General features: G+C 39.3%; 2 protein-coding genes across 6 annotated transcripts; one reads left to right on the top strand and one right to left on the bottom strand.

Moving 5' to 3' along the window:
* The first annotated feature begins 23,286 nt into the window (after positions 1–23,286).
* MCF2 (MCF.2 cell line derived transforming sequence) lies at positions 23,287–91,130 on the top strand. 5 transcript variants are annotated; one of them, XM_055563532.1, is made up of 26 exons: positions 23,291–23,613; positions 33,011–33,130; positions 33,972–34,088; positions 35,537–35,686; positions 36,478–36,611; positions 36,923–37,037; positions 39,997–40,116; positions 42,405–42,596; positions 43,901–44,092; positions 48,317–48,488; positions 49,976–50,023; positions 53,077–53,114; positions 55,159–55,247; positions 56,575–56,641; positions 57,763–57,878; positions 57,994–58,063; positions 60,099–60,191; positions 71,066–71,158; positions 71,880–72,005; positions 72,692–72,913; positions 79,479–79,571; positions 82,450–82,528; positions 83,078–83,141; positions 86,682–86,791; positions 88,345–88,454; positions 89,809–91,130. In XM_055563532.1, exons 1-26 carry the CDS (start codon positions 23,563–23,565, stop codon positions 89,830–89,832), a joined length of 2,805 nt encoding a protein of 934 aa, XP_055419507.1. In that variant the 5' UTR covers positions 23,291–23,562; the 3' UTR covers positions 89,833–91,130. The 5 variants fall into 5 exon arrangements, with proteins under 5 accessions (XP_055419510.1, XP_055419511.1, XP_055419507.1 ...); XM_055563535.1 differs by lacking the exon at positions 33,972–34,088 and having other exon boundaries at positions 23,287–23,613; XM_055563533.1 differs by lacking the exon at positions 49,976–50,023.
* A 16,866-nt stretch (positions 91,131–107,996) lies between these two features.
* Positions 107,997–141,861, bottom strand: F9 (coagulation factor IX). Its single transcript, XM_055564034.1, has 8 exons — positions 141,295–141,861; positions 135,907–136,070; positions 135,684–135,708; positions 131,339–131,452; positions 122,213–122,341; positions 119,588–119,793; positions 110,717–110,831; positions 107,997–108,596 (listed from the first exon to the last, which is right to left on the bottom strand). Exons 1-8 carry the CDS (start codon positions 141,365–141,367, stop codon positions 108,049–108,051), a joined length of 1,374 nt encoding a protein of 457 aa, XP_055420009.1. The 5' UTR covers positions 141,368–141,861; the 3' UTR covers positions 107,997–108,048.
* Between the last annotated feature and the right edge of the window lie 2,318 nt (positions 141,862–144,179).

The following is a 144,179-nucleotide window of genomic DNA, read 5'->3' as shown; positions in this document are numbered from 1 at the left end:
GTTTATTACAACAAACAGATACAAAGCAAAATCAGCAAGAGAAAAGGCACACAATATAAAGTCTGGAGAAAAGCAGGCACAAGCTTTCAAGGGTTCTCTTCCAAGTGAGTCACAAAGAATGTGCTTAAATAGTTCCCCCAGCAACAAGTTGTGACACATATGAAATGTTGCCCATCAGGGACTCTTCAGAGGCTCCTTGCAGTTGGTAGTGGTGGGTAGTCACATAGGCACTCGATCACTAGCAGATACCAGCATTTCCTTGCTCCCTAAAGGAAAGCAGGTGTTTAGCATAATCCGCATTGTTTACTTCCTGAGTCAAAGTTCCCAGATGCCAGCCAAAGGCTTACTTTGCAATTCTGCCTTTCTAAGGATAAGCAGTGGAGGCCTGCTATGTTAACTCTTTCTGTACTGACTTCTAATGCTATAGGGATTCTTTTTTTTTCCCAGAAAGTTTTAAACAATTATTTTGAAAATTTGATACAATTTTTCTATTTACACCTATTACAAAATACTGGATATATTCTCCATGCTGTACAGTACATCCTTGAGCCTATCCTACACCCAATAGTTTGTACCTCCAACTTCCCCACCCCTGTATTGCCTCTCTCCCCCATAGCCACTAGTTTCTTCTCAAAGTCTGTATTTCTGCTTTTTTTTGTTTTAGACACTAGTTCATTGTATTTTTAAATTTTTTATTTTTTCTTGTGTTTTCTAGATTCCACATATAAGTAATATCATATAGCATATGTCTTTGTCTGGCTTATTTCACTTAGCATTACCCTCCAAGTCTATCCATGTTGCTGCAAATGGCAAAAATCTCATTTTTTTAATGGATGATTAATATTTCATTATATATATATATGCTGCTAAGTCGCTTCAGTTGTGTCTGACTCTGTGCGACCCCATAGATGGCAGCCCACCAGGCTCCCCCGTCCCTGGGATTCTCCAGGCAAGAACATTGGAGTGGGTTGCCATTTCCTTCTCCAGTGCTTGAAAGTGAAAAGTGAAAGTGAAGTCACTCAGTCATGTCCCACTCTTCGCAACCCCATGGACTGCAGCCTACCAGGCTCCTCCATCCATGGGATTTTCCAGGCAAGAACACCGGAGTGGGTTGCCATTGCCTTCTCCAATATATATACACACATACAAATCACATCTTCTTTATCCATTCATCTGTTGATGGACATTTAGGTTGCTTCCATACCTTGGCAATTGTAAATAAGGCTGCTATGATCTCTGGGGCTTCCAAGGTGGCGCTAGTGGTAAAGAACCCACTTGCCAATGCAGGAAACATAAGAGACTTGGGTTCGATCCCTGGATCGGGAAGATCCCCTGGAGGAGGAAATGGCAACCCACTCCAGTATTCTTCCTGGAGAATTCCGTGGACAGAGGAGCCTGGTGGACTATGGTCCGTAGGGTCACAAAGAATCAGGCACAACTGAAGTGACTTAACACATACACATGAACATTGGGGTACATGTATGTTTTCTAATTAGTGTTTTAGTTTCTTTTGGATATACACCTTGAAGTGGAATTGCTGGGTCACATGGTAGTCCTTTTTTTAAATTTTTCATTTTTTGAGAAACCTCCATACAGTTTTCCACAGTGGCTGCACCAATTTACCTTCTTACCAACAGTGCTCGAGGGTTCCCATTTTTCCACATCCTCACCAACATTTGTTATTTGTGTTCTTTTTGATTATGGCCATTTTGACAGGTGTAGGTGGTATCTCACTGTGGTTTTGTTTTGCATTTTACAGGATTCCATTTTGAAACGATGAAAATGTTCTGGAGTTAAATAGAGGTGATGATACAATGGGGGAAAGTGAGCGTGGGATGAACTGAGAGAGTAGCATTGACATATATACACTACCATGTGTAAAGTAGATAGCTGGTGGGAAGCTGCTATACAGCACAGGGAGCTCAGCTTGGTGCTCTGTGATGACATAGAGGGGTGGGATGGGGGTGGGTAGGAGGGAGGCTCAAGAGGGAAGTGATATATGTATACTTATAAGTGATTCATGTTGTTGTACAGCAGAAACCAACACAGCATTATAAAGCAATTATTCTCCAATTAAAAAAAATAAAAGTAGCAGTGATGGTTTCAACGTTTTTTAAACATACTAAAATATACCCAATTGTGCACTTTAAAAGGATGAATTTTTGGTATGTGATTTATAGTTCAATAAATATAAATAAATATATAATTAAAAAGTGATTCTTTTCAGGCTCATAGGGAATATTGACCACAATGTACCACCTTAACACATTTAAAAGAGTGTAAATCAGACGATGGCTATTCTTAGACCACAGTGGAATTAAACTAGAAACCAATGTCAGAAAGATAACTGGAAAATTCTAAAATACATGGATATTAAGAAAATACCTCTAAATAACACATGGGTCAATGAAGAAATCTCAAAGCAATTTTAGAAAAATATTTTGAATTAAATGAAAATGAAAACACAACTTATCACAAAAGGAAAATAGAATGGATAAATAAAAAGTGGTATGGCCAGGGAATGGAATATTATTCAGTGCTAAAAAGAAATTAGCTAGCAAGCCATGAAAAGACTTAGAGGAACCTAAAATGCATATTGCTAAGTGAAAGAAACCAATTTGAAAGGGCTACATACTGTATGATTCCAACAATAAGACATTCTGGAAAAGGCAAAACTATGTAGACAATTTAAAAAACCCACTGATTGCCATGGGTTGTGCGTGGGAGAGATGAATAGATGGACACAGAGAAATTTTAGGGCAGTGAAAATACTCTGCATGACACCATAATGATGGATACATGTCATTATACTTTTGTCTAAACTTATAGAATTTACATCACCAAAAGTGAATCCAAATGTAAACTATGGACTTTGGGTGACAATGATGTGTCAGTGAAGGTTCATGAGTTGTAACAAATGTACTTTTCTGATGAGTGATGTTGATTAAGGGGGCTATGCATATGTAGGGGCAGGGCGTATATAGGAGATTGCTGTACTTACCCTTCAATTATGCTGTTAACCTTAAAACTGCTCTTAAAAAAGTGAACATGATCATTACCCCAAAAAAGTGAAAAATATACCAAAAAAAATTTTATGGCCCAGAAGAAAAGCCCTGTTAACATTGAAGTTAGGTTTGTTTTTTTTTGTTGTTGTTAATTATATAGTTGACATCATACTGGATAAGCAGTTTTGTTAAAAATTGCAGTATAATTGATTTACAATGTTCTGTTAGTTTCTGGTGTAAGGCAAAGTGATTCAGATATACAAATATATACATACTTTTTTTTTCATATTCTTTTCTATTATAGTTATCACAAGATATGAAATGTAGTTCCCTGTACTATACAGTGGGTCCTTGTTTTTATATTTTTTTATAGATTCTTTTTTTTAAATTGATTAATTTTTGATTTATTTTTTGGCTGTACTTCGTTTTCATTACTGTGCGTGAGCTTTCTCTAATTTCGTCCAGTGGGGGCTGTTCTCTAGTTGGCTGTATGCAGGCTTCTCATTATGGTGGCTTCACTGGTCGCACAGCACGGTCTCTAGGTGCATGGGCTCAGCAGTCACGGTGAACAGGCTTGTTGCCCTGCAGCCTGTGTGATCTTCTCGGACCAAGTCCAAGTCATGTCTCCTGCATTGGCAGGCAGATTCTTAACCACTGGACCACCAGGGAAGCCTCCTCTTGTTTTTTAATATCTATTTTATATATAGTAGCTTGTGTCCAAACTCCCAATCCAGCCCTCCCCCATCCCCCCTTGGCAACCACAAGTCTGTTCCTGTTTTATAAATACGTTCATTTGTATCTTTTTTTTTTTAGATTACACATATAAGTGACAACATATGATACTTGTCTTTCTCTGTCTGGCAAACCTCACTCAGTATGATAATCTCTAGGTCCATCCATGTCGCTGCAAATGGCATGATTTCATTCTTTTTTTGTGGCTGAGTAATATTCCATTGTGTGTGTATTTATATATGTGTGTGTGTATATATAAATATATATATATAAATACACACATATATAAATACACTATATATACACACACACATATATATATACACACACACATATATAAATATATATATATATATATATATATCTCCTGCAACATCACAGCCTGCGTATGACATTACACACCCTGTGTGCATGCATGCTAAGTCACTTCAGTCATGTCTGACTCTCTGTGACCCTATGGACTGTAGCCCACCAGACTCCTCTGTCCATGGGATTCTCCAGGCAGAAATACTGGAATGGGTTGCCATGCCTTCCTCCAGGGGATCTTCCCAATCCAGGGATTGAACCTGCATCTCTTTTGTCTCCTGGATTTGCAGGCAGGTTCTTTACCTCTAACGCCACCTGGGAAGCCCACCTTGGACTATATGACATCTAAAATGACCATTGTGAAATCTAATGATGTATATATGTCTATACCAGCTACAAAGAGTTTTGGAATTAATTTTTAAAATTTTATTTCTTCATTTTATTATTTATTTATTTTTGGCTGTGCTGAGTCTTTACTGCTTTGCATGGGCTTTTTCTAGGCGGGGTGAGGGGGTCTATTCTCTTTAGTTGCCATGCACAGGCTTCTCATTGTGGTGGCTTCTCTTGTGGAATGCGGCCTCTAGAGCACAGGCTCAGTAGTTGCGGTGCACTTGCCTCACAGCATGTGGAATCTTCTGGAGATCAAAGCCATGTCCCTTCCATCAGCAGGTGGACTCTTATCCACTGCGCCACCAGGGAAGTCTGGGAATTAATTTTTTTAATTTCCTGTTTTTCCTTTTACGACTTTAATTGATTTGTTCTAAGGTGCTTAAGATTGGGTTTGGGGTAGAAGAATGAGAAAGAGTCAAATGTGAGATTTCAAAATGTTAACTTTTGAAAAAAAAATGGGCATCTTAGTACTCAGGCCAAGTTTTCTTTGGAGTTTATACTACAGGAGAGCGGGCCTTGGACTTCCCTTTCCCTTTTCCTTCCTGCATGTTTTGTTGCACACATGCTTATCAACAACCTGAGTCTTGGGGCATTTTGAGGTTATACCCAGACTTGGTAGTTGACTCGAGACTCTGCCAGTTTCTCCAGCCACTGTGTTGTAGGTGTTGCCTGCTTGGAAAATACCTTTGTGCTAAGGCAGAGATCCTGGATCAGAGGCATTCCAGAAGCTTGCTCTCCACTGGAGGCTTGGAAAAGTTCTCCACTTTTTGTTTCCAGTCTTGCTGTCTGGCTTTAGTTAGATTATCCCATTCTCTGAACTCAACCCATATCAAGACATATACAGTCTGTGATGCCTTCACCTACTCCTGTGTTGGTGCCTCATTTCTATGTCATTTTTTATTCCCCTGTCTGTGTATTTGAATCCCACCCAGTTTTCCAGGCTCAGCTCAGATGTCACCTCATCTATGAAATCCTTTTCTTTTTTTTTCCTTCCTTTTTCTTAATCTCTCAATTTCAATGCAATAATTTCTCCCCTTCCTTTACTCTATATTGTGTATTTCTATTATAGCACATACTGTACTATGTATTATGGCCAGTTGTTTAGATGTTGTATCTTCTGTTAATTTTTAAGCTTGTGGTGAGACACTCTTTCATATTCCAGTGGGCCACAGCACCTAGCAGGAGGAACAAATAAAAACCCAGTAGATGTTTGGTGAGTTGAATAAAATAGATTGGAGAATGTTGTGAGCAGAGGGGTTTAGCAAGAATCTTGGTTTTCCTTTGTTAATGCAGGATTATGTGAGTCTTTTATACTGTACCTTTATGGCAGCAATGGACTTCCCTGGCTCAGAGGTTAAAGCATCTGCCTACAATGCTGGAGACCCAGGTTCGATCCCTGGGTTGGAAAGATCCCCTGGAGAAGGAAATGGCACCCCACTCCAGTACTCTTGCCTGGAGAATCCCATGGACGGAGAAGCCTGGTAGGCTACAGTCTGTGGAGTCACAGAGAGTCGGACATGACTGAGTGACTTCACTTTCACTTTATGGAAGAACAAAGTACTGCATAGTTTGTTCTACTGTAGTCTAATGGGAATTCATTTTGTGATGGTTTCAGAATTACCCTTTTATTTGTTCCACCTTTTAAAGCATAACACTTGTCAAGACAGCACTTGAATTTGTTGCATGTTCAGAATCATTACATTTACAGATGGTATAGTATATCTGATGCTCATATTGAAAGGGAAGAATTACACACATAGACTCCCATCTGCCTTGCAACGGGATTTAGGACTCAAAACAAAACCAAGTTTTATTTGAGTCGTGAACACCAGCAATAGTGAACCTTCAGAAAGAATTTCAGTCTGTAAGAATAATGGCATTTCTGGCAAAAGATTGTGTTATAAACATTCCTGATATGGTTTGGGATGAAACGCTTCCTGGAAGAAAATGTGAGGTTAATAAACCATATCTAGTTAGTAATTTGCATTAGAGCTGATTGTATTCTTCTGCCTGTCTGAATGTTAGGGAACCAAATGGATGACACTGTGAAAACTTCTTCTGAATCTTCTACTAGGGTCTGAACAGTGCCTGTGCCTAGCAATTGTTCTGTGTGAATTTCTTAAATAAATAAGTGATGAATGGGAGCCTCTCAGAGCCTGTTACTTCATCTGTAAGGTGAGGGTTTTAATATCCATCTTGGAGGACTGTTGTAAGATCAGAGAAAATGCATACAAAGTACTTTATGCATACTTTGCAAGTACTATGTATTAGTCCCTCAGTCGTGTTAGGCACTTTGCGATCCTATTGACTGTAACCTGTCAGGCTTCCTCTGTCCATGTGGTTCCTGGTGTCTCAGATGATAAAGAATCTGCCTGTCAAGCAGGAGATGTGGGTTTGATCTCTGGATTGGGACGATCCTCTGGAGAAGGAAATAGCAAGCCATTCCAGTATTCTTGCCTGGGAAATCCCATGAAACCTGGCAAGTACTAGGTGCTCAGTAAGTAGCTACTTCTAATCATTCACAGCACTTTTTCCCTCTGTTTTCATATTGGTGGTAGGAAAGAGATTATAACTTTCTGGTTGACATTTCCTTTATTTCCTTTTCTATTTTAATTTGTTTCCCATTTTAAAACATTTTTTATTGAAGTATATTTGCTTTACAATGTTGTGTTACTTTCTGCTATACAGCAAAGTGAATCAGCTATCAGTCAGTTAGTTCAGTTGCTCAGTCATGTCCCACTCTTTGTGACCCCATGGACTGCAGCACTCCAGGCTTCCCTGTCCATCACCAACTCCCAGAGGTTGCTCAAACTTAGGTCCATTGAGTCGGTGATGCCATCCAACCATCTCATCTTCTGTCATCCCCTTCTCCTCCAGCCTTCAATCTTTCCCAGCATCAGGGTCTTTTCAAATGAGTTGGTTCTTCACATCAGGTGGCCAAAGTATTGGAGTTTCAGCTTCAGTATCAGTCCTTCCAATGAATATTCATGACTGATTTCCTTTAGGATTCACTGGTTTGATCTACTTGCAGTCCAAGGGACTCTCAAGAGTCTTCTCCAGCACCACAATTCAAAAGCATCAATTCTTTGGCACTCAGCTTTCTTTATGGTCCAACTCTCACATCCATACATGACTACTAGACATATATGCCCTCTCTTTTGGATCTTATTTTTCAGAAAAGATGAAAGCAGAGATATTTGCTGTTTTAAGCAGTTAATATTTGCCCTGGTTCTCTGGTGCTTGGACAGAATGGCATATTATGCAGCATGGTTTAGAACTCATATTCTTCTATGGGATAGGAACAGAACCCCCAGGGAAGGGATAAATGTACATGAGAGCATGTCACCAGGAAGTAAAGCTCAATGGCTGGAATTATTGCTGTTATACACCAGAATCTGGAGTAAAAACGCTTTCTATCAAATGAGAATGCATGTAGATATCAAATAAACCATCATTTTTCCAATAAGAGTCAATAATAAACTCAGTAGAATTTAAATGCCTTGCAATGGTGGCACACATTCAGTTCATGGAGGCATAGACTCTTGGAGAAGTAGGACACGAAAGATCATTTACTCAAATCCACCTATATGCTCCACTGTTCTCTCTAGTCTCCTTTCTACAGAGTTGCTTGGCCTTTGTTTCAATGCTCTTAGTGATGGGAAAGGGCTTCTCTAGCTACCATGGCAGTCATTTCGTCTATTGAGTGTTCTGACTTTTAAAACAAGTGCTTTACATGGAGTCGGTGTAGCTCTCTGTTGCTTTCTGTTTGTCTTCTCTTTTACTCTGAAGGGAAAAAACTAACCAACTAACCAATCAACCAACCAACTATCCAACCAACCAACAAAAGAAGTACCTGAACGAATAGGTTTGGGAAGCACTGCACACACAGCCCATACCCAAGGAAGAGTTGCATGCAGTGTGTCTGTGTTTCCTGGGGGATGTTGCAGTATGCTTAAACCCCAGCAGTTCACAAAATTTTTTGATTGTAAATCTTTACTGTTACCCAGAACATCTATCCACAGTTTAGAATAGAATCTGGCACTTAGTAAGTGCTCAAGAAATATTTGTTTTTAAAAAATAAATGGATGCAAAATAAATCTTTAAAAACTATAAAGGGCACCCTGTATTAAGGTGACAAGTGTTTTTTTTTTTTTTTTTCTGCAAGTGACACCACCAAAATGAATCAACTAATTGGATGGGTTTACCTTCCTCCTCTGCAAACCATCCTAAATATATTATTTATTTCCACACCTTTTAGGACTTCTAAAATTCTTCATATTTGAATTCTGAGCTTGTATTCTCATTTGCACAACTACCTTTTATATTATAAAAGAAATATTAGAGATTGAGTTTGCAATTGATAGCCAAGGCAATAAAAGCTTGCTCCTGTTGCTTCCTGATCAAATGTGTGGAACAAATGAGGTGACAAGCACTCTCTTTGTCTTGTCTTCAATTTGTCCTTGATTGTGTTCGATTGTGCAATTACATGGTTCTTCAGCAGAGCTTTTCAAGGAAGACTGTTCCACGAGGGTGTTTTTGAGGGTGTTTGTCAAATTACCTATTGAGTTAAAGTTAAGTGAAGTCGCTCAGTCGTGTCCAACTCTTTGAGACCCCATGGACTATAGCCTACCAGGCTCCTCTGTCCATGGGATTCTCCAGGCAAGAGTACTGGAGTGGGTTGCCATTTCCTTCTCGAGGAGATCTTCCCGACCCAGGGATTGAACCCAGGTCTCCTGCATTGCAGGCAGATGCTTTACTGTCTGAGCCACCAGGGAAGCCTGTTGAGTTAGTGCCCTTTTAAAAAAAGTTTTTTATTGGAGTGTAGTTGCTTTGCAGTGTTGTGTTGGTTTCTACTATACAGCAAAGTGAATCAGCTATAAGTAAATATATATCCCTTCTTTTTTAGATTTCCTTCCCACTTAGGTCACTACAGAGAATTGAGTAGAGTTCCCTGAGCTATACAGTAGGTTCTCATTAGTTATCTTTTTTATACATGTGCTGCTATGCTAAGTAGCTTCGGTTGTGTCTGACTCTTTGCAACCCCATGGACTGTAGCCCTCCAGGCTCCTCTGTCCATGGGATTCTCCACGCAAGAATACTGGAGTGGGTTGCCATGCCCTCCTCCAGGATTTTATACATAGTAGTGTATATATAGGAGAAGGCAATGGCACCCCACTCCAGTACTCTTGCCTGGAAAATCCCACGGATGGAGGAGCCTGGTGGGCTACAGTCTATGGGGTCGCGAAGAGTCAGACACGACTGAGTGACTTCACTTTCACTTTTCACTTTCATGCATTGGAGAAGGCAATGGCACCCCACTCCAGTATTCTTGCCTGGAGAATCCCAGGGACTGGGGAGCCTGGTGGGCTGCCGTCTATGGGGTCACACAGAGTCAGACACGACTGAAGCGACTTAGCAGCAGCAGCAGCAGCAGCAGCAGTGTATATATGTCAGTCCCAATTTCCCAGTTTATCCCGTTAGTGCTTTTTTGTTTTGTTTTCCCAACCAGTCCTTTTGGGGTTTCACAACTAGTCCAAAGTAAGGAGAATGCACGCCTTTCATTTTTGAGCAATTGAATTTTCCACATGGGGCAGCTCTGCAAGTTTTATATCAAATATAAATCTGGTCAACAAGGAACACGCTGTAATGTGGATCTGATCCAGCTTTAGTGACCTAGGCTTTTTATTTCTCATGCTCTGGAGTAAGAGTTTAAAGGGTCATCAAGAAGAACATCCTAAACCATCTGTTCTCATTTTTACATTTCTGAGGGAAATCTGTGTGGAAATTCAAGAGGTTAGATACAAAGTTGGGATTAACTCAGTGTCGGCTTTCTCTGAACTCTATTTCTTTGTTCTTACCAATAAGCCCACCGTGTCTTTTGTGGCTGCTCAGTGATAACCTCGTGGCTTCTGTTTCCTTTTCTTGCTATCTCCTCTCCCTTCACCCTGTTTTCAACCGAGAATGTGATCATTCCCTAAAATGTTGGGGTTGGCCAAAAAGTCTCTTTGGGTTTTTCTGTAAGATGCCATGGAAAAACCCAAACGAACTTTTTGACCAACCCAATAGTACCATCTTCTCTTTTAACCATTTTTTTTTTATTGAGGTGTAGTTGATTTATAATACAAGTTTCAGGTGAAAAATATAGTGATTCACAAATTTTAAAGGGTATACTGGGTATACTGCATTTAAAGTTATTATAAAATATTGGCTGCATTTCCTGTGCTAATTATTTATTATATACATACTGGTTTTTACCTCTTAATCCCCTCCCCCTGTGTTGCCCCTCCCTCTTCCTCCTCCCCACTGGTAACAACTAGTTTGTTCTCTATCCCTGTGAGTCTGTTTCTTTTAACTATTATTTTGTCCTTTTGTGTTAGTGTTGAAATGTGATTTTGTCGGCACAGTTGTGGAAGACATTTTATGATAGAAACATCAGGGTGTTTTCCTTCTGTCTATGGATTTTACCTGTTGTTGAATCTCAGGATGTCTGGGGCCTTGGAGTACTTGTTGTATTGCCTGTGGTGGGTAATGAGTGAGGGGTGGAGGTGACTTGCCCCAGACTCTAGTGCTGCTCAGTGGCCGAGCCAGCATCAGGTCCAGTCCTCCCACTCCCAGCCCTCAGCCTTTTATTTTATGCCCTGATGCCTCTCTTACCTCATGAATGGATTTTTTAAAAATGTAGAGTAAATAGACATAGTTTCTGTAACTATGCGACAGCCTGAATGGTATGGGAGGAATCAGGTTGCAGATATTAGTGTTTCCAGATTTGCCACCTGACATCAAATTTATCCATTTATCTTGATAGTTATTTCTACTGATCAGAGCAGGGAGGAAATTGGGTCTTATTATGTAGGAATATTTTAATGCCTAATCAGTTCAGTTCAGTCTCTCAGTCGTGTCCGACTCTTTGCAACCCCATGAATTGCTGCACGCCAGGCCTCCCTGTCCATCACCAACTCCCGGAGTTCACTCAAACTCATGTCCATCGAGTCGGTGATGCCATCCAGCCATCTCATCCTTTGTCATCCCCTTCTCCTCCTGTCCCCAATCCCTCCCAGCATCAGAGTCTTTTCCAATGAGTCAACTCTCATCTAAATGATAGAACATTGCCACTTGTGCAGGCCTCTGAGAGCAGAGAAAGTTCTAGTCCTCTTGCACTATCTCCCATCTCATCCTTCATTGGAAGGACTGATGTTGAAGCTGAAGCTCCAATACTTTGGCCACCTGATGAGAAGAACTGACTCCTTGGAAAAGACCCTGATGCTGGGAAAGATTGAAGGTAGGAGAAGGGGACGACAGAGGATGAGATGGTTGGATGGCATCACCGACTCGATGGACATGAGTTTGAGCAAGCTCCAGGAGTTGGTGATGGACAGGGAAGCCTGGCGTGCTACAGTCCATGGGGTCACATTTTGACCATGGGGTCAAAATTCAGACATGACTGAGCAACTGAACTGATCTTATGAAAATAAATTGGTCAATGCATTTCTTTATGTTTCAAATTTTGTATGTGTGTGTATGGCTCTGTAACAGAGCCCCTGTTCCATTTTCTGGTGTGGGTCATTTGAGAACTTGTGTGTGCAATGCCCTTGAGCAGGATGGGCCTGGATACAAGCCCTCCATATGCTATGATCTGAAGAGCACCAAGAAGGGGAATGTGTCATCAGCCTGACACCACCAGAGACCAGGTCTTTAAAGGCCCTCTGTATCAGGGGGCAAGGGGGAAAACATGGCTTCTCTGAGAAATGTGGAACCACAGGCATTAAAACCAACGATCCAGAATAGCTGAGTTTGATGGCCCATTTTCTTTGAAAAAGTTATCCTGGCTCATGGACCAGAGGCAGGTAGTGGACTTTGATCTGGGGCCCCTGTGTAGTTCACTAGAATTGAACATTACAAATTAGCACTTAAGATCTGGGACAACTAAAATATATTGAAGATCACATGGATGTGTCCCACCTCTAATGGTCAAAAATGAGTTAATAGGCTGCTGTTCAAGAAACATTGACTCTTATGCCAGTTATTTTGCATTTGGTTGGCACAGCACCCTGTGAGGTATAAATTATTATGGCCAGTTTACAGGTAAGGAAACTTGAGACTCTGAGAGGCTAAGTAACTTATAGATGTTTTTATAGCCAGTATATGCAGCAAGCTGGGGTTGGAATTCAGGTCTCTTGGACTCAAAAGCTGTATGTTTAACCACTGCTTTATACTCGATCTCTGACACTTGTCCTGACCTGTAAGATGGGAAAATAATAGCTTTCTCCAGGGTTTTTTAAGGATGCAATGCAATAAAGGACCCAAAAAATGCTTTGTAATCACTAATAAAGCTTTGCAGAGAGAAGGGCACTATCAGAAGAGGAAGACACTATGCTACAATGCTCTTCATGACTGTCTACCCTTTAGATAAATCCGGATGTCCTAGAGTTTGGACTTTTGCCCCTGGCTTTTTGGTTACTGAGAGTAGTTTATGTCCCAGGCATAGATTCTGAGAATGAGGACAACTGGTCTTACTTATACAATGACACTGTCCAGAGTGTGATTTCCTTCTTAGGTGGCTGAGAGGAGTAAAGATAAGGTCGGCCTTGCATCTGCGGAGGCAGATCTTCGGACCCCCAGAGTTCTTTTCTGCATGCTAAGAAATACCCTGTGCGTTTCCGGCTGTTCTCTAATGTGACTGTTGTTTCTCTCCCTTTCTCATTCTCACAGAAGACGAAGTGCCTCTCTGTGTAAAGGACGTCAGCCGCTTCTTAATGCAAGACATCGCATTCCTGTCTGGTAAGCAGACATTTTCATATATTAAGATCAGACAAATGTTTGAATCCATTAGCAAATTTAATTTGGTTCTTCTTATAGGTGGCTATATAATTTTTATCTTTCAGTAAACTACATGTAGTTGCTAAAAAAAATGGACATTTAGAGAATAACTAGAGGTTTTAAATATGTTTAGATATGTGATTAAAACCAGGCTTACCAGCCTTGTACACTGGACATTCGGAAACATCTTTAGCAATCCATGATGAGTGAAAGTGGGATCCATCTCCTAGGTGGGAGCAGGCTGAGTGAGAGGGCAGCCACAGACTTCTCTGAGGTTTTCGCTGCCACCATAGCTCTGATAACTTAAATGTTCATTAAAAATGCTGTGAGTCACCCTAATTAAGCAGTGTACACGCTATAAAAATTTGACTTTTCTAAAATGTATATGCATTTGTATATTATTTCTAAAAATTGTGAATAATGTATTATGAAATACATATAACAAAATTTACCTTCTCAACTATTTTTAAGTGTATAGTTCATTGGTGTTAAATACATTCACATTGTTATACAGCCATCCATCCACCATCCATTTCCAGAACTCTTCTTGTCTTGTAAAACTGAAACTCTCTGCTGCTGCTGCTGCTGCTGCTGCTAAGTTGCTTCAGTCGTGTCCGACTCTGTGCGACCCCGTAGACAGCAGCCCACCAGGCTCCCCCGTCCCTGGGGTTCTCCAGGCAAGAACACTGGAGTGGGTTGCCATTTCCTTCTCCAATGTGTGAAAGTGAAAAGTGAGAGTTAAGTCGCTCAGTCGTGTCCGACTCTTCATGACCCCATGGACTGCAGCCTACAAGGTTCCTCTGCCCATGGGATTTTCCAGGCAAGAGTACTGGAGTGGGTTGCCATTGCCTTCTCCATGAACTGGTTAAAAAATAACCCCTCTTTCCCTCCTCCCTATAACACCTGGCAATTACCATTATATTGATACTTTCTGTATCTTCATATTTGACTATTCTTGGTGCCTCATATGAGTGGACTCATGCTATATTTGTCTTTTTGTGACTAGCTTTTTTTATTTCGCATAATGTCCTCCAGGTCTTTCTATGTTGTAGCATATATCAGAATTTCCTTCCTTTTTTAAGGCTGAAGAATATGCCACTGTATGATGAGTTAATTTGTTTATCCATTCATCCATTGGTGGACATTTGGGTTGCTTGCACCTTTTGGCTCTTGTGAATAAAGCTGCTCAATAGCATTACATATTTTTAGAGATACAGCAATAGGAAACCACCCCTCTTGTTTTAATCTGGTCAGATATCTAGGGGAAACTTTGCTTAAAGACAAGCAAATTCCTTTCAGGTGTTAGAGTAACTTGAACTATGCCATTAAACATTATAGTTATTGTATTAAATGGATAAGAACAGTTTACAAGTATATGTGTTGTTTGTATGAAAATCCTTCTTAGGTGTTCAGAGTACAAGAGACCATCTTATTCCTTTTAAGTAGTTAAATTATTCTCCTAAAATGATACCTACATGCTTGGTTTACCAAATGAGCATTTACTTTATAGATGATCCTAATTGGACACTTCAATCTGGCTTCTGCTTTAATGATTAGAATTAGCAGTAATTGTGAATTAGTGGTGACTTAATGAGGTTTTATGTTTTTATTTTATAAGTGGTATAAATGTATATATATAAAATAGGCTTTCACTATTGAGATTAAGGAATGTTACTACTGAGATTAAGGGATTTTACTGAAGCTCCTCAGTGTTTTTAAAATTGTGTTCAAATAGAAACACCCTTGGGACCTGTTTCCCGATCTAGATCACTCTCCATAATTTCCTGTCTTATCTGATCTTTATAGTTTTCAAAATATGTCTTGCCTATCGTTTCTTTTGAAGAAAGGGTTCCCAATGTTAAAAATAACAAAACCCTCCCTATTTAGAATATCAATATCTCCTTTCTTTTCTCACATGTTTACTACCTAGTACATACAGCACTTGTGCTTCCCTGATGGCTCAGTGGTAAAGAACCTGCCTGCCAATGAAGGAGATGTGGGTTCTATCCCTGATCTGGGAAGACCCCCGGAGGAGGAAATGGCAACCCACTCCAATATTCTTGCCCGGGAAATCCCATGGACAGAGGAGCCTGGTGGGCTGTGGTCTATGGGGTCGCAAAGACTGAGACATGACTTAGCGACTAAACAACAACAGCAACACTTGTGGGTACTCAGTGGTGATAACAGTTTATTGATTAGTTGATGAGAATCTACCCTTATAAGAACCAACATTCTTTCCTTTGATAGGTATGACAGTGAAAGTGAAAGTGAAGTCGCTCAGTCGTGTCGGACTCTTTGCGACCCCATAGACTGTAGCCTACCAGGCTCTTCTGTCCATGGGATTTTCCAGGCAATAGTACTGGAGTGGATTGCCATTTCCTTCTCCAGGGGATCTTTGCCTAAATACTGCTCGGCAAGTCTAACTTATATATATGTTGCATTATATGTTATATATTATTTATATTCCTAATTCTACACCATACCCTATCTATAGAGCCCCTTGTTTCATACTTGGCTAAATCTCTTGATTCAGAGTTGTACAGTTTCTCCTTTGAGTTCCTTTAAAATTCTTGGGTGGATGCCATCATTTTCCATGATTATCTTTCTTCATCTTGCTCTTTACGTCTAGAATGTTATAAAGATTTATCATCATTTGATTTATTATTTTTGTCTAGTTTGATTCATTACTTTGGCCTAGTCTGATTAAAAAAGTATTATGGGAATGGGGACCCTCCCTTAAGTTTCTGTTGAGAAAGATTAAGGCAAGGAATGAATTTGACCTTTTCCCAAGTGCTCTAGTGGAGAGTGTGTGTTCTGCTTTTGTTGGATAGAGTATTCTAGAAACATTACTTAAGTCACTGTGGTGAAATTGTTGTTCAGGTGCACTGTTTCCTAGTGAATTTCCCAGCTACTTCTTCTATCAGAAATGCAGAGGGGTGGTGAAATTTCTGACTAAAATTGTGAATTTGTTTATTTCTCCTTGGAGCTCTATCCATTTTGTTTCTTTTTTTTAAATATAAATTTATTTTAATTGGAGGCTAATTACTTTACAATATTGTATTTGCTTTGCCATACATCAACATGAATCCGCCACGAGTGTACACGTGTTCCCCATCCTGAACCCCCCTCCCACCTCCCTCCCCATACCATCCCTCTTTCTTGTATTTTGAAGCTCTGTTATCAGATACATAAGCACTTAGGAATGTTATGTCCTCTTGATGAATTTACCACCGTTTGGTTATCAAATGATCTTCTAATTTTGACAAATCTATTTGGTCTGATATTAGACAGTCTCCTTTGAACTAATTAGCATGATATATCTTTTTTCATCTTTTTCCTTTTAATGCATTGTGCCTTTATATTTAAAGTCTGTTTCTTGTAGACAGTATATAGTTGGGTCTTGATTGTTTTATTCAATTAGACTATCTCTAACTTTTAATTGAAGTGTCAAAATCATTTACACTTCACATTTACAATCACGTTATAATGTGATTATGCATATGGCTTGGTTTAAATCTATCATTTTACTATTTGTTTTCTATTTGTCCTGTTAGTTCTTTGTTTTTTCCTTCCATTTTTGCTTTCTTTTGGAATTAGTTGTTTTATCATTCTACTTTATCTCCTTTGCCTTTGTCATAGTTTTATTGCATATTGAATTTTTTTATGTCTTATATCTCTAGTCACTTAAATTCAGCCAAATAAGAATTACAACAAAATCTCTCAAAAATTTTCTTTTAGCAAGCCAGATTCAAAGGCCATCCTGCAACTTGCCTCCTAAAATAATCCCTCAACTTCCATTTAACACTAAATATGTATTGAGCACCTACTCTGTGCCCAGGTGTTAGGCTGACTATAGAGTGGGACCTTAGGCAAATGGAATTTTCACCCCTGCACTTAGGTGGCTTTCATTCTCAATCCTCCAGGATGTGTAGAGGGCTGTGGAGTGGTATGAACACTGAATTTTATGCTTTGTGGTCTTTCTTTCTTTGCATTAGTAAGATTCCTATACCATTGTCGCTATTATTCCTTATGTTGTTTCTTCCACCAATCTGTTAGAACATTACTTAATACCTGTAGTTTGTATACTGTACTCTTTCATGTTCACCCTGACTCTAAGTGGTCAATGTTTTCAAGGTTTCCACTTATTATCAAGCTGTCAGTGACTCATTTTGAATTTAAACTCATAGTATTGGTATAGAAACAGTTATTTCCCAATACCCATGGTTGTCCAATATGAGGGATCAGTGATATTTTCAACTATGTTTATTACACACATTCCGTGACATTTTTTCCTCATTTTGCTGTCTCTTATTCCTTCCTCCTTCCCCTCTTCCTTTCTTTCTTTTGTCTTTCCCCCTCTCTCTTTTTCTTTCTTTCTTCTTTTCAATTTCAAAACCACCCTGTTGCATTTTTAAAAGATGTTTTGGCCATGCCACATGGCACATGGGATATTAGTTCCCCGACCAGAGATTGAACTCTCACCCTCTGCATCGGAAACGTGGAGTCTTAATCACTGGCCCCCGGGTAAGTGCCCCACCCTGCCACTTTTTGTACTTAAGCAGGAGCATGGTGCCATTTTGGTTTCTGTGGAGGTCATCATCCATATAAAAGTTGCATTGGTCCCAACCTGTCTTCTTTATCACCTCTCTCAAATCTAAAATCTCCTTTTTTACATTGTTATGACATAAATGTTAACGTGGTTTTTGATACTGTTTTAGGTGGCCGGGGAAAGGATGATGCTTGGATCATTACGTTTCCAGAAAATTGTAATTTCAAATGCATACCAGAAGAAGTTATAGCAAAAGTACTGACTTACTTGACGTCTGTTGCAAGGTACAGCATTTCATTACATTGTTTTCTTCAATTTGGTTTCTTTTTTGGATACCTATTTGAATGTAATAACAAGAAAATGATGTTTTAGTGTGGCTATTATTATTGTAAATGATTTGTAAGACTCACTTTCAGAATAGATAAGAAATAACTTAGAAGCTGAAGCTGACTCTACTTAAATTGCTATAAAAATTATACTGAGGATCTATGAAAACAAAATTGGGGGCCAAGAAGTATTTGTCCCCATGCAGAAGAACATAGGTTGAAAATGATGATCATACTTTAAAGTCTAAAAGAAACTGTCACTAGCTAATAGCTAGACAGATATTCTTCATTTCTTCCAAGGATAAAATAAGAAGACAAAATTAAATAGACTCAAAAGTGATATTGAAATGGATTAGGAGTAACTTCTTGGTATTAGAAATCATTTGAGATGAGAATGCTTTAAGGGGAAAGTTTCCGAAGCTCCCTTAAAGATTTTATTTAGTTTGCAAACAAGTTTTTTTAAAGGAAATGTTTTCTGGTTATTAATCCTGAAAACTAAGAAGGCATTAATCTAAAATGGTAATATTATGAAGAGTCTCATGAACAAAATGGAGAAGGAAATGGCAACCCATTCTAGTACTCTTGCCTGGAAAATCCCATGGACAGAGGAGCCTGGTAGGATACAGTCCATGGGGTCGCAAAGTGTTGGACATGACTGAGCAACTTTACTTCACTCACTTCATACTTTATCATTGGAGAAGGAAATGGCAACCCACTCCAGTATTCTTGCCTGGAGAATCCCATGGACAGAGGAGCCTGGCGGGCCATGGTCCACGGGGTCACAGAGAGTCAGACACGACTGATGTGACTAAGCATGCATGAACAAAAATCAAATCCCAGAAAACAAAATTTACACTGTACCTCTTAAAGCTTGAAAGTGGTCACTTTAGGGCAAATAAAAGTTTTATTATCCATTACACTGCCTTCCCTCAAGGAACAGGTAAGAGATTTAACAGTGTTTTTCTGAATGAATTAATGGATCATTGACTTATGATGGATTGCCGTGAAGTTAAATCTGATGTCATGAAGGAGAGCTGTCTACAATGTTGACCCAGGCCCCAAATCACAGTATTCCAAATCCATTTTAGTGGCATTTGCCTGTTTAAAAGATTGACATAAGTGGCAAAAAGAAATTTTAAAATGTAGTAGAATATCAATATATCAATCATATCAATAACTTCAGATATGCAGATGACACCACCCTTATGGCAGAAAAGGAAGAGGAACTAAAAAGCCTCTTGATGAAAGTAAAAGAGGAGAGTGAAAAAGTTGGCTTAAAGCTCAACATTCAGAAAACTAAGATCATGGCATCCGGTCCCATCACTTCATGGGAAATAGATGGGGAAACAGTGGAAACAGTGTCAGACTTTATTTTTCTGGGCTTCAAAATCACTGCAGATGGTGATTGCAGCCATGAAATTAAAAGACACTTACTCCTTGGAAGGAAAGTTATGGCCAACCTAGATAGCATATTAAAAAGCAGAGATATTACTTTGCCAACAAAGGTCCTTCTAGTCAAGGCTATGGTTTTTCCAGTGGTCATGTATAGATGTGAGAGTTGGACTGTGAAGAAAGCTGAGCACCATATAATTGATGCTTTTGAACTGTGTTGGAGAAGATTCTTGAGAGTCCCTTGGACTGCAAGGAGATCCAACCAGTCCATCCTAAAGGAGATCAATCCTGGGTGTTCATTGGAAAGACTGATGCTAAAGCTGGAACTCCAATACTTTGGCCACCTCATGTGAAGAGTTGACTCATTGGAAAAGATTCTGATGCTGGGAGGGATTGGGGGCAGGACGAGAAGGGGATGACCGAGGATGAGATGGCTGGATGGCATCACTGACTTGATGGACATGAGTTTGAGTGAACTCCGGGAGTTGGTGATGGACAGGGAGGCCTGGCGTGCTGCGATTCATGGGGTCGCAAAGAGTCAGACACGGCTGAGTGACTGAACTGAACTGGTCTGATGGAATTAAATTGATTTTCCATTGTGGCACATTGTGATAGCTTTCTAAATCTGTCTTTGGGCCAGACATCACATGTAAATGTAAATCTGAAGCAAGGACATATTTAGCAAAGTTGGATTATTATTAATAAAAACATATTATTTCCTCTTATCTTCTAGGCAAAATGGATCTGACTTCCGATTTACCATTATTCTTGATCGAAGATTGGATACCTGGTCTTCTCTCAAAATATCTCTCCAAAAAATCTCAGTAAGTACCAGTTTATTCTATAGTAACTTCTTATTTTTGTTTTGTTCATTATGCTTTCTGTTTGTGGGGGTACAGATTATTTTTATTCTGATGGAGGCTAAAAAAATAGATGGAACAGAGAGGTGGGAAACTAGAGAGAAGAATTGGTGAAGGAGATTGAGCTGAACAACTCTACTCAATAGAAAGCCTTATAGGAAAGAATGAGTAGTTAATGGTTCAAGTTGAGTGAGAAGAGATTCATAGTCTCCTATGCCTTTCAAAGGAAGGCAGTTTTTTATGGGAACTTTTTATAAAACAGCAATAGCCATGTTGTATACACATTGTATATTGAAAAGTATAAAGAAGGAGGTTTAAAACAATAGTTAATAATCTAACCATCCAGAAATAAGCACTTTTTAACATTTTGGTGTGTATCTTTCTAGATTTTTCTTTCCCCTGGGATAGAGAGGGTAGGGAGTCACCTGCAAAATGACATATCTCCCTGATAAGAGTCTAGTCCCCAGCTCCCCAAGACCCAGAGAGTCTCTAAAGGAGAAGTATGAGAGATGTGGTCTTGCCCACAGCTGAGATGATCTTTTTACATTATTAGGCTCATCTGGATATTGTCTGATAGTTCTTTCATAGAAAAGAGGGAGCTGAGAAACCCATAGGCTGTTCCTGAGCTGTTAAGAGTGGGGCTGTCTGTGAAAGTGCCATGTGGTCAACTTGCTCTATCAGACCAGAGAAGTTGGGAATCAATTCATGTTTTTCTTTGAGAGTTCAGTATCATCAACCAATGCAATTCTTCCTTCATCTCACAACCAACACGGAGGCCACACCCACCAGAGGCAGTTGGTTTAGCTGTGAAGGCAAGACAGAAATCTAAGTTGTTGGACTTCTGAACCAGTGTTCTTTTTTGTTCTACTAACTTGCTGACGAGTATAAGAAATACACTGACACTACACGGTATCATGAATGAGATCATTATTGTTTTCATACCCATTATGAATTATTCCTCATCTTGGGCAAGTCAGTATGGTAGTTTTTCTGTTTATTTCTTAAAACAGAGGTGTTTAATCATAAGCAATGGAGAGAAGAATTAATACCAGATTCATGAAAATCACCAAAATGAAATAGTAAAACGTCAACTTTAATATAATATATTTTTGCTTTTTCAAACACTTTCACATTTATTAAGTAATGTTGATTCTCTCTGTTTCCTGATTAAGTCCTGTGGGTGGATGTCTTTATAAATTGTCCTATAGATGAGGGAATTATATTGATATACGATACGCATTTTGGAAAGGTTATGTGATGAATCCAAGGTCAGATAGCTACGTAACCAAAAGAGTGGGAGCAAGAATTGAATTTTCATGAATTCCAGTTGGTGACCTTTCCACTTGCTGCTTCCTATCATTTTCTAAAGGACTTGTGGATAGACAAATACATTAATAATTTTTTTTAGAAAGAGGTAAAATTCCTTTGGAGAGAATACATCTGCCCTCTATGTACTGCAGACTCCTATCAGTGGGGCTGAATGATACTTATCCAGGTATTTATCATGCCCTCGCCTTTAGGATCAGTCCTTAGGCTTGTTGAACAAACTTTAGTTCATGATAAGAATCAAATATTTAACACTAAATATAGCACTTGTTATAATAAGGCATTTTTAAAATTCCCCAGCCCAGCTTTTTTTTTTTTTTCTTTTTGGCCAAAACTACCTGTTTGATGAAATTAATTTTTTTTGAGTGACTAGTTGGCATATGGCATCAGTTTTGGAATTGGGTCTTGATACTGCTTTGCTGGTGGCTCAGATGGTAAAGAATCTGCCTGCAATGCGGGAGACCTGGGTTCGATCCCTGGGTTGGGAGGATCCCCTGGAGAAGGGAACGGCTACCCACTCCAGTATTCTTGCCTGGAGAATCCCCATGGACAGAGGAGCCTAGCGGGCTACAGTGCATAGGGTCACAAAGAGTCGGCCACGACTGAGTGACTAAGCACAGCACAGCGCTACTGATTTGGGGTCAATAAAGGAATAATGACTTGTTTCTTGGGAAGTGATGCTCCCCTTTCTGTTTCCTAGGGATGCTCTCTCAGTGGGGAATTGAGAAGTCTGCCCAGCAAAGAGCTCTGCATCCAAGGTCCCTTTATTTGCATAATTGCCAGGCAGGAGTTGGGGGTGCAGGTGATGAGGACATCTGACTGGCTATAGATTAGTTTCAGCGTTGTTTCATTTAAATATTTTAAATGCTTCTGCTTATGGTATAGTTTCTATACCCATACTCAAAAGCACATTAATTATATCTCAACCATTAATAGCCCATTGGACACTGTTTGCAATAGAGGTAAATACTGAATACAAGCTAATTTCAAGAGCAAAAGTTGACATTCAGAAAGAATTTCTGGTGAAAACAGCCATTGTATAAATAGATCTAACTGTCTTCGTATATTATTTTAAACTAGTGTCTGTGAAGTAATTATATAATTTGATTTGAAGACCTTAATTTCTAGATTTTTAAAGAAACTATGCAGGTAGGCTATACTTCATAATGATAGGAGACTATATATATATATTTTTTTTTTTTTAGTTACACATTTTGGGGAAATGTTCCTTCGGGAGAGAATCCTACCCGTCTCAGAAAGTTTGCATGTTCTGTTCTTTTTAGATTATCATCAGGACAAAATCCCACAAACTATTAACCTTTCCCAGGCTTAAACCCAGAATAGAATTTAATAATAATAATAAAAAACAGAATTGAATTTCAAGTTACATAGCGGGGTAGGGCAAGAATAAACATATCTGTTAATACTACCTTCACAAAGATTCTTAGCATTCCACCTTAAAAATCAAAATGCGCAGAGAAAGCCAGCCCCATCTAGCCCCTAGGAGGAGAGTTTTTTTTTTTTTTTCTTCCTCCACTCTTAGGAAAAGCCTGATCTTCCTGAGAAGTCCAGCACCAGCTAATCCATGAGGTTCAATCAGGCTAAGTAATTGGGGGAATGTGTGGACTCTGAATTACAATGAGCAGTAGGAAAGGATCTGTCAGCTGACTAATCAGAGATAGTGGGTTTTTTTTTTTTTTTTTGCAGCGCTGCCAGGGTGGTAATGGAAGCAGCCACGGTAGCTTTGTTTGATAGAGATTTTTGGCTGCCGCTTTTAAATACTACCTAAGACGCAGCTCATATTTCATCAATGTTGCATTGACAATTGGAAAAGAAGCGTATTATTGTGTATAGGCGAGATGGCAGAAGCAACTCCCCCGAGAGGCAAGATGAGGTTCAGAAGGAATGCGGTAAGGGCTCTGCCTGCAGTCCTGGAAAGCCTGTTCCCAAGTTCAAGTGCAGGAATGCTGCAGCATGGTGCTATAGCACAAACTGCTGAATGGGGCTTTTCAGGACGGAGGGCGAGAATGGAGACTTGGATTTGCGTGGATTTTATTGATGTGATTACTGTTATATGGACATAGGGCACTGTTAAGGCATCAAGATCTAAATGTGATCAAATTCATGAGGAAGCATCCTTCGTCATGGTATTTATTTAAGAGTGTATGAACAATATTGGCAGAGTAGCTTAAAGTCACTAGTTATCAATTAAATAATATTGAACAAAAGGATTCATCCTTCTTTTCACCATGGACAAGTCGATTATGGTATCATGGACAGATCTGCAGATGACTTTATCAGTGTTTAAAAAGGCTACATGTTACTGGATAAGTGAAAAAATGTTAAGTATGATGATTTGAATTCTTTCTGATTTCAGTTTTTCCTCAAATTAAAAAAAAATATTTCCCCAAATTCAAATGTTAAAGATGCAGAATTCTAGCCCATTGACTACCTTTTTTTAAAGGAAAAAAAGAGTGACTCACTGTTATTTATAAGCTAGAATTTAGAAATCTCTTCTTTCAGATACAATTTCAATTTTTCCCATCATTGGTTCACTTATATACCAAATTCCCAGCAAATTTCAGAAGGGCTATTTAGATGTCATTTGGAGAAATGTGAAATAACACTAGCTAATTTAATAATTAACTGGTCATCAGTCCAGTTTTCGGTGCTGCTCTTTTTCTTTCAAAACTTAAGATAATGTTATTGATGCTATGATTTAAAATAGAATACCTGCTTGTTTAAATAATCAAGACAACACACAAAAAAAAGAGAGAGTGACAATCAGTCATAGAACAGAATGACACTTGGAATCAAAAGTAAGATCAGGGAAATAAACCAGTAAGAATTTTATTCTTGTTGAATGTCAGTGAACATCCATGGGTGAGTGGTTTATTTTCTAATAAAGCTCTTAGCACAAGATAGTATTTTTAAAATTACAGTTTAGGATATGAATCTTTTTATTTTGACAAAATTGTATCTCCAGCTCTACACATGATTTTGTATTATGGGAATAATAGCTTAATATTTTTAAACAGACAATTTATGATGCACAACAGATGCCTGTGTATGTCCTTTACAATATTGGGTGCAACTGACATAAGTACTTTTGTTATCAAAATTAATTGACTTAAGTGTTAAGATTCCTAATTCCTTTATATGCATAGATGTTTTCTCAGTTCTGAACTTCTTTTCCTGTATATGCATGCATGCATGCTCAGTCACTTTAGTCGTGTCCGACTGTTTGTGACCCCATGGATTGTAGCCTGCCAGGCTCCTCTGTACATGGGATTCTCTAGGCAGGAATACTGGAGTGGGTTACCATATCCTCTCTAGGGGATCTTCCCGACCCAGGGATTGAACCTGCATCTCATATGTCTCCTGCATTGTCACGCAGGCTCTTTACCACTAGTGCCACCTGAGAAGCCCTTTCTGTTTATACACATACCATAATATACACAGAGATTAATGCAACACACAAGTACTTAATGAGTAGGTATATCTAGTATTGTGCTACAGACAATATGGGTTACATAGGTAAACATGGAATGGCTACAGAGCTGAAAGAGCTGTCAATCTAGTAGAGAAGGCAGGACATGTTCATAAATAACTATTCTGAAAGAACTTCTAGCTGGTGGGGAAGGCCTCGCAAAGGAGATGACATTTGTTTGGACCTTAAGGAATAGCATGCTGCTGCTTCTGCTGTTGCTAAGTCGCTTCAGTTGTGTCCAACTCTGTGCGACCCCATAGACGGCAGCCCACCAGGCTCCCCCGTCCCTGGGATTCTCCAGGCAAGAATACTGGAGTGGGTTGCCATTTCCTTCTCCAATGCATGAAAGTGAAAAGTGAAAGTGAAGTCATTCAGTTGTGTCCGACTCTTAGCGACCCCATGGATTGCAGTCTACCAGCCTCCTCCGTCCATGGGATTTTCCAGGCAAGAGTACTGGAGTGGGGTGCCATGGCCTTCTCTAAGGAATAGCATATGTGTCTGTTATCTTTCTTGGTGTCTTTACTCTCTTTTTCTCTCAAATTAATTACTGAAGTTGTCCGTAGGAACAGCTAGCTTGAAATGAAATTGATTGGATTAAGTCTAAAGCCTAGAACTATAGTGGAAGACAGATTTATTCTGCTTGCATGGATACAGCTTGACCAGAGTGAAAATTTGCAACTCAGCTGGTGACACCATGGTTTGACTTGGAAGAATCTCTGGTGTTGGGCTGATTCTGGAGGCTACGATAGGTGGCACCTGGGAGGATGGTAAAGTGGCCTTAGAGTCCACAGATAGGCTTCAGCTGGCTACTTGATGGAAATTGCAATGACTGTGAACAAGTGAGGGGGGTTGTTGAGAATGGATATGGGACAAGAAGGGTGAGCCACAAGGAAAGAGCATTCCTGGGGAGTGTCCTATGCCTGAGGTCACTTGGCAAGGGATTTAGTTAGTGTACCATGCTGTGCTTCAGTTTGCCCATCTGTGGAAAGGCCATAATACCTACTTCACTGCAATGTTACAAAGGCTACATAGGATAATATACGTAACAAACCTGGAGCATATGTCCTAGGCTTTCAGTAAAGGGTTCCTTTCTTATTGTGACCCCATTTCTTTGCCCTAAAGATGCTCTAGGAGTATAAATTGTTTTTATAGTAAAATAATCAAACTTTTATGTGGTATCAGCCACTTGTAAAAGTTTTTTAAGAAGTAGCTAGGATAACTGAAAAGGGGGCAGAGATTGTGTGAATTGCGTTTTAGATGCTGCATAAAATAACATTAAACAAGGTTAGTTTCCAGGCTTCAGCAGTGAAATGTATCAAGTGATGCCTTCGGTCATTGTTATTGCTGTGCTAACTGTCGTGAGGCCATGTAGTTGGGTGATCTGAAGGTAGGCATGAGGAGAAGGGATTCAGTGTCTTCTCTGGGAGGAGAAGAGGACAGAAAGCGAATTATCTGCCCCTGAATTTGAAGAACCAGTAGGAGCTGCTCCCCAGGGCTGGGGTGGGGCCGGGCTCAGAGATGGAGAAATGGCTCTGAGCCCTGTGAAGATGGGCAACATGTTCACTTTTACCGAGGCGCCTTTAAGCAGTCACATGTTGGAACTACAAAAAAGAAAAAAAAAATCGCCTTCAACCAATGCCTAAAACCAATGTCGTTTCCTCTCTCATGCTGCATGCTTTTTTTTCTGTAAAGAAAAAAGCAATCAAAGAAAACAAGGCTGACCCTTGCTCACATCCTTTTGCTTTTTTGACAAGCTCTTGAAACGATTTATAGTTTTAAAATCTAGGGTTTATTTGGGCAAAAATAGAAACTGTGCCTTTTCATGTTTATATAACCAACCAGATTAGAGGTCTGTAAGGCAGCATGCTGGAGAATGTAGAACATCGTTTCCCCAAACCGAATGGGAAAGCCCAAAGGTCTGGAGCTGTATTTGCTGTAAGCTAGAATTTCTTGAAGAATTACTTAGCATCACAAAAGCTTAGCATATTTGTTCCCAGTTGCTGCTGTAACTAAGTACAAACTTAGTAGCTCAAAATAACCCAAATGTATTGTTACAGTTCTGGAGGTCAGAAGTCCAACTGAGTCTCACTGGGCTAAGACCAAGATATCAACAGGGCTTCTGAGGCTTTAGAGGATAATCAATTTCCTTGACATTCTAGTTTCTAGAAGCTGCCCACATTTCTTAACTCATGGCCCTGTATCACTCTGACCTCTGCTTCTGTTGTTATATCTTCTCTGATTCTCGTGCCTCCCTCTGTTTAATAACTCTACTTGTGGTTGCATTGTTCCCACCCAATAATCCAGGATCATTTCCCCATCAGAAGGTGAGGTGAGGTGTTAGTCACTCAGTCATGTCCAACTCTCTGCGACCCCATGGACTGTAGCCCTCCAGGCTCCTCTGTCCACGGAGTTCTCTAGGCAAGAATACTGGAGTGGGTTGCCATGCCCTTCTCCAGGGGATCTTCCCAACACAGGGATCAAAACTGGGTCTCCCGCATTGCAGGTAGTTTCTTTACCACTTGAACCACCAAGGAAGTTCTGAAGATTCTTAACTTAATCACATTTACAGAGTCCCTTTTGCCTTGTAACATATTCACAGGTTCCAGGGGTTAGGATGTAGACATCTTTGGGGAACCTTTATTCTGCCTACTACACTCAATTCCTCCAGTTGTGAAATGAGGGTAAAAACAGAATCTACTGCGGTTAAAATACTTAACATAATGTCATAGTAATGCTCACAATGAGGAAAGTTCTCATAGTAGTCACTCAATAAAAAGCAACATTCCAACCCAGGGCCATCGAGCCAATCTCCTATTCCTACCATAAGGTTTTGAGAGGCCCTGAAGACATATAAAAATGTATGTTCATGTGTGTATATATATATGTGTGTGTGTGTGTGTGTGTGTATGTGTTTGCTGGAGAGAAGCTATGAAAAGTCATTCATATGAAGTTGTGGATTTACTGCAATTAGTTTGGCAGTCACATATTTAAATCTGGGATAAGTGAGTGGGACTGGGATTAAAAAGTCAAGTGTATCTGATTCATACATGGGATCTAATGGACATGAGGGATAGAAACAATATACTTGGTGTGAACTGTATAATTTAGTTTTCTAAAAAATGTAACTCTGACAAATCAAATGAATTGTTTGAGTGCCACCCAGTTGTTTAGTAGTTTTGCCTACTAAATAATAGCTGTTGCCTACAAGTTATTTGTTCCTTCAAATGGCTTAGATTTAAGAGTAGCTATCAGTTTAATGGATCCGTGTATTCTAGGAAGATTTGCATGGCGGTTCAATAAAGATTCTAAAATTATCCTATAATGAACAACATTGCAAATGTGATTATACAGGCAATAAATGAAGTGTTCATCCTTGATAGTGCTTTTTCTTTAGAAATGCAAATTTGGTAGGCTTTTTGTGATAAGCGAATCACTGAACATTTTGAAGGAATTAAGGGAGGAGAAGGTATGATAAAATAATCAGGAAGTTTTACTTAAGAATGATCTGATTAGAATGTAGAAATATTTTTGGAAGCATTTTATTCAGCTTTGAATGTTTATAACTATTTTATCAAATAGACAGAATAACTGATTTAATGAAACAACCAACATGAAATCTCTGACTTAGGAGCAGCTGAACACCCCCAAACCCTGCCTGAACTCTCTTTCCCATGGATTCTGTGGACAGTGATTCTGCGTCTCTCTCTTTTCTGCTTTGTCCCCTATTGTGTGATCAGGGGCCTGACTGCTGGGACAACCTTGTTCTCCTAGGAGTGGCAGGGTAGAGACCAGGGCCTGACCTTGGGCAGAGAGTTACCACATGGTTTTCTCTGTTCCTGTAGTATCCTCCCCTACCCCCACCCCCAGTTTTGGATGGGGGCGAGTATTCCAGGCTTTAAGTTTGTCATCCCTGGGGTCGGTCGCACATCTAGAGATTTCTAATGCAATACCAGAAAATATGACATTAAGGAAAGTCAGAAAAAGACAATGAAGCCATATCAACCTAGAGTCCATGAAAGAATAAAAATAAGAGTACTTTAAGCGCTTTAAGTGTTGGCAAACGTAGGATGCTTTCCATTCCATTTATTTATTTTTCATCGCACTGGGTCTTTATTACTGCTCGGGCTACTCTCTAGTTGCAGTGAGTGAGGCCTACTCTTCACTGAGGTGTGTGGGATTCTCATTGCAGGGGCGTCTCTTGTTGCAGAGCACAGGCTCTAGGTGCTTCACAGTGGAGCACAGGCATGGGCTTCAGTAGTTGCAACATGTGAGTTCAGTAGTTGTGCCTCCCGGGTTCTAGAGCACAGGCTCAACAGTTGTGGCACACGACATGTGGGATCTTCCTGGACCAGGGATTGAATCCGTGTCTCCTGCATTGGCAGACAGATTCTTCACCACTGAGCCACTAGGATAGCCCCTTGATTCCATTTAAAAGTGAAAAAATAAGCTGAGTCAAGGCAGTTAAGTATAATACTAATACTGGTAATTTGCCCATGTGAAGAAGGAAAGACTTAACTCCTAAACTGAATATTTCAGGGTAGAAATAGAATTAGTGCTCTCAGTCTAGAAATAGGTCCAGAGTTCTCACAAGTCCCTGTCCGGGTTTCCCCTTAAGCAAGCCTTTATCCATAGCCTGAAAAGCCTTTTGTCTAAGTCTACTTGTGCTTAAGTCCAAGAACCCCAAGTAAATTAAAAAAAAACTACCCTATTAGTTTTTTCTAGGGTTGACAAAGTAGCTTTATATTTATTATTTCTTTTAACTTTTATAACAACTGTGGGAGGTATTATACCATTCTTAGCATAAACTAAAGTAGACATTTGTACATAATAGACAGTGAAGAACAGGGAAGCCTGGTGTGCTGCAGTCCATGAGGTCACAAAGGGTTAGACATGACTTAGCAACTGAAAAACAACATAATAGACAGTAGGATATACAGTATCATTGGGACTCTCTGTTTCTGTTTCCAGTTCTCTATACTTGTTTGCTTTGTTCTTTGAAATAAGCTTCCTCTGGCTGTAGGGGTCATGGCTACCAGTGGCCCTGGAACTGTACCCTCTAAGTTTCCTTCCCTTAGTGCTAGTTCAAAAAATGCTAGTGTGAGACTTGGATTCTGCTTACATCAAATTTTCATCCCATGACAAATCATTGTGTGTTAGGAGGGCAAGGTCATGTAGAAAGGTAACAGTTCTCATTAGGAACCAATATTAAGATTAATAAGAGAGTGTCTTAGTCTTTATGGGATGCTATAACAGAATACCATAGATTGTGTGACTTATAAACAGCAGAATTTACTTCTCACAGTTCTAGAGTCTGAAGTCCAAGGTCAGGTTGCTGGCAAATTCTGTATCTGGTGAGAGCTCATAGATGGCCTGCTTCCTTCCTGCTTCATAGATGGCCATCTTTTCTGTGTCCTCACATGGCTGAAGGAGTGAAGGAGCTCTCTGGGGCCTCTTTCTTAAGGGCACTAATCCCATTCATGAGGGCTCCATCCTCATGACCTCGTCATCTCCTGAATACCCCACCACCAAATACCTTCACATTGTGGCTTAAGTTTCAACATAGGAATTTGGTGGGGAGAGGATGTAGAATCTCATGGGAGGAGAGGGTAGTGCAGACATGGCCCCCTTGGGGAGTGATCAGTTGGATAGCCATCCCAATTTGTGTCTGTTTGTAATCGTTGTTTAATTTACTGATTTAAGCTTGTGCTCCTTTCTTTTCCCTATTTGTGTCACATTCAGTTCTCTTTCCCTCACTTTAGTTGTCATTGCTACTTGTTTATGTTTTTATCACCATCTCAAATTAAATTTTAAAAATTTCCACTTTTGAATGTCATTTCAGAGTCTAGGTCTTATCCCTCTGTGAAAGTTATTCTTTTTTTAAAAATAGACTGTATTGTTTAGTGCAGATTTAGGTTCACAGTAGAAAGTACAGACTTCCCATATATACCTGCCCCCACAGTATCTTATTAATTTTTCTTTTATAGTTTTTCTCAATTATTAGTATTTCAGCATTCCTGAAAGATGACTGTATTTAAAGCATTTTGAGCATATTTTGCTTTATTATGCTTCACTCTGCTCTTTTGAGGCTGATGACTCCCAATTCTATATTCCAAGTCTAGGCTTCTTTCCCTCCTCCCTTGTACATCCATTTGTCTGATGGACATCATCTGGTTGTCCTGCTGACCCTTCCAACCCAATAGGTCCAGGAATAAGAATCGGTATCTTATCCCCCTCCTGAAAGCCTGCTTCTCTTGTGTTCCCATGTCAATAAGGGTTGTACCATTCACCCAGTTAATTACTCAAGCCAGAAATCTGGAAATTGACTGTCATAGTCATTCTTTTCTTATCAGACATATCCAGTTATCATACTTTGCACATTATACCTCCTAAATTGTACCCTTATCCCTGTTGTTGTTGTTGTAGTTCAGAAACTCATCATCTCTCGCTTAGATGACTGTTCCAGCATGCAAACTCATCTGTTTGCTTCCATTCTTGTCCATATCCAGTCCATTCCCAAAACCAAAGTGATCCTCCTAAAATGCAAATCTAATTATGTTGCTCTGCTACTTAAAAACCTTAAGAGTCTCCCCTTGCATCCAGGAAAAGACCCAAGGTCTTTCCTGGTCTGGATCCTGCTCATCTTTCTAGCACCATCTCCCATGACTACATCTCTCCACCCTCCGGCAGCATCTTCCTCTAGCTTTCCTGACTGGGACCTCTTGATGTAATACAGACTTGGGTACCAATTCAGACTTCACCAGTTGAGCCAAGTTATACTTAAACTCTCTGAGCCTCACTTTCTTTATTTGTAAAAGCAGATTGCCTAACTACTTCACAGGATTGTTATGAAGAGGAACTGTGATGATGTTAGCAAAATACTTGGCATACAGTAAGCATTTGAATGTGGTACTTTATTACTTATATCAGGCCATATTATTCCAGCCCTTGTGAATTTTGCATAGGGTCCTCCTTGTCTTTTGTACTCTTTCATTTAACAGTTACTTCTTGACCACCTACTGTATGCCAGTATTCTAAGAAGTTGGAAAACATGGATACACCAGAAAAACAGTCTGATCCACTTTATTCCTCTTTAGGCAAGTCCTTTTTGACATTCCTAGGTCTAGGATGCTCTGTGCTACACCTTCCTGTTGTATATTATTCTAATTCCCTTGTTTCATTTATCAACTTATCATGCTATAGAGTAAATGATGCTAATGGACTCTAGACTGTCATTTTCTTGCAAGCTGGGTAGGGACTGTATGTTATTAATTGGTGTACACTGAATGCTAACAGTGCCTGATAATCATTCACTTAAATACATGGAGGAAACATGTAGAAGATATTTGGTGAATGTCTCTTGGATGAAATAAAAATACAAGTCCACAAAATAGTTTTCTTCCATTGTTTACTGCAGGTATTCACTATTTCAGCTCCCTTTAGGCTTTTAGGGCTATCCTAGAAACCTGCCTCCTGATTCTGTTTTGCAAGGATTAAAAACAATTTGAGTACAAAAACAATCACGTTTAAAATGAAGCTTAAGAGTATAATTCTTCATAATGTGGGATTGACTTCAGTGTGAGAAAATTCCAGGCCACAAGCACTGCAAGGATCTGACCTGATGACCTTACATTCATTTCATTTCTATTTTCGTGTTTTAAGATGTTATCAACATCCATTTTTTAAGTTTTATCTTTTCAGTGGTTTTTATGACTTTAGAATTTGTTTTCTTTGATTATATATTTTTTGCCATGTGCTCACTCGAGTGCATGTTTTGACAATTTTTTTCTTTTTTTCCTGTGCTGTTTTTTCCCCTATAGTCTTCATTCCCTGGGAACTTGCACTTGGTTTTGGTCCTTCGTCCCACCAGTTTTCTCCAACGAACTTTCACAGACATTGGATTTCGATTTAGTCAGGAAGATTTCATGCTCAAATTACCGGTAAGAATATATTATTTAAGTGTTTTGACCCTTTCTCATGAAGAATTTGTATCATGTTGTTGTTATTTTACATGTGGTCACAAGTGCATGTAAAAGAAAAAAATTTAGAATTTGTCTTCCAAAAATGTAAATTCAAAATGCCTTAAAGTCTTCTGCTCCTACTGTTAAAATAAAGGAAAAGATTAGTCAATTTGTAACAAAGCAGTTCGTTTTGAAAAAAGATGTAAATCCCATATGTTATATATGTGTGTGTGTGTGTATATATATATGTGTGTGTATGTATTTGTGTGTGTGTATAAAATCAGGACATTTTATTTTTAGAGAATAAAATGAATGTGTGTTTTATGTATTTGACCTCCCATGAACTTACATCCTGAGCAGTTCAGAGTAGCTTTTTTTTTTTTTTTTCCAGAAGATATTTTTATACACTTTTAGTGTAGGAAATAAGAGTGCTCATAAATTTTGCTACTTTTGCAAAGATCAGTCCCTCATGATAAATTATAATTTACTACAGAAAGCCCTTCCTTTGTCATGGGCTTAACATTCTTTCAGAGGGTTGACCACAGACAGTGCAAAATTTTTAGGTCAGAGAGAGTCAGGTGTTCGGGTTTCTATGGAGATTACTTTCATTTTACAGAGAAATGTTTTGTAAATGAAAACTGTTATTCCCTGAGGGAAGGGAGCGTATCCATGTGTGTGGGATGTACAGGAGAGAATTGTTAGAACCATTTATGAAAGATAAATTTCTGCTAAACGAATGCTAAAGTTCATTGTACAGTTGGCTGTGTGGAGGAGTGCCATGGAGGGCAGTTAACGGTATCTTTCTCACTTATTTGTATAGGTTGTTATGCTGAGCTCAGTTAGTGATTTGCTGACATACATTGATGACAAGCAGTTAACCACTGAGTTAGGCGGCACCTTGCAGTACAGCCACAGTGAATGGATCACCTTCAGAAATGTATGTTTCTTTTGCCCTTACTGTAGAGCCTGTAGTTCATTTTAGCTTTGAAATCTAGTTCTAGAATTTTTTTTTTCTTCCTTGGGAAAAACAGATTTCTGGGGTTCCTATTTTTCAAAAACATATAATTCAACATCTTGATTTTCTTGCTTAGGAAATATCTAGAAATGATGATGAGTCACTGAGGATGGCATTTAAATGAGAGGCCTAGGGAATAAGGAGACCTTACACTGCCCACCCTCTCCTGTGGCCATGTAGTAACTTGAAGAAACCAAGGGTTTGGGTTCAAATCCTAGCACTGCTGATTTTTATCAATATAACTTTGTGCAAGTTGTAAAAGCTCTCTCAGCCTCAGTTTTTCCAACTATACAGTGGGAAGAATAAGACTTTACCTCATTGGGTTATTGAGAAGATTAAATAAGATTACAGATGTACCATGTTTGATACTGTGCCTGGCCTATGGCTTGCCCTCAGAAAATGAGAGTCATCTTATTAATCTCATCAGTCTAGTGATTCTGCTGGGGGCAGTTAAATTTGTAGCAAAAATGCCTTCTGTTCTAGAAATGTATGGATAAGCACGGGCTCTGTGCCTCACAAGAGTGAATTTGTCATATAAGGGTCTTCTAATTCCAGAGGGATGGGAACCCTTCTGAAGGAAATAATGATATTTACTTAAATCAGGATTTTATTTTCCTCATCTTTATTTTCATTCAGCAGTCCTGTTCATTCATATGAAAGTGAGTCGTCAAAATAAGCAGTGGCTTGCCTTTAATAACCTAGAAAGCTAAAAATAAAAGAGCAGATGCCTTGAGTTACATGGTAAACAGAGGGTTTATATAGTCTCTAAATGTTGTCCTTTCTCTAAGTCACTGATTTTGGAAACAAAATGAACAACCAAACCTTACTTGACATTTTAGGGCAGCAGAGCCTTTGGGGTCATAATTTCAAATCTTCTCCAGAACTTGGAATGAATTATTGTGACTAATGTTCCTCTGTCATCTTAGTCCATCAAATGCTAACACTTGTTCATAAATGATAATAAAATGGCTTTGATGTTCTCATATCTCTTCAGAAGTAGTTATTATAAAACAATTGTGCAATTCCAAAATTAAATAAAATAAGGAAAACACAATGTTTTGCCAGATAATAAAACAAATTACTCAGTACATGGCATATTTAAGAAACGGTTTTCATCATTGTTTGAGAAATAAGTACAGATGTTTAGATATTCAAGAAGTCTCTTCACCTCACTAAGTTTCTTAGGGGCTTAGATGCAAAGTTAGGGTTCATTGTCAAGGCCAATGCTAACTTTCCTTGCAGAGGAGTGGTCATAGTATATGTCTTGGCTGTCATATCTAAATGAAAGTTAATATAGTTGCTGGTCTAGGTTTTGATATGCTGGCCAAGTTACCACAGAATTAAGAGAATCATGCACGGGCTCTTTGCAGGCTATAGAAAATTTTGCCCTCACAGTGAAAGATACGGCTCAGATGTTACAGTCCTTTGGAACTGAACTGGCTGAGACAGAACTACCAGGTGACATTCCTGCAATGGAAGAAATTCTTGCAATTCGTGCTGAAAGGTACCACCTGTTAAAGGTATGTCTGATAGGGGAGACAAACCAAAATTTTCCATGGTCTTTCTTTTGATAGAGAGGTGTTGAGTGTGTCTTATTTCACACAGATTGCTGCGTAGGGAGACAAAAAGAGATGTTTATATGGTGTAAAGCACAATATTAAAAAAAGAGTACGAGAGGAGGATGTCCTGGATATGTTGAATTTAAGTGGCCCTTTTTTTGAAATGTTGCCCCTCCCCCTTCCCTCTCCCCATCCGTAACCACTAGTTTTCTGTTTCTTTTTTCACTAGTTTGTTTTACTTTTTAGATTCCACATATAAGTGACATCATATGGTATTTGTCTTTCTCTGTCTGACTTATTTCACTTAGCATAATACCCTCCCAGTCCATCCATGTTGTTGCAAATGGCAAGATTCTATTCTTTCTTAATGGCTGAGTAGTATTCCATTGTATATATATATGTATGTATACCATATCTTCTTTATCCAGTCATCTGTTGTTGGACGCTTAGGTTGCCTCCATATTAAATTAGAACTTTCTACCAGTGAGAGGAAGCTACAAACTGAGCCTTGGGGTACTTGTGCCTATAAAATTGGGGACTGTAAATCTGTCTCAATAGGCAGAGGCTTCTTGGAGATCCTCGCAGCTTTTGGATTCCGTGGTACTGAGGTAGTTCTTGACTTTTCAGTGATGAAAGCAAAGGCTGTGCTAGAACTATGCTATTCTGCATCTGTTGCTGTACGCTGCCTTCTACCCAGCTCATTCACAGTAGGTGCCCAGCAGGCTGACACTTCCTATTTTGCCTTTGTACAGAAGGATATCACAGCTGTAACCAAAGAAGGAAAATTTCTGCTAACAAATCTGGAAGTGCCTGATGCTGAGGGTGCTGTGAGTTCAAGACTTGAAAATCATCAGCCGACTAGTGGTGACTGGCAAACTATTAATAAGTAAGTAGTATTCTTTGGGGTTTAGAGTTACTTATCTTATACTTTTGATAGGGAATGATATATTTTTGTGGCTACCTGTTAACCTGCAAAAGTATTCCTGGACCTCTGGCATTCAAGCTGAGAACTCCTCCCCGTGTTGACCCACAGATATTAGTTTGCTCATAGGGGAGATTCTGTGGACATTGATAGTCTCTACCTGGACCAAATGCCATGGGCTGTGACTTTGCCTATAATTCTTAACATCCAAAGCAGGGTTATCTACCTACCTGCAATACAAATCATTGGTTTAATGATGATTTTGCTTTGTTAAGATTGCTGACTCAAGTACATGATATGGAAATAGCTTTTGATGGATTTTGGGAAAAACACCAGCTAAAAATGGAGCAGTATTTGCAACTCTGGAAGTTTGAGCAGGATTTTCAAGAGGTCAGTTAAAACTTTTCTTGGGTACAGTTTCTTTTGTTATGCTGGAGGTTCTTACTCCTTGATCATCAGAAACACAGTCTCACAAGATGCAGGATGCCCATGTATACCCCCAGAGAGGTGAAAAGGAGGCAAGTGTGAGTGCACTTTGACTTATAATGAAGAAAACAGCTATGAAAATGCCAACACTTATACTTCTGTGGCTCAGGCTCATTTCTTATGGGAAAGCACTTAAGGGGCTAACGTAGATGACAGCGGTAAAGTTGCTGTCTGCATTGATGTTTGATATTCAAATGTATTTTAGATGTAAAATACTTTCAGACTATGGGAAATCTACCAAGGGAATAATACTAACTTCCTTCATGATTTTTAAACTACCATCTACCTATGCTGACCATATTTAATATGATCTAACAAAACATTTTTTTCTGATTCAGCGACTTATTTCTATAAAAAAGCCTGATGGATGAGATTAAATTGTGTTTAATTATACATTATTTAAAAGGTTATAAGTATATTATGGTTCTGTCCTTCTGGAAAATCCATCCTATATGGTCAAGAGACATAGCTTCATTTTCCTTTCCCTTTATAGTCAGCCTCCATGCTTCTACCAGTCTCTGTCATAGTATTTTCCCGGGGATCCAAGGAAAAGTCACTTCTCTCTCTTACATGTGGTCAGCCTGTTTCTGCCCATGAGTGGCTGACTTGCCTAGTATTCCATTTGTTCTAGCCAAATCAGTTAGGGGAGGGGACCCAGGGCTCAGTTATTACCAACCTTTTCCCTCTGGTGATTCAGATTTTGAAGTGTCAGGCTCTCGGTAAAACTTTTCTTAAAGAAAGAATAGGTATAGAACAGTCTTTTGGACTCTGTGGGAGAGGGAGAGGGTGGGATGATATGGGAGAATGGCATTGAAACATGTATAATATCATATGTGAAATAAATCATCAGTCCAGGTTCGATGCATGATACAGGATGCTCGGGGCTGGTGCACTGGGATGACCCAGAGGGATGGTATGGGGAGGGAGGGTTCAGGATGGGGAACACGTGTACACCCGTGGTGGATTCATGTTGATGTATGACAAAACCAATACAATATTGTAAAGGAATTAGCCTCTAATTAAAATAAATAAATTTATATTAAAAAAAATGAAAGAATAGGTCAGATTGCTCTTGGGCCTTCCAGATATTGATGTCTGTCCCTCCTCTCCAACCAAACACATGCAGCAACATTACTTTTCCTGAACAAACCCATTGTGCCTCTACTTATATGTTAATTTGCCTCCAGGTTGCATTGTCATCCTGTGGTTATAGTCTGTTCTGTGAAGTCATTGTTGCCTCTGATGACTATTATTGTTTGTCATGAGTCCAAATCTCACTGACGCAATCTGTCTCTCATAGTGACATAGGCTCTGATAGGTTCATAGCAGATAGGTTCTGAATATTTAGGCATTTAACTAAATAAAAGCATATGTGGGAATTTAAACTTGTAAGAAAAAACTTGAATATTCTCAAACTTGAGATCCTCTTGAACACACAAAATAGGAATATTTTCTTGCATAATCACAGTACAGTGGCCATATTTTTTACGTTTATGAATAATGTAGTACTTTTCTATTATCTGCAATCAGCATTCCAATTTTCTCAATTGACTCAATCATGTCCTTTATATTATTTTCCTGCCTCAGCACAGGATCCAGTCTAGAGGGTCAGGTATTGCATTAAGTTGTCATGTGTCTTTAGTCTCCTTTAATCTCTAATGCTTTTGTAGCCTTTCTTTGTCTTTTATGACACTGACATTTTGGAAAAATACAGTCATTTTTAAAATAAAATGTTCACCATTTTGAGTATGTCTGACATTGTCTCATGATTGGATTAACCTGTATATGACCAGCAAGAATACCGCATATGTGATGTGTCCTTTGGAGGGTTTTGGTCACCCTGTCAGGGTGCTGTTGAATTTCTCCATACTACAGGTACTTCCCCCCACCACCCCCGCCTGCCCTTGCAACTGATCGGAAATATCGGGTTGGCCAAAGGTTCATTGAGGTTTTCCTGGAAGATGTTATGGAAAAACCCGAATGAACTTTTCGGCCAACCCAATATGTGGGGAGAAAATTTAAGGCCATGCAATTATCTTGCTCCTCATCAAAAATTCTTCATCAGTGTATCATCAGTTGATGATTCTTGCTCCAACCAATCTTTACTATGATAGTTGTGAAATGCTGATTTTTTGTGTAGATAAGTCATGAGGTTGTAGCTGTTTTAGGCCCACCAATAGGAACAAGAGCACAAGTCATTTTGAAGACGCTAGAAAAATGTCTGTCAAAAATACCCTTTAGTACAATATTTATCTACTTATTGGGCTTAGGGCTTCCTAGCTTTTAATTCATTAATGTTCTTGACTGTTCTGTTGTTTGCACCTGGCTGTTGTGTCCTTGTGACATGCCCAAACATTTTTATCAGTTCTTTACTTTCTGGCATAAAGAGATGTTCCAAGCTTATCTTATTCCTGTTCTGCCTCAGCCCTGAAATCAGCCAATTTCCTATGAAGCCCCAATTTCTTTTTCTGGAAAATGATTTTCAAAACCAAGGTCTGGGTATTAGATGTGCTCATTGCTACTGAAGGGTCTTTGTTTCTAGAGCCACTCACCATACAGCTAGGGAATATATGTGCATGTATATGCACGTATGTATACCTCTATACATGTCCACATACAAATGCCTTCACATGTACATTGTGATCTTTTATAAATCATCAGTGCACACTGATGTCTAGCAGGTTAAATTTTAACAGATTATATTGATTTCTGTGAATAAGATAGCTGAAAACATTTTCCATATGTGTGATTTTTCCATGTTGAGGTTCTTAATTAATAGCATTTACTACAAAGTTTGATTATTAGGTGAAAAGGCTTAATAATTTGCATGTTTTGAAGACTTTTTCTCCTCCCCTACTTTTAGCTCGTAAGTGAAGCTGAACTTATACTAAACCAACAAGCGGAGTTGGCAGATGTAACAGGGACTATAGCTCAAGTGAAACAAAAAATTAAAAAGTTGGAAAACTTGGATGAAAATTCTCAGGTAAGATTATATTTTAGGTATGCAGTGTCTCTAAAGAGTATAATAGTTACATTTTGATGTCTTTTGGTAGTATAAACTCTTATAACTAGTCTCTTGTAACAACAGTCTGTATAATTGGCTCAACAATATTTGTCTATTCTGTTCAGTGTGGGCCTGAGATGACCTTGCAGACATCTCATATAGTTGTAACTGTTTCAGGCCCATCCATAGGAACAAGAGCATACATCATTTTGAAGAAGCTAGAAAAATGTCTATCAAGAATGCTGTTTGGTATTTGGAAATGATGGAAACCTTAAAAATATAATTCCTTAAATAACCATCATTTGGTATATGCAACTGAATCAGACACAGATTCATATAGATAGGTCTATTTAGCCTTACCAGCTGTGTGGCCTTGGGTAAACTAAGTTTTCTAAACCTCTGTGTCCTTATCTATAAATTGGGGATGTGATGACCTACTTTGCAGAGTGATTATTAGGAATTATTTGGATCCTGTGGATAAAACACTTAGCACAGTACCTAGGATATATGGACATAAAGCATAAATACTCACAAGAGCCAGCTGTCATTTATTCTGCTGGTCTTGAAGCTTGAATTCAAGGCTTTACACTCAACACATTCTAGCTTTGCTCTCCTGACTTGTATGTGAGAGCGAGGCTGTTGTTTTTAAGGTGAAAAAGTGAAAGTAGCTCAGTCATGTCTGACTCTCTGTGACCCCATGGACTCTACAGTCCATGGAATTCTCCAGGCCAGAATACTGGAGTGGGTAGCCGTTCCCTTCTCCAAGGGACCTTCCCAACCCAGGGATCAAACCCAGGTCTCCTGCATGACAGGCAGATTCTTTACCAGCTGAGCCACCAGGGAAGCCCTTTTAAGGTGTATTCTCAACAAATAAATTGATTTCTCAGTACCATAAGCATCTAAAAACAAAATTGAGAGGCAGCGGTTGTGGTGTCCAGTTCTGGAATTTTACTCATAGATCTTTGTGATCATGGGGCAAGCTCCAGATCTCTTTGCTTTGGAGAAAAAGAGAAGGCAAACTGGCTTCAGAGCTTCAAATTTTTTGTCTGTTTTTGTTCTGTTTGTTTTCATTTTGTTGTGTTTTGTTTTGAATAATTTTTAGTTTTAATTGTGGTAAGACACTCAAAATATAATTCACCAGCTTAACCATTTTGAAGTGTATGGTTCAACAGTATTGAGTGTATCTGCATTATTGTGTAACACATCTCCAGATCTTTTTCATCTTGCAAAACAATGTGACTACACTCAACACTGCTTAACTGTACACTTCAAAATGGATAAGATGGTAAATTTTATGTTTCAGTCACAACACTGGGTTGAGACAGTCAGTAGTTAGAATGAAGACTAAGCTTTGAGTTGCTTTTTGACAGGGAAACCCTGTGGCGGTCTCTTCAAATCTGTCAAGTCCAAGTCCTCAAAAAAGTGAAGTTGGTCAATCGTGTCCGACTCTTTGTGACCCCATGGACTGTAGCCTACCAGGCTCCATCCATGGGATTTTCCAGGCAAGAATACTGGAGTCGGCCAGAAGGAAACTGCCATTTCCTTCTCCAGGGGATCTTCCCGACCCAGGGATTGAACCCGGGTCTTCTGCATTGCAGGCAGATGCTTTACTGTCTGAGCTGTCAAGTCCTCAAGTAGATGCCAACTAGATCTAATAGGATTTCCATGGCTGAGGTGATATGAAATCCCTTAGCTTTCACTTGGCTGGTTTGCATCTCATTGATTATATTTTGTCCTGTTCTAAATCTGTACCTCCCAGGAGGAGCAAATCTCATCCACCTTCTGGGTGGGCTGGTTAATTTTCTGTTTCTGTGACCAGAAGTGCATGAGCTTCCGATAACACCGCTGCCATAGCTAATGACATTAGGCTTTTCAGGTGGCGCTAGTGGTAAATGACCTGCCTGCTGATGCAGGAGACATAAGAGATGCAGGTTCAATCCCTGGGTCGGAAAGATCCCCTGAAGGAGGGCATAGCAACTCACTCCAGTATTCTTGCCTGGAGAATCCCATGGATAGAGGAGCATGGTGGGCTACAGTCCATGGGCTCGCAAAGAGTCAGACACGACTGAAGCAACTTAGCATGCGCATGCACGTATAGCTAATGACTAACTGGAAGCTTTTTTGCAGCTGGCAGAAGTATGACATCAAACCATATACTTGGCAATATCTCTCTCTGGCTCAACCAATTTCCTTTTTAATTACGTTTTCTCCCCCTCTATTCAGATGGAGATCTTGCAGTTATTATTTTCCTTCTTTCTTAAAATCAGGACCTGTTAGCAAAGGCCCGGTTCGTAATAATACATGGACACAGGCTCGCAGCAAGTCACCATTATGCCCTGGATTTGATCTGTCAGAGGTGCAATGAACTACGTTACCTTTCTGATATTTTGGTAAATGAAATCAGAACCAAACAGATACAGCTCAACAGGACCTTTAAAATGCATAAACTCCTACAGCAGGTAACGTCACGGGACATGGTGCATTTCTGAAAGAGAAATTACATTTTTTTTTCTACCTGAGTCCTTCTCAGAGGCTATAAGGCCAGGGTTTGGCATAGCTTTGAAATTAGATTTGTAAGAAGTCTGAAGAACTGAGTTTGATTATGCCTATTTCATTCGTCCACTTTGCAGTATTCACGGCCGGTCCAAGATTAAGGACCATAAGGATTTTGGCCCCTGTTCTGAATATGAGCATGATGGTGGTGATGGCTCCCTCTATTTTAGGTTCATCTCTGAAGCCTCTGCTCTGGTGATAGTTTGCAGTTAGAACACTTTGAAAAACCATGGGGGCCATTTTGCTCAAGCCTGACTCTCATTCCACATTTCATAGTTATAGCAATGTAACTGTGAACAACAGTGATTAGAAACTGTTCTAACAACAAACAGTGATTAGAAACTGTTCCTCCATGAAATAGAGTCTGACCCCTTTGATGATTAGGCAGTGAAGAGAAGTTTTGATCATGGCAGTGGAATGTAAAATAGGGGTATCACATATAGGCATTGGATCTGAGCATGAGCATTCTAATCTGTACATCTTCTGTGGCAAGGAAACTTTTTCTTTGTGCTAGGTGATCATCATGCATTTTTATTACACTTGAGATTTTGCAAAGAATTTCATATTTCAGTTATTGATTTTTGGGAAAAAATGTGCAGCTGGTGTTGCGAGAATGGTCAGACTCCTGCTTCAGAATGAATTCCTTGTTATGAAATGAGTGCAGGGCTTCTCAGCCTTGGCCGTGCCTCTGAAGTACCTGTGGAGATATAGAGAAGGGATTTCTGGTTGCCAAGGGGGAGGTTCGTCAGGGAGGAATGGAATAGGAGATTGGGGTGAGCAGATGCAAACTATTACATACAGGATGGATAAACAACAAAATTCTACTCTATACCACAGGGAACTATATTCAATATCCTGTGATAAACCGTAATGGAAAAGGATATAAAAAAGAGTAAATATGTATATATATAACTGAATCACTTGAATCACTTTTCTATGCAGCAGAAATTAGTACAACATTGTAAATCAGCTATATTTCAAAAAAAAAAAAAAAAAAGAAAGAAAGAAAGAAATACCTATGGAGCCTGGCTTACAGCCCAGAGCTACTGAATCAGAATTTCTGGGAGTAGAGATTTTTTTTTTCTTTTTAACAGCTCTGAAAACAACTCTGATTCATAGCAGCCAGGGCTGATAAATACTCTCCTAAGGGACAAACAGATTTCTCATTTATTCATTCATGGTTTGTGTGTGTGTGGGATTTGCTTACCAGGCTCGACAGTGCTGTGATGAAGGAGAGTGCCTTCTGGCTAATCAAGAAATAGACAAGTTTCAGTCTAAAGAAGATGCACAGAAGGCCCTCCAAGACATTGAAAATTTTCTTGAAATGGCTCTACCCTTTATAAATTATGATCCTGAAACCCTACAGTATGAATTTGGTATCATTTTATCTCCTGAACTCAAGGTAAGAGACTTGGGGTGGGGGGGCATGGAAACAAATTTTTAAAAGCTATGATTGTGTTAGTGTTGATAAGAGTTTTACTGCTTTACAGGTAACTTTACATCACGTTGCAATTACCGAGTTCTCTTAACGATTGGGGTTATATCAGAGCCACTGTTACGTGTCAAAGAATCCTAATATTTATATTTGCCTTATAATGAAGAGTAATTTCCCACCTGGAATGTTAGGTCCATGAATCAAGGTAAATTGGAAGTGCTCAAACAGGAGATAGCAAGAGTGAACATTGACATTTTAGTAATCAGTTAACTAAAATGGACTGGAATGGGTGAATTTAATTCAGATGACTATTATATCTACTACTGTGGGCAAGGATCCCTTGGAAGAAATAGAGTAGCCTTCGTGGTCAACAAAAGAGTCCAAAATGCAGTACTTGGGTGCACTCTCAAAAATGACAGAATGATCTCAGTTCATTTCCAAGGCAAACCATTCAATATCACAGTAATCCAAGTCTATGCCCCAACCACTGATGCTGTAGAAGATGAAATTGATCAGATCTATGAAGACCTACAAGACCTTCCAGAACTAACATGAAATGAAAGATGTCCTTATCATCATAGGGGATTGGAATGCAAAAGAAGGAAGTCAAGAGATACCTGGAGTAACAGGCAAGATTGGCCTTCGAATACAAAATGAAGCAGGGCAAAGGCTAACAGAGTCTGTCAAGAGAACACACTGGTCATAGCAAACAACCTCTTCCAATAACACAAGAGACAACTCTACACAAGGACATTACCATATGGTCAACACTGAAATCAGATTGATTACATTCTTTGCAGCTGAAGATGGAGAAGCTCTATACAGTCAGCAAAAACAAGACCAGGCGCTGACTGTGGCTCAGATCATGAACTCCTTATTGCCAAATTCAGACTTAAACTGAAGAAAGTAGGGGAAACCACTAGACCATTCAGGTATGATCTAAATCAAATCTCTTACTATTATACAGTAGAAGTGAGAAATAGATTCAAGGGATTATATCTGATAAATAGAGCACCTAAAGAACTATGGACAGAGGTTCATGACATTGTACAGGAGGTGGGGTTCAAAACCATCCCCAAGAAGAAGAAATGCAGAAAGGCAAAATGGTTGTCTTAGGAGGCCTTACAGATAGCTGAGAAAAGAAGAGAAGTGAAAGGCAAGGGAGAAAAAGAAAGATATATCCATCTGAATGCCGAGTTACAGAGATTAGAAGGAGAAATAAGAAAGCCTTCCTAAGTGATCAATGTAAAGAGAGGAAAACAAGAGAATGGGAAAGACTAGAGATCTCTTCAAGAAAATTCGAGACACCAAGGGAACATTTCATGCAAAGATGGGCACAATAAAGGACAGAAATGGTATGGACCGAACAGAAGCAGAAGATATAAAGAAGAGGTAGCAAGAATACACAGAAGAACTATACAGAAAAGATCTTCATGACCCAGATAACCATGATGGTATGGTCACTCATCTAGAGCCAGACATCCTGGAATGTGAAGTCAAATGGGCCTTAGGAAGCATCACTATGAACAAAGCTAGTGGAGGTGATGGAATTCCAGTTGAGCTATTTCAAATCCTAAGATGCTGTGAAAGTGCTGCACTCAATATGCCAGCAAATTTGGAAAACTCAGCAGTGGCCATGGGACTGGAAAAGGTCGGTTTTCATTCCAATCCCAAAGAAATACAATGCCAAAGAATGTTCAAACTACTGCATAATCTCACTCATCTCACACACTAGCAAAGTAATGTTCAAAATTCTCCAAGCTGGGCTTCAGCAGTACATAAACTGAGAATTTCCAAATGTTCAAGCTGGATTTAGAAAAGGCAGAGGAACCAGAGATCAAATTGCCAACATCATTGGATCATAGAAAAAGCAAGAGAATTCCAGAAAAACATCTACTTCTGCTTCATTGACTATGCTAAAGCCTTTGACTCCGTGGATCACAACAAACTGGAAAATTCTTAAAGAGATGGGAATACCAGGCCATCTTACCTGATTCCTGAGAAATGTGTATGCAGGTCAAGAGGCAACAGTTAGAACCAGACGTGGAACAATGGCCTGGTTTCAAATTGGGAAAGGAGTACGTCAAGGCTATATATTGTCATCTTGCTTATTTAACTTATATGCAGAGTACATCATGCGAAATACTGGACTGGATGAAGCACAAGCTGGAATCAAGATTGCAGGCAGAAATATCAATAACCTCAGATATGCAGATGACACCACCCTTATGACGGAAAGCAAAGAAGAACTAAAGAGCCTCTTGATGAAAGTGAAAGAGGAGAGTGAAAAAGCTGGCTTCAAACTCAACATTCCAAAAATGAAGATCATGGCATCCGGTCCCATCACTTCGTGGCAAATATATGGGGAAACAATGGAAACAGTGACAGACTATTGTCTTGCGCTTCAAAATCACTGCAGATAGTGACTGCAGCCATGAAATTAAAAGACGCTTGCTCCTTAGGAGAAAAGTTATGACAAACCTAGACAGCATATTAAAAAGCAGAGACAATCCTTTACCCTCAAAGAACTGTCTAGGCAAAGCTATGGTTTTTCCAGTAGTGATGTATGGATGTGCGAGTTGGACCATAAAGAAAGTTGAGCACTGAAGAATTGATGCTTTTGAACTGTGGTGTTGGAGAAGACTCTTGCAAGTCCCTTGGACTGCAAGGAGATCAAGCCAGTCAATCCTAAAGGAAATCAGTCCTGAATATTCATTGGAAGGATTGATACTTAAGCTGAGGCTCCAATACTTCAGCCACATAATGGGAAGAGCTGACTCATTGGAAAAGACCCTGATGCTGGGAAAGATTGAAGACAGGAGAAGGAGATGACAGAGAATGAGATGGTTGGATGGCATCACCGATTCAATGGACATGAGTTTGAGCAAGCTCCAGGAGTTGGTGATGGACAGGGAAACCTAGCATGCTGTAGTCCATGAGGTTGCAAAGAGGCAGACACGACTGAGTGAACCAAACTGAACTGAATTTCCTTTTTGAGCTTTGAATGATTTTTAATTAAAAACATTTTTTTTTTTGGCATGTGACATCTTAGTTCTTCCACTGGGTATTGAACCTATGTACCCTGCAGTGGGAGTACAGAATCTTAACCACTGAATCACCAGGGAAGTCCTATGACTGCATTACTTTTAAACTCTTTTCACTTACTAGCAGCTTTCACATATATTTTCTTGTGCATCCTTCGAGAAATGTCCAAAGCTGTCATAGGATATTGGGCCCATATCAAGAACAGTCTACACCAAACATCTTTCCTTCCTGCTGCAGTGACCACCAGAAGATGCTGTGTAGACACAGATCCAGCTTTCCCACTCAGTTTGAGGATAAAGTGATAAAGGAAGGATATGGGTCTACCTGGGGAATGGGGAGCAGTAGAAACTTGTGTTGGCAGGGTAGAGAGCTTAGGTTAGTTCAGCACCACCCGCTTGCAGGTGCCATCAAGCTCTCTCTCCACAGTACAGAGAAGAGCATCTGTGTTGTTATTTGCTGCTAAAGTGTCTCATTGACTCTAAAGTTTAGAATAGTATCTAAATCCATGTTTAGCTTCAGATCTTAGGGGCATGCCGCAGAAGATCAGAAACATAGCCTTGGCGTTAACCAAGTGACTCTAGAAGCCACGAAGCCTAACTCTTGCTGCCTCAAATCATGTAGGAGGGCCAGAAGGGTACATTATCCATCAATGCCTCTAAGGAGCCTTTTACTGAGTTAGACAAAAAGTTCATTCCAGTTTTTCCATACCATCTTACAGAAAAACCCAAACGAACTTTTTGACCAACCCAGTATAACATGGTGAACTGTAGAATGTCCTGCAGGCTAAAACATAACAAACTACTGTGACAGCGCTTAACTTGGTAGCTTTCTTGTGCTCAACACGCCCTCTTTTCTAGCTGTTATCCCCTTTCAGCCAATGAAAGGTAAATCACCTATTCAGTGACTGACTTATTTGATGATTGCTTGATAAATTTCTTCTTCAAGTTGTTTTGGTTGAGACCTTCTGGTTTTGTAACCATGTGAAATAATGCCTTAATCTGTTCCCCATTACTTTCCTAAATTTCTTCTAGTTATATATTAAAGTCTAAATTAATTTTGTATCTGTCTGAGACTGAGAAATGTAATAGGATTTGTAATGACCCCCATTTCAGAAAATATTTCACAGATTTCTTATGTAACCTGCAGGTTCAAATGCAGACCATCCAACTCAAGCTTGAAAACATCCGAAGTATATTTGAGAACCAACAGGCCGGTTTCAGAAACCGGACAGATAAACATGTGAGGCCGATTCCATTTGTAGTACCTGCTTCTGACAATTTGGTCAGATCTAGAGCACCATTTTTTTCACCTACACAAGGTAGAGTATCTTAGATTCCCCTTTTCTCTCTCTTTTCTTCTTGCTGTTGTTTACTTTGTTACTTTTAATATAAATACTGAACTCATTCTTCAATCCTGAGAAATAGGAATTGTTTTTTTTAAGCATCCTTGGTCATGTGCAGATTGTATTGCAGAAGGCAGGAGTCATGATAGAGATTATTGTACAATAATTAAACATAGTAGTAATATAGTACAGTATAGGATGATGAAAATCTGGGCTGAATTTCCCAATTTTGCAGTGAATATGAACTTTATACTAGCATCAAACTCACAAATAATTCACCCTTTTCTTCAGCAGGTGCAAGGAAGCCTATGAAAATAGTATATACATACATGCATTTACCACTTATAGGGATAAGCTATTATTTGGTTCTTATAGGCTTCTAATAAGTGAATGGCTTAGATAATCAAGTAGATTGCCTTTTCTAAACACGTACAGGTAAATCAAATAATTTTGCTAGTAATTAACTGTTAGAGAGTTCATTTACTTGTTTTAATCTTTGTAGATGATTTTAAACGTGTAATATTTATTTCTGTTTTCTAAGTTCTGTGGGATAAAATAATTATGCTCTCTGTGGTGTTGAGCTACTCTGGAAATAAGATGACTACTGCCCCAAGATTTTCCTTGAGCTGCCTCTGGTGCCCCTTAGGGGAAAGTAGTTTGGTCTTTGGGGCCCTAAGTTAGTTAAGTTTGTGAAGGTGGGCCTAAATTCCATGTCTTTGATCTGAGAGAATCAGAGACTTCATTAATATATGGGAACTGCTTTGAAAACCAGAGAAAGCCTGAGCCAGGCATAATGAATATAAAAGTCCAGCTCAGCTCCAGCAGAGATCAGATTAAAACCAAGTGATGAAAGCAGGTAACTAAGATGATAAAAGTCATGTAGTTAATGGTTATTAAATATAAAAATATACTCACAAATAAAACTATAAGCATTGCCATAAATGAATAATACTAAGAAGATACTAGGAAAAAAGAATAAGAAGAACAAAAACCAATAGGGGATCAAAACCAACAGCTATGAGAATAAAAATAGAATAGGTTGATATTGCTAAGCAGAAGACAGAGCTCAGTTGTATTTCTGGCTCCATTCATGGGGTGTGTGACCAGGGACAGTTCACTTAACCTCTTTTGTTGATTTTGCCTTGTTTTGTCTGTCTATAAATTAGGAATAATAATGCCTATTGATTTCAAAATGAAATACCTACTGAAGGCAAAGTTAAAAAATTGTAGAATATTTAAAAATACTCAATAAACTAGACTTTTCCTTCTCTCTAATGAAGGCCTCTTGCTTTATGGTTCTCTAAAAGCTCAACTCCTCTGAACGGTTGAGGAACAGAGCTCTGAAAAGACTGCCCAAGACCCGTTCAAGGCCTTAGTCACTAAAAGTACATTTTGTTTTGTGTTGTTTCATTTTTTTGCTTTCTGATATTCTTATTTAATGGCATTACACTTTCTTTCTGCAGTGGGAGTTGGATATTCTTTCTTTCAAGCATGTAAACTTTTTTCAAAAGGTACCCATCTTTATTACTTTTCGTCAGTACATTTTCTGAGTTTGTGTACATGTGAAAATTCAGTTTGGCACCTAAAACCAGCAACAGTTCCTTCTCACATTCTACGTAAGGTTAACTTTCTCATTTTTTTCATAATAAGCATCCATTAGCTTTCATAATAAGCAATCCACTTATATTAGAAAATAACTATATAAAAAGTGGATTATTCTCTTTTATCAGATGACCATTCATAAGACAAAAACAAAGAAAACAATTGGCTTTTAACTTAAATTTGTTAAAATAAATTTGCTTTCATTTTAGAGACTGTGTCACCCACAGTAAGCCTATTTGTTGGGAGTAGCTTGAATTTGCCTAAGGTATTTATGAGGAAGATGGCAGCTTACTGAATAAATGACATGGATGGATAAATGATTATATCAGTTATCCATCATGGTTCCTAAATTAAATCAGAGCATCATTTATGCTACAAACATGGTTCATTTTACCTACTTGGTCTGTGAGTAATGGAAATTATAACAATCAGGTCCAAATAATTCTTCAAAACTTTTAATTGCTAAGTCAAATATATAAGATTTGGTTAAAAAAAATATGAGATTTGGTCAAATCAACACAGAAGTGTTAATTTTTTTTAATAAAATAAGTCAACCATACTAAACCAAAAAAAAAAAGTCAAACTGTTTTTTTGTTGTTGTTTTTGTTTATTAATTTGCATCAAGTAGAATCTTTTATCTAGCACCGTGTCTGGCACCTAGAAAGATGTAATAAATATTTTGCTGAATTAATATTTCATATAGAGGGAAGTTATGAAAGAACATTGTGTGTGAGAGAGAAAACGGTTTGAGCTCCTAAACCTGTAGCTCTAGTCAAGATCTTTCTCCTAAACTTCAGAGTCTGTATTTACAATTTGCCTCCTTGAATTTCCTATTGGCAGCTCAGTCTCAGCATATCCCAAAAGGATGCCATTTTTTCCGCTCCTCTTTCTCACTCATCCCCACCTCTAATCAGTCCAAAATTCCGCTTCTTCGAATCCGCCCTGCTAGCCCTCACTGCCACTTTCCTAATCCAAGCTAACACCCATCTGTTGCCTTGACAACTATAGCAGTCTCCCTGTTTCCCACTTTCCCTTCTTAGATACCCCTAGTTGTCTTGCCCTTTGGACTTTACACCTAGTGTTCTCTTCTCTTCCTTAAGGTAAGTTCTTCCTTCCTACCTCTCCTCCTCTCCTGCACCCCAGTTTGGTCAGGTGTTATACTATGGGATATCAAGCCCCTCTTCATATCTTCCTAGCTTTAGCATAATTGCCTGTTTTCTGTTTCTTTTGCTAGAATGTAAGCTCAGTTCCGGAGAAGGCAATGGCAGCCCACTCCAGTACTCTTGCCTGGAAAATCCCATGGACAGAGGAGCCTGGTAGGCTGCAGTCCATGCGGTCATGAAGAGTTGGACACAACTGAGCGACTTCACTTTGACTTTTCACTTTCATGCATTGGAGAAGGAAATGGCAACCCACTCCAGTGTTCTTGCCTGGAGAATCCCAGGGACGGTGGAGCCTGGTGGGCTGCTGTCTGTGGGGTCGCACAGAGTCGGACACGACTGAAGCGACTTAGCAGCAGCAGCAGCATAGTCACATTATTAAAAGAATGAAGACATCTATTGGGTTGGCCAAAAAGGTCAGGTCAGGTTTTTCTGTAACGTCTTACAGAAACACCTGAACAAACTTTTTGGCCAACCCAATACCTTGCTTTTCGAAAAAGATATACTTCTCATAAGTTTTGTATGCACTCCTTTTTCATCTCTTAATGTATTTGCAAAGAATTAATTAGTAAAAGCTAGTTTGTAAAGCTCCCTAAGTTTGCTTTATAAGTAACTTTGGATCTCTGGATATCAAGTTTCTTTAAAGTGATGGACATCAATATTTACTGAGAAACTAATTTTATATGGTAATTGTCACTAAGTCTAATTTATATTTATCCATTTACATATACATTATATAAAGGTAAAAATTCCTGTATAGAATATATTTTAAGTAAATGGAGAGAAGGATAAAGTTTAGAGAACTCATTAACGGCAGAGTCTTTCCCTGAGTGGGCCTTGCAGTGGCTCCCAGTAGAGGCAGAAAGGACAAGAAATCTGTTCCTTCCATGGTGAGAAGTGATGCACACAGCCCTTGTGGGCAGGGTTCTTTTCAGCAGCCCTGAGACTTAGAAACTTGAATGGCCTAGTCTTTGACTGGACCATGCCCTGGGCTCTGGAGGAGCATCTGGACTCCTTGCTTGGTAATACAAGGGCTCACCCTTTGTAAATGAAATAGAAAGATTGAACAGAACAAAAAGAGAGATTACACAGGAAGAACAGAAAGATGGAAGCTTGGAATTTTGATGAAGTTGTTTTTTTTTTTGTTTGTTTTATTTGGTTTTGTTTTAGCATTTTAATGTGCTTCAGTAATGTTGTTTTATATAGAGTGGTTAGAAACATGAATTCTGACAGTAGATTATACAGATTTGTGTACCACTTCTGCTTCTTGGACATCTTATGCTTAACCTATATAATGGGGAAGTAGTACTTATCTTCAAGGGTCAATTTGAGAGGTAAAAAAGCAAATGCACATATAGGGCTTAGAATAGTGTCCAGCATATAGTAAGTGCCAAATAAATGTCAGATGCTCTAATTATTAGTTAAATTGAGATTTTATCCTGAAACTCTTTTTGATTCAGGTAATCAGTGAGCTACAATCTGATTAAATGCTTATATATTAGAATGATCACTAAATCTGCAAATAATCATAGGTACTAACACCTAGCTTCATGCTTGCTCAGCAATCCAGCGAGTGTTCAATGAATGAGAGAATGGGTGAATACATGGCAAAATCATGCTCTATGAGAAGTTGAAATCATGTAAATAAGTCTAACCAATCATCTGTTATATATAATGTGATTTTAAAATACTAATATAAACATGTTGGCACATTAATCTCTCTTTTTAATACACATGCACATATTTTTATGAAAGTATTGATTTTAATTCTTGTTTGAAATTCTCTCATATTTCTCTATCAGGGAAGAAGACTTGGAGACAAAATCAGAGCAACACAAAAGTAAATATCATTAATTAATTCAAAATTGGCTTTATTGCTGTCGTTGCAGAAGCAGGATGGGACTAAAACCGTATTTTTCATTCACTGAACCAATATTGTGCATTTGAAAGCCTATTATATCTAGAAGAAAAAGCTGCTATTGTGTTGTGTCTAATTACAGTACTGGCCTAGCCCCAGTTGTATGAGCAGTTTCTCAAGTCTTGGCTCCAGTTCAGAATAAATGCTATAGAACATCTCATATAAGTTCTAGTTTCTCTTTCCTGCCTGCACCTCAATTCAGCTGAATAAGTGCTGCACCTTTTTACAAAACGAAACTCCTTTCATAAGTGATTCCAGTCCTGCAAGTGGAAAGCATGGACAAAGGACAGGTTCTAATGGACTATCTGCTAGGCTCAAAAAACACACCTATTCTTTTCTTGGTAGATTCAAGTTTCCTTCTGAGTTATTCATGACAATCTGGTATCTGCAGAGAGTAGTCGCCTCATAACTGCAGCATCTTACGTTTTCTTTGTATGTTCTTGATGGTAAATAAGGCCAAGAATGTATCTCCCAGAGGCAGGATAGCATGTGATACAGATTGTGTGGCTAGAATGCCTGACTTCAGCCCAGCTCCATCACTTACTGGCTGCATAACCTTGGGCAAATTCTCTGGAAGTCAGTTTCCTTATCTATAAAATGGAGGTAATAAGAGAACACCCTCATTATGGAGTTAGTATAACTAAGATAAAATAATCTAGTATTTATGAAGTACTTTGAGTATTGTGTGGTGCATGGTAATGCTCTAAGTGTTTTATGTAGTTGTTAGCAGGCTAGCAAATGACCCATACTGACATACCATGTCTGGTTATCATGTTCTACAGCCAGAGTTTCTGGTTTCAAGAAGGAAACAGGCTGAATGCCAAATTCCTTAGTCTGCCATGTCTTTTGGTTCTGGTTTCAAGTCATGCCTACCTTAATAGCTATGTGGATTTATTCATTTGCATATCTCCAAGGTAAAAATAGAAGGCTGTGATTCTGTACATTTCCTTGGTGAGATACCTAGCTAGTCAATCCAGTTCCCAAATGCACATATACTTCCAAGTCAAGTCAATTTGCACAATCCTTAGGCATTTAAAATTTGATGGTTCAAAACTTTTCAGCCTTGTATTTCAGAACCCTGTTAGGAGTGGATGGCACATACCTATCTGAGAAGTGCAGTATGCAGTATTTTCAGTCTTAATTATAGTAGTTAAAATGATAACACTTGGTACATGGAACATACAGAAATTATACACTTTTAAAGAGGGAATATGAGGGACTTCCCTGGTGGTCCAGTGGTTAAGACTGTGCTTCCAGTGCAGGGAGTGTGGGTTTGATCCTGGTTGGGGATCTAGGATCCCACATGCCTCGCAGCCAAAAAAAAAAAAAAAAAAAAAAAAAAAAACCCAAAGCATAAGACAGAAGCAATATTGTAACAAATTCAGGAAAGACCTTAAAAAATGGTCCACACACACACACACACACATCCAAAAAAAGAGGGCATGTAATAATGGTGGCTGACCATGGGTTTGGCAGTTTTATCACTTACTAGGTGACCTTGGCCCTTTGTGAAAGCTCTCTGAAACTCGGTTTTCCCTTTCCTGGACAGCCAACTTTTTTTTTCCCTTTGGGTCCAGATCTTAGTTCCCCAACCAGGAATGGAACCCATGCCCCTGCAATGGAAGTGCAGAGTCTTAACTGCTGACCCATCAGGGAAGTCCCAGGACAATCAACTTTTTAGGAATTAACCTCATTTCCCTGAAGTGCTATAGAAATGAAACATTACTTAACGTATAAAGTAAATTGTAATGAATATCTTAAATCTGTCCTCTTAGGCAACTAAAATAATTTTAACTAATATATATCAAAGTTATTTCTGAGAAAAATCATAATCATAGTGTTACTTTTTAGTTTATCTATATAGTTAGAACATAGAAAGAAGAAAACTTAATTTGGGCTACATTTCCATGAAGAAGAACTAACTATACCTACATAGATGCTAATTTCACTTTTCTTTTCATTTCAGACTGAAGCAGTATATGATTGTCAGGAGAAGAGAAGTTCTGTTCAGTCCTCCAATTTGGACAATGACAATAGCTTGGATATTTTAAAGAAGTATCTTTTATTTATTAACATACACCCATATACACATCTACCAGTAGGAGGCTCTGATTCAGTGTTCAAAGCAAATGTACTTAGAATTTTGAGTTCCCAGAATATGGTTCTGCTGGGTTTGATCAAATGTGCACTAGAGAAGGTGTCAGAAGTCCTGGCCAACCTATGCTCTGTTTATGTGACTTGAAAATTAACTAGATCTTTTCAGATTCATAGTCTCCTCTTTTATGAAAGAGGTGAGAGTGAATGGGTCAATGTTTCAAAAACTACAGAAGATTATGTAGGTATACAATGTGATTTTATAGGTACTAATAAAAATCATTTCATTCACTTTTATATTATTATGTTAACATTCCACACATATGAATAGTCACCTTTTAAATTTTATATCACAGAGTTTTGAGTAAGTAACCAGTAGTTTGGAGCAAGTAACAAATAATTTGAAACAGAGTTATATGCAAAGATTGTTAAATGTTAGTTAAATTTATAAAAGTGTAAAAATTAAAAAGAGGCCAGGGATAAAAGTTAAATTAGGGACTTCCCTGGTGGTTCAGAAGTTAAGATTCTAAGCTTCCACTGCAGCAGGTATGGCTTCAATCCCTAGTCAGGGAATGAAGATCCTGCATGCTGTGTGGTGCTGCCAAAACACAAAAAACAAAGAAAAAGAAGTTACATTAAATGGATAACATTGGGGAGTGAGGAAATAAATTTTAAATACAATGTCAATTGGAAATCACATTGGAAGGAAAATGTATTGTATTTTATTTTAAAGGGATAGTAAACAAAGTTACTACAGAAAGTTAACTATGATCTATATTTGGGAAAACTAGTATTATAAATTCATATCATGTCTTGGAAAACTTCAAAACATTACTGAGGAAAAAGGGAAAATTGTGTCTAAAATGCTTATATGATTTTTTTCTGAGAGAGATAGAGGGAGAACAATAAATAGCACAGAAATTGTGCTGTCCAAGAAAGTATTCCCCAGGATTTTAGGAATAGATTTTGTGAGTTTTTAGTAAATGATTCTTAAGCTTAGTGAGTTGGAAATAAAATTAGTTTTGGGTTTTTTTTCCTCATTTAAAAATGACTCCTGAGCCCCACTCCTCTTTTTTTTTTTTTAATACATTTTAAAGAGTCTTGTGGGTAGTACTTATTCTAGAAACCATAGAATTAATTTTATATTTTGATGATAAAACCAAACCATGGGTAGTTCCTCTGCACTGCTAATTTTCATCTTAGACAATTTATCAGGATAATAAATGAAATGTTACAATACAATTCTAAAGCCATAAAATAACTGACAAATACGGTCCTTTCATTTTAGCCACGTCCTAAATGAGCTGATACAGACCGAGAGGGCATATGTTAGGGAACTGTTTACTGTTTTGTTGGTAAGTGACTCATATTGTATTTTCCTGTCTTTTTTAAAAAAATTAATTAATTTATTTTAATTGGAGGCTAATTACTTCACACTATTGTAGTGGTTTTTGCCATACATTGACATGAATCAGCCATGGGTGTACATGTATTCCCCATCCTGAACCCCGCTCCTACTTCCCTTCCCATCCCATCCCTCTGGGTCATCCCAGTGCACCAGCCCTGAGCACCCTGTCTCATGCATTGAACCTGGACTGGCGATCTGTTTCACACATGATAATATACATGCTTCAATGCCATTCCCTCAAATCATCCCACCCTCGCCTTCTCCCACAGAGTCCAAAAGACTGTTCTTTACATCTGTGTCTCTTTTGCTGTCTTGCATATAGTGTCATTGTTACCATCTTTCTAAATTCCATATATATGCGTTAACATACTGTATTGGTGTTTTTCTTTCTGACTTACTTCACTCTGTATAATAGGCTCCAATTTCATCTACCTCATTAGAACTGATTCACATGCATTCTTTTTCTGGAATTCATTAGGAAGTGCAAACTTGCCTTTTTGTCTCCTTCCTTGATTGTTAAATGTGTGCATTCAGGTTCTCCCTCTGTAGTGAGGATTGTGGCTTCAGAATTCATTACAGAAGAGATAAGCTGTTCTGTTAGGAATACAGTGGATTGTTATAATTATTCCCAGGGTGCTATTCAGAGATCATGAGATAAAGCCCTAAGTATGGAGAAAAGCATTCACTTGTTACAAATGTCATATTAGTAATATTAATTTGGTCTGGCAAAACTCAAACACTTATTCCATGTTTAAGGAGAAGTTAATGACCTGTAATATCATCTTTCATACCTGGTTTCTATTTTCTTTCCTTTTAGCTACACCCAAGGCCAAAAAGTTGTCCCTTTCTTCTACCCATTGGGTAGAAAACCTGAGCTTCCTTGTCCTGCTATTGAAAATAATAATAATAGTGGATAACTTGGGGGAACTTGAAGATATGAATAATAAAATTACAAACAACTTTACCCTCTAATCCCATATACATTCTGCTGTACTTGTATCTTTGGTGGCCCAATCGAATGTTGATGTGACTATTTTTTAAATGAATAAATATATTTATTTTGGGTAGGGCTATAGAGCGGAGATGGATAATCCAGAGATGTTTGTTCTTATGCCACCTCTCCTGAGAAGTAAAAGGGATGTTCTCTTTGGAAACATGGCAGAAATATATGAATTCCATAACAAGTATGTAATTGCTGAATTGAATTTTCTTTTTTTTGTGATTATTATTTAAATGGTTGTTGACCAATGTAGCATATTTCACATAAAATCATATTTTTTTTCTTTGAAATTTTTACAGCATTTTCATGAGCAGTCTGGAAAATTGTGTTGATGCTCCAGAAAGAGTGGGATCTTGTTTCCTGGAAAGGGTTAGTTCAATGATTATTTCAAAATATATAAATATATAGGCCACAAACATAGCATGTCATTTTCTAGATTTGGAGACAAGGTAGGCATTATTTTTTATATCCTTTTATTTTTGCAGACGACACATCACTCCAGCAAGTATTTAATGCTAAATCAAGTTTTGTTATAGGAATGGGGTATTGGAGCATACAAATGGCTATTGTATTCTGTGGCTTCAAATGCTACAGTGGCTCAGCTTGTGACCTCTGACCCCTGGGTGATCCCAGGAGTCCAGGGACCATCCTGACTATGAAGATGCAAGAGTTGGAATCATCTTGGCATACCATTCTTGGCTTGGTTAATTTCTAGCCTGAGAGATGCCCTGATAGTCCCCTCTAGTATATGTGAAGTCTTCAAATCAAATATTTGGCTTTCAGGCACCAAGGCATCTATCACAGGAACTTTGCAAAACAGGGAGCTGTGTGTTCTTGTTTTTCTACAATATCTTTCAAGGAGGCTCATGTCTCTGTGTCCCACGGGTGTGCTTAGTATAATTGACTTCCCAGGCTCTGTAATCACACTCTCTTCCATTAGAGTTTTCTCTCACAATGTTCTCTGCTTATCTAGTTCCTCCACTTCCTGAAAGATCACTTTTGTTTTGACTTGAGAGTCAGTTTGATAGAGGTGATCACTGAAAGCCTCCAAGGAAATATCTTATCTCAGGAAGTGTTTATGGAGTGAGAAGATAGTAAGGATAAGGCAGAACCTTTCTCAATATATCCTAACATTTAAAGGCATTTAAATCATGGTCACCTGATGAGAAGAGCTGACTTATTTGAAAAGACCCTGATGCTGGGAAAGATTGAAGGCAGGAGGAGAAGGGGACGACAGAGGATGAGATGGTTGGATGGCATCACCAACTCAATGGACATGAGTTTGAGTAAACTCCAGGAGTTGGTGATGGACAGGGAGGCCTGGTGTGCTGCAGTTAATGGGGCTGCAAAGAGTCGGACACGACTGAGTGACTGAACTGCACTGAACTGAAACCATGGCCAGATTCTTCCCTAATTCTTCCCTAGTTCCCTAAGCAACAGCAGCTCCTCTTGCCTTTGAACTTATATGGTACTTAATGTCTGTGCTACTCATTGGGAATTTTGCATGTACTACTCATGTTTACATATTGAATTTCATGAATTCTTTCTCCAACTAGATGGAAAACTGATTGAGGCAGGGTCCGTATCCTATATATTTTTCTGTCTCTAGTAAGGTCAGCAGAGTTCTTGGAAACCAGTAGTTTAATAAATGCCTATTGATCTGTTCATTCATTCAGCAGTCATCAACTATTCAGTACCTAGTTTGAGCCAAGCACTGAACTAGACAATGTGGAATATCAAGACTATTCACATAGGAAAAGAGGGATTCCACTGTGTCCAGTGTCAGTTGTGCTGTATTAAAGTTGTACGAAGGGTCTTATAGGAGCCAAGAAGAAGTGCATCTGATATTGACTGGAGGTATAAATGATGGCTGTATAGAAGAGATGACTCATGAGATGAGTCTTAATGACTGAGTAGGAGGTAGCCCATTATATGAGGGTCAAATGAACAGGGAGAGAGAAGAGGGTGAGCAGATACTGCACAGGGTTCTGGTACAATGATGATGGTCCAATGAGGACCCAAGGACCTTGGGAGTTACTATTAAGTTCATTCATTAGGGAACGGAGTAACTGAGAGCAAAGAAAGAGTGTATCTCTTGGTACCTGGTTAGCTCGTAGTAATCAAAAAAGTAGTCTGTTTTCATAGTTCATTCAGAGAAGGCTTTTTTCCCTCTAACTCTCAAACTTGGTAAGTGGAAGTTATGAAATTGCTTGGATAATTATGTGTCCCTCTCCCCGGTTTGCTGGGTATGCTGGTCTTGGAATATAAAGAAGGCTTCTGACCTGGCCCTTTAAGTCACATTCCCTGTGATGCTTGACCACACTCACTCTTGCTCAGCCTTTCTTGATAAGAAAAGGACACATTCACAAATCACTAATACATTTGCATTTTCTTTTTATCACAGAAAGATGATTTTCAAATGTATGCGAAGTATTGTCAGAATAAGCCCAGGTCAGAGGCAATTTGGAAGAAGTATTCAGAATGCGCCTTTTTCCAGGTATAGTAATTGTTCAAGTATTGGATAAAGTCTCTGTGGAAGACACTGGGGTATTTCTTATTTATAAATTCATTTTCTGCTTTCAGTAAGTTATATATATATATATATGTGTGTGTGTGTGTGTGTGTGTGTGTTAGTCGCTCAGTCATGTCTGACTCTGTGCAACATTATAGACTGTAGCCCAGCAGACTCCTCTGTCCATGGGATTCTCCAGGCAAGAATACTGGAGTGGGTAGCCATTCCCTTCTCCAGGGGATCTTCCTGACCAAGGGATCAATCCTGGATCTCCTGCATTGCAGGCAGATTCTTTACCATCTGAGGAAGCCTTTTATAGGGATCAATCCTGGATCTCCTGCATTGCAGGCAGGTTCTTTACCATCTGAGGAAGCCTTTTATATATATATATTTAAAAGTGCTGTTTGACCTTCCCCAAAATATACATATATGTATACCAACATATTTGCCACTCCCTAGAGGCAACAACTTTCTGCTTTTTTAGCTATTTCTTTCATTATTTACCTCCATATCTCCAAAATATCATACTTATATTGCTGCTTCCCACAAAAGAAGATGAGAATTTAGCTTTCTTTCATTGTTCTTGCCTCCCTGCAGAATTTCTGTTGTCTTCACATTGGTTATGGCCTAATAATATTCCATAGTATGGATATTCCACATTTTATTTACCCATTCATCACCTGATAGACATTTGAGTTGTCTCTACCTTTTGTGTGGGCTTCCCTTGCGGCTCAGCTGGTAAAGAAGCCACCTGCAATGCAGGAGACCTGGATTCAATCCCTGGGTTGGGAAGATCCCCTGGAGAAGGGAAAGGCTACCCACTCCAGTATTCTGGCCTGGAGAATTCCATGGACTGTATAGTCCATGGGGTCACAAAGAGTCGGACACAACTGAGCGACTTTCACTTCACTTCACCTTTTGTATACAAGCTTTTGTGTGAACATTATTTTCTTTTCTCTTTTCCATTAACCTGGGTATGAAACTGCTAAGTCAATTCTGTTTAAACTTTTTGAAGAACCATTAGATTGTTTTCCAAAGTTGCTGCACCATTTTATATTCCTACAAGCAGTGTATGAGGGACCTAATTGCCCCACATCCCCACCAACACTTGTTTGTATCTAATTACTTCTTAAACAAGCATTTATTTTTATTTTTTAATATTCTTATATTTGTATTTTTTATTTTTTTAATATAAATTTATTTATTTTAATTGGAGGCTAATTACTTTATAATATTGTAGTGGTTTTACCATACACTGACATGAATCTGCCACTGGTGTACATGTGTTCCCTATCCTGAAACCCCCTCCCACCTCCCTCCCCATCCTATCTCTCTGGGCCATCCCAGTGCACCAGCCCCAAACACCCTGTATCATGCATTGAACCTGGACTGGCGATCTATTTCACATATGATAATATACATGTTTCAATGCCATTCTCCCAAATCATCCCACCCTCGCCCTCTCCCACAGAGTTCAAAAGACTGTTCTATACATCTGTGTCTCTTTTGCTATCTCACATACAGGGTTATCGTTACCATCTTTCTAAATTCCATATATATGCGTTAGTATACTGTATTGGTGTTTTTCTTTCTGGCTTACTTCACTCTGTTTAATAGGCTCTAATTTCATCCACCTCATTAGAACTGATTCAAATGCATTCTTTTTAATGGCTGAGTAATATTCCATTGTGTATATGTAGCACAGCTTTCTTATCCATTCGTCTGCTGATGGACATCTAGGTTGCTTCCATGTCCTGGCTATTATAAACAGTGCTGCGATGAACATTGGGGTACACGTGTCTCTTTCAATTCTGGTTTCCTCGGTGTGTATGCCCAGCAGTGGGATTGCTGGGTCATATGGCAGTTCTATTTCCAGTTTTATAAGGAATCTCCACACTGTTCTCCATAGTGGCTGTACTAATTTGCATTCCCGCCAACAGTGTAAGAGGGTTCCCTTTTCTCCACACCCTCTCCAGCATTTATTGCTTGTAGACTTTTGGATAGCAGCCATTCTGACTGGTGTGAAATGGTACCTCATTGTGGTTTTAATTTGCATTTCTCTGATAATGAGTGATGTTGAGCATCTTTTCATGTGTTTGTTAGCCATCTGTATGTCTTCTTTGGAGAAATGTCTGTTTAGTTCTTTGGCCCATTTTTTGGTTGGGTCGTTTATTTTTCTGGAATTGAGCTGCAGGAGTTGCTTGTATATTTTTGAAATTAATTCTTGTCCATTGCTTCGTTTCCTATTATTTTCTCCCATTTTGAAGGCTGTCTTTTCACCTTGATTATAGTTTCCTTTGTTGTGCAGAAGCTTTTAATTTTAATTAGGTCTCATTTGTTTAGTTTTTCTTTTATTTCCAGTATTCTGGGAGGTGGGTCCTAGAGGATCGTGCTGTGGTTTATGTCGGAGAGTGTTTTGCTTATGTTTTCCTCTAGGAGTTTTATAGTTTCTGGTCTAATGTTTAGATCTTTTATCCATTTTGAGTTTATTTTTGTGTATGGTGTTAGAACATGTTCTAGTTTCATCCTTTTATAAGTGGCTCTCCAGGTTTCCCAACACCAGTTGTTAGAGAGATTGTCTTTTCTCTATTGTATATTCTTGCCTCCTTTGTCAAAGATAAGGTGTCCATAGGTGCATGGATTTATCTCTGGGCTTTCTACTTTGTTCTATCGATGTATATTTCTGTCTTTGTGCCAGTACCATACTGTCTTGATGACTGTGGCTTTGTACTAGAACCTGAAGTCAGGCAGGTTGATTCCTCCAGTTCCATTATTCTTTCTCAAGATTGCTTTGGCTATTCGAGATTTTTTGCATTTCCATACAAATTGTGAAATTATTTGTCCTAGCTCTGTGAAAAATACCGTTGGTAGCTTGATAGGGATTGCATTGTATCTGTAGATTGCTTTGGGTAGTATACTCATTTTCACTGTACTGATTCTTCGAATCCATGAACATGGGATATTTCTTCATCTATTTGTGTCCTCTTTGACTTCTTTCACCAGTGTTTTATAGTTTTTTTATATATAGGTGTTTTGTTTCTTTAGGTAGATACATTCCTAAGTATTTTATTCTTTTCGTTGCAATGGTGAATGGAATTGTTTCCTTAATTTCTCTTTCTGTTTTCTCATTGTTAGTGTATAGGAATGCAAGGGATTTCTGTGTGTTAATTTTATATTCTGCAACTTGACTATATTCATTGGTTAGCTCTAGTAATTTTCTGGTGGAGGCTTTAGGGTTTTCTATGTAGAGGATCATGTCATCTGCAAACAGTGAGAGTTTTACTTCTTCTTTTCCAATCTGTATTCCTTTTATTTCTTTTTCTGCTCTGATTGCTGTGGCCAAAACTTCCAAAACTATGTTGAATAGTAGTGGTGAGAGTGGGCACCTTTGTCTTGTTCCTGACTTTAGGGGAAATGCTTTCAATTTTTCACCATTGATGATGTTTGCTGTGGGTTTGTCATACATAGCTTTTATTATGTTGAGGTATGTTCCTTCTATTCCTGCTTTCTGGAGGGTTTTTATCATAAATGGATGTTGAATTTTGTCAAAGGCTTTCTCTGCATCTATTGAGATAATCATATGGTTTTTATCTTTCAGTTTGTTAATGTGGTGTATTACATTTTTGATTTGCAGATATTGAAGAATCCTTGCATCCCGGGATCAAGCCCGCTTGGTCATGATGTATGATCTTTTTAATGTGTTGTTGGATTCTGTTTGCTAGAATTTTGTTAAGGATTTTTGCATCTATGTTCATCAGTGATATTGGCCTGTAATTTTCTTATTTTGTGGCATCTTTGTCAGGTTTTGGTATTAGGGTGATGGTGGCCTCATAGAATTAGTTTGGAAGTTTACCTTCCTCTGCAATTTTCTGGAAGAGTTTGAGTAGGATAGGTGTTAGCCCTTCACTAAATTTTTGGTAGAATTCAGCTGTGAAGCTGTCTGGTCCTGGGCTTTTGTTTGCTGGAAGATTTCTGATTACAGTTTCAATTTCCGTGCTTGTGATGGGTCTGTTAAGATTTTCTATTTCTTCCTGGTTCAGTTTTGGAAAGTTGTACTTTTCTAAGAATTTGTCCATTTCTTCCAGGTTGTCCATTTTATTGGCATATAGTTGCTGATAGTAGTCTCTTATGGTCCTTTGTATTTCTGTGTTCTCTGTTGTGATCTCTCCATTTTCATTTCTAATTTTGTTGATTTGATTCTTCTTCCTTTGTTTCTTTATGAGTCTTGCTAATGGTTTGTTAATTTTATTTATCTTCTCAAAGAACCAGCTCTTGGCTTTGTTGATTTTTGCTGTGGTCTCTTTTATTTCTTTTGCATTTATTTCTGCCCTAATTTTTAAGATTTCTTTCCTTCTACTAACCCTGGGGTTCTTCATATCTTCCTTTTCCAGTTGCTTAAGTGTAGAGTAAAGTTATTTATTTGAATTTTCTCTTGTTTCTTGAGGTACGCCTGTATTGCTATGAATCTTCCCCTTAGCACTGCTTTTACAGTGTCCCACAGGTTTTGGGTTGTTGTGTTTTCATTTTCATTCGTTTCTATGCATATTTTGATTTCTTTTTTGATTTCTTCTGTGATTTGTTGGTTATTCAGCTGCATGTTGTTTACCCTCCATAGGTTGGAATTTTTAAGTTTTTCTCCTGTAATTGAGATCTAATCTTATTGCATTGTGGTCAGAAAAGATGCTTGGAATGATTTCAGTTTTTTTTTTTTTAATTTACCAAGGCTAGATTTATGGTCCAGGATGTGATCTATCCTGGAGAAGTTTCCATGTGCAGTTGAGAAAAAGGTGAAATTCATTGTTTTGGGGTGAAATGTCCTATAGATATCAATTAGGTCTAACTGGTCTATTGTATCATTTAAAGTTTGTGTTTCCTTGTTAATTTTCTGTTTAGTTGATCTATCCATAGGTGTGAGTGGGGTATTAAAGTCTCCCACTATTATTGTGTTATTGTTAATTTCCCCTTTCATACTTGTTAGCATTTGCCTTACATATTGTAGTGTTCCTATTTTGGGTGCATATATTTTTATAATTGTTCTATCTTCTTCTTGGATTGATCCTTTGATCACTATGTAGTGTCTTTCTTTGTCTCTTTTCACAGCTTTTTTTTAAAGTCTATTTTATCTGATATGAGTATTGCTACTCCTGCTTTCTTTTGGTCTCTATTTGCATGGAATATATTTTTCTAGCCCTTCACTTTCAGTCTGTATGTGTCCTTTGCTTTGAGGTGGGTCTCTTGTAGACAACAGATATAGGGGTCTTATCTTTTTTATCCATTCAGCCAGTCTTTGTCTTTTGGTTGGGACATTCAACCCATTTATATTTAAGGTAATTATTGATAAGTATGATCCCATTGCCATTTACTTTGTTGTTTTGGGTTCGAGTTTATACACCCTTTCTGTGTTTCCTGTCTAGAGAAGATCCTTTAGTATTTGTTGGAGAGCTGGTTTGGTGGTGCTGAATTCTCTCAGTTTTTGCTTGTCTGTAAAACTTTTGATTTCTCCTTCATATTTGAATGAGATCCTTGCTGGGTACAGTAATCTGGGTTGTAGGTTTTTCTCTTTCATCAGTTTAAGTATGTCCTACCATTCCCTTCTGACATGAAGAGTTTCTATTGAAAGATCAGCTGTTATCCTTATGGGAATCCCCTTGTGTGTTATTTGTTGTTTTTCCTTTGCTGCTTTTAATATTTGTTCTTTGTGTTTGATCTTTGTTAATTTGATTAATATGTGTCTTGGGGTGTTTTGCCTTGCATTTATCCTGTTTGGGACTCTCAGGGTTTCTTGGACTTGGGTGACTGTTTCCTTCCCCATTGTTTGGGACTCTCAGGGTTTCTTGGACTTGGGTGACTATTTCCTTCCCCATTTTAGGGAAGTTTTCAACTATTATCTCCTCAAGTATTTTCTCATGGTCTTTCTTTTTGTCTTCTTCTTCTGGGACTCCTGTGATTCGAATGTTGGGGCATTTAACATTGTCCCAGAGGTCTCTGAGGTTGTCCTCATTTCTTTTAATTCTTTTTTCTTTTTCCCTCTCTGCTTCATTTATGTCTACCATTCTATCTTCTACCTCACTAATTCTATCTTCTGCCTCCATTATTCTACTGTTGGTTCCATCCAGAGTGTTTTTGACCTCATTTATTGCATTATTCATTATATATTGACTCTTTTTTATTTCTTCTAGGTCCTTGTTAAACATTTCTTGCATCTTCTCAATCCTTGTCTCCAGGCTGTTCATCTGTAACTCCATTTTGTTTTCAAGATTTTGGATAATTTTCACTATCATTATTCGGAATTCTTTATCAGGTAGATTCCCTATCTGTTCCTCTTTCATTTGGTTTGATGGGCATTTATCCTGTTCCTTTGCCTGCTGTATATTTCTCTGCCTTTTCCTCTTGTTTATATTGCTGAGTTTGGGATGGCCTTTCTGTATTCTGGCAGTTTGTAGAGTTCTCTTTATTGTGGAGTTTTCTCCCTGTGGGTGGGGTTGTACGGGTGGCTTGTCAAGGTTTCCTGGTTAGGGGAGCTTGTGTCGGTGTTCTGGTGGGTGGAGCTGTATTTCTTCTCTCTGGAGTGCAATGAAGTGTCCAGTAATGAGTTATGAGATGTCAGTGGTTTTGGAGTAACTTTGGGCAGCCTGTATATTGAAGCTCAGGGCTGTGTTCCTGTGTTGCTGGAGAATGTGCATGGTATGTCTTGCTCTGGGTCTTGTTGGCCCTTGGGTGGTGCTTGGTTTTAGTGTAGGTATGGAGGCGTTTGATGAGCTCCTGTCAATTAATGTTCCCTGGAGTCAGGAGTTCTCTGATGTTCTCAGGATTTGGATTTAAGCCTCTTGCTTCTGGTTTTCAGTCTTTTTCTTACAGTAGCCTCAAGAGTTCTCCATCTTTACAGCACTGATGATAAAACATCTAGGTTAATAATGAAAAGTTTCTCCACAATGAGGGACACCCGGAGAGGTACACAGAGTTACATGGAGAAGAGAAGAGGAAAGAGGGAGATAGAGGTGAGCAGGAGTAGAAGAGGGGGAATCAAAAGGGGAGAGAGCAAGCTAGCCAGTAATCACTTCTCTATGTGCTCTGCACAGTCTGGACCACTCAGAGATGTTCACAGAGTTACAGAGAGAAGAGAAGAGGGAGGAAGGAGACAGAGGTGGCCAGGAGGATAAAAGGGGGAATCAAAAGGAGAGAGACAGATCTAGCCAGTAATCAGTTCCCTAAGTGTTCTCCACAGCCCGGAACACACAAAGAGATTCACAGAGTTGGATAGAGAAGAGAAAGAGGAGGGAGGAATTAGAGGCGACCTGGTTGAGAAAAAGGAGAGTTAAAAGGGGGAAAGAGCCATCAAGCCAGTAATCTCACTCCAAGTAAAAATGGGTAATGAAGATTGGGTTCTTAAAGGTACAGAATTGATAACAAATACCAAAAAGGAAAGATTAAAAATCTAGAGTGGAGGTTAGATTCTCAAAAATACAATATTAAAAAAAAAAAACCCAAAACAAATTCACAAACATTATAAAATATATATATGAAGTTTGTTTCCCCGGTTGCACAGACTGTAAAGCATCTGCCTGCAGTGCAGGTGACCAGGTTTGATCCCTGGGTGGGGAAGATCCCCTGGAGAAGGAAATGGCAACCCACTCCAGTACTCTTGTCTGAAAAATTCCATGGACTGAGGAGCCTGGTAGGCTACAGTCCATGGGGTCACAAAAAGTCAGACATGACTGAGTGACTTCACTTCACTTTGCTTTAAAAATGGGGTCTTTTTTTTTTACAAAGTAATAGTAGGTTATAAAAATGAAAATTAAAGGAGTAATAGAGGACGTAAAAGTAAAAGAAATTTAATTTAAAAATGATAATAAAAAAATATATCTAGGACTTTCTCTGGTGTTGTTGTGGACAGTGTGGGGTCAGTTCATTTTCTGATAGTTCCCTGATCTGGCTTATACTCAAGATCTATAGATCCCTCCCTATGTAGTCATTGCTAACTACAGGGTTTTAATCTATTGCACCTGTCATTTCCAAAGCTGTTCCCTCTGTTGATTTTAGCTTCTTCTGTTTGCTGGTCTTTTCAGTGTCTCATTTCCACCCTGACACAAAGGGGCAGTGGTGGTCACTTTTTTAGGCTCACTTATTCAGTCTTGATGTGGGGAGGGAGGAACACTGCAAAAAAATATTACTGGAGTGTGTGGGGAGTGCTCACAGTTTCAGCAGCACTGGGTTTGCCCCCACTCACGGTGTGTGTGCTTTCCCAGTCTACACTTCTCAGGCTTTAGGTTGCTCTGCTGGGAACTGTCTGACGCGGGCCCTGGGTTGCATGCACTTCCCCCATCTAAGCTGCTCAGATTCAGGTTCTTGGGTACTCTACAAAGGTGTAGACTTGGTTGGGCCTGCGTTTTGTGCCCTTCCCAGGTCCGAGCAGCTCAGGTGACCAGGTGCTTGCCCAGCGCAGTCACCCCCAGTTGGAGGGTGCATCTTATTGCCTCCCCTGTCCCTCCACTCAGTTTTCTGGGTGTACAATGGGCGTGCCTTCTCAGGTGTGCTGTGTGTCTCTTCTGGGGAGCTGATCTCTGGCTGTGACCCTCCTGGCGGATGTCAATCATCCAGAATCCCAAGAAGTCTTGGTTAGCAACGAAGCCTGCTTGCAGTTTGGTAGAGGATGCCTCTCCCAGGCTGCGATTGCATGCTTCCGGCTCTGGCTGGCTGCCCTCTCCTGCCTGTCTCCGGTGGGGGGTGGGCCGGTCCACAGCTGGCTAGCTGTGCTCAGTCCTTTGTTCTGTGAGTGGGCCTGGCAGTGTCTTAGGTTAGGGCTTTTTGTGGGATAGCTATCCCACAGTCTGGGTTGCTATCTCAAATTAGTTTCCTCAGATTGCCCTTGGGGCATTTAGGTCTGGTCCTTACCCTAAGCAGTGCAGCCCGTGCCTCCCTGTCCAGGCCCCGCTTGCTAGTGGCAGATGCAAGCGTCTGGGCTGCTTCTCTGTTGGGAGTTGCTGTTAGCCATATAATCTGTGGGTTTTGATTATTTATTTATTTATTTTTCCTCCCAGTTATGTTGCCCTCTGAGATTCCAAGACTCGCAATAGACCTGCTGGTGAGAGTGTTTCCTGGTGTTCGGAAACTTCTTTCTTTTTTAAGATTCCCTTCCTGGGACGGATCTCCGTCCCTAACTCTTTTGTCTCTCTTTTTATCTTTTATATTTTGTCCTACCTCCTTTCGAAGACAATGGGCTGCCTTTCTGGGTGCCTAATGTCCTTTGCCAACAAAGGTTCATCTAGTCAAGGCTATGGTTTTTCCTGTGGTCATGTATGGATTTGAAAGTTGGACTGTGAAGAAGGCTGAGCGCTGAAGAATTGATGCTTTTGAACTGTGGTGTTAGAGAAGACTCTTGAGAGTCCCTTGGACTGCAAGGAGATCCAACCAGTCCATTCTAAAGGAGATCAGCCCTGGGATTTCTTTGGAAGGAATGATGCTAAAGCTGAAATTCCAGTACTTTGGCCACCTCATGCGAAGAGTTGACTCATTGGAAAAGACTCTGATGCTGGGAGGGATTGGGGGCAAGAGAAGGGGACGACAGAGGATGAGATGGCTGGGTGGCATCACTGACTCGATGGACGTGAGTCTGAGTGAACTCCGGGAGTTGGTGATAGACAGGGAGGCCTGGCGTGCTGCAATTCATGGGGTCGCAAAGAGTTGGACATGACTGAGTGACTGATCTGATCTGATCTGGTCTGAATGTCCTCTGCCAGCATTCAGAAGTTGTTTTGTGGAATTTGCTCAGCATTCAAATGTTTTGTTGATGAATTTGTGTTCGAGAAACTGGTCTCCCCATCCTATTCCTCTGCCATCTTACGACTGCCCCTTAAACAAGCATTTAAAATTACTTCTTATACAACCATCTTTTTTTTAAACCCCACCTTCATCTCCAACTTTCAGAGGAGGAAGGCATTCTTGGAGGAGGGGGAAAGGTGTTCTTGAATATAAATTGAGTTATTCCTTGGGTTTGTCCTTTGCCAGTTTCCAAATTTTGTAGATGTTTTCCCCTCTCTCAGCTTGTAACTTTAGGTTTTGCCTTGTAAAAATGTTTCCATCGTGTTAGTTGTATTTCATGAGTGAGAAGAGCCAAATACATGTATCAGTTCACCATTTTTAACCATAAATTGATTATTGAATTAGATGTATTGAATTTTACCCATATATAGAGGAGGGTCCTAGATCTTACATAGGTATATCCTCTCCCATTCACTTTGTGTTCTGCACTTCCTATATGCACATTTCATCCCAAATAGCTTCATTTTGCCCTAAATATGGGCTCTACAATGTTCCCAGGACCCAGAGTCATGACTCCTATATTTATAGTGGCAGCAAGCCAGTAATCAGATGAAATATAGCACTAGTTGATAAGGGCTATATTTTTCTTGTGACATTTAGGAAACTCTTCTCATACCCAGTCTGATTTATATTCAGTGCAACCTATTTCTTTTCTGGGTCTTGTCCTGTGGAACTGAGCCTTTTGTTAATTTTCTTGGATACTCAGAAGAACTTTCTGGTCATGTTAACCTAGGATCATCATTCATTGCTTTCTGACTTTTTAAGCATTCCACATGATTGTGAATTTATACATAATTTTTTTTGGTCTTTGAAATTTGGGTATTTTCTTTCTCTCCAATCCTTGAAATAATGTTCACTGTAGTTTTCCAGATATACTGCCTCTTAAAATTTTCGTACCATATAGGACAGCGATCTTTCTGGTAAATTTTCCTTGAGATGTAAGAAACATCCATGCATTGGGTCTCATCAGTGAACATTTGGCATTTTCATAGGCAAAATGTCTTAATTTAAACTTATTAATAATTCTATTTTAATGACAGGAATGTCAAAGAAAATTAAAACACAGACTTGGTCTAGATTCCTATTTACTGAAACCAGTGCAACGTATCACTAAATACCAGTTACTGTTGAAGGTAATTATATGAAGCATTTCTTTCTTTCTTTACTTACTTTTTTGGGTCAGATGTAGCAAAGCCATTAAAAAGGAAGCACTAGAAATAGGTAGGCTCCCTGACTGGGAGGGCTAGATATAGCAGTAGAATCTATGCTTTTAGCTGTTTGTGTCCATACAAGTTACACTGATACATGGACAAGATTGACTGCAGAAGGTTTACTGTTGTTAAGTGGAACTAAACAAATACTTCTTACAGTTTTGAGACTGTATTTCCTATGAGCCTTCTCAGTGAAAAATAAAGATAGCATATCCCTGAGTAATGTGAAAGGATTCCTAAAATGTCATGTTAGGTATAAATACAACATTGTTTTAAAATGTCTTTTCACAATGTTCTATGGTGTATGCATGGTGAATAAAATTAATTGCTCTACATGGAGGACCAAAAAGATGTGTAATTGTTTTAAAAACGAATCTCTAGTGTGTCCTAATAGCTATTGTTTGCCAGTATTGAATGTTCTTTACTTTCTACTGTTTAGTCACTATTCCATTTCTTCCCCAGTTTTGACATTGTTATTAAATATAGTATTAATGTGACAAATAGCATGTGAAAGAAAGTACTCAAAAAAGTGCCATTATCTTTGGATTCCTCCTTGAAAGCATGTTAGCAAAAAATATATTCATTTTCTCCAGCTATTAATATCTGCCTAATATTAAGTTTAACTCTTGACTTCTAATTACAGGAGCTATTAAAATATAGCAAAGACTGTGTCGGAGCTGTAGAATTAAAGGAGGCACTTGACACAATGCTGGATTTACTGAAGTCAGTTAATGACTTAATGCATCAGACTGCAATAAATGGCTATATCGTAAGTAGATCTTCATGATTGTTGCAGTTTTACAGGGTAAGCATGTTAACATCTCTTTCTTCCTCTCCTGGAACAACTGAGAAATAAGACGTGAGAGGCAGACAAATGAAGGATCTAAATGTCAGCATTATTACTTATGATGCTAAGTGGAAAATTGGCTTCAGATCAGCAGCCAGATGGATTTACGACATTCCCCTTGTACCTAACAAGGCCTACCCCCAAGTGCAGACCTTGGGAGATCCCACGTGATGGGATATTTGGGTCTATTCTAAGGAGACATATGGTCTCAGAAGTGCTCTTTGCCCAGGTCCAAGATAGAGAGATGAAAGAAAGAGATCAAATCTTTAGGAGTTAGCTCCACCCCGTGGGAAAACTTGGACTGGAAGAGCTCACTTGCCAATCAGGACTGAGGAAGCCATGGGGAGAGTTGGCCCAGCTGAAATACCTCCACATGGAGACATGAAGCCAGGGAAAAGGAGGTTTCTTCTATCTCCCAGTCCCACAGTCATTTTGTAACTGGCTGACACATGGCATGTTTTCATGTGAAAAGTTATGATGAATGAAACTTTTAAAACTATAAATTATGCTTCAGGGTTTAGTAGCTCAAGCTAAACACTGTAATGATGCTGTCAGAGATCAGAATGCCCTTCTGCCCTGTACTAATGAGCTGAGGTTTTCTGTTCCAGGGAAACTTAAATGAGCTGGGCAAGATGATAATGCAGGGTGCGTTCAGTGTTTGGATGGGACACAAGAAAGGTACTACAAAGATGAAGGATTTTGCTAGATTCAAACCAATGCAGCGGCACCTTTTCCTGTACGAAAAAGCCGTCATATTTTGTAAAAGGCGTGTTGAAAGTGGAGAAGGCAGTGATCGATACCCATCATACAGTTTTAAGCACTGTTTGAAAGTAAGACCTTTTGAATTGTATAATGTAATAGTTCCTCGTGTATGCATATACTGTATTCAAATTTGTGTACTTTTTCAGTTCAGATGACTGTGTTTTATACTTTAGTCACACACATTTGTATATTTTTTCTAAACAAAATCTTTTGTTTTAAACTGAAGTATAATTGGCCTATAACATTATATTTGTTTCAGGTATATAGTGTAATGAGTCAATATTTGTACATATTGTGAAATGATCGCCACAAATAACATCCATCACCACACAGTTAAAAACATTTTTTTTCTTGTGATAACTTTTAAGATCTGCTCTCTTAGCAAGTTTCAAATATGAAGTACAGTATTATTAATCATGGTCACCATAGTTACCGTGCTATACATTACATCCCTGGGGTTTATTTATTTTACAACTGGAAGTTTGTACCCTTTGACCCCCTTCTCTACTCATTTCTCAAGCTCTCACCCATGAAACCTTAAGTAGGAGTCATATAGAGATGTCAGGTGAAGCAGAACTTGTCTGCCTGAAGTGAGAGCCAGAAAGGGCAGAATGTAACCTTCTCTTCCTCTCTCACTTCAGTCCCAGGCATTCCTCAAGGGGACACCCTACTGTCCTGCCTGGTGCAGTTTGAAATTACAGGAAGAGACCCAGGCTCCCCCATTTGCCCTGTCTTACCAATGACACCAGGTGGAGTTCTTGGTCTTGGTAGCAAGGACTTTTTATCATACAGGAGAGTCAAAGAGGAAAGAGTTTTTTCCTTTTTTTTTTTTTCAATGTAATTAAAAAATGGATCACTTTTTTTGTTGTTGTTTTTCTTGGCCTCGCCACTCAGCTTAGTTCCCCAACCAGGGATTGAATCTGTGGCCCCCTTGCACTGGAAGCACAGAGTCTTAACCACTGGACTACCAGATCACTTTTATGTCTAGCATATTCCCATCATATTCCTCCTCCATCCCTTCTCTTCCTGGGTGTTCCAGAGCCACCTATTGCTGAATCTTGCCCACACCTGTCCTGTCTGATCCTTAGAAATTGCTTTCTTCTCTCCCATAACCCAAATCACCATTATGTCCTACAGTTAGTTTGGTATTCAAATGAGAGCAGTATTGTGTGAGGAAGTTATTGGCAATTCAGTGCCAGTCCCAGCTGGTTTTGACATTTGAGAAGAGGAACTTCCAATCCACAGGAGTCTGTAATTGGAAAATTTGATTTTTTTCACACCTAATTAATTTTATCTTTCAAGTTCTATATTGTAAAAGCAATATAGCATTTGTTAAAGAAAATTTGGGGACTTCCATGATGGTGCAGTGGTTAAGACTCTGAGCTCCCACCGGGAGGGGCAGAGGTTTGATCCCTGGTCAAGGAAGATACTGCATGTTGTGCAGCATGACCAAAGAAAAGAAAAGAAAAGAAAATTTGGAAAATGGAGAAAATTATTACCCTCAACTTCCCAGCCACTATCATTTTGGCTATTTCTCATGAGCCTGTTGTTTCTTGGTTGTTAGCAAGTTGAGAATTGATGAGATATCCAGCAGTGGTAATAAAGAGGATGGGTCATATGTCCTGAGCAGGCATGAGGGCTTTGTGTCAGGAGGCCCCCTGAGAAGCAGACCCTGCTTTTGATTCTTCCCAGATGCCAACAACTGTATACTGTTCCTGACGGAATTCCTAACCACAGTTAGGTCTCTGACCTTTTCCTATGGTCTACTTTCCCTGCTGAACCCACAGCGATGGCTCTTCAAAACTCTCACTGTTTTCCTAACAAATGCCCTGTTGCTCTTTTGATATTAGCCACCCATCTCCAAGCCCCTAAAATCTCCAAGGGTCTTTTATGTCTCTAATAAACTTTGGTTGAGAATCAAGAGTTTGTAATCGACATCAAACAGGGTTCAGGTTTCCTGCTATCTGTATGTCTATTCCCCGGGAAGGTACTTTATCTTCATAGACTAGTTGGACCCAAATCCATTTGATTCACTTTTTATTTGTAGAGTGACCTAGTTACTACCTAATGGACTATTTCTGGCTTGTATTGATTTTTCTTTTTTTACTTTTCTCTCTCTCTCTTTTTTGCTTTTAATTTATCACAAATTGGACACACTAACAGAGTAGTTTAGTATTTCTAAAGTATATCAGAGTGAGGATGGATTGGTATGTGGTAACCAGTTCATGAGAATGCAAACAACAGTGGTTACCATGGAAACAGAGGGTGGATAGATGCAAGAAACATTTCCATGGCAGGTAAACAGGAAGTCTTGTTGACTTACTAGATACAGAAAATAAATAATACCTGACATTGGAAGGAAAAAATCAGCCTGTTTTTTCTTTGATTCCACAGTAACACCTAGTGTCCTTAATAAAAGACATTAGTCACTGATGCCTGCAAGGATTGAGACCAGCATTATTAGGAAAATGGTGATGTTGCTCACAGAGAAAGATCGAAATTAAGCTATTTCTTATAAGCCTCACTATGCTTACTTCCTCTTGCTTACATGAGGTTCTGGAATTAAATAACTGCTGGTAGGAGTAGTCAGTGTGTTACATAAGAGTTTGGATTCCTGGTTTCAGAATCTTCCCCTTGGTAGAGAGGATCAATGTGGAAGCACTTTCAAGGAACTGTTGCCTTGACTTCATCTTATCAAGCTGGAATTTCATGGCCTGACAGCTGTATGATGACTGCGTGCTATATTTTAAGTTGACAGCTCCTGTGCAAAGGAAAGGCCCTAAAGTACACACACAGTCAAATGGAGACATTCGAGTTCTTCAGATTCCTCAGTTCATGCGTTTATTATTTTCATCTATGTTTTTAAGTTTAACAAATATATGTGTCATGCTGTTTTGCTAGGAGCTGTTTAAATGTTATCAATGTTAATTCATTTAATCTACATAGCAACTTTATATGAAGTAGGAATTATTATAAACCCCATTTGAGGATAGGCAAGCCAAGTTCCAGAGAGGTGAATATTTCATCCAAGGGCATAGATTCACACCCAGGCAGATGGCCTCGAACTCCATGATCATAACACCTGCACCATGCTGGCAGGTCTTGTTCTTGCTTGTTTATTTCATTCCTTTATTCCTTTTTATCTCTATCCTCTGCACTTAATCTCCTCTCTACCCCTGTAGCAAACATTCTAATTTATTTGATGTACATCCTTCAGTTTGTGTGTTCTTTTTAAATACATATTAATGTTCTGTGCCCATTTAGTTTTTTTAATATAAATTTATTAATTTTAATTGGAGGCTAGTTACTTTACAATATTGTATTGGTTTTGCCATACATCAATATGAATCCACAACAGGTGTACACATGTTCCCCATCCTGAACCCCCCTCCCACCTCCCTCCCCATACCATCCCTCTAGGTCATCCCAGTGCACCAGCCCCGAGCATCCTGTATCATGTATCGAACCTGGACTGGCGATTCGTTTCACATATGATATTATAACATGTTTCAATGCCATTCTCCCAAATCATCCCACCCTTGCCCTCTCCCACAGAGTCCAAAAGACTGTTCTATACATCTGTGTCTCTTTTGCTGTCTCACATATAGAGTTATCATTACCATCTTTCTATCCATATATATGCATTAGTATACTGTATTGGTGTTTTTCTTTCTGGCTTACTTCACTCTATATAATATGCTCCAGTTTCATCTACCTCATTAGAACTGATTCAAATGTATTCTTTTTAATGGCTGAGTAATACTCCATTGTGTATATGTAGCACAGCTTTCTTATCCATTCGTCTGCTGATGGACATCTAGGTTGCTTCCATGTCCTGGCTATTATAAACAGTGCTGCGATGAACATTGGGGTACACGTGTCTCTTTCCCTTCTGGTTTCCTCAGTGTGTATGCCCAGCAGTGGGATTGCTGGATCATAAGGCAGTTCTATTTCCAGTTTTTTAAGGAATCTCCACACTGTTCTCCATAGTGGCTGGACTAGTTTGCATTCCCACCAACAGTGTAAGAGGGTTCCCTTTTCTCCACACCCTCTCCAGCATTTATTGCCAATTTTTATAAATTGTATTCTGATATAATCCTCATTTTCTTTCTTTTTTGATCCCAGAAACTGTTTTCAAGATACAGTTATGTTACTGTTTTATACCCAATACCTTGCTTGTAATTGCCTCATGGCAGTTCAGCCTTGCTGCATTTTTTGTTTTGTTAATATGAAGATAAATTTTTAAATAATACTAACTCAAGAGGTAACTATTATGTATCCCAGATACATAAATATAAGTCTTAAAATATGTAGTTATTGGTTATAATCCCAGAGTTCTTGACCCACTGGGAGACTTTTTAACAAGGTAGTTGACATCATTGTACTGCGCTGAAGACAGAAAATTAGTTTAAAAGTTGGGGCCCTGAGTACTTGATGCAGCAAGATGTCTTCAGATAAAACGCTTTGTAGTAAAGAAAATAAATTCACAGCTGTCAGAAATCATCAATGAAAATGTGAAGGATGAGGCAGAGATCACAGTTATGGTATAACTATAGAATCAGCTTTGTTCTTTTGTTTTATATATATATATTATTTATTACATAGTGTATCATATGACTGATAGTTAGAACTTTAACTCTGCCTCTATTCTTAAAAATCTTTCAATAAAATCTTTATATTTTATTATTTGAGAAAATATGTACAATCCATGAATTACAAATAGATTGTATTACAGTGGATCATTTGTAGTGAATTGCTTAGAACTAAGAAGGCAATGGCACCCCACTCCAGTACTCTTGCCTGGAAAATCCCATGGACGGAGGAGCCTGGTAGGCTGCAGTCCATGGGGTCGCTAGGAGTCGGACACGACTGAACGACTTCACTTTGACTCTTCACTTTCATGCATTGGAGGAGGAAATGGCAACCCACTCCAGTGTTCTTGCCTGGAGAATCCCATGGACAGAGGAGCCTGGTGGGCTGCCATCTATGGGGTCGCACAGAGTCGGACACGACTGAAGCGACTTAGCAGCAGCAGCAGCAAGAACAATATCGGAGAAGGAAATGTCAGCCCATTCCAGTATTCTTGCCTGGGAAATGCCATGGACAGAGGAGCCTGGCATGCTACAGTCCATAGGGTCGCAAAAGAGTTGGGCACAACTTATCTACTAAACAACAAGAGCAAGAACAATATAGTTTGATAGAGATAATTGTTAGATTTCCAGAGTAACTCAAAAGATTTATTTAATCTATAATGCTGTGCTCTATGTAGGCAGTGAAAAATAGCAAAACTGTTGCTATTCAAATAAGGAGAAGCTGAGAAAGCAAACTCATACATAAAAAAAACTCATCTTGTTATCTAAGCCTTTAATGCATGCTATATAATCCTTCTATCAACTCTATGAAATAGGTACTCTTCCTATTTTATAGTCAACACAAGTTCAGAATGATTAAGCAACTTGCACCAAGACACTTAGCTAGCTCATGGGCTTTCCATCTTATCATGCTGTTAGGACAAAACCATGTATTGAAACAAAATCAGTTTAAATAGAGCTTGAATATGAGATTATTATTTATCTTAAAACCTGATGTTTGAACAAAAGTAGTTTAGTTAGAGTGGTTGAGTAGGAATATAAAGATGATTTTTGATCATTCTGAAAGTAACTTCTGAGTACATTCAGGGTAGATATCACAGGCTTTTTCATTTCTAAGTATAATCCCTTTTCTTTTTCTTGGTATGGGGATCTCACTAAGCACTGCTCTTAATGCTTATCAGCTCTAATTAGGATCATTTGGGACACATGTAAATGGAACAGAGTGTGAGATATTCCTTTAGATAATTAGGCAAGAATTGAAAGAAAAGAAGGCAGAAGGAGACTAAAAGAGAATGTGTACAAGGGAGTGAAATTGCTCAAAATGGAATTAACCAAGCTACTAGCAGCACAGGATAAAAGAAAATGGAAAAGTTTGTGCTTTGCACAATCATGTGAAAGAGAAGAAAAACTATGGTAAGGAAGGATTATTGCATGTCAAAGTTTCCCTGGCTACAAGAAGACATCACTCTCCCATGACAGATTATTTTCCAGAGAGGCTGAGAGATTGGTGGAAATAGAGGGGATTTTTGTGTAGCTAATTGGTTCCTGCCTGACCTGTAAATTAGATGTCTATAACATGTAGGATTTCTATAGACATAAGTAATAATTTATGAGATTAACTTATCTGGCCTATGATTATTAAAAATAAACAATTTAAATTAGTTTTGGATGACCTTGTTCACTGATATTTAACTACTTTTACTTCTGTGTTTGACACAATTTGTTTTTATAGTGTACTGTTAATTTATAACAGAAATCAATCTTAGGTGGACTACTTGGATGTTCACATTTATAACAGTTTGTTTCAGTCACTGGAATGGAGCATGTAGTCTGTACTATAAGTGCATAGTTCAGTGAAACCATATAAATACTCAGGTCTGTGATTGAATTCATCATTTCATATTTTTTTAATGTAAAAGTATATTTTGCACAAATGAGAAATTCTGTTTCATTTAGAATATGATGGGTATGATGGGAATAGATTTAATGTAACTTCATTTTCAGAATAAAATGCTCATAAAAATCATGACATATATTGTAGATGGATGAACTTGGAATCACTGAATATGTAAAAGGAGATAACCGCAAGTTTGAAATCTGGAATGCTGGAAAGGAAGAAGTTTATATTGTCCAGGTTGGTCATTTAAGAATTGTTCTAGAAACTCTACCTGCCTTAAGATACAAAAGTCTGAATTTGCAAACAAAAATAATTTTGGTTACATTACAGAAATTCTCAGTCCTTTCCTGTAGTTCACCTAAATATTATTTGATAATTATTCTTTGTGATACAGTTAAACATGTTATCAGTTAGCAAATTTTCTTTGATTCTTTTATTTAAGTATAGTTGGTGTACAATATTATATGTTATAGGTATACAATATAGTGATTCATAATTTTTAAAGATTATTTTCCATTTATAGTTATTATAAAATATTGGATATAGTCCCCAAGTGATTCAATAAATCCTTGTAGTTTATTTTATACCTAATAGTTTATAGCTCTTAATTCCCTACCTGCACATTGCCTCTCTACACTTCCCTCTCCCAACTGGTAACCACTAGTTTGTTCTCTGTATCTGTGAATCTGCTTCTTTTTTGTTATATTCACTAGTTTGTTTTATTTTTTGGATTACACATACAAGTGATATCATACACATGATATCAATCATATTTGTCTTTCTCTGACTTATCTCACTTGATATAATATCCTCCAAGTCCATCCTATTGTTGAAAAATGGCAAAATTTCATTCCTCTTTATGACTGAGTAGTATTCCATTGTGTGTGTGTGTATATATATATATATACTGCCTTTTAAATCCATTGATCTGTTGATGCACACTTAGGTTACTTCTGTTGGCAAAAGTTTTTTTAACTTGAGATGTGTCTGTGATGCTTTCTATGGCTTTAAGTTTTCACTGCTACATCAGGAGACTTATGAATAAGAGCTGAAAGCCAAGAGCTTGGCTGGTGCTTTTCTGTCCCCATCAAATTTCTAGAGTTACAGATTTATAACAGTGCTGAGTTCCTCTTGTGCTCAGCATTCAGAGAGGACCTGATTATGAGACAAGGTGATATGATGGTTCAGATCAGGTCATTGTTTCTAAAGAATGTGGTTAAAGCCCTGGCCACACATGCTATAACGTTCAACCTGTATCAGGGAAGAGGAGAGAAATTAGAACATTTTAAGAGCCATTTCAAAAGTATTTGTATCATGACTTGTTACCTGTTGACAATGCTTGATGTTTTTTATTTGTTTTAACTCTGTCTTCAGTCAGTTCAGTTCAGTCGCTCAGCCGTGTCTGATTCTTTGCGACCCCATGAATCGCAGCACGCCAGGCCTCCCTGTCCATCACCAACTCCCAGAGTTCACTCAAACTCATGTCCATCGAGTCAGTGATGCCATCCAGCCATCTCATCCTTTGTCGTCCCCTTCTCCTCCTGCCCCCAATCCCTCCCAGCATCAGAGTCTTTTCCAATGAGTCAGCTCTTCGCATGAGGTGGCCAAAGTATTGGAGTTTCAGCTTTAGCATCAGTCCTTCCAAAGAACACCCAGGACAGATCTCCTTTAGGATGGACTGGTTGGATCTCCTTGCAGTCCAAGGGACTCTCAAGAGTCTTCTCCAACACCACAGTTCAAAAGCATCAATTCTTTGGTGCTCAGCTTTCTTCACAGTCCAACTCTCACATTCATACATGACCACTGGAAAAACCATAGCCTTGACTAGACGGACCTTTGTTGGCAAAGTAATGTCTCTGCTTTTGAATATGCTATCTAGATTGGTCATAACTTTCCTTCCAAAGAGTAAGTGTCTTTTAATTTCATGGCTGCAATCACCATCTGCAGTGATTTTGGAGCCCCCCAAAAATAAAGTCTGACACTGTTTCCACTGTTTTCCCATCTATTTCCCATGAAGTGATGGGACCAGATGCCATGATCTTAGTTTTCTGAATGTTGAGCTTTAAGCCAACTTTTTCACTCGCTTCTTTCACTTTCATCAAGAGGCTTTTTAGTTCCTCTTCACTTTCTGCCATAAGGGTGGTGTTATCTGCATATCTGAGGTTATTGATATTTCTCCTGGCAATCTTGATTCCAACTTGTGCTTCTTCCAGCCCAGTGTTTCTCATGATGTACTCTGCATATAAGTTAAATAAGCAGGGTGACAATATACAGATAATTCATAAAAATATATGCTCTTGGCTTGATTTAGATGTAAGATTTTTCTTATGTATTAACAAACTTATCTTGTAAGTAAGGGGAGGATATTTAAGGAGGCTTTCATGCTGTCATCAGTTATGAAGATAACTATGCAAGCAATTGTTTTTAAATTTTTTTGGCTGCACTACGGTGTGGTATGTCGAATCTTAGTTTCTGAACCAGAGATCAAACCCAGGCCCTTAGCAATGAAAGCATCAAGTCCTAACCCAATAGTCCACCAGGGAATTCTGTGCAATAGATTGTCTTTTCAGAAACAATAGAGCCTGTTTTGTTTTACTAAAATTAAACATGAAAACGTTTATATATTTTTAAAACCCTGCTACACAGAAAAGAATAAGTGAGATTTATATTTCATATTTCTCTAAGCATTGGGCTTCCCTGATGGCTCAGCTGGTAAAGAATCCACCTGCAATGTGGGAAACCTGGGTTCGATCCCTGGGTTGGGAAGATCCCCTGGAGAAGGGAATGGCTACCCACTCCAGTATTCTTGCCTGGAGAATTCCATGGACTGTATAGTCCATGGGGTTGTAAAGATTCAGACATGGCTGAGTAACTTTCACTTTTCACTAAGCATTACTATTGAAGGGCAGTTTCAAATTAGTCTTGACTATTATTTCATCTAATCTGATGGCTGTTTATTTGCTTCTTGGAAGTTTAAGAATCAAAATGTTAGGGTAAGAATATGATAGTTCAGGATATAGATTATGTTTAATATAATAATGACCTTTGTTTTATTATAAAGCATCCTTTTAAAAAGGAAACATGTCTTCTCCTCCCTCATTTTTTAAATCTTAAGGCTTCGAATATAGATATGAAGATGATGTGGTTAAAAGAAATCAGAAATATTTTGTTGAAGCAACAGGAACTTTTGACAGGTAAATTCAAGCATGCATTCTCTAGAACGGGAAGTATAAGAACAGTTCAGTGTCTCAGATTTGTGATAATTTTTACAAGGAATGGGGCTGATATTTACTTTCTGCTATTTATAATTAAACTCATTAGTAGGAGATCAAGATTCAGGGAGCTGTTTGAATTATTTCAGAAAATGAATTTTGCAGTAGAAGATGAGCTCTAATGCCTGGGAAGCAGTTTTGCAGTGATAAAGCAATCTGAATGTGTTAATTCTAAGTCCTTCCCATGAGGCAGCTCTGTGTGGGAACTCAGTAATCAGTACCTAGTAATGTTGGCCTAAGAGGGGTGCTAGTTATAAACTTGAATGTCTTGAATAAAATACAGCATGGTTTGATCCTTTTCTATATTACGAATTCAGACTGGCCTTCCCTCTGGCTGTTTTAAGTCTGTGAAGGTGAACTAGAATGGGATTGAGGTGTGTGTGTATGCACATGTGAAGGTTATTGGTCCTCAAGGAAGTAAGAAGCATGGCTTCCAAATGATGCTTATATAAGCTTTGTTTTATTTCACAGTTAAGAAACGAGAACAGCATAATCAGTTAACAGAGCAGAATCATTTTTCTTCTCAGCAGAATGAGTAAGTGATTCTTCTTTAAGAAATATCACTCTTCCAATCTTCTGTTTTCTGTGTGTAACATGAAACAATGTAATTAAACTATCAGACAAAAATTACGTACTCTTTCAGCAATATCTCATCAAATTCTATAAACACATCATTTTCTGGGTTCTGTCCTTGGGCATGGAGCCTGAAAATCCTTAATAGTTATCCCATTGTTTCTCTGATGTTAAGGAAAATAATAGTTTGGACTAATTTTTTTAAATAAAATTATAAATGCTTTGTTCTCCTGGGGGGAGTTACATGTAGGCTGCTAGCAAAAGCAGTTACGCTCATGGCTTTCTCTTTAAAAATTTTCTGGACACCTTCAATCTGATTGGAGAAATAGGAATATAAGAATGATGAAGTACTGGCAGCTGATACTGACCCATAGCTTTGTGGTCCCTTGACAGAGACCACATGCTGGTGACTTGGCCTCTCTGTGTAGTTAGAGAAGAGGTATGGCTCCTGGGTGGCAGGGGCGGGGAGGAGGGATTATGCCTGGACACAGTCACAAAGTCTTTGAGGAAGGTAGCAGTTTTAAATGATAGCTATGCCGCTGGTTTAGAGATTTGGCCTTGTATTCTGCCTCTAGGAATCCTAGAAGTTGGAGTTTCCATAGAACATTTGCATATATGCCGAAAGCCTTGGCACAGATATTCACCATGCAGCATCTGCATGATGTAGGGATCATTGAAAGACTTATTCAAAATACTTTTTCAATGGTACAAATGAACTTATTTACAAAGTGGAAATAGAGTTAGAGATGTAGAAAACAATCTTGTGTTTACCGGGGGGAAAGAAAGGAAGGATAAATTGGGAGATTGGAATTGACATATACACATTACTATATATAAAATAGATAACTAACAAGGACTTACTGTATAGCACAGGTCAATAGTAAGTAATGACCTATATGGGAAAAGAGTCTAAAAAAGAGTGAATATTTGTATATATATGTCTGATTCACTATGCTGTACAGCAGAAAGTAACACAACATTGTAAATCAATTATACTTCAGTAAGAAAATTTTTTAAAATGCTCTTTTTCTCTTTGTTGCACATCATCTTTCACAGGTAGCTAAGATCAGGTGATAAATCAAGTATGTTGATTTATCTGAGGCTTTAGGAGAACCATTTTTTAAAATTTATTTATTTTAATTGGAGGCTAATTACTCTACAATATTGTAGTGGTTATTGCCATACATTGACATGAATCAGCCATGGGTGTACATGTGTTCCCCATCCTGAACCCCCCTCCCACATCCCTCCCCATCCCATCCCTCTGGGTCATCCCAGTGTACCAGCCCTGAGCACCCTGTCTCATGCATCGAACCTGGACCAGAGATCTGTTTCACATATGATGATACACATGTTTCAGTGCAATTCTCTCAGATCATCCCACCCTCGCCTTCTCCCACAGAGTCCAGAAGACTGTTCTATACATCTGTGTCTCTTTTGCTGTCTCACATATAGAGTTATCATTACCATCTTTCTATCCATATATATGCATTAGTATACTGTATTGGTGTTTTTCTTTCTGGCTTACTTCACTCTATATAATAGGCTCCAGTTTCATCCACCTCATTAGAACTGATTCAAATGTATTATTCTTTTTAATGGCTGAGTAATACTCCATTGTGTATATGTAGCACAGCTTTCTTATCCATTCGTCTGCTGATGGACATCTAGGTTGCTTCCATGTCCTGGCTATTATAAACAGTGCTGTGATGAACATTGGGGTACACGTGTCTCTTTCCCTTCTGGTTTCCTCAGTGTGTATGCCCAGCAGTGGGATTGCTGGACCATAAGGCAGTTCTATTTCCAGTTTTTTAAGGAATCTCCACACTGTTCTCCATAGTGGCTGGACTAGTTTGCATTCCCACCAACAGTGTAAGAGGGTTCCCTTTTCTCCACACCTTCTCTAGCATTTATTGTTTGTAGACTTTTGGATAGCGGCCATTCTGACTGGCATGAGATGGTACCTCATTGTGGTTTTGATTTGCATTTAAGAGAACCATTTTAAAATCACAGTGGAAGTCTTTATTTTCCAGGGTTTACAGTACTCAATATTTTGTCATATATTCTAGAAGTCTTTACATTTCAGACAGTACTGACTCTATAGTAGCTGATTCACCTCAACAGTATTAATCAGATTAAGGTTTTAATCATCATTCATATATACCTTATATATGTATAAGTATATATATGTACATATATATAAGTATATATACATATAATGTATGTGTGTGTGTGTGTGTGTGTGTGTGTATATATATATATATATATACCTAAATCATTAAAGTTAAAAGTTCATAGAACAATAGTGATTTTTTGTTGTTCTTTATATTTTTTCCAACTTATGGAGTTATGGTTGACAATTAAAATTGTATACATTTAAAGAGTACAATTTGATGATTTGATATTGTGTGATTGCATGCATGCTCAGTTGTGTCCAACTCTTTGCAACCCCATGGACTATAGCCCACCAGGCTTCTCTGTACATTGAATTCTCTAGGCAAGAATACTGGAGTGGGTTGCCATTTCCTCCTCCAGGGCATCTTCCCAGCCCACGGATTAAACCTGTGTCTCCTGGGTCTTCCCCTTTGGCATGTGGATTCTTTTCCACTAGTGCCACCTGGGAAGTCTATGATTTTATTTACATATATGTGTGTGTGTGTGTGTATATATATATATATATATATATATATGTATATGTGTGTATATATATATGTATATGTGTGTGTGTGTATATATATATATATATATAGTGAAATAATCACCACAGTCAAACTGATTAACATATCCATCACCTTACATAGTTATCCTTTCCTGTGTCTGTAGTGAGAACATTTAGGATATACCTCCTAGCAAATTTTGGGTATACAATATAATATACAACAGGAATTTTATATAATATACCTGCCTTGGGTTCAGAAGGGAATCTTTTTTTTCCATGCTGGCTTTGATCCTAGGATATAAGCTTCTGTATATTATGAGCTATTATCACACAGACTTAAATACAGGGGAAAATCAGCTCTGCTTGAATGGATTCTTAGATTATATTCTTTTTTTTTTACAATTTATTTATTTTTGACTCTGCTGGGTCTTTGTTGCTCTGCAGGCTTTTCTCTAGTTGCAGTGATCAAGGGCTACTCTCTAGTTGCACAGGTTTCTCATTGTGGTGGCTTCTCTTGCTGTGGAGTATGCGCTGTAGGGCATGCAGACTTCAGTAGTTGCAGCACATGGGCTCAGTAGTTGGGGCTCCCAGGCTGTAAAGCATAACAAGTTCAGTAGTTGTGGTGCACAGGCTTAGTTGGTCTGAGGCATGTGGGATCTTCCCAGACCAGGGATCAAACCCAAGTCTTCTGCCTTGGCATATGGATTCTTTACCACTGAGCCACTAGGGAAGCCCCTAGATTATGTTCTTAACACATGGTATCAATGGAAGAAATACCATTTTAAATTTCTTATTACTCTTAGACTGTAAGAAAGCTCACTTTTTACATATTTACTGTTTCAGAGGGCAACACAGAGCTTTTACAGGTGCTGAGGAACCTGAGTTGGGACATATCAGCACTATGGTGGAGGTCGGTGAGTCCATCACATCAGTTCAGGCAGAAGCAAATACAGGTATGTGTAATGGTTATCCGAAGGGAGGATTCATGGTTGTGCAAATTGTTTTCTCTCATTGTTATTTTGAGAAATCTTTCCCTCTATTCACTTTATACTGAAGAAAATAGAGTTAACCCATTTTTAGAAAGCTCTTCTGTCTTGTATATATATGCAAGTTTCCCTGGTGGGCACTGCCGAGCGGTCTGTGTGTGGTCTGTGGGCCGCTGTGGTCCGTGGACTAGTAGCATCAGCATCACCTGGGAACTTGTCAGGAAGGCAGGTACTTTGGCTCCATCCTGGGCCTTCTGAATCAGAAACTCGAGGAGTGAGACCCAGCCAGCTGTGATATCACAAATTCTCCATGTGATTCTTTCTGGCACCTGCTTAAGTTTGGAAGCCCCTCCTACACAGGATACAGAGGTGAATAGAACACATATACTGCATCAAGGGAGGCACTTGTGACTCACTATAGGTTTAATGAATAGAGAAGGGTTATATACAACTGGAATATTTTCTTTTCTTTTGCAAATTTGGTCATTTAAAGGGATTTAAAACAATTTGTTTACTTCAACGAACATAACAGCCTGATTGCCAGGAATCTTACAGTACTCTGGGCATATAGTCTAACTGAGATACACTCAGCTGCTATCCCAATAAAGCTAGGACTGTAGAAAGATAATGCAACAAGCAATGAAAATCCAACTTGAGAGTGTGATAACAGGGAAGTAAAAGGTGCTTCAGAGGCATCCAAGAGGGTCACATTAACAATCCGGGATCAACAGAATAGACTTCTATGAAGAAATGGCTAACGGAGTGCCTGATTCTCAGTGCTTAAACATGATGGTCCTCAATCTGGAAGACTTCTCTACTAGCTGAGGAGAAACAGGAACAACAGCCTTGCTCAGCTTCAGCTCCATTTACAGGTCACTTCCCTCAGGTCATCTATACTGTGGCCCCCTGAACCGTCAGGAGAGAGACTAGTATCACTGCTTTCATTCTACAGATGAGGAAACCAGGTCAGAGAAAGTTGACATGGCTTGTTCAAGGTTACATTCACAGTTTAGTGTGGCCAAGATGACATTCTGTTACTTCTTCGCCCCATCCAAGTGCTTCATTCATATCAGTTCAATGCATGCTATTAATTATTTTATTAATTAAGCATCTCTTACAGGCAGGTTCTTATGAGACACACAGTGTGTAACACATGGTCCTTGCATAATAAAAGAGATAAGTCCAAAATAACCATATTACCAGGTAGAATGTTACAAGTGTTATTAAAGCGGAACCAGGAAGAATGCTATAGAAAGAATTTTTGAAAGAGATGACTTTTCTGTAATAAGGAGTATAATAACTTGCACCAAGCCCAACATGAAACCATCCTAAAAAGTTAAAGAAGTGTAGATATTTCTGAAATATCAGAAATTCTAAACTAGTATAACCCAATTGGAAGTTTTGTTACAAAAGATATTATTCTTGGACCATTGAAGTGTATAGCCTTGATTATTACAATTCGTTTTACTTCTCTCCTTGTGGTGTACCAGTAACTGCCATCCTGCATGATTTTCTTACAGTTTGGACTGAGATGTCATCACCTGCAAAAGTCTCTGATGAACCTGAGAAATGGTCCAGTAACTATTTCTACACCTCTTATGATGGCCATGAAGAAGAAAGACCTCTAATGGTTAGTAATGACATATTAAGATAAATAAATAAAAACTCTTCAAGCAGTTTTATTGATGAAATAGATTAGGCACATAGGGGCAGTCTTTTGTCAGTGTCCTTGAGGTTATTAGAGGTGTTCCAAGGCCAAAAGACTTGAAATAAGTCTTACCGTGAACATTCAGTAAGCACTTCTCTCTGTGAGAACTTGTTTGAGCCATACATTTAGCCCCTACTGAAGTTAATGAGATAGTCAATCATTCCAAGTCTTACATCATGACCAATTTTATCTTCAGTTTTATTTTATTTTCAATCTGGGCATGTGAGATAAAATCAGAGCACAACAGGAAGTTCAGGTATACTTAGAATAGATTCCAGATTAGATATAGGAAATAAATATGACACATTTAAAAACTATTTAATTTCATCTGGGGAATATATTTTAGTAGGCTGTCAAAAAACATGCTAATGCTATGAATCTTAGCATATTCAAGCAAGGGAACACCCCATAAAAATAAAGGCTGCTTTAGGGTAAAAGTAAATGTTTTCTAGAAGAATTAGTTTTTGGTGTTATTAGGCTCCTAGTGGGTTATCCCAAGGAGTTAGGACTGTTTAGGATAAATCTCCAGTTTTCTGAAGTCACCAGTGTAGAGGGTAGGAATATTGCTTTTGTAGTGGACTGTTCCTTGGTGCTTTTCAGAGGAATACATTCAGTTGGGCAGTTCTGGTCTCAAAGCTCCATAGCATTGATGCTGGAATGCTTTCTTTAAAAAAGCAACAGAATATTTTTTCCATCAATAATATAATGACCACAATTCATATTTGTATGGTCGTTTACAGTTGACAAAATGATTTCACACTGAATATTCATAGTCTTAGTGAGAAAAAGGGCAGGGTTTATTCCCTCCAACTGACAGGAGGAGACCAAGGCCCAGAGCTGGTAAGAGATTTGTCCAGAGTTCATTGTGTAGACCAGTAGTGCTCAAACTTTTTAGTGAATTTGCATTTTTCAAACAAAAAAGAATGTGGTGAGAAGGGTAGCATGTGAAATATTTTTGCAACCAAAATAAATGAAGACATAAAGGACTTACCTGATGGTCCAGGGGCTAGGACTTTGTGCTTCCACTGCAGTGGCACAGGTTTGATCCTTGATTAGGGAACTAAGGTCTCTCAAGCTGCATGGTGCAACCAAAAAAAATTTTTTTTGCAAATCTATTTAACATCTGACTTCAGAAAAGACAGCTGGATTCTCGTACTGGCATTTGCATTCAGTCTGTTGTGCTATCACACATTTGGTGACCTCTTGAAAATGCCTTAGTAGACTTGTGAGAGGATGAGAATGAAAAAGGCAAATAATAGAACTTTGACTCTTGCAGGCCCTGGGAACCCCCCAACCTTGAGAATCACTGAAAAGAACTTTCATTTCCTGAAGTAACATTATCTGAGGACAGGAGGGATCATTGTTCAGATGGGAGCAACAAGTCAGGGGAAGCTGGGTGGGGTTTCAATGTTTGCTGTAAATGATGCTCTATGAAGGGATGGTCAAGAACTGAGAAAGCTTTCACTAAGCATTTTTCCAGCTATCATGTCTGAACATAAAGCAAATATGCAAAATTAAAGAATGCTTTCATCTTAGGGGACGGGAATGGAGAAAAGCCTAATAGCTCTTCTCCTTTCTCCCATGAATTCCCTGACTTGTGCTACTAAGGAAAATAGATACAAAGATAATACGGTGCATTCCACACCCCTCAATAAAATAACACCCAAACTAAATAGCAAAGCGAGTTGGAATGAGCTATCTTTTAGCCTCACTTTATCAAGTCAAAACCAAGAAATAATGGGTGCTCCTTCCCTTGGAGAAGCCCGAGTTGGAGATGGCTGTCCTGTTTTAATGAAGCTACTCTCTTAGTAGCTCTTTCCTGCCTGCTTCTCAGCCCATTTGATAAAAATACTGCTCAAAAGACTTTCAGCCCAAGTGATGTGGATAATATTTTCAGGTTAATTCTTTTGGATGTGCAAAGGCTCGATACCGCATAATTCTTTCTTTCCTTTTTTTAAACCTTTTAAATTGTATCTTATATTTAATTGGAGGATAATTACAGTATTGTGAATGGTTTCTGCCATATATAGACAACTTTCCTTTTATATTAAAAAAGCATTTTTAATTATGGTACTCTTTTTCTATAAAATCATATATCCAATGTCTAAGATACTGTGCTGGAAAAACTCACATCTCAGAATACATTTGGACTCGATATTTCTTCTCTGTCTACCTTGTAACCAAATGCAATCTGTGTGCCTTGGATTATTTAGCTTATTAGTGAATCAAGTTAACATTCTAGCTGCAAAATGATTAAGGCCAAGTAAAGCACAGCATTATGGTTTAATATGCTTTTATTGGACTAAACTTTTGCGCCCATGATTTTTACCTGTGCAAAATGATATGAAGCACAGAAATCCTTTTGGGGACATTTGTAAATCTTTGTTCAGGGCCATTGCCTATTTTATGTGCCAAGATAATTGTTTTTTATGAGAGTAATTTACAAATAACAGTATTTAAATATTATTTTCATGCTTTTTTCTGGATTTATGTTTATTATTCATGTAACTTAAATCAGTCGGGCTTTGTTATTTTCTGTGTCGTTCACACTGTAATTCTCTTCTCACAAATAAAAATGAATTCTTCAGGTTAAATAAACACATGTTCTGCTGGTTTTTTTTTGTTTTTTGTTTTTTTTGCTATCGCAAACTGTTTGATGTTTGTTTGTTCCTACAAAGCTGCTGCAGCTAGCCACATTTGCCATCGAGGAAAGAGCAAAGTCTTTATGTCACAGAACATGCAGTTATGCAAGTAGTTTTGCATTCAAATTTGTAATGTCATTTTTCAAAACAACCTTACAGTCTCCAGGCAAATATAAAGCCCTAGCAGATTGCAGGAAGAGAGGCTCAGAAGACCTCCTGATTAGAAATGGAGATGTCATTCAGCTTCTCCATGAGGATGCTGAGGGTCGATGGTAGGTGCATTTTCCATGGCTATGTTAACCTCCCCCTGGGGCACACAGATCTCTAATCAGATGTTCTGCTTTACTTGTATCTTTGTTATACAGTCTCAAGAAGCAGAAATATCACATTTCTTATCAGTGTTTCAATTTCATTGCTTCAGCCATGCTTATATAGCTCACTGAAAGGAATGTTAACCTTTGGTGAGTGAAGAATGCTTTGAAAGAATGAAATGCTTTGAGTCTGCATGCTCTTTTGTGGTTTACCTTTGACTCAGATGTTTCAGCTGATATACTGGGCTTTGTAACAGCTACAAATCACATTACATTAGGTCAAGTCATTCATTCATTCATCACATGTTTAAATGCCCACTATGTGCCAGGGACCATGTTCACTATTCTACAGCATAGCTGCACTTTGCTTTATTAGTTCAAATACTGACTTTTTAGTCTTATCATTCTGTCCTCATTCATCTGACTTTATACAGCACTCATTGCAAACATGCTTCTGCCAAATATACTGTTTAATTACAGAGAACCCAAAGCAGGAAGGAAATATTGTTTGGGAGAGGACCGAATTAAACTTCCATAAAGCTTTTGGAAATTTTATATAAAATAATTTTTCCTTCATTGTATCAATAACTTTAACTGAAATGCTACATTGACTGTGTACTCTGACCCTAAAGGTGGAAGACTGTACACATGAGAGTGAATTAATGATGGATCAATAACGTAATAGCCTCTTTTGTTAGTAATCTAAGTCCTATGTAGATTACTCAAAGGACTCAAGCATAGTGTCATGAAGTTCTTTGAATCCGTACAATAGTTTTGTGAAAATTTGGGCTTCAATGCATTGTATATGTCAATTTTATTACCTTCTACTACCATTATTGGCTACTAATTCACTTATTGTTTAGGTTGGTGAAAAATCTAAACAGAAGAAAAGAAGGTCTGATTCCAGGGAACAGTTTGCAGATTTTAATCGGTGACTATAGGTTTCGGAATGCCAAAGGTACAGGTATAATATGAACTGGATTGTATGCTATTTGTTTAAAGCCTAAAAATGTTACAGCTCCACCAAGTGTAATTGGCATAGGATAAGAACCTCTCTGCACTTTTAAATAAGCTGCAAGTTGACTTATTAATAATTTCTTCTTTTAATAGTTTTAAATTAATGAATAGAGATGTTTTAAACATGTCGAACTTTTCCCTACAAAATTGATAGGTTTGAAAGGAAAGTTCATATATAGTGCAGCCTTGTAAGAGATCCTTCAGAACTAAATATTGATGATATACTTTTAAGGATCCAGCCTTACTATCCAAGAATGCTTTGCCAGTGTGTTTTTACTCAGTTCTAAGAACGTATTCTTTCCTTATGGTAGGTTTCTACTGCACTTGTGTATTCATGAACACACATACACAAACACACTCTGTTCTGTGCCCGACTTAATGTGTGAAGATACTATGAAGCAATGAGAATGTTCCTTTCTATTAACCATTAGTTAATGGTTAAAAACCATTTGTTAACAACCATTGGTTAACAACCATTAGCACTTGAAATTTCTGTATACAAACCAATATTCTTATAACATTTTCACCTGCTACTCAGCTATTTATACAAAGGCAGCACAAAAAACCCAGACTTGTTTGTGAACAAGATTATTATTATATGTACATATTTCTTTGAATTGCTAGTTTTGGACTTGTATTTGAATTCTAGGTGATATTATCTTGTGTTTAAATGAATCTAACAGGCCAGGAGTAACTTATTTGATTCCAAATTTCATTTATGGCGTGAAACAAAACCTAAGTGTGATAGGATTCACTATAAATATTGGGTCACATGGGAATCCCCAAAATGGAATCTCTTCTTGTTTTTTTGTTTGTTTTTGGTTCTCTCAATCTGGGCCACCTTTCAAAGGTTTTTTGATAATTATTGAATTGCTGAATTATATAGATAATTAGTAATCAGAAGAAGTTGCTAGACCAACAACCTGACCCATTTGGCATTTATTCAAAATCTATACCCAACAACTGCAGAATATACCATTATTTTTAAGTATACATGGAACATTCACCAAGATAGATCATACATTAGATCACAAAAGAAATCTCAATAAATTTCAGAAGATCAGAATCATACAGTCTCAAAAGATATTATGATAGAAATAGATAATCCCTAAATATTTGGATATTAAATAATACATATGTAAACAACACATGGGACAAAGAGGAAATCACAACAGTAATTATAATTATTTAAAATTGAATGAAAATGAAATGCGACATATCAAAATTCAGGGATACAGCTCAAGAGGGAGGGAAATGTAGGGAATTGTATAGGTTTAAGTACTTGTATTACACACTTAAAAAGTCAGTATAACTTGCCATATTAACATAATAAAGGGGGAAATTATGTAATCATTTCAGTAGATACAGAAAACCACTTGACAAAATTCCATGCACATTCATGATAACAACTCTGACTATGATAGGGATAAAGGGGAAAATGTATGCTTGTGAAAAACCACAGTTAACCTCATACTTAATGATAAAATATTGGAAGCTTTTCCCCTTAAGATTGGGAATAAGCCAAGGATATTCGTTCTCACCATTTCTATTTAACCTTGTATTGGAAGTGTTAGTCGGTGCCACAATTCAAGCTAAAGAGATAAGAAACAAAAGAAAAGAGACAACGTTCTCATGCTTAGCAGATCTTGTTATGTCCAAAGCCATTGGAAATCTATACACAAAATGACTCTACTAGAAGTAATAAGTGAATTTTATAAGGCAATGGTATACAAAACCATTATACAAAAGTAAATTGTAATTCTGTATCCTAGTAACAAAGAATTGAAAAAAAGAAATAAAAATACCATTAGTGATATAAAGCATAAAATAAACAGGAATAAATCTAACAAATGTCCAAGGCGTCTATATTCAGACGAACAGATAATTGCTGGGATATATTTAAGATGACCTACTGGAAGGAGAGATATACCATGTTGGAAGATTGGAAATTTTATTGTTAAGAAATCCATTGTCCCCAAATTGACAGATAATTCAATCAAAATTTTAGCAAGCCCTTTTGAATAAAAAATAAGACAGATTTATTATAAAATGGATAGCAAAAACAAAAAAAACCTAGAACAGAAGAATCTCAAAAATCTTGAGGATTTACATATCTGATTTCAAGACCTACTAAAAGGCTACAGTAGTGAATACAGTGGGTATTGGCTTGCTGCTGCTGCTGCTAAGTCACTTCAGTCATGTCTAACTCTGTGTGACCCCATGGATGGCAGCCCACCAGGCTCCCCTGTCCCTGGGATTCTCCAGGCAAGAACACTGGAGTGGGTTGCCATTTCCTTCTCCAATGCATGAAAGTGAAAAGTGAAAGTGAAGTTGCTCAGTCATGTCCGACTCCTAGCGACCCCATGGATTGCAGCCTACCAGGCTCCTCTGTCCATGGGATTTTCCAGGCAAGAGTACTGGAGTGGGGTGCCATTGCCTTCTCCAGTGGGTATTGGCTTACGTATCGAAAAATGGAGTTAAGAAATAGACCCACATATATTAATATATAACTGATTAATGGGCTTCCCATGTGACGCAGTGGTAAAGAATCTGCCTGCCAATGCAGGAAACACAGGTTTGATCCCTGGGTTGGGAAGATCCCCTGGAGAAGGGTATGGCAACCCACTCCAGTATTCTTGCCTGGAAAATTCCATGGACAGAGGAGCCTGGAGGGCTCCAGTCCATGAGGTCACAAAAGAGCCGGACACAACTGAGTAACTGAGCACACATGCAGTGTTTAATCAAAGTGTCAGCTGAATGGGGAAAGGAAGGTTGTTTTAGCAAATGGTACAGGGTATCCACATGAAAAAATGAAGCTCCATCCCTACACCTCACTCCACACACAAAAATTAATTTGAGTGGGCATCATAGACCTAATCATAAAAGCTAGAAACATAAAGCTTCTAAGCATAAGACAGTATCTTCATGCCGGTGAGCAGTTAACCATTTCTTTCTTGTATTATACAGGGCAGATACAGTGCTAACCATAAAGGAACAGTATCAGACAAAGAAACATTGCATATGCTGAATTGAGTACTTTACCCTTTAAAAATGTGTATGTATTGAAATAAGGTAAAATCCGAGATAGTGACATTTTGAACACTTTCAAAAGCCAAATAGTTGTAATGAATCATATTTTCCCCCCAAATTAACTGATTCCATCTTACACATTAAAGACTTAAGTTCGAAAATAAATAAGACCATCTTTCTGCCAACTGCTTTATGCTTATTTAAGTCAGTAATGAGAGACAGAGAGAAAAGAAACACATGAGTTACTTAAAAATACATGCTCAAAGAACTGTGTAAATTAACATATATAAATCATTTTTAACGAAGCATATTTTAAAAGCCAATAAAACTATGAAATAACAGTGCAGTGTATATATACTAGAAAATAATGGCCTCTCTTGTACTCAGGTCTCCAAAATTCAAAATTGAAAACACCAAGTGCATTCATCTAACTTCCATATAATATTAGCATTTCTATTCAACATTAGGAACACTCAGTAGATTTTCCATAACTTTTATCATCATCATTTAAATATAGAGCCAGATGTCCTCATACTTAATTCAGGACAAAGTTAATTACATTCAATTTTAGCTAACTGTAATGCAGGACATGTAAAATTACATATTTGATTAGTTTTAATTTGAAATTATTTCATTACTGTAACTAATCACAGTAGATTTAGGGCATATTACCATTCTTTGAAAAGTACATGACAAAACAACTTAAATCTACTTCAAGCCTGTGCTTATTTTTCAGGCAATAAAGGGCTTACCGTACATTTGTTGATGTACGTACACTTTATTTGGGGAAAAAATCACACTATTCTTTCCATTTGTATTTTCTACTTTCTACCATCAGTACAGTTTTCACTATCCTTTTCTTTCTTGCAGTGTCATTGGGAGAGTTACGTGTAATGGATTGGTATATCATCTGCATTTAAAGCATGCATTACTCTCTTAGTGTGACATGCTACTAGATAAGGTGACATGGTTCCATGTGTCCCTGTTCTCTAGCAAGTTCTGACTTTAGATGTTTTAAAAATATACATTTCTTTCAAGTAACATGCATTTATGACAGGTCGAATTAACAAAAATTAATACTTATTGGTAGATTTTGGTTGAATGCTATAATATCATGTGGTCCTGATTGAGATCTATCCTCATATTACATTACATAGGACAAAATAGTATAACGTGGCCTACAAAAATAGATTGTATTGTGTGTCAGTTAATGGATTAGGAAATGAAAATTGACCACATATGCAACTGTCAACAGCACTTAGGTTTCAAAATATATATTATTTTATTTGTATTCTGGCAAATGGAATGTACAAGTATCTCTGTGAATTATGTGCTTAACATGTTTCATCTGTATGTACACAGCATAATTCATACAATATTTGTGAAATCTGGTTGTATGTGATGTGAATTGTATTTATTTTGCTTCTAGTGAAGTTATGCTGTTCGTAAAATAGATGCTTTTTATAAACCACTATGTAACAGAATAACAACTCTCATATTAAAATAAACATCCAAAAGACATCACCTTTGAAATTAGGATGGACCTTTTGAATCCTCACATTTAGTGTTAGAAGTCGTAGCATGGACAACATTTTTGGCTTTAAAAGTCACTGGAGTATTAACATCATTCTTCATTATTTTGTAGATGCTGCTCTGAGTAACAAGGAAACTAAGTTCCCCTTGAATTAAAGGAGAATGAATAGACTTTAAAAAATAAGGTTTCCTTTGGAGGTGTGAACTAGATTATAGCTCTAGTTCAGTGTTACAGATAAACAGTACAAGAGTCAGATGATCCTATGCTGCCAATGACATTCACAGAATTTCCTTGGGACTGAGGTGGACTTCGTCATTCACAGTTTGTGTCAGTCTTGCAAGAAGCCATCTTCACACCCTCCATCCCCTCAGGTGAAAAGTGCAGTGTTATTTTGTTTCCAAGTAGGGTTTTTCATGGCATGTATTCAGATTTCCATTTGAAAACCATATTATCAATTATTCTGAACATTTACAGGCAAAAATTGGGGGGTAACTTTTCAGTAACAAAACAAAAATCTAAAGAGAGATGAGAGATAATCAGAGATTTTAAACCCCTTTGGTAATTGATAGTTTATTATTTAATTTCATTATCTTTGTGACTTTATTATACCAAAGGGATATGTTCTGAAGGACCTCTTTTGCACTTAGACTGGTATTTAGGGTTGTCAGAGCTGTCTTTGAAAGGCCCAAAGCTAAAAATCCTGCAGTTAGGATGAGGAAGTTTACATATTATGCATTGAAATTTAGAATACATCACAGCTTTAAGTTAAATATTAGTATTTGCACAAGAGGTGTTCCTGTAACAAAGCTCTGCTTTCCAGTGTCTTTACTTGCTTTTGAGTTTTCTAGAAAAATCTATTCTAGTGCAGGGTTTCATAAGTTATATTGTATTTCTTTGTGTGCCTTTTCTTTAATAATATATGTATATGTATGGATGTCCTTTTAAATATGTAAACGGTAAGATCACTTGTTTTAAAGCAGAGGCTCAGTTGTTGCACACAATGTTGAACTTAGGCTTGGAGTATTTTGTATTATGGGCCACTGAAGTCAGTGGTTTGAAATTGCTGCCTTTTGAATCATGGATCGTGAGTTTTACTATCAAGTTGGCATATTAGGTGCATGGTTTTTGATGACTGGTTTTACAAAAACACAACACAACTATATAATACACAAATTATTTATCTTTTAAAATAGTTTTGTGTATTATGTCAAATCATAGTTTGTTTCAATGGTATCATTTGATGTAACCATTTATATGACAAACCAATTGTATTTTATTCAAAGGCACCTACAAATTATAAATCTTCTAATGTCCAATTGCTAGAATTTGTGATGGCTGATTTATAACTAACTCATGAAACTGTCCATATGTTTGATATTTCACTTGATTAATGCTCCTGAAACAACAACAAATATTAAAATACACTTATTTTGTTTGCTGATCCTGTGGCTAGAAGATAGAGTTAGGAGTTAAAACCTTCGAATAATGGTGCCCCTCTGCACAAAACATTTAATTTTCATGGTATTAAATTAAGGATTTTAATCATTTAAGAAAATACTGAGTTCTATAGATTCAAACATACAGTATAGTCTTTTAATGTTTTAATCACTGGACAATGAATGCTATATTTGTACATGTATTTGTATATGTAACTGCACTGTATTGATTTTATTGGACTTATGTGTGTTACTATGAAACATAGCAGCAATTTCCCTTTAAGTCTTCAAATTTTAATTACATTATAAATATACTAAAAATGCAAATGTACTTGCATTAATTCCACATTAAAAATATCCAACCTTAAACTCACTCGTATATTTTTTTAATTTAATATCATTGAAAAAGCTTTTCCTTTCTTTTTTTTTAAATTGAAGTATAGTTGACTTACAATATTGTGTTAATTACTGCTGTACAACAAAGTAATTCAGTTATATACACACACACATATATATTCTTTTCCATTATGGTTTATCTTAAGATATTGAATACAGTTCTCTGTGCTATACAGCAGAACCTTGTTTATCCATTCTATATATAAAAGCTTACATCTGCTAACCCCAGCCTTGCACTCAATCCCTCCCCCAAGTCCCTCCCTGCTTGGCAACCCCCAGTATCTTCTCTAATCCATTATTCTGTTTCTGTTTCATAGATAGGTTCATTTGTGTCATATTTTAGATTCAACATACAAGTGATGTCACGTGGTATTTGTCTTTCTCTTTCTGACTTCACTTAGTGTGATAATCTCTAGTTGCATCCATGTTGCTGCAAATGGCATTATTTCACTCTTTTTAATTGCTAAGTAATATTCCATTGCCTATATGTACCACATCTTTATCCAGTCATCTGTCGATGGACATTTAGGTTGTTTCCACGTCTTGGCTGTTGTGAATAGTGCTGCTATGAACATAGAGGTGCATGTATGTTTTCGAATTATGGTTTTGTCCTGATATGTGCCCAGGAGTGGGATTACTGGGTCATATGCTAACCTATTTTTAGTTTTCTGAGGAACCTCCATACTGTTTTTCACACTGGCTGTGCCAACTTATGTTCCCACCTACAGTATAGGAGGGTTTCTTTTTCTCCACACCCTCCCCAGCATTTGTTATTTGTAGACTTTCAATGATTGCCCTTCTGACTGGTGGTACCTCATTGTAGTTTTGATTTGCATTTGTCTACTAATTAGTGATGTTGAGCATCTTTTTATGTGCCTGTTGGCCATCTATATTTCTTCTTTAGGGAAATGTCTATTTGGGTCTTCTGCCCATTTTTGAATTGAGTTTTTGTGGTGGTTGTTATTGTTGAGTTGTGTGAGCTGTTTGTATATGCTGGAAATTAAGCCCTTGTCTGTTGCATCGTTTGCAAATATTTTCTCCCATTCTATAGGTTGTCACCATTTTGTTTATGGTTTTCTTTGCTTCACAAAAGCTGATAAGTTTGATAGGTCCCATTTGTTTATTTATTTTTTTAATTTCTATTGCCTGGAGGGAGTGACCTAGGAAAACATTGGTATGATTTGTCAGAGAATAGAAAACTCCTTTCCTTTCATTTATTAGTGATACACTAAAGACACCATAATTATTTTGAGTTACTTGCTTACCTTCACTTTTGTCATAAAGTTGTAATAAATAAAACAAAGAAAATGAGCTCAATGATAGACAAAATACCATAGAACAAAGAAAACCCAGAAACAGAGTCTTATATGTATGTAATTTGCTGTATTGATGGATGTGGCATTGCATGTGGGGAAATGAGAGACAGTTTAATACATAGTGCTAGGAAAGTTGTAAAAGCATGTTTACTTGTAGCCTTGCTTCTCTGAGAGAGACAGAGACACAGAGACATCTAACCAGACCTAGGGTAAAATATTTTGCTCAAAAAGTTTCTTTACCCAAATCTGTAGAATGGCAGTACATGAGGTTTCAGGGGTTAGATAGCCATAGTTGTGAGAGGGTATTTCCACACACTGAAAAAAATCTGCTTCCATTTGATGAAGACCAAGGAAAGCTGGAAAGCATCTAGATATCCACAGTTGTTTTCTGAACTGTTGATTTTGCAAAGGGCTCCTAGCTGGGTTTGCTAGACTTAATCTTTTCCACAGCCCATTAGGGAGTTAGAACTTATGCATTAATATAGAAGGAGAATCAAAACCTGTCACATTGGTTTGGTTGGGTTGTTTTAGTTGTTTTAATGACTATCCCATCACATATTCAGCTACTTCTTTTGGCCTTTAAATTTATTTTTAGCTTTTTTGGAGGAAGCACCAGCAGTGAACTGCTTAATCAAACATGTAATTCATCTTCAAGAACTCCCTGAAAATTAAAATGTGTGTTCAAGTTTTTATTTATGCATTGGCTGAGGAATAAGTATTGGGCTGACCAGAAAGTTTGTTCAAATTTTTCTGTAAGAACTTAAGGAAAAACTTGAACGAACTTTATGGCCAACCCAATATTATTGTTGACATTTCCACAGTTACATATGAATCTCACAATATACAGTATGTAGTTGTTATAAAAGACTTCCCAACTTCTAGGCTATGGTGTTCTCTTAAGAAGAGAGAAAATTTCAGAGTATATTTTTGAAAGTATAAGGGAGTATGAGAAATGCTCCACTTGAAGAGAAATTAGGTCAGTGATTTTGTTTGAGGTTTAGTCAGAAATCAATCCAGTTTCACTTAACAGACTTTCTCTGAGAAAAATGCTTGTTATTAGTAGGTATTAGAACACAGGAATGGTCTTCCCTTAGGAGCAGTAGACTCCAGAGTGCTCAGTGAATCAAGTCTCAAGCAATTAATTGTCAAAACAAGTCATTTTTATTACATTTCAGTACACTTCCCCTTTGTTGATTTGGGATGATCAGTTTGTAGTTGGTCTTATGGGGTCTGCTCAAGGACAGCAAGCAAACCAACCAACCAATGTTACAGACAAAACTAAACCCTTTATATCATTCAAAAGGAAATTAATAGAAGTGACAACTGGATTTTTTTTTTTTAAATTCTCTTTAGTTCAAAATGTATTTTCTGTGTTAAAGCTCAAGACATAACTCAAGTCTAAAATTTTCCCTTAATAGAGTCACAGATGTAGAGAGCAAACTTAGGGTTACCAAGGGTGAAAGGGGGGAATGGGATAAACTGGGAGATAGAGATTGACATATATATACACTAATTATGTGTAAAATAAGTAACTAATAAGAACCTGCTGTATAGCACAGGGAACTCTACTCAAAACTCTTTAATGGCCTATATGAGCTATATGGGAATAGAATCTTAAAAAGAGGATATATGTATATGTATAACTGATTCACTTTGCTTACTAACAACATTGTAAGGCAAGTATACTCCAGTAAAAATTAATTTAAAAATTTAAAAAGTTTTCCCTTGTACTTGATGAGAGGCTACCTTATAATCGTTGATCACCTCATTTCACATATGTGAATTCACCATTAAATTCTGAAGTAAATGTATACAAAATAGGACTAATAATGTGTATTGAGAACAGCCCATGAAGCTGGACTTTGTGAAAAAGGTAAATGAAACTTTCCTTAAGCCCAAAGCAAATAAAATGTAAACTGTTTCAAAGATAGGTTTCGTCTAAGTATTCATGAGATAGACTCACTAACTCAATTACTCCCAATATAACCAAACAAACAAAACCCAGGCTGGAGAATAAATGAAAGCATCATAATAGAAAAGAGGAGCAGGGTAGAGTGAAAATCAGAAAGATCTGAAGCATGAAAAGAACGTGATGTGCTGAGAATTATCTTAGTGAATATTTTTTTTATCTCTGTTTGATAGTGAATGTGCTCTTTTACATGGCAAGCTACAAAAACAAATAAAATAAGTGAACTTTAACTTCTCAACCATAACAAAAATGACTTGGAAAAATCCTAGTGGATGTTTTGGAATCTAATATTAGAAGCTAAAGTGGTCTCTTTACTGACCTTGGGGAAGACACAAAGCTACACTTGTAGATTTAGAGCTAGTTTCAAAATACCTGAATTCAATGCAAAACAGCCATTTTACATATGAGAATTTGTAGCTTTAAAATCTGCTTGTGTTCCTCAAAATACCAAGTGTTGGAAAGGATGTGAAACAAGAACTCTTACATGATGTTACTGGCACATAAATTGGTATAACACTTGAATGAACAATTTGCTAATACCAAATAAAGTTGAAGTAAATACTGTATAGCTTAGCAATTCCACTCTGAAGTATCTACCCCTGGGAAACACTGACACATGTGCTCAAGGAGCTCAAGACTATAACCACGGTCTTAAGGCTAATCTGTTTTACATTTCCTAGAAAGTAATGATACCTCCTTTCATAATCCTTGGAAGGACATGAATGTAGGCATTCTATTTATCTGTCTCTCTTTCTATGGCATATTCCCTGTGTTCAGGGTGAATTTCTCATTCTTACCCTAGATGACTCTGTTTTGCTTTGATGTGGTCAGTAATAGGTTGTTTTCCTTCCATTTCATTTATCCATTGGTTCATTAATTTAACAAGCATGCACTGAGTTTCTCGGGGCTTCCCAGGTGGCACTAGTGGTCAAGAACCCGCCTGCCAATGCAGGAGACAAGAGATAGGGCTTCGATCCCTGGGTCAGGAAGATCCCCTGGAGGAGGGCATGGCAACCCACTTCAGTATTCTTGCCTGGAGAATCCCCATGGACAGAGGAGCCTGGCAGGCTATAGTCCATAGGGTTGTAGAGTTGGACATGACTGAAGCGACAATGTGCTGTTTTTCAGAGACCTGGTGTATTCTTAATTTGGCTACTTATTTTCGAGCTGAGTTTTAATATCATGAAAATGCATGCTTATTTTTGTCATATATTCCAAGAGGAAAACAGATTTTTATATACAGATCTTCACTAAAGCATGTCATGTGTAAATCCTGGGACCCTTTTAGCTTTATGAGGTAAACACCTGAGCCACTACATGATTATTGATTTGCAGAAGCTATCTACGACAGCATGCTGGAAGCATCAGCAAGTTTTTATAGATTAGGATCTCATATTTAACATTGCGAAGAAGCAACCTTTTGAAAAGAAGTCCTTGGAATCAGGAATATCCCTGTGCCTATTTCCATCCTTCTCCAATCAAGAGGTAACTCTCTGGGACAGGGTAGGGATCAGGATGGCGGGGGGGGGGGGTGGGGGGGGGGCAGGGGGAAAGAGGTCAGTTTCCTACCAGGGTGAAATGATCTGGCCAGGAGTTCAAAATATTACTCTCATTCTGTGACAGGTCCTCAGCTCTGTTCTAGAAGCAATTGCCTCTGTATCTATAACAAAGTTTCTGCCTGCTGTTTTTCCCTTCTGATAACCTTATCCCTACTAGAGGCTGAAATTAACTGGAAATCTCTAGGCAAGCCATAACCCCACAGACACAGTGGAAACAGTCTACCTTGAAAGTACTCTTTGAGAAAATGAGTAATCTGGATACTTGGTTGGAAAGGACAGAGGTCCCAGGCCAAGTTTTTTGCCTGCTGTAACTTCAGCAGTCTCTATAGTTTCCAGAACATGATTTTTGTGGCTTTAACCACGAGATCCCCCACCCCCCCCACCCCCAGTTTTTATTTTGTATTAATCCACTAAACCTAACATTCTTTTTTTAATCCTGAGATTTCTAAATGGCATCAGCCTCCGATTCAAAAAGAGCCCTGAGTGCTTTGCTCAGACAGGCCTGTCAGCTGCTGAAGTCTGTTTCCCTTGTCACCCAGGACTGTATGGCATTGTTAGCACCCCAGCTTCGGCTGGCTTTTGAAGCCTTCCTTCAACTTTCAAACAACAACTTCTGCAGTAGCCTGCTGTGTTGGCGTGCTGCCTATGTTTTACCCTGCGCGGTTGCAATCAATCGAGCTGAAATGTTTCCGGGATGACTGTGTGCCAGATGACAGCGATCAACTTGCTCTGGAAGTCAAATGTCACACCTGGTAGGCCCAGTTCTCTCAGCTTGGCTAAAAGCCAGACACCAGCACTACAGGTTCACTCCACAGGTGCTGCTTTGAGTCTAGGACTGCGGTTCCAGTTTGTTATTGGACGGCCACTCTGCCTTCCCTGCTACCCGATGGTCTTGTTGATTTGGTCACTTGTTTGTCAATTAGAGCATCACTAATAAGAATTTCAGGCAGTGTTCAGTCCCAGGTTTGCTGAAAGGGTTCCACCAATGCAGAATGCCCCCCGCTGCCCTAAAAACACAGACAAAGCTCTAATTGAAAGCACTTCCATGTGCTTTTCACATGTGGAAAGTACTTCCACATGTGAAGTGGGAGACCTGGGTCTGGCCTTATCTTGGCCTCAATTTCCTCATCTGTTAAATGGACAGTGATTTGGATGGTGTCTAAGGGCCCTTGCAGCTCTGACTTTCTTAGATTGGACTGTCAGCTGTCAGAAGTGGTTTAAGAATTATAATTAAGCAATTTTGTGAACTGGTCTGTCACAGTTCAGTAAAGTAAGGGAGAAAACCTTTCTCCCTTGGCAGAGAAAATTGGACATTTTGTTCCTGTCACCATTTAGCAACTAATATTTAAAAGAACCCCAAACAATCATACTTAAACAGCAACTTGAAATGACCGCACTACATTAACACACTTTTCTCCACTCAGCATGAGTTCTATTTTAACCTGTCATTTCCAATATTGCAGCAGCATGTTTCAGCCCATTTAGACTAAGTAACTACAGCGATTTTGAAAGCATTAATGATTCTTATATGGCGACTGTAAATGCTCTAGGTAGAATCTAGCGAGGGCCTGGCTCCGAAGCTCTTAGGTGGGCTTAAAGGCCCCAAATGTTTACTGGCGGCAACATGCTGCAGGTGGCTCTTCAAGAATGCAGTCATTTTTGAACTCGGGATAAAAGACTGTGGCTCGAGACTGGTGGGCCCAGGAGCTCCTCCCTCTGCCACAGGGAAGACCAATCACAGGAAGTGTAAGACCACGCCCCCATTGCTCTCTTTGTAAAGGGTGGTCTCCATGGCAACAAGGCCAGTGGCTCTCTTTTACCAATCGCAGAGCACTGGGGCTACAGACCTTGCTTCGTTCAAATGTGAAGTAACGCGTTTCCATACATGAATCAGTGTCCTACTCAAACCTAAGGTGGATAATCACAGTGTCTCCTCTCTCCTTTAGCCAACAATAAGCCAAATTGATTTCTTTTGTTTGTTCATGAAACCTCAATGCTAGGCATTATTTTTATTTAAGTTTGGCCTCTTCTCCTGATACTCAATACAAGAGTAATTCCTATTGTGGGATAAACATGAATTCAGATTTAGCTAACATTTACTGAGCAACTATTGTGTAGTAGCATAGTAGGCGACAACAAGGCAATTCACATACATTATTTTAGTTAACTCACAAACTATATAAATGTGAACTCAAATGTAATAAACACTATTGGAGGTTGGCATACAGTAATCACTCCTTGAATATTTGTTGAATAAAAGAATGGAAGAACATGAACTCATTGATTATCACAAGGTCAACAAGGGCCCTTGGAGAGCATCCTGTCAAACTCTATCATTACACAATGCAGAAGTCAAGGCACAAAATGTAGAGTGACTAGGACTTCCCTGGTGGTCTAGTGGCTAAGACTCTGTGCTCCCAATGCAGGAGACGTGGGTTTGATCCCTGGTCAGGGAGTAAGACTTCACATGCTGCAACTAAGACCTGGCACAGCCAAGTAAATAAAAATCTCTTTAAAATGTGGAGTGACTTATCCAAGGCCATATTCACAAATATTTAGACTCAATTCTGTTCTGTGTGGATCCAGACCACTGTCCTCACCAGGACACAGCACACACTGCCTCCCATGAAAGCTGCGTGACAACAGAGCATCAAATCTCTGCTGTGTCATATGGCATTTGGATGCATTCTTTTGAGTGTACTGCCAAATGTAGTATTTGGGAGCCCTCTCTTTGAATGATTCAACAAAAAACACTTTTTGAGGAATTGAAAACTACATTTATTGATATTTGTATTTGAAAAACTCAAGGAAAAAAGGGATTAATGAGAGTAAGTTGAAATAAATCAGCAAGTGTGAGGCCTGGATGGGGGTAACATGTGGGCAGGGGCAGCAGCAGCTTGGTTGGGTCAAAGTGGTCCAAAACATGGTGTTGTCAGTAGTTCCACATGTAATCACATGCAGGGTAAATTATTCACATCAACCAAATTAATGAAAAGCCAAGGTGTGAATCAGAACATCAGTTTAATTCACAAAGGGAAATAGTCTAATAGATCAAAATATTGATGTGATTGATTGATATATTGGTTGGTCAATAACCCTCTAGAGAATATAATATAGAAGGCCTAATTATAACAAAAAAAAGTGGTCTGGTGAGCATGGAACCAGCAAAAGGGAGTTTGCTGGCTCATGGGAACGATACATGTCTGTAAGCCAGGTGCAGCCCTCTCCACTGTAGCAATATGCCAGTTGAGGAGGCATGATGCTCGTGTTTTCTGGTCTGAGCAATTTCTTCCTTAGCCATGAACAACACTGGAGACACACCAATGAGTTTTCTTGAAGACACTGTTCACTCTACTTGCAAACTGACTGTCAGCTCACCTGGCTATATGTCAGTTTTCTTGGTTATAATAACATGCCCGTTTGCCTTCATGGAACCATGTCTAGTCAAACCTCCATAACAACACAATTACAAGTCCATAGGAAACTACTCTGATGGGTCATTCCTTCCATTATGTATTATTTTAATAATGTGACTGTCTGAGAGGAACTTTTCCTCCAAGATCAGGCACCTTACTTTATCTCGGTGTGATGAAAAGGTGGCCCAAGACCAAACTGAGAGCAAGTCTGGGTTTGATAGGTGCACAGCAGTAAAACAGTACAACGCTTCCTTTCCTTCCTTTAATGCCTATGTAGGCAAAAGGGGACAGAAAGAGAAAAAGTGATTTGGGCAATAGGAGGTGGAAAGGATAAAGGATGCAGGAATAAGGATATTGAAAAAGAAGTAGTGTTTCCCATGACTTTTAATCTCTCAGCTGCTCCTATGTTCTTCCTGGATGAATGTGGGGCTGGCCTTATGATGGACTAGACCAAATATCCTGGATACAGATCCAATAAATTTTAACTTGGTGGGGGGATGTTAGAAAGATCTGGCATGTGGAATGCTGCTAAGGACAGAGAAGCAGTGAGTTGCTCCGGTGGAGAACTACAATGCCTGATGGGCAGGATTAAGAACTTAACTTCACAATTTGGTCAAGGGCTGGACCTGAAGGAATGGCCACAATTTCCCACCACAGTAGTTTCTCTAGTGATTACATTTTATTATCTACTTATTCTAGTAAAATATGAAGTCTAGCTAGACTTCTCCCCATAAAGAGAAAAAGGAATATTCATAGAAGGTATATACTCAAATCTAAAGAAAGTGATTAGTTAGTAAATTTATGTCCATGTTCAATTCCAAATATGTTAGTTAGTAAATTTATGTCCATCTTCAATTCCAAATATGTCAGCCTTGGAAATACATTTTTCTTTATGTGAGCTTTGTTTTTTCTTTAATCCAGTTGACATACCGGGACACCTTGGTATATATGCCATATTTTCCTTTCATTGCACACTCTTCACCCCAGCTAATAATTCCAGTTAAGAAACTGGTACCTTCCACTTCGGTAACATGGGGTCCCCCACTGTCTCCTTGGCATGAATCTTTACCTCCCTCATGGTAGCCGGCACAGAACATGTGACTGTAGATGGTGAACTTCGTGGATCGAAGACACGTGGCTCGGTCAACAAGTGGAACTTTCAGGTACTGAAGAATTGAGGCTGACCTCCCTCTGTTGAAGACTTTGCCCCAGCCACTCACATAACCGTAACCAAATTTAAGGAAGATGTTCGTGTATTCCTTGTCAGCAATGCAAATAGGGGTTACATAGCTATTTAGCTCTAAGGGTTCATCCAGCTCCAGGAGGGCAATGTCGTGGCTGTACTTATTAATAGATGCATTGTAGCTGTGGTAAGGAATAGCACGGATCACATTTCGCTTTTGCTCTGTAGGTTCTGGCTTCTCTGTGTTATGCTCACCTATAGAAAATAAATGTCTTTTTGAGCCACAGTCTCTCCCACAAAGAAACACATTTTCCAAGTGTCTATCTAGCATCACTTCCTTGTGGTGGTTTAGTCACTCAGTTGTGTCTGACTCTTGGGACCCCATGGGCTAGAGACCACCAGGCTCCTCTGTACATGGGACTTCCCAGGCAAGAATGTTGTAATGGGTTGCCATTTCCTTCTCCAGGGCATCTTCCTGACCCAGCGATCGAACCCCAGTCTCCTGCGCTACAGGCGGTCTCCTGCATTGCAGGTGGATTCTTTACTGACTGAGCCACCAGGGAAGCCCCTGTCTTTAGCTGGCAGCTTATATTCACCCACTGAAAATAAATTTCTCTTTAGTCACATATCACCTTTCACATAAAGAAGCAGATTCTTCAAGTGTCCACTTGTCACCATTGAGTTACCTGCCAATCAAGTGTCAAATATCTTATTCTTGTTACGATTTTGGTAAAACTTAATTGAGGGCCAATGCATACTTTTCAGAGCAAAAAGCCATTCAGGACCATCAGATAGATGGATCTGTTTACCCATGCTGTTTACAAGTCTCATCCTGTTCACAGGTGATAATGAATTGACTTGTTATGAATTATCTTCAGTTCAGTTCACTCAGTCATGTCTGTTTGCGACCCCATGGACTGCAGCACATCAGGCTTTCCTGTCCATCACCAACTCCTGGAGCTTGCTCAAACTCATTCCCAATTTCAAGGATTTGGACTGCTTTTTTTGCGTACAGATAATACATTCATTTAGTCATTCATTCAAATGTCAATTGAGGGCAGGTTACAGCTTGTGCCAGGGGTAAGGACACAAGCACCAGTGAAATGACATGGCTTTTTCAAAGACTCAGTCTGGTGGGGAAATGGACACATCAATAGATAAGTATATTTGCACTGAGATGAGTGCTAGTAAAGGTCTGCCAAAAGAATGATGCAGAGGGATTTCCCTGGTGGTCCATTGGTCAAGAGTCCACCTTCCAATGCAGGGGGCTTGAGTTTGATCCCTGGTTGGGGATCTATCTAGGTTGGTCATAACTTTCCTTCCAAGGAGTAAGCATCTTTTAATTTCATGGCTGCAATCACCATCTGCAGTGATTTTGGAGCCCCCAAAAATAAAGTCTGACGCTGTTTCCACTGTTTCCCCATCTATTTCCCATGAAGTGATGGGACCAGATGCCATGATCTTAGTTTTCTGAATGTTGAGCTTTAAGCCAACTTTTCTACTCTCCTCTTTCACTTTCATCAGAGGCTTTTTAGTTCCTCTTCACTTTCTGCCATAAGGCTGGTGTCATCTGCATATGTGGTGTTGGAGAAGACTCTTGAGAGTCCCTTGGACTGCAAGGAGATCCAACCAGTCCATCCTAAAGGAGATCAGTCCTGGGTGTTCACTGGAAGGACTGGTGCTGAAGCTGAAACTCCAATACTTTGGCCACCTCAGGCGAAGAGTTGACTCATTGGAAAAGACTCTGATGCTGGGAGGGATTGGGGGCAGGAGGAGAAGGGGACGACAGAGGATGAGATGGCTGGATGGCATCACCGACTTGATGGACATGAGTTTGAGTGAACTCCGGGAGTTGGTGATGGACAGGGAGGCCTGGCATGCCATGATTCATGGGGTTGCAAAGAGTCGGACATGACTGAGCGACTGAACTGAACTGATCTGAACTGGGGAACTAAGATCCCACATGCTGTGTGGTGTGGCCAAAAAATAATAATAAAAATAAGGATGGAATAAGTTGGATTTTGAGAAGATGGCCTCTCTACCACTAGTTCAACTTATTTGGCAATGATCTTAATAGACTCTAGTAAAATATGATATGGGCTTCCCTGGTGGCTCAGTTGGTAAAGAATCTGCCTGCAATGCCGGAGACGGGGATTCAATCCCTGGATCAGGAAGATTCCCTAGAGAAGGAAATGGCAACCCACTCCAGTATTCTTGCCTGGGAACTCCCGTGGACAGAGGAGCCTGGCAGGCTACAGTCCCTGGGTCACAAGAGTTGGACGTGACTTAGCGACTAAACCAACACCCAAATGATATAGCAGTCATATAGAAGATCTAGGGCTGTTGCAAACAATTACCATCCCTTGTTTATTTACCTGCAACTACAGTAATTTTAACACCAGGCTTGATGCAGTGGGCTGCAGTTACAACCCATTTTTCATTAACGATGGAACCTCCACAGAATGCAGGAATTTCACCATGCAAAAGGACCTGTGGAAACAAAATGATGAATCTTACTACATAATATATTTGATCTACAACAGCAACAACAAAATACGTGTGCTGTTTAGAGGAGTGAGCAAAAAGTTGGCTTCTAGGTGCTGGCTGAAGTGGAGTGTTTCTGGCAAGTGTCAGTTTTGAAGATGTCTTAGTGTTCCTGGAGCACAATCAAAAAAGCCATTTCTGAAACCGTCTTGAAGAGAATGGGTAGTGATAGCCAGTGAGCAGTGATAGCCAGGGGGAGTGCTAGAAGAGGCAACTAGGAGGAAATAGCTTCTTTGGATGATGTGGGGTCCTTGGATTTCTTTTTCAGGCAAGTCAGGTTCTCTGATAGCATAAATTGCTTCTTGGGGATATGGCTGGTATATTCAGAAACGCACTGACTTGACTCCTGGAGATCAAGTGATTACTGTGTCTCCTGTCCATGTACGAGGAAATCTGCTTGCCATAGAGCATTTGAAAGAAAAACTACTGACTTTTCCAGGAGATCTTTTCAAGCCCTTTCTCAACAAGAATGATATGAAATGAGACTTCATGGCTGTGCTATGCCAATTCAGGCAGGGGGCAACAGCTGAACTTGTGCACTCCTTCTGGTCTCCCCGCTACTATCTCCACCTCCCCTCACTGGATCTGTAAGCTGCCCTGTCCTAAAAGATCTACTAAGCTATGTTTGATTTGGGGACAGAGATGTTTGAGCACTACCTTGAGCCTGGGTGTGATTAGATAAGAGGCCAATCCATTCTTTCATCTACACATTCGTCATATAACCAGAGTGGACTATGGATATTTTTACCACCTCAATGTCTAGATCAACTTGGAGAATTTTCACTTCCTGTGTATGCAAGGGCCTTGGTCCACCTCTTCAGGAAGAAAGCTGGGAAGTATGAACACTAGAGGGCACACTCAACATTTGGAAACCCTTTGTGGGCACTGCTGCCCTTTTACTGAAGCACATACAGCCTCAGGCATAAGCCCATTCATAATAAACTAGGAAAAAGGGGTGGTCACTCCTTTCCAGTGTGAGTTTGAGAAGGTCCTTGGGGGCATATTCTAGTGAAGATGCTTTTTGTCCTGAATTCTATTTATTGAACCCTGGCTAATCCTAGACACTAAAGCACTAGCCTCCCACATGGAGACCTATGGGGCTGACCCACTGCAAGCCTCTGACCCTCTTTTCTAAACACAGGTTTCCCTCTCATTCTAGCTGTCGTTTTTCATGTTGAAAAATAAAAATATAGGAAAACTCACACAACATAATAAACACCAGTTCACCCACCATCCAGACTCAACAATGATCTTAATTTTCTTTTGAATCTGTCTTGCTCACTATGGACAAATCATTGTGCTAAGTGTTTCATGTGCATTTAATACTCACAACACTTTGTGGAGTGACACATCCATACAGATGAGAAAACCGAGGTTTAGATATGCAGTTAGTTAAGATTAGTTAGTGGTGAGGCTTCTAAGCACCCAGTATTTCTCCTAGTGTGCTTGGTGGACCAATTGCATCTGGGGTGCTTATAAAATGCAGCTTTGGGAGCCCACCCAGATTTCATCAGAATATTTCCTGCATGGGATGGAGAAAAATGCAGATCTCCAGAATATCCTTATGCATAATTAAATTCGAGAAATTCTGTTTCAGAATTTCCATGGCTTGGTGACCTTTATGTTTTAAAAGTGATTACTCCAGGAGGAGCTGGCTGCATAATTTGCGGGGCTTGTTGCAAAATGAAAATGCAGGTCCCCTTGTTCAAGCTAGGAAAAATTGTCATGGAAGATACTAAAATAAAACAGTTTTGCTTTTTTTCTGTGGTGTCTCACAACCTATCATGGTGTTGTGAATTTACTATTTAAAGTTGGGCTCCCTCATGTGTGGGGCATAGCCACTGGGTGAGCGCAGGCACTCACAGGTGCCCAGGGGCACTGAACAGGCACTCACAAATGCAGCTCTCAGCTGCCAGGTCCCCTCTCCCACCATCCCTGTGCTGGTGCCCTGGTGCCATCTTCCCTTCCCACTGGTTCACTGAAGCAATCAACAGCCAATGGTGACTCCCAGGGGATTTCAACTTGCGTGTCAGGATATGTTCAGTTCCTGGAATGAAGGGAGGCAAGAGGTTTGCCCCCGTTACTCCCCCTCCAAATGTGCTAGGACGCATTTCTGGCCATGTGAGATGCCATGTGGCCATGCCCCTTCCTCAAATGGCATAGAGTCTAGGCACCCAGCTTCAACTCTCTGTGTGCCTATGCTGGAGGAGGATGACAACAGTAGCTGCTGGCAGTGAGGAGGGGGCATATGGCAGTGTGCCAAAGGTTGGCGGTGGCAGTGGTCATTGGGCGGCTGGGGAAAGGGAAGACAGAGAGAGCTAGCCAAGGCACCAGGGGACAGGGGAGAGGGAGGTCAAGAGTCCACCCCTGCACGGTACTGAGAGGTGAGCCTGCGGTGACTTGAGGTTCCAGGTTACCAGCGCACGCATGCTCCATTGTCTCATTGAACTTGAGTTATAAAACACAAATGCAAAGCATTGAGCTACAAATGCGGGACCCTTTGGAAGACAGGGCCCTGAAACTGCACTGGTCACCAGTTCTTGAAACTGGCCCAGACCTCAGGTGAGTATCCTCACCAGGCGAATTTGCACAACACTGTTCTTTACCAGGCCTCATGACTACAACTAAATACATCTGCTCAAGTAACAGGAGTTAAGCATTCATATACAATGATATAATGGTGCTTACCCTCTATATGAGAGGCGAATTGGACATCTCTCAGCTTAATGGGCTAGTTAGGCCAGAGTGAATGATAGCCACAGCCTCGGGCACAGAGACTATGTTGTAGCTAGTCTGATTCCTGCCAAAGACTTGCTGCTTGGAGCTCCTATGCTGTTCTGGTGGATGGCTGAGAAATACAGTTGTGTCCTTTCAAGCCTGAAGAGTGTTTTTTTTTTTTGCCCATTCCTGATTAGTATTAGAAACTTTGGTAAACATCTTTGCCAAGAAAAAGCCCTAAAATACATTTGCATTTAAAAATATTTCAAATGACTTTGTTTCGGAATGTTTACTTGACTACTTCAGGATCACAGCTATCTAAATGTTAGCTCTTTGGGAATGAGCTGTCTGCATGGCCAAGGACAAGTTCTTATATGACATCACTTTGGAGAACGATCGGAAAAATGGGAAAGCATATGTTCTGAGCAAGGTGTCCGAGTGCTGATCTGTCAAACATTTTAATGTTTGTCATATCCTAACAGAAGCACATTTTCTCTTTCACACATGCACAGATACACACCAAACACATCCACATACATCTGCAAAATACACATTCACATATCTATTTTGATGTTCTTCACTGACAATGCCAGCCTAAAGTAATAGCTGCTCCCCTGTTGTTCCTTTTTTAACCTTTTAACTCAAACTTGACCTTTCTCTGTCATTTCAGTAAACTCTTACTCTCCCTACCTAGCCACCTCTTAACAATTTTTCTTTGCATACTTGTTCTCTTATGTATAAAGAGCAAAACCACTTCTACACGATGTATGGCTTATTAAGCCTACAGGTGTGATTCACCCAGCCCTTGGCCCTACTTCATTTTTCTGAGCACAGAGGGGAGGATCACTTTTGGCTTTTAATGGTTAACTAGACTAGTACTGGCATCTGCATTGCAGGCAGATGCTTTACCATCTGAGCCACCAGGGAAACCCAGTCATTGAAATAGACTTCATCAAACCATCCTAAAGAAGAATTCTCTAAATGTTCTGTCCAAAATAGTTTTGTGGGGCCAGATGAGATTACATATGTCATGTTTTCATTTCTGCTAATTGGAACTGTATAATCTGAGCTAAGAAAAATAGAGGAATATCTTTTCAAGTGAAGATATATATATATAGTCTTAGGAAGTTCATGTAATATCTTATCTTCCTCCCAATATCCACCCCCACCCACCCACCCACCAGGAGAAAGAGAAAGTTCCGGTGTATACAGATGGTAACTACTTGTTGTCTGCCATGGGGGTGTGTTCTAATCAAATGGAAAGAATTGGGTCTGGGTAGGTACAACCCACTCCAGTATTCTTGCCTGGAGAATCCATCCCATGGACAGAGGAACCTGGTGGGTTATAGTCCACGGGGTCGCAAGAGTTGGACACAACTGAGCAACTAAACAACAACAATATAAAGGATTAAAGAAAGCTTAACCACTTGTGAAGAAAGCTGAGAATTAATGCTTTTGAACTGTGGTGTTGGAGAAGACTCTTGAGAGTCCCTTGGACTGCAAGGAGATCCAACCAGTCCATCCTAAAGGAGATCAGTCCTGGGTGTTCTTTGGAAGGACTGATGCTAAAGCTGAAACTCCAATACTTTGGCCACCTCATGCGAAGAGTTGACTCATTGGAAAAGACTCTGATGCTGAGAGGGATTGGGGGCAGGAGGAGAAAGGGACGACAGAGGATGAGATGGCTGGATGGCATCACCGACTCAATGGACATGAGTTTGAGTGAATTCTGGGAGTTGGTGGTGGACAGGGAGGCCTGGCGTGCTGCAATTCATGGGATCGCAAAGAGTCAGACACGACTGAGCGACTGAACTGAACTGAACTGAACCACTTGGTTTCCATTTGTATTCTGGCGTTCTCAGTCTCATGGAATGACCTTCAAATGATTAAACATACAATGAAAAGTGAAAGTGTGAGTTTCTCGGTTGTGTCCGACTCTTTGCGACCCCATGGACTGTAGCCTGTCAGGCTCCTCTGTCCATGGGATTCTCCACACAAGAATACTGGAGTGGGTAGCCATTCCCTTCTCCAGGGAATCTTCCCCACCCAGAGATCGAACACAGGTCTCCTGCATTGCAGGCACATTCTTTACCATCTGAGCCATGTAGCTCAGCTTAAACATACAATGCTGCTGCAGCTACTAAGCCGCTTCAGTCGTGTCCGACTCTGTGCAACCCCATAGACAGCAGCCCATCAGGCTCCCCCGTCCCTGAGATTCTCCAGGCAAGAACACTTGGAGTGGGTTGCCGTTTCCTTCTCCAATGCATGAAAGTGAAAAGTGAAAGTGAAGTCGCTCAGTCGTGTCCGACTCCTAGCGACCCCATGGACTGCAGCCCACCAGGCTCCTCCGTCCATGGGATTTTCCAGGCAAGAGTACTGGAGTGGGGTGCCATTGCCTTATCTGATACTTATGGCTAATACGGAACCTGAGGCCCATGATAAACCAAAAGAGAAAGACCAGGCACATCCCATCCAGGACAGACAGATCCTAACTCAAAGCAGAAGAGGAGGGTGGAGCTCTTGGGGGCAGGTTCACGCATGCTCAGAATTATTGGCTGGCAGGGTCAAGGGAAGAGGACCAAAAGCAAGTGAGAGGTTTAGAAAGCTGAAACTCAGTGCTGCTTCCTCCAATTTCTGACTTTTAAGCTGTTGATGAAGGTAGTCTTGTAATATAGGTGTTGCGATTTCCCTGTTTTCTCTAATGTTCACATATCTCATAGCTTCCCTTTGTAGCTGTATGAAATTCGAGTTCTGTTTTAGTCGCTCACCCCGCCAAGGATATACCGACTCTAGGAAATAGCCTTTCTGTTCCTATATACTGCAGTCAACCCTCTAGCTTCCTCTCTCGGCTCCTGAGTGGCTCTGCAGAGTACCCGAGTTCTCCAGGGGCCCTGAACCCAGAGCTGGGCATCTGGAAGGAAAATGCAGGTAACTGGTCTCACCCCTCTGCTTCTCTCTCAGACCCTCTGTCGCTGTGATGCGGGATTAGAGGTCAGAGATTGGTCAAGTCTGCCTGCGCCTTTGACCTTGGGGGTCGGAGGTAGGAGCAGCCGGGAACGCAGGGGGTTCTGGGAAGCGCCTGTGGCCAACCAGCTGCATCTGCAGCGGCTTTGCCTCCAGCGGAGAAGTTGAACTGAAAGCCCTATAAGGTAAGCATGCACGCGGCCGCTGACAGCCACGCAAAAGGTGAGCTCGCTTCTTAGGGTCTCAGAGCGGGGCGGGGTGGCCACGGTCTCTAGCCTGCCCTGTCTCATCTCCCATTAGGTGAGCCCGGTCCCTCGATGGTCTGGGATGGCCTTGTCCCGCTGCTGCGGTTCTTGGGACAGAGCAGTGCCTCAAGTCAACAATCCCACGAGCATCTGCTCGAACAGATCTGCTCCCCAAGCTGCCCGGCTCCCGTGACTGACCCAAGTGGCCGGAACGGCCTTTCTTCACCGGGAGCAGGGTCCACCTGCCTGCCTGGAACTTGCATCCGTAAATCCTCCAAGAAAGTCGCCGCCCCCTTGCTCTTGTGGCCCTTAAGCTCTCGCCAGCCAACAGCTCACCTAACCCTTTTCTTGAACAGGTTAGACGTTTCCAGTTCGTTCAAATTATTCGTTCAGATCAGATCAGATCAGTTGCCCAGTCGTGTCCGACTCTTTGCGACCCCATGAATCGCAGCACGCCAGGCCTCCCTGTCCATCACCAACTCCCGGAGTTCACTCAGACTCACGTCCATCGAGTCAGTGATGCCATCCAGCCATCTCATCCTCTGTCGTCCCCTTATCCTCCTGCCCCCAATCCCTCCCAGCATCAGAGTCTTTTCCAATGAGTCAACTCTTCACATCAGGTGGCCAAAGTACTGGAGTTTCAGCTTTAGCATCATTCCTTCTAAAGAAATCCCAGGGCTGATCTCCTTCAGAATGGACTGGTTGGATCTCCTTGCAGTCCAAGGGACTCTCAAGAGTCGTCTCCAACACCACAGTTCAAAAGCATCAATTCTTTGGTGCTCAGCCTTCTTCACAGTCCAACTCTCACATCCATACATGACCACGGGAAAAACCATAGCCTTGACTAGACGAACCTTTGCTGATAGGAAACTGAACTCTATCTGGGCCTCTTTGCCAGACTGCTTCACCCACGTGGTCGTGTGATTCCCCATCCCCTTTTACTGACACAGCAGCATTTTGAATCTTTTCTAGGTGGTGTTGCAACTACAGCTGTTGCTTACTTTCTCTTGATGCTTGGCCTTCAGCAGGGGTGTTGCAGTCAGGTCTGCAATCAAATCAGGTATTTCCACCTTGCAGATTAACTGTGAAATGGTGGTAGTTGGCTCATCCATAAATGGGGAGACATTCTTTTTTTTTTTCGTTTTTTTGTTGTATTTTTTTTACTGTTTTGTCTGTGTCTAAAAGTGAATTTAAACTTTTTTTTTTTTTTTTTTTTTAATTTCCATTTGGCTGTGCCGGGTCTTAGTTGCAGCATGCAGAAAATTTAGTTAAGTCATGTGGAATTTAGTTTCCTGACCAAGGATTGAACCTGGGCCCCCTGCATTGGGATTGTGAATTCTTAATCACTGGACCATCAGGGACGTCCCTAAAAGTGACTTGTATATTCAGTTTATCTGCTGCTTTTGAAACCCAGTCACTGTTTGTGAGAAATTGGGTGCAGTGGATGTGGAGAGAGAGCTTCTCTGGTGAGGAAGGAATCAGTGTGAAAGTGTGACAGGGTCTTTCTGGAGTATCCTAGACAGTAGCATGGCTCTTCACATTTGGAAAAGACAAGACTGAAACCTGGTGCTTGGTACCTCTACAGTCAGTAATCTTACTTCATAAGGATGAAATAGCGAGTAAATGTGTGTGGGGATCAGTGATCTTGAACACTCCAGATGACCTTACCTAGGCTGATAGGAAGGAGACAACAGGTGCACTCACTATTAAGTGTGCAGCAAGGAAGACATGAAAAGATTTGTAATGATGGGTCTCAAATCTAGCCCTTGGTTACCTCAAAAACATGGACAGGTGATTCTCATGTGTGTTGTCTGCAGATCACACCTGGAGAAATGTGGGACTGGGTACCATGAGTCCACTATTTGGTGTTTTGGACCCTAGCTGCTGGGCTTCCCTGGTGGCTCAGATGGTAAAGAATCTGCTTGAAATGCAGGAGACCTGGGTTTGATCCCTGGGTCAGGAAGATCCCCTGGAGAAGGGAATGGCTACCCACTCCAGTATTCTTGCCTGGGAAATCCCATGGACAGAGGAGTCTGGTGAGCTAATGTCCACAGGGTTGCAAAGAGTCAGACCCAACTGAGCCACTAACACACACACCCTAGCTGCTATAACAAGTTTGTTTCCTTTGGACCAGTGAGTTTCCAGTTGTACAGTGTGTCAGAATAACCTGAAGGGCTTGTTTGTGCTCAGATTGCTGGGTCCTACCCCCAGAGTTGCTGATTCCTGTAGGTCTGGGGCACAGCATGAAAATGTACAGTCCCAACAAGTTCCAAGGTGAATCTGATGCTACCACACCTTGAGAACTACAGCCTTGGACCAAACCCCTACCTCCTATGCCCTGCCTGGGTCCAGTACCCCAGTTCTTGCCTTAATCCTTCCTGAGTTCTTTTAAAAATGCCTTCGAAATACTCCAGTTTCTCTGGACCTAGAGACTTTCTGACTCTGTCCAGTTCTCCCAGGGGCTGAAGCTGAAGTAGTACCCAGAGCCCCAGTACTGGTGACCTCGCTTCCAGACATCCTCGTTGCTTGTTAGAAATCCTGTTATGCCATGTCCTTGATGCCAAACTCTCCTTGGCCTTGTGTGGTAGCTGTCTCTGGATTTCTCTCTGAGCAGCTCCTCACCTATGGGAATTTCCTCATCCTACTTTGTGCTGAAACCTGCCTAAACACTTCCCTCATCCCAATAGGTCTGACTGATGTCTAGTCTCAGCCTCCCACCTGGCCCGTCCCTTTTCCACTGGGCTCCAGTTTTGACACACCATCAACACTGAGTACCTGCCAAGGGAATTGACCTCTTTCAGCATCTTCTCCACCAACCACACGACTGAACTCATCGAATGATTGGTTGCTTTGAGTGACATTATCCCAAATTAGTTCAGCTTCAGAAGAATTTTCATAGTTCATATTGGAAAAAATAGTCTCAGCACGGGTGAGCTTCTTAGAAATATGTGAGACAGAGAGACGTCCACAGGGAAATTGCACTAGACAAATGGAAAAAAAAAATTAGTATTCTAGTATTTCTCATTGGCTAGCAGACAAAAGTCTGGAGTGAGGCCCATCCTTGTCATGTCTGAGAAGCAAGCCCATCGATAGTTTTTAAAAAATTGAATCAATGAATATAGTCTCAAACTAAGAGGTTAATTGCATTATTTCCATGGAAAAGTTTTCAAACGCTTCATGAAAGGGACATTTGGCTCAGGAATCTGTCATCTTTACAGAAACAGAAGAGGTGTTCCCAAATCAAATTTCCTAAGACTTTATCTTCCCTGGTGGCTCAAACAGTAAAGTGTCTGCCTACAATGCGGGAGACCCGGGTTCAATCCCTGGGTCGGGAAGATGTCCTGGAGAAGGAAATGGCAACCCACTCCAGTATTCTTGCCTGGAAAATCCCATGGATGGAAGAGCCTGGTAGGCTACAGTCCATGGGGTCACAAAGAATCAGACATGACTGAGCGACTTCACTTTCACTTACATGAAGTCCAATGACTTCCTGTTTCTTTATGAAAAAGTTTTGTTTCCAGGTACTGTCCTTGAATGGAAGTCTGGGGATTGGTGCCATATAACCTTGATTTTAGAATTTGGTAAATGGGATGTCTGCTCCTTATTGTTAACAAGATTTCATTTTTTCTTTTTTGAGGCCACACTGCATGGCTTTTGGGATTTTAGTTTCCTAACCAGGGATCAAACCCAGGCCTCTGGCAGTGAGAATGCAGAGTCCTGCGCACTGGACTGCCAGGGAATTTCCAGGACTTCTTTTGTAGACCAAAATGCCTTCAAGATCCCAAGGTGGAATTTAGGTATCCATTGGGGAGAGGTCATTGTGATTTAATTACCTGGCTGTTGAGTATTAACTAAATAAATTATTAATATGATTATAACCACCACATCTACCTGGGCACTGGCTACCATTTACCTTGGGTTGGTTTATTTCCTAAAGAAAAGAAGTCATCTACTGATACACTGGGGAGAAGCAGAATGGAAATTTGTAGTCAAGCAAAATCACTTCACATTTCATTTCTCACTTTCCTTTTATCCACATTCCTTATAACAGACATTTCTATAGCAACCAGCTGTGGCAAAGTATCATGAAGACAGCATGTGGTTGGGAAAACAGGAAATTAGTTCAAAATACTTATGTATAAATATAAATCATCAACATTGGCTCAAGAAAAGGGACAATTACTATTGAAAGGCAGAAAAGTTTATTTTAGGTTTGGCTTATTTATTCTGCTAAAACTAAGGTTATATTCAGAATAACACTTAATAGTTGGAGGTGGTTCTCTGTTTTTTCTCTTTCTTATAACAGAAAAGGACTTAAAACAATTTAGCTACTATGCTGTCTGTCTACACTGGAAATTAGGTTTCAAAGGTAAAAACAGATACACACATACTTCTCCCTAGGTAGGCTAGTTTGAAGCTGTGTATGTCAAGAACCAGGTAGAAGGATGGGAGACAGGCAGGTCTTTGAAGCACTAGACTCTTTATTTTAGTGCAGTCTATATACTCTTGTCTTCTGGTTCTTTCTTTAATCTCCTCTGCCAGGTTCATTGCTAAGATAGGTATCAAACCCAGTTACAGAGGAATGGTGTGTGATTTAATGTATCAATTTAATAAGCTATCAGGCTTTGGAAATGCAAAAGAAATTATATCTAGTTTGCTTCAAAAAAGCCCTTCATTTATCAAATATAATTGATCCTGTGGAGCCTACATCAAAAAAAAAAAAAAAAAAAAAAAAGAAAATCCAAGTTTCTGCTGCCCTTATTTCCAGAGAAGAGCAGTGTGAAGAGTGGAGATGATCTCCACACACCAGTCAGCTGTCAATATGGTGGCATGGTTGACATAACTGGGAAACATTGCTTTGTCCACTGCTGTATAGATTGACTGTGCTGATCAGCTTGACACAACTCAGAACAGATAGTTGTCAGAACTATTCTGATGCCAAGTGTGTAAACTCAGGCTGAGAATGAAGGATAGAAAATAACTTTTTCAGTGTAAACCAGCCATGCTCGGACAGATCACGCTTAAAATTCACCAGCCTTATAATAGAAGCCTATCAGTCAAGCACATATGTATCTTTTATTTTTTTTATTACAGGATTACTACATTAATTTGACTTCATGAATTATAGATATACATGCAGAAATCACACAAATCAATTGCTTCATGATATAAAAGTCAAAGAAGAAAATTGGGTGCAGAAAAGAAGATGGAAGACAATTACAGAATTTCTATTAAAAATGATGGTGCAATTTGAAAAATTAATTTGCCCATGCTACTAGTCTTTTCTGTGATTTCAAAAGGAAGTAAAAACAAGGAACGAAATTATGTAGGGTGCTAAAAGTTCAAATATGGATTTGGAAAACATATCTGCCGAACTAAAAAAACAACTTAGATTTTGACCTGCTGGTTCGCAGGACTTTTGGTCTTCTGCAAGTCGGTATCCGTCAGTACAGGAACAAACCACCTTGTTATCTATGTCCCTTTTACAAAACTGCTTGCATCTGCCATTCTTAATGCTGCATGTTGCATCTGAAAGAAAGAAAAATCCACAGCAATAACATCAAGTAACATACAATTCTAAAAAGTACATGAAACCACTAACTCTGGTACAGGTCAAATATAAGCTGGGAGCATTCGTGGAGAGAAGTTTGTGAGCCTTGAGCTAAGAGTAGGGGTGGGGAAAGGATAAAATTCTTAGTATGGCATAAAAATGGTGGCAGCAATATATGTGATTTGGTATAAAACTGAAGGTGTAGATATGTTATTTTCACAAAATCATAGATTGCAGTGAAAAAAAGCTGCTTATTAGAGTATAACAGATCCCAGAAAGTACCCAGAACTTTGGTATGAGTTTTCACAAGGTGACTTCACTTGTTTAAACAGTAAACAGATCAGTACAGAGGACCTTATCAACAGCCCAAAAGCTCTCTTAATTCCCCCTTCTGGTCACTACTTCCTCCTTCCCAAAGTTACCATACCCTAACGTCTAACAAAGAATTAGTTTCACCTGTTCATGAACTTTAAGGAGAAGCTCCCATTATGTGCTCTTCTATGTTCCTCAGTTAACATTTTGTCTGTGAGCCTCATCCATGTTGTTTTGTATAGTCATAGTTCATCTACATGCTGTGTAATACATTCCATTGTATGAGTATTACTACCTCTGTTCACCATTTTACTGTGGATGAATATTTGAGTTGAGTTTCCAGTTTTTGGCTCTTATGTTTAATGCTGTAATGAACATTCTTGTACATATCTTTTGGTAACATATGTGTGCATATTTACTGGATCTGTACTCATGAGTGCAATGATTGGACCATATGTTCAGGCTTAGTAGATATTGCCAAATAGTTTTCTAAGATAATTATACAAATTTAGATTCTCACCATCGGCATATGAGAGTTCTAGTTGCTGGATATATGCATTGTTGATACCTTCTCCCACTCTGTGACTTACCTTTTCACCCTAAATAGTATATTTTACTGAATACAAGTGCCTACTGTTAATATAGGAGAAGGAAATGGCAACCCACTCCAGTATTCTTGCCTGGAGAATCCTCTGGACAGAGGAGCCTGGTGGGCTGCCGTCCATAGGGTTGCACAGAGTCGGACACGACTGAGGCGACTTAGTATGCATGCATGCATTGGAGAAGGAAATGGCAACCCACTCCAGTATTCTTGCCTGGAGAATCCCAGGGACAGAGGAGCCTGGTGGGCTGCCATCTATGGGGTCGCACAGGGTCAGACATGACTGAAGTGACTTAGCATGCATGCATGCACTGTTAATATAATCCAGTTTTTCAAAGCAAACTTGAAGCTGGCCCTGGTGGGTATGTATCAACACAGGAGAATTAAATAAGGTCTTTTAAGGGAGCTAAATGCCAAAAACACTATGTGTTGACAATGATAAGCAGTCTAGTGGCCCATATTTTCTTTATTCTCCTATACAATCTCCCTTATTCATATAATATATCTTTCTTTGTCTCTTGTAATGCTTTTGGTCAGAATTCTATTTTATCTGATATTAAGATGGCTTTGCCAGTTTCTTTGTGTTAGCATTTACCTGGCAAATCTTTTTATATCCCTTTATTTTATCCTCCTGGTATAGTTTTATTTTAGGTATCTCTTTGATCAGCAGCATATAATTAGATTTTTAACTCCAGACTGAAAATTGTCATTAACTCCAATTCACATTAATTGTGATTCCTGATATATTTGGCTTGTTCCTGCCATCTTATTCTGTATTTTCAAATTCCTGTGCTTTCCCTTTGTTTCTCCAGTGCCATCTCAATAACAGGAAGTACCAGGGTTCAGGGCTTGCTAGCTGAGACCTGCTGAGTTAAGAGAAATAGGCTCTGTCCCAGGACCGATTTCTGTCTGTAGAGCAGTGCAGGAATACAGTGAATGGAAGGCACCTTCCCGTTACCTACAGGCTTAACAGCAGTAGAGCTTTCAAGAGAAGTGCTTGTTTGTCAGTGCAGTTAGAATATGCGCGGCTGTGTTAGCCACCTGTTATGGGCCACCTTAGTCGCCCCCAGCTTCACCCGCGTCTGTCCCAGCCCCGTTGGTGATTTGCTCTGCATGGACTTCCCTTGGCTTCATCTAGGTACTGCCTTGAATGGCCTGGCTCAGATCTGTATCGTGGGCCTCTGGTCTCTTTGCTTGATGCTCCCAGGTTGATGCTGAGGCCTGGGATGCCACGTGGCCTCTCAGGGCCCCAGTGCGTACAACGTGATGATGCCGGGGAGTTAATGCCGCACAGGATGAACTGTTGACCATCGAGAGATGTATACTGGTGGACATATTCTTTTACTTTTTCTCCTCTCTGAGACTGACTCTCGTGAGGCCAGCTCACGTGGCTTCTTGGAAAACAGTCCCCAGAGATCAAGCAGTCAGTTGCAGGTGAGGAGAGATGACTCCTACTCTTGGCTCTCCTTTCCTCACTTCTCACTCCCCCATCCCTTACTCTTGCCCACCTAGAATCACACCTTAACGCATAAGCTTGTGTCACAGACTCTTTTTTTTTTTCCCTTTAGATTTCAGGCTAACAGAACGACTGTATGGTCTGGGAGTATATTACAGATTTGTGAGTGACAGATCTAAAGTTTTGAATTCCATTTTATGTAGGTAGCATAGGCTAGAGTAATGATTAGTTCATGTTCCTTACTGATCTTCAGGAAACAAGGGAAGGCAAATCAACTGTTACCAGGTAGACAAAGGAACCAGCCTAAGCTTTACCCTTTGCTGCCAATAATCCACTAAGTGCAGAAGCCAAAAAGATGGCACTTGGTCCTTTTTATTTATTTATTAAAGACCTTTCTCCTCACTAACGGTAATTACATTGCTGGCTCTTCTCATGTTACTAGCAATCATTTTGTTGCTACAAAGCAATACTAGAGTGTGCAGCCAAATCAAATACCCTCTGTAGGGAATGTTCAGTCAATATGAGAATGTTGAAAGTTCACAGAGGTGGGTGGCAGGTGCTGACCAGTTTGGACCTGGCCATGCACAACAGGAATGGGTAAAGTTGAGGTGCTTTTCCTGATTCTGCATCCTTGGCTAAGTAACTAGACCACTCCATCCTTTTCCCCATTTGTCACTGCTCTTTGTGGCCTAGTATGTTGCTGCTGCTGCTGTCCTGTGGCTTGGTTTGTGCACACAGTGGGAAATATTGCTGTCCGACCAGCAGTCTTTTGACCTCAAGTAAAGATCTTGAGTCTGGAAAGAAAATAACAGCACAAGGAGTTCCAGTGGAGAGGTCTGTAGTCCTGCACCTTGGGGACAGTCACTGTGGGACTCAGTCATCAATTGTTTCTGGAGCACTTGGACATTAGGCCCGTGTTGGGTGTAGATTCTCCCTGGTCCTTTGGTTGGTTGGTTTAGTCACTCAGTCGTGTCTGACTCTTGTGACTCCCATGGCCTGGAGCCTGCCAGGCTCCTCTGTCCATGGGATTTCCCAGGCAAGAAAGTGGAGTGGGTTGCCATTTCCTTCTCCAGGGCATCTTCCCAACCCAGGGATTGAATCCAGGTCTCCTGCATTGCAGGCAGATTCTGTACCGTTTGAGCCACCAGGGAAGCCCCTAGAATATCTGTGGATGGACAGTGTCTGTTCTTCTCCCTCTATGTTAGCACAAACACCTCTAACTCCCTTCCTGCCTATAAGTTAGTGTGTTCTGCTTCATTTTACTCTGCCTTCATCTGCCATGATATATTCACAGATGGGAGAACCAAAACTGGGATGAACGAAATTCTCTTTAACAAGTTTATCAACTAAACTCAAGGTATTTTCTTTTTTTTTCTACTCCACAGAAATATACAGTATATTAGTAGTGTCTGTGAGTTACCAAAATGAAAAAAAAAAAGTGTTTCTGTGCTTGTTTTTCTTTCCATCTCTCTTACTGTGGGGAAATGCCTCTTGTACTCTTTAGAAGGGACAGAAATGGCCGAACTCTTACAGACTTCAATTTATCTGAAAAGGACTCAGATGGGATGTGTATCTGGGGACACTCAGTGATCTTTATTCCAGCCAGAGGGACACAGTAGCCAGTTAATTGTTCTAACTAGAAAGCATTGCCTGAATGTTTGCACCTCTCTTCCCTGGAGAGGAGCCCGATGAACAAGAGAAGAGGAAAAAGAATAAGGTCTTAACAATGGAAATCTCCTTCCCTTTCAGACACTGGGTGAGGCCAGAGACTTGGGGCACAGATACTCCATGAACTGTGCTTTTTTTCCAGTGTCTTTTTCTAGTGGCTTCTAGTTCAGTTTGAAGCAACAGCTTAAATGGGAGTTTGTATATGCTTTTGCTTTCCTCTAGTGCCTGAGGTAGAGTTTTTTGAGAGAATTCCCACTTTGTTTCTAAACTAAGCAAGCTGGGAGGATTTTTCTAAACCTTGGTCAGCTGGGCTCAAGATACCCTAAGGCTAGGGTTGTTGGTGGCTGCAGTGTCTCCACGGAGCCATGACCAAACCAAAATGTGGTGAACCTGAGGGGCCTGAAAAGGTGCCCATTGTAGACTTAGCACTTTTGCTGTATGGACCATAGCCTCATGCACATAGCAAAACCTATCATAGCAGTTTGCTGCTTTTATAACTACATTCCTCTGGGCTCTCTGCCTCTTTTAAAGTGTCTTTATGTTTAAACCAAAGACATTTTTTTGTTCAGTCACTAAGTCATGTCTGACTTTTTGCGACCTCATGGACAGCAGCATGCCAGGCTTCCCTGTCCTTCATTATGTCCTGGAGTTTGCTCACATGTTCATCGAGTTGGTGATGCCATCCAACCATCTCATCCTCTGTCACCCCCTTTTACTTATGCCTTCAATCTTTCCCAGCATCAGGATCTTTTCCAATGAGTTGGCTCTTTGCATCAGGTGGTCAAAGTATTGGCGTTTCAACATCAGTCCTTCCAGTGAATATTCAGGATTGATTTCCTTTAGGATTGACTGGTTTGATCTCCTTGCTGTCCAAGGAACTCTCAAGAATCTTCTCCAGCATCACAGTTTGAAAGCATCAGTTCTTTGATGCTCAGCCTTCTTTATGGTCCAACTCTCACATTTAGGAGTATTTAACATTAAACATTATTTTCTTTTTTTTTAAATTTTATTTTATTTTTAAACTTTACATAATTGTATTAGTTTTGCCAAATATCAAAATGAATCTGCCACAGGTCTACATGTGTTCCCCATCCTGAACCCTCCTCCCTCCTCCCTCCCCATACCATCCCTCTGGGTCGTCCCAGTGCACCAGCCCCAAGCATCCAGTATCGTGCATCGAACCTGGACTGGCAACTCGTTTCATACATGATATTTTACATGTTTCAATGCCATTCTCCCAAATCTTCCCACCCTCTCCCTCTCCCACAGAGTCCATAAGACTGTTCTATACATCAGTGTCTCTTTTGCTGTCTCGTACACAGGGTTATTGTTACCATCTTTCTAAATTCCATATATATGCGTTAGTATACTGTATTGGTGTTTTTCTTTCTGGCTTACTTCACTCTGTATAATAGGTTCCAGTTTCATCCACCTCATTAGAACTGATTCAAATGTATTCTTTTTAATGGCTGAGTAATACTCCATTGTGTATATGTACCACTGCTTTCTTATCCATTCATCTGCTGATGGACATCTAGGTTGCTTCCATGTCCTGGCTATTATAAACAGTGCTGCGATGAACATTGGGGTACATGTGTCTCTTTCCCTTCTGGTTTCCTCAGTGTGTATGCCCAGCAGTGGGATTGCTGGATCATAAGGCAGTTCTATTTCCAGTTTTTTAAGGAATCTCCACACTGTTCTCCATAGTGGCTGTACTACTTTGCATTCCCACCAACAGTGTAAGAGGGTTCCCTTTTCTCCACACCCTCTCCAGCATTTATTACTTGTAGACTTTTGGATTGCAGCCATTCTGACTGGTGTGAAATGGTACCTCATAGTGGTTTTGATTTGCATTTCTCTGATAATGAGTGATGTTGAGCATCTTTTCATGTGTTTGTTAGCCATCTGTATGTCTTCTTTGGAGAAATGTCTATTTAGTTCTTTGGCCCATTTTTTGATTGGGTCATTTATTTTTCTGGAGTTGAGCTGTAGGAGTTGCTTGTATAGTCTTGAGATTAGTTGTTTGTCAGTTGCTTCATTTGCTATTATCTTCTCCCATTCTGAAGGCTGTCTTTTCACCTTGCTAATAGTTTCCTTTGATGTGCAGAAGCTTTTAAGGTTAATTAGGTCCCATTTGTTTATTTTTGCTTTTATTTCCAATATTCTGGGAGGTGGGTCATAGAGGACGGAAAGAATAAAATACTTAGGAATATATCTACCTAAAGAAACTAAAGACCTATATATAGAAAACTATAAAACACTGGTGAAAGAAATCAAAGAGGACACTAACAGATGGAGAAATATACCATGTTCATGGATTGGAAGAATCAATATAGTAAAAATGAGTATACTACCCAAAGCAATTTATAGATTCAATGCAATCCCTATCAAGCTACCAACAGTATTCTTCACAGAGCTAGAACAAATAATTTCACAATTTGTATGGAAATACAAAAAACCTCGAATAGCCAAAGCGATCTTGAGAAAGAAGAATGGAACTGGAGGAATCAACCTACCTGACTTCAGGCTCTACTACAAAGCCACAGTCATCAAGACAGTATGGTACTGGCACAAAGACAGAAATATAGATTAATGGAACAAAATAGAAAGCCCAGAGATAAATCCATGCACATATGGACACCTTATCTTTGAAAAAGGAGGCAAGAATATACAATGGATTTAAGACAATCTCTTTAACAAGTGGTGCTGGGAAATCTGGTCAACCACTTGTAAAAGAATGAAACTAGAACACTTTCTAACACCATACACAAAAATAAACTCAAAATGGATTAAAGATCTAAACGTAAGACCAGAAACTATAAAACTCCTAGAGGAGAACATAGGCAAAACATTCTCTGACATAAACATTATTTTCAATTTTATTTTGCCACGACATGCCCTTCATTCTTAATGGAACCCAATTGAGTCTTTCATTCCATCAGCTCTAATAATTATATTATTTAAGGTGATATTCAATCAGTTTCCATAAGCTTCCAAGCAGCAGGATCAGATTTATCTAGGTCCATCTGAATTTGAAATTGTAACCTTTCAGATGCTAGTAGCACTTCGGAGATGTTGAACCAATGAACATGCCCATAAGAAAGGGAACCCAGGCATCGGAGTGTCCCCACACTGTAAAGTCTGAGGGAGTGGGAGTCCAAGCTCAGGGTACCAGTTCACCACCTGCATCTCCTTTTTTTCTTTCTTTTTAAATGTTTTTGCCCTGCTGCCTTTTCTTTTCCCTGTCTTCTATTCCTTTTAATCTTTTGGATCTCAAAGGAAGATGATCAATGGATTTCTCTTTAGCACTGAAAGGATTTCTGCACAGTATTAGAGACAACTTTCCCCCTTCTCTATAGGACAAGTGCAGCTGCTGCATTTCATTTTGTTTTAATGCCCTTTTCATCTGTGTCAGGTGGATTGCCATAACGCCTAAATAGAGTCCTGCTAATTTTCTACTCTTTTCCCTTAGTCGTGTAGTCTGTAGTGTTGAATTCTTTCCCTAGGACTGCACCTGTATTCTTCTGGAGTTTCAGAGTAGAAAGAGAATCTGTCATTAGCACTGTATGCTTTTCACAATCACAGTACCAGTAATCCTGCATCCAGAGGTAATAAACAAATAGGTAAAGGACTTTGGGGTTTACTGTTCCAACTGCCAAAATCTCAGAAAAAAGGAAGCCTAGGCTATGCAAAGAAAAGATGCACAATGACCCTAGATTTTCTATATAACTCCAGTATATCAATTTAGTCAAACTCAGGAATGAGTTCTGAATTTTGTCAATAAATTTCACATGTGAAGTGGTTCTTATGGGTGGAGAAGAACCTATTATAAGGGAGACTTGGCCTTCCCTACCCCAATTCTATACTTAGTTGACTTCCACTTCTTTGTTGATATTTTAGTTATGAGTTCAAATGATTTTATTGGTCAGTTTTCTTTGCATTTTGTGGATTGCAGTTAGAAGCATGGGTTTTGGTCAGATAAATTGGAGTTCAGGTCCTGGCTGAACCGTTTACTGCTTCTGTGATTTTGAAATGTTTGAGCTGTACTTTCCTCATCTGTGTAGAATGGGGAGAATAATGGTTGTATTGAGGATGAATAAGATAGTGGAACACCATTACCAGTTCTGTGCATGCATGCGTGCTAAGTCACTTCAGTTGTGACCAACTTTTTGCGACCCTATGGACTGTGGCCCACCAGGCTCCTCTGCCCATGGGATTCTCCAGGTAAGAATACTGGAGTGGATTGCTATTTCCTTCTCTAGGGGATCTTCCCAACCACAGGACTAAACCTGGGTTTCTTATGTCTCCTACATTGGCAGGCATGTTGTTTACCACTAGTGCCACCTGGGAACCTACCACTTCCTACTAGTTACCAAATATTACTGTTGCTCTTCATATGGCTTCTTGAACTCATCCTGGAAACTATGACCACAGATAAAATGAATTGATCATCGTTATAAGCTTTAGAAGTATGTTTTATACAATGGAATATTATTCAACCTTCAAAAATAAGGAAATTCTGTCATATGCAACAATGTGGATGAGCCTGGAGGACATTATGGTAAATGAAACAAGGCAGTCACAGAAGGACAAATACCACATGATTCCACTTATATGATGTATCTAAAAATAGTCCAACACATAGAAGCAGAGAATACAATGGTGCTTGCCAGGAGCTGGGGGCGGGGGTGGAGCAAGTGAGGAGTTGCTGTTCTCCAGGTTTCAGTTATGCAAAAGGAATTAAGTCTAGACATCTGCTATACAGAGTTAGCAATACAGTATCATATACTTCAAAATTTGTTGAGTGTAGATCTCGTGTAAAGGGTTCTTTACCATAATTTAAGAGAAAATTATGGTACATACATATTGCATTTTCCAGTTGCATCTGGTTTCAAAGGGAAATTTGGAACCACCAGTAATCCAAAGATAGTTACTTACCTAATTCACAGTTCGTTCCTTCAAATCCAGCTTGACACCAACATTCATAGGAATTAATGTCATCCTTGCACATGCCACCATTTAAACATGGATTGGACTCACACTGATCTCCATCTTCGAGGTAGATTAAGAAGATGAATTAGCAGATGCATTGGTTAGAATGCCCAATCCTTCCTGCACAGACTCATGGAGAGGGGAGCCTAATTTTAGGGTCAGAGCAGGACTTCTGACCTGGAGATCAGTTGCTTATGGGATGCTCCTGTTTTCCTAAGTTTCTAAAAATTCTAATAAAGGTTTTTAGGCTAACATTGTTCTAGGAAATGGCCCTAAGGAAGGCATGTGGATTGTTTATGCAACTGAAGGGAGGAAAATGAGGGAGAAGAAAGTCTGAGTGTAGAGATATACTCAGCAGAAGGTAAGAGGAATTTTCAGTCCTTCTTTATAGAATGATGATGGAGTTAATTCTAAATCGAACCATGTTGCTTCAGCAATCATCTACATGTCGTACCCAGCTTGTTCTATTGCATGTCTTGTAGAGCAAATTGAGCTAGGTAACAGCAACTCCACTCAGGGAACTGACAGCCTTGGCATGGCACACATGCATCTACTTCCTCATCTCATCATTTCACTGTTAAGTAGCCAGTGATGGTTCCAAACAGCCCAAAAGGTGCTCAACTCCTGAAGGATATTCTACTGTCTATGATTAGGTCCCAAATGGTTTGGTAAAGAGACAAACAGCTTTCAATACAAAGAATTAAGAAAGAAAAGCTTCTGAAAATGTGCTATGTTTTTATATAGATTGGCTTTGTTTCCTTCCTATCTTTCCTGAAGTTTCTACATTCACAGCATTCTGGAGAGCCTTTGAAGACACTGGTCATCATAAAACAGGAGCAAGGAATAGGTAAGAGGGGAAGGGTCAGGATGAGAAGGGAACCCTTCAGTCGGATTTCTCAGAGCTCTGCCTCAACTCGTAACTCTAAGGCAGCTTCAGGGGAAAGGGGTGAAGAGAACCAGGAGGGAAGCTGGTGCGTCCTCTGAGCAGAGGAAGAGCCCTGAAGAAAGCCAGGAGCGAGATCAGCAAGGCTTGATGTGTGAGTAACCAAAGAGTAAGCGGTAAAGATGACACAAGAATAAAACAGTGAGTGAAAGGGGGCAATTCAAGAGGAATTTCTAATGGTCAGTCATATTTTAGAGCCAAGATTCCTGACTGGAGCCCTGCCTGCTGTAGGACAGCAGTAGTGTGTCTATCATGCTCACTGTCAGGAGCGTGTATCCAGGTCCCACTGGCTGAGAGCTAATAACCTTTTCTCAGGAAGAGTCCCTCTCTGGAAAATCTGCTTGTTGTAAAAATTAGACCTTGTCCCCTCTGCCCCTTGATCCAATGTGCTTTTGCACAGATACTTCAATTTGTTCCAATTCTGTGAAAACAAAATACGTTATCTCTGGTTTATTATTATTGATGTTCAGGACTGGTCTAAAAAAACGAGCCACATTTGCACTTTATATTGCAGATGAACAGAGCTGAATTATTTAGGATGTTTCACTGAAAAGCTCTGGGCTTGCAGCCAGCTACACAGCAACTCATTTGCTGAGACATACTTTAAAATGAGTGTCATTTTATCCTGCATTTAGTCCTCCTTTGGGTGCTTGTCTGTGTATACTTTGGGCTGAGGCAAAGCCACAGACAATAGGGGTCAAAGACAGCAAGGGAGAAGACCTTGCCAAGTGAGAGCTTCCTGTTTAAGGCTACTGAGTCGTGGTTTAATGAATAACCATGTTGCGATCTGAAGGCCGGGAGGGGTCATAGAGAAAGTGGGGGTTGGGCAGTAAAGAATTTGGCTGCTCTTCTGGGCTCCATGACTCCCCAGCTGCGTGACCTTTGGTAAGTCGTTTAACTTCTCTAAACCTGTTTCTTCTGTAAAATGAAGTTCATAATGCTTTGCTCACAGGGGTATGGTGTGAGGATTAAAAGTGATAGCCAGTCTGCTGGGCAGACTCTGGCTAATGCAGTTGGGCAGTTTTTCTCCTTCAGCCAAATTCTTCCCATGGTGAAATGATGGCAGAGGGTAGGGCAGGAATGAGGGACCTGCATCCCCGTTGTGTGAGAAGGCCCACACAGGAGAAAACAGCAGAGGCTATTTGGGGTGCTTGGGAATCTCAACTGCAAAGTGAAAAGAAGCATGGAATTGGGTTTTCTTTTTCTTTCTTCTTGTTTTTGTCTTGTTTTTAGTAGACAAAGCAGTACTGACAGTGTAAAAAATTAATAAACAGAAACCTCAGTTAAATAGAATTGAGAGACCAGAAGGGAGAGCTCTCACGCCCAATGATAGCAGAGCCCAACAGGAAGAAGACCGACTCCACCTCTTTCTTGGCAAGGAGTCAGCCAATGACAAGCCAGGGACTCTTTGTTTACTGTACCAGGTGGCACTAGTGGTAAAGAACGCGTTTGCCAATGCAGGACATGCAGGAGACGTGGGTTCAATCCCTGGGTTAGGAAGATCCTCTGGAGGAGGGCATGGCAACCCACTCTAGTATTCTTGCCTGAAGAATCCCACGGACAGAGGAGCCTGCGGGCTACAGTCCATGGAATCACAAAGAGTAGGACACGACTAAAGTGACTTAACACGCACTTCCTCCCCACTTCCTTTTCCCCTCTTCAAAAGAGTTCTCTGCCCTCTGTCCTCCAGGAACTTGCACATGGCTCCCAGTGGTTGAAGACCCTGAATTATGATTCTCCGCTGATCCTGAATAAACCCATCTTTGCTGTAGTCTTTTTCTTTCAGGTCAACAGCAAAATCACGCCCTTGATGCCCTTCCAGGCATCATGCCCTTTCAGGTTTCTTTACCCGAGTTACAGTAAACAACACAGCCTGTGGCCTAGAAGGCAGGGGCCCAGCTTCAAAATATGGTGTTAAAGAGGTACTGATGAGAGGCCACCTGAGGAGGGTATGGGCAATAAAGGGGACAAGAGAGTTTTTTAAATGCAGCCAGGAATATATGGGGAGGAAAAGTAGAAATTGATTTGCTTTTAAAAAAGACAAGATTCAGAGTTTTAAATAGAAATAGAGAATGAAAAGACTTGTTTGGACTAACTGTAGTGGAATACCTCAGTAGAAAGTTGGCACGGTAGCATTCATTATTAAGGACAAAGGCAGATAAAGCAAATGTAACAGAGTGGACCTCTTCTTCCCTCATGATTTAAAAACAAAGTGGAAAAAAAAAAAAAAACAAAACAAAGTGGAGAGATAATTAGTCACAAGAATATGAATAAGTCCATTAGTGTGCACAGAATGGAATCTGGGAAAATAGAACTGATGGAATTCAATGAATTGGCTGTCCAGGGTAGTTTCTGTTCATGCACATGGTCTTAGGTAAGTCAAGCTGGGAAACTTAACACTGTCTCAAAATCCTGCTGCTAGATTTTAAATTAGTGTTAAAACTTAGTTGTCATTAAAGTTGTGACATTTACTCCTTTTTCAATTCATTCAGCAAGTATTTTCTCAGTGCTTCTGTACCAGATACTGTTTGAGATACTAGGATTGTATCAATAAACAAAACAGTTGAATACACCTGCCAACATGAAGCTTTCATTCTAGCAAGGTGGGAAAAATTAATAGTATAAGTAAGACTATTATATGATACCTCAGATGGTGAAAAGTGCTATGAAAAATAATAGAACAGGATACAGTGTCTAAAGTGATGGGGTTGTGGGGGGAGGCAGGTTGACATATTAATAGACGATCAAGGCAGGCGTCATTGAGAGAGTGATATTTGGGTAAAGACCTGAGAGGAGGTGTAAAGACCTGAGAGGAGGTGAGGGAGTGAGCCTACAGGAACCTGGTAGAAGAATCTTCAACATGCAAGGAACAGTCAGTCTAAGACTCTAGAAGCAGTTGTAGCACGTGCAAGGAATAGCTGCAGGGCCAGGATGGCTGGTGACCTGAGTGTGAGGGGAGAGCAGGAGGAGTGGAGGTCACAGGGTGGGGCAATCGGGAGGGCCTTGTAGGCCACCAGAAGGAGGAAGGCTTTTAAGCAGTAAACATTTAAGTCAATCAGCATTTTCTGATTCTCTACTGAGGATTGTAAACTCTCATTCAGTCCCAGATACAATTCTCTTTGGTTTCTTCCTTCTGGATTCCTGAGGTGGAACCATGTTCCTTTTGAAGCCCTAGGGAGGAGTAAGGTTTTCTGCCAGCAGATATCTCCATTATCTCGGATAGTTACCATTCAATGTTGGGTAAAAACAATTTAATTTATTTTTCTGAGCCCTTTTGACACAGAGGAAAGCAATACGTAAATCTTGAATGTTTCATATACCCAGGAGAGGATAAAATGAATTGCTTACCAACATATTGCTTCCAAAATTCAGTCTATAAAGAAAAAGAGGACAAGTTAATGGTACTATTTACAGTGTTTTTGATTCTTTCTCTATTATAGTATTTATAATATATATACATGTATAGATTTTTAAAATTCTAAAGGGAAATATGGTTTTTTTTTCCTATTTTTCAAAAAGGTTTTTCTATTCTTTGTTCTGCATCTGAAGGGTATTATGTGGAAATACTCACAGTTTTCTCAGTGTTTTCAAAAACTTCTCGTGCTTCTTCAAAACTACATTTTTCTTCTTTACATTCTCTCTCAAGGTTCCCTTGAACAAACTCTTCCAATTTACCTGAATTGTACCTCTTTGGCCGATGGAGAATTTTGGTGGCATTTTCACGGTCAAGAAAAACTGAAATTTAAAAGAACTCTTTAGCTTTAGAGAGAAGAAAATATCATGAAAATTAAATACATCTCTTAAGAAAGGCTTTGTTTTTTAATCCAAGTAATCCCCAAACCAGTTTATCTTTGGGGCATGGAGCCAAAATCTATGATGTTCTCATGATACTGTATACATATGGAGATTTAGGAATTAAAATTCAGTTTTACTTTTAGTCAAGAGAGCTCCAGTAATAAAAGGTCAGATTTTCAATCGTATTTGAATTTACTCTGGATGAAAAAGAAAGTTCTGAAGTAAGCAGTTAACTTCACACTTCGTCATCATTTGAAAATAGCTAATTGCAGATCCTTGCAAGGTGATCCATCACCCTGGCCAGGCTGTGTTTACAGGACGCAGTTGCCCAGATGACTCGGCAGCACGTTTCTTTTGGAGGAGCAGAGGCCTAAAGACAACCCCGGTGTCTCACTAGATATTAAAGAGAAACCCCTGCATTCATGTTTTTTATTCTTTCAAACTTCAGACTCACAACCCCTTAAATTGGCATGTGTTCTAGGAATTCCAGTGACATATGTCATTCTCTGGGATTCAGGATGTGATTTATTTTAGCTTTGACTGCCTAGCCTGTAGGACCACTCCTGAACACTGGAGGATTAAGGTCTCTAACCTAATTCTCCACCCTCTTCCCCCACCACCCCTCTCCAATCTCAGTCTCTTCTTTCTGTTTCACTCTCTGTCTCTGTGCATGTGTCTTTTTCTAGATAGAGAGATATAGATATAGTATCTATATTTATAATTAATGACAGGAACTCAAGAAGCTGCCTAGAGTTATTCCTTTCCTTAAGAGAACATCTGATAGCATCTCAACAGGACAAGGTGTTTATAACATGAACTTTCCAGGGCATTTTGGGACTGTTTTCTTGTTAGTGCCAAAGAGGGAAAAAAAGAAAGGAGAAGAAACAACTAAAGTCCTTTAATTCCATTGCAGCTGTTTGCTTTATAGAGCCTGCTGATCCCTTGACAGTCTCTCCCTTTTCTCTCACTCCTCAAGTCCCCTTGGGCTTTATTTTCCCCCCGAATTTAGCTTAGACTTTTTCTCTTCAACTCTTCCTTTGTCAACTTTCTCTATTTCCTTCACCCCTTCTTCAGTACTTAATGCCCCACAGTCCCTACTGCTACGTCAGACAGCCAGGTGCCCTGGGAGAAAGCCACAAGCTGCCAATGCGTGCCATGGCATATTGATGCCTCCCAGCCTCCACCATGCCCTCCTCTCTGCTCCCTGGTTCCTGTGCTTGGCCCTGGGCACTCCTACAGTAGCATCTGTGTCTGTATCCATTTACAGCGAGATCTAGTGGAAAAATAGGGGTTTGGAGGCAGAGCAGAGACACCTGGATTTGAATCACATGTCTTACCAGTTATTGGCTATGAGACCTCAGGCAAGTCACATAATCTTTGCAGCTTAACTTTGTCAAGTGTAAACATTAGTATCATCAGACTGTCTGCCTCCCAGCATTGCTGACAGGATCAGTGAGATCCTGTACAGGCTGGTGTGTGGTGGTTATCTCTTTTCCTTTCTACTCCTGTGTCTGGTCTGCCTTCTTCCTTTTCTCAATTTCCTTTTTACTTAATGCACTTTTCTGTGGCTCTTTCTCTTCTTTACCCCATCTGTATAATTAAATGACTCCTGTCAGAATCAGCACTGACTTCCTAAAGGATAATTTTGAACTTCTCTATTTGCTGCCTGCTCTGAAGCACTCCTAATTGTTGATCTCTCCCTTCTCAGGGTGCTCTTTCCATGAAATCACTCTCTCCTGGTTCTCCTCTTTGCACTGGCTCTTGCTTTTTTTAATTAATTTTAATGAGAGGCTAATTATTTTACAATACTGTGGTGGTTTTTGCCATACATTGACATGAATCAGCCACGGGTGCACATGTGTCCCCCCATCCCGAACGCCCCCCCACCTCCCTCCCCACCCCATCAATCTGGGTTGTCCCAGAGCACCAGCTTTGACTGCCCTGCTTCATGCATCCAACTTGCACTGGTCATCTATTTTACATATGGCAATGTACATGTTTCAATGCTATTCTCTCATATCGTTCCACCCTTGCCTTTTCCCACATAATCCAAAAGTCTGTTCTTCACGTTTGTGTCTCCTTTGCTGCCCTGCATATAGGATCGTCGTTACAGTCTTTCTAAATCCCATATATATGCATTAATATACAGTATTTGTCTTTCTCTTTCTGACTTTCTTCACTTTGTATAATAGGCTACAGGTTCATTCACCTCATTAGAACTCACTCAAATGCATTCCATTTTATAACTGAGTAATATACCATTGTGATATGAACCACAACTTCCTAATCCATTCATCTGCTGATGGATATCTAGGTTGGTTCCATGTTCTAACTATTGTAAATAGTGTTGTAATGAATGTTGTGATACATGTGCCTCTTTCAATTCTGGTTTCCTTGGGATATGTGCCCAGCAGCAGGACTGCTGGGTCAGATAGCAGTTCTATTCCCAGTTTTTTATGGAATCTCGACACTGTTCTCCATAATGGCTGTACCAGTTTGCATTCCCACCAACAGTGTAAGAGGGTTCCCTTTTCTCCACATGCTTTCCAGCATTTATTCTTTGTAGACTTTTTGACGGTGGCCATTATGACCAGTGTGAGATGATACCTCATTGTGGTTTTGATTTGCATTTCTCTAATAATGAATGATGTTGAGCATCTTTTCATGTTTATTAGCCATCTGTAAATCTTTTTTGGAGAAATGTCTGTTTAGTTCTTTTGCCCACTTTTTGATTGGGTTGTTCTGGTATTGAGTTTGATTGGGTTTTCTGGTATTGAGCTGCATGAGCTGCTTGTATATTTTGGAGATTAATTCTTTGTCAGTTGTTTCATTTGCTATTATTTTCTCCCATTCTGAAGACTGTCCTTCCACCTTGCTTATAGTTTCTTTCATTGTGCGCTGACTCTTGTTATTCACCCACCACTTGAATCTATTCATTCCCCTTCTTCTGCCTGCCCCATGAGGTTCAGTGTTCCCCCAGGCTCCAGCCACCAGTTTCAGCCTTGTTCTTCTTCAATCCATACATCTTTGTCAGGGCCAGGACTGGGTGAGGTGAACAAGGCCCCTAGGACACAGAATTCAAGGAGGCATGCTTGCTCAGAGTATGCAAGTATTTTTATGCCCTTCGTGCCCTTCTTGCCTCACCCTAGTCCAGCCCTAAAGTGTTAGTCACTCAGTTGTGTCCGCCTCTTTGTGACCCTATGGACTGTGTAGCCTGTCAGACTCCTCTGTCCATGAGATTCTCCAGGCAAGAATACTGGAGTGGGTTGCCATGAACCTACTCATTTTTTAAGACCCGCCTCAAAATATTGTCCCTCTGTCAGTGTCCCACCATTAATATGTTCCTTTCTCTATGCCCCTTTAGTGCCTGGTATGCATCTTATCACGTAGTGAAATCTCTCACCTGGCCTCAGGGTACTTTAGATCAGAGAGGGAATCTGATTTATCTCCAAGCCCCTTGTACCTTGTGATGGTACCTGGCACCGTAGTAGCCACTGTGTTATGGACTGAAGCTGTCTTTCATTTTATTTCATTCATTCATTCTGAATGAAAGGCAGCTTGGGTCCATATACTTTACAAAACTGAATTGGTGGCACGAAATAGTTTTGATTGCAAAATTCTAAATTGATGCAGTAATACCTAAGGGCAGCAGCCATGAAAATGCAACATCTCTGTGAAAATCATTCATAGAACCTGCTTTTAGAAGCCAGTGACAGTTTAACAGCAGAGGAGAGCACTGCACCGACACTGTCCATCCTTAGGGAAAGCCCCCTGGTGCTCTGCTCAGGGACCTAATATCTCTGACTATGAGGACTCCACTGCCTTTCTCCTTACCATTGTCAGAGGGTCATATATTTAACCCTTCAAGCTTATTTATTCTTTTCATTATTTACCAAGTTTCTGAAATCCTAGTCCTCCTTTTTTTTCTCTGAATCTGTCCTTTTTTCCTACATCTGAGGTCTTCAAGTGTGCAGCAGCCTTCTTAAAACCTCCATCACCTCACTACTTATGTCGAAGGAAGTTTGGATCCTTTGTCCTCCTAGATCTCACACTGATGAGATGTGTATAAAGACTTAGCTTTATGTTCTCCTTTGTGAATGTTCCAGCTAAATTTCTTTATTGCTTGACGCTGCCCAGTTTGCTGGTTTAATTTAACCTCTGCATTCATGTGTCATTATTTCTGCATTTCAGCGTGACATCATGTCTGGAGTGGGAACCACAGGGCCAGTCTGCTTTCTGGGGATGCTTTGGGTTGGCACCCCTGATCTTGGCACTGTAGATTTGAGTATAATAGGTTGACAAGTAAGTGTGATAAATGCTTCCTATGAGAACATGCTGTTTGTCTAAATGGGGTAGTTTCTTCTCTGTGTGCCTGCCTTTGGGGAATACATAAAGTCACTGAAGTTGTGGGAAAAAACCAAGTGATGTAAATTGCATTGACTAAATTTGTACTCTTGATGTCAATTCTTGGATTTGCTTTGATGTCCTAAGAGCTCAAGTGAGCATTGAATTTCCCCCTGTGTCAACTCCGAGATGTTTGGAATCAGACAAAATGATTTCTTTCTAACCCATGGAAAACTTCAGTGATAAATAACAACTTACTACTAGAAAGTTTGTTTGTATTCTAAGACTATCAATTGAAGGTGTATGATTTTATAGACTTTAAAAATTAGAGGTCTGACTCATTAAACAGTTCTAAAATTTTGAACCATGTTATGTCTTAAAATCAAACTTTTTGTGTAAGTAAAACCATTGTTTTTGCTCTGTTTCCCATTTTGCTTTCAAAGTAATGAGTAAAGAACCCACAAAATGACAATTAATTTTTCTCCAAATTCTGTTGTTTCCTTGTTAAAGCATTTTCCCCCTTTTAATTTTTTTTAAACCAAGAAGACGACTATTGTCTAAGGAATTACATTGTCAAATCATAAGCCCAACAGTGTCCATTTTAAAAACATACTATAAATATTGTAAATCTATTTAATTTTTAAAATGAGGAAGACATAGCTACCAGAGAACCAGTACTTACTAACCCATAAGCTAACTACTAGAATCATAAATATTGTGGTCAAATCCTGTAATCATTATTTAATGAAGAAGACAGCCCCAGACGTTTCTGTATCTAAAATACAAGCACATTCAATGTAACTTTATAAAGGAAACAAACCTGTACATTCAGCACTGAGTAGATATCCTAAAAGGCAGATGGTGACGAGGCCCGGTGATTCTGCCATGATCATGTTCAGGCACCATATAACCTTTGTTAGTAGATTGTGCAAGTAGCAAGGTTGACCAATTGTTCCAAAGTACAAGCTGAGCTGTATTTACTTCTGGGAAACAGCGTCTATCTCCCTCAGTGGGCTGTTTCCAACGACCTCTTGGATTAAATGAAAAGAGGAGGCAGTGGCCATCGTTAAACTTCACCTCTGATTCCATGGGCTTCTGTCACTGTGGCTGACCTGGGACTGAAGCTTGAACTGACCCATTGTTAGAATAGGGGAAGGTACAATGGCTGCTGTTGCTGTGGCAGCAGAACTCATCTTAGGATCCATTTTGTCCTTGTCAGGGAACACTAATGTCATATAGTTGAAAGGTAAAAAGATTGAAAGAATGAAGTCATTTTGTCACCCACCTTAAAACGTTTCCACTGCTTATATCTGTTGAGTCACCTGGTGGGTCTTTTATCTTCCTCCTCATAATGACGAGTTTATAAACTTCACTGTGCTGTGTACGCATATGGTGAAGCAGATGGGCTCTGTCTCAGAACATATGTATATATGTTTGAGCGTATATATGTATGCATGTATACTTATGTATAGAAAATAAATGTATAAATATTATTATATAATAGTTCATATTTATATACCACTTCACATGTAATATAAAAAATTCATAATAGTATGGCAACATTTACCTGCCATTCTTTGTGCTGCTGTTGTGATACATTTTATTTCCAAATGTTATAAACCCTATATTATCTTATTATTCCACTTTAAGCAGTCAACAGTCTTTCAAAGAAATTTTAAAATGAGGAAAAATATATTTAGTCACATGTTTACCATTATGATATTCTTCATTTTTTTGGGTAGACCCAAATTTCAATCTGCTACAATTTTTCATCATTATGAAAAATTTTCATTAATAATTTTGATAGTATAGGCTATTTTATGATGAATTTTCTCAACTTTATTTGAAAATGTCTCCATTTTACCTTCATGTTTCAAATTTGGCTGCATATACAATTCTAGGTTGAAATTTTTTTTCAGCACATTAAAGAAGTTATCCTATTGCCTTCTGGCATGCATTGTTTCTGATGATAAGGCAGTGAATATTCTTCTCATTTATTTTTAGCAATTTGACTACAGTGAGCCAAGGTATTCTTGGGGTTCATTGAGGTTCTTGAATCTGTGGCATTAAAATTAGGAAAATTCTTGTACCTTATTTTTTCAAAATTTTGTTTTAAAATAATTATGTAAAGTTTAAAAAAAATTAAATTAAAAAAAAAAAACAAAAGCCACACAAAAAAATCCTACTGTCTCATACATAAAAAAATAAAAAATAAATAAATAAATATCATCAACACTAAAAAAAAAAAAATCCCCACATCATAGCAATAAAATAAAATAAAATAAAATAAAAACAGTTATAGGAAATTGCAAAATCAATACAGAGAGGTCCCATATACCTTTCCCTGTGTTTATATCTTATATAAATATAGTAGTATAATATCAAAACCAGCTAGTGGACATTGAGTGGCTTATTTTATGTATATAATTCTAAGAGATTTTATCACAGGTATAGAAGAAAAATTCTGTCATCACAAACATCTCCTTTGTGCTACCTTTTTTATGATCACACCCCTCCCCCTCCCAATTATTTCTAACCCCTGGCACAACTGATCAGTTTTCAGTTTCTATAGTGAGAATGTTGTATAAATGGAATCATAGGGTATGTGACCTTCTGAGATTCGCCCTTTTCATCCAGCATAATATCTTTGAAATCCATCTAGATTGCTGCATGTTTTAGTAGTTGTTTTTTATTGCTGAGGAGTATGGATATGTGAACCGTGAACTTCCTTATGTTCAAGCTGGTTTTAGAAAAGGCAGAGGAACCAGAGATCAAATTGCCAACATCCACTGGGTCATGGAAAAAGCAAGAGAGTTCCAGAAAAACATCTATTTCTGTTTTATTGACTATGCCAAAGCCTTTGACTGTGTGGATCACAGTAAACTGTGGAAAATTCTGAAAGAGATGGGAATACAAGACCACCTGATCTGCCTCTTGAGAAATTTGTATGCAGGTCAGGAAGCAACAGTTAGAACTGGACATGGAACAACAGACTGGTTCCAAATAGGAAAGGGAGTACGTCAAGGCTGTATATTGTCACCCTGCTTATTTAACTTATATGCAGAGTACATCATGAGAAACGCTGGACTGGAAGAAACACAAGCTGGAATCAAGATTGCCAGGAGAAATATCAATAACCTCAGACATGCAGATAACACCACCCTTATGGCAGAAAGTGAAGAGGAACTAAAAAGCCTCTTGATGAAAGTGAAAGTGGAGAGTGAAAAAGTTGGCTTAAAGCTCAACATTCAGAAAACGAAGATCATGGCATCCGGTCCCATCACTTCATGGGAAATAGATGGAGAAACAGTGGAAACAGTGTCAGACTTTATTTTTCTGGGCTCCAAAATCACTGCAGATGGTGACTGCAGCCATGAAGTTAAAAGATGCTTACTCCTTGGAAGGAAAGTTATGACCAACCTAGATAGCATATTCAAAAGCAGAGACATTACTTTGCCAACAAAGGTTCGTCTAGTCAAGGCTATGGTTTTTCCTGTGGTCATGTATGGATGTGAGAGTTGGACTGTGAAGAAGGCTGAGCACCGAAGAATTGATGCTTTTGAACTGTGGTGTTGGAGAAGACTCTTGAGAGTCCCTTGGACTGCAAGGAGATCCAACCAGTCCATTCTAAAGGAGATCAGCCCTGGGATTTCTTTGGAAGGAATGATACTAAAGCTGAAACTCCAGTACTTTGGCCACCTCATG

Source organism: Bubalus kerabau, chromosome X (genome assembly GCF_029407905.1).
Source record: "Bubalus kerabau isolate K-KA32 ecotype Philippines breed swamp buffalo chromosome X, PCC_UOA_SB_1v2, whole genome shotgun sequence".
In the NCBI taxonomy this organism is placed as follows: domain Eukaryota; kingdom Metazoa; phylum Chordata; class Mammalia; order Artiodactyla; family Bovidae; genus Bubalus; species Bubalus kerabau.
The sequence above is the reverse complement of the archived record's forward strand: the minus strand, read 5'-3'. Positions and strand labels throughout refer to the sequence as shown.

Bases quoted from the DNA above. Each gene is read 5' to 3' on its own strand.
- MCF2 (XM_055563532.1), top strand. From the start codon at position 23,563: ATGGCAGAAGCAACTCCCCCGAGAGGCAAGATGAGGTTCAGAAGGAAT. The intron at 33,131-33,971 runs GTAAGAATATAT...TTATTTGTATAG, and splicing joins ATTTCATGCTCAAATTACCG to GTTGTTATGCTGAGCTCAGT. The intron at 55,248-56,574 runs GTATCTTTTATT...CTTTCATTTTAG, and splicing joins AGCTTGGATATTTTAAAGAA to CCACGTCCTAAATGAGCTGA.
- F9 (XM_055564034.1), bottom strand. From the start codon at position 141,367: ATGATCATGGCAGAATCACCGGGCCTCGTCACCATCTGCCTTTTAGGA. The intron at 131,453-135,683 runs GTAAGCAATTCA...TCTACCTCGAAG, and splicing joins ATTTTGGAAGCAATATGTTG to ATGGAGATCAGTGTGAGTCC. The intron at 110,832-119,587 runs GTACTCAGTGTT...TTGTTTCCACAG, and splicing joins GAGGTCAATTCCCTTGGCAG to GTCCTTTTGCATGGTGAAAT.